This window comes from Aedes albopictus, chromosome 2, assembly GCF_035046485.1.
Source record: "Aedes albopictus strain Foshan chromosome 2, AalbF5, whole genome shotgun sequence".
Taxonomy (NCBI): Eukaryota; Metazoa; Arthropoda; class Insecta; order Diptera; family Culicidae; genus Aedes; species Aedes albopictus.
The window spans coordinates 27,020,798-27,142,693 of NC_085137.1; the positions used below are offsets into that span (position 1 = coordinate 27,020,798).

The 121,896-nt window shown below is 38.4% G+C and overlaps 5 protein-coding genes and 1 long non-coding RNA gene across 8 annotated transcripts; all 6 read left to right on the forward strand.

The window, feature by feature from the left end:
• Window positions 1-59,646: 59,646 nt before the first annotated feature.
• LOC109429665 (zinc finger protein 883-like) lies at window positions 59,647-64,156 on the forward strand. The gene is made up of 2 exons (XM_019705672.3): window positions 59,647-59,904; window positions 62,400-64,156. Exons 1-2 carry the CDS (start codon window positions 59,764-59,766, stop codon window positions 64,038-64,040), a joined length of 1,782 nt encoding a protein of 593 aa, XP_019561217.3. The 5' UTR covers window positions 59,647-59,763; the 3' UTR covers window positions 64,041-64,156.
• Window positions 64,157-65,202: 1,046 nt separating this feature from the next.
• On the forward strand, window positions 65,203-84,698 carry LOC109429724 (oocyte zinc finger protein XlCOF6-like). The gene is made up of 6 exons (XM_062849345.1): window positions 65,203-65,408; window positions 65,586-65,708; window positions 67,768-69,154; window positions 69,221-69,304; window positions 84,178-84,261; window positions 84,354-84,698. Exons 2-6 carry the CDS (start codon window positions 65,595-65,597, stop codon window positions 84,587-84,589), a joined length of 1,905 nt encoding a protein of 634 aa, XP_062705329.1. The 5' UTR covers window positions 65,203-65,408; window positions 65,586-65,594; the 3' UTR covers window positions 84,590-84,698.
• On the forward strand, window positions 74,882-84,049 carry LOC109429682 (oocyte zinc finger protein XlCOF6). Its single transcript, XM_029864132.2, has 4 exons — window positions 74,882-76,707; window positions 76,771-76,832; window positions 83,583-83,666; window positions 83,733-84,049. The coding sequence occupies exons 1-4, from the start codon at window positions 75,089-75,091 to the stop codon at window positions 83,990-83,992; spliced, it is 2,025 nt and encodes a 674-aa protein (XP_029719992.2). The 5' UTR covers window positions 74,882-75,088; the 3' UTR covers window positions 83,993-84,049.
• A 6,377-nt stretch (window positions 84,699-91,075) lies between the features above and the next one.
• On the forward strand, window positions 91,076-105,342 carry LOC115262051 (uncharacterized). Its single transcript, XM_062847559.1, has 12 exons — window positions 91,076-91,164; window positions 91,375-91,498; window positions 91,568-92,948; window positions 93,007-93,090; window positions 93,157-93,240; window positions 94,762-94,990; window positions 98,415-98,465; window positions 102,665-102,788; window positions 102,850-104,239; window positions 104,316-104,399; window positions 104,639-104,722; window positions 104,835-105,342. Exons 1-12 carry the CDS (start codon window positions 91,091-91,093, stop codon window positions 104,972-104,974), a joined length of 3,849 nt encoding a protein of 1,282 aa, XP_062703543.1. The 5' UTR covers window positions 91,076-91,090; the 3' UTR covers window positions 104,975-105,342.
• On the forward strand, window positions 99,495-100,592 carry LOC134287480 (uncharacterized). The gene is made up of 2 exons (XR_009997336.1): window positions 99,495-99,653; window positions 99,697-100,592. It is a non-coding gene; the product is annotated as an uncharacterized LOC134287480 (long non-coding RNA).
• A 9,927-nt stretch (window positions 105,343-115,269) lies between the features above and the next one.
• LOC109406516 (zinc finger protein ZFP2) lies at window positions 115,270-118,622 on the forward strand. 3 transcript variants are annotated; one of them, XM_062849344.1, is made up of 7 exons: window positions 115,270-115,423; window positions 115,588-115,711; window positions 115,778-117,218; window positions 117,283-117,366; window positions 117,692-117,775; window positions 117,866-118,104; window positions 118,269-118,622. In XM_062849344.1, the coding sequence occupies exons 2-6, from the start codon at window positions 115,598-115,600 to the stop codon at window positions 118,081-118,083; spliced, it is 1,941 nt and encodes a 646-aa protein (XP_062705328.1). In that variant the 5' UTR covers window positions 115,270-115,423; window positions 115,588-115,597; the 3' UTR covers window positions 118,084-118,104; window positions 118,269-118,622. The 3 variants fall into 3 exon arrangements, with proteins under 3 accessions (XP_062705328.1, XP_062705327.1, XP_029719996.2); XM_062849343.1 differs by having other exon boundaries at window positions 118,484-118,622; XM_029864136.2 differs by having other exon boundaries at window positions 117,866-118,622.
• The last annotated feature ends 3,274 nt before the right edge of the window (window positions 118,623-121,896 follow it).

Sequence of the window (121,896 nt, forward strand, 5' to 3'; positions counted from 1 at the left end):
GTCGAACCTTCAAAAATGAATAAAATTCAAACTTATCTCAAAAAGTTTCTAGGGGTGCTCCAATAGATTTGAAAATGGCATTTTTCTACATTTTCCATGCGCTTTTATGCCCTACTAATGGGGTCTCTGATCACGGCAAAAGTTTTTTTTTTGTCGAACAGTGTAATATTAATAATAAAAAAAAAATACAATAATAGGGGGATTCGCTTAACCTTCTTCGGGCATTAAAAAAAGTAATGCATTGGGGTCATTAAATATGACTCAGAAATTCAAACTCTTATAGAATGATGATTTTTTCACCAATTCACATGACCAATGTCTTAAATACTTCAAAGATATTTTCGTTAAGAATGTGTTGATATGTTGAAACAGTGGTTCCGGGAACATTGGCCAGCGGGAATCTGCTACACAGGGCACCATGTCGGACACGTGGGATAGCACTACATTTTGCCAGCAGTTGTGGAATATCTCGCGTTCAAGACCACTTAACAGGGATACTGTCTTTCGGCAAAGTTGCTCAGACGACTAAGAGCTTTCGCTTAGAAATCAATTTAGTTCGAAAATCACTCACTGCGTGGCGCTAGTGTTCTTGGGAGCCTCCAGTTCAGGCTAAACGTCGTATATCTCGCGCTCTGGACCACTTAGAAGGATACTGTTTTCGGCACAGTTGATCAGAAGACTATAAGAGCTTTCGCATAGAAATCAATTTAGTTCGAGAATCACTCACTACGTGGCGCTAGTGTTCTTAGGCTTCCAGTTCAGTCTAAACGTCGTATATCTCGTGTTCTGGACCACGCAGAAAGATATTGTCTTCGGCAAAGTTGCTCAAACGACTAAGAGCTTTCGCATAGAAAACAATTTAGTTCGAGAATCACTCACTGCGTGGCGCTAGTGTTCTCATGCCATCCAGTTTAGTCGAAACGTCGTATATCTCGCGCTCTGGACCACTTAGAAGGATACTGTCTTCGGCAAAGTTGATCAGAAGACTAAGAGCTTTCGCATAGAAAACAATTTAGTTCGAGAATCACTCACTGCGTGGTGCTAGCACCGACGAACCGACGTGACAGCTAGAACAAATAAATTCAAATTTGTTGTCCGCGACGCCATGATGAAAAATAGCCGATCACTATCGCCACCTCTATAACGGCTCGCGATGATTTGATAGCTCGACACCGAACCCCCGTGTGTTCATATAGGAAACGGTTCGCGTCTGCGCTGATTTGACAGAAGCGATCGCTCGCTTCGGTGGTCGACCGTTAAATTTGGGGGGGGGGGGGACACTTTTGAATCGCCACTGTCACGTCGGTTCGTCGGTGGTGCTAGTGTTCTTAGGAGCTTCTAGTTCAGTCAGAAGGTCATATATCTCGTGTTCTGGACCACTTAGAAGCATACTGTCTTCTGCAAAGTTGCTCAGAAGACTGAGAGCTTTCACATAGCAAACAATTTAGTTCGAAAAGCATTCCTTGCGTGGCGCTAGTGTTATTAGCTTCCAGTCAGTCAGTAGGTCGTATATCTCACGCTCTGGACCACTTAGAAGGATACTGTCTTCTGCAAACTTGCTCAGAAGAGCTTTCGCATATAAAACAATAAATCACCTTGGTTTTTCGAAATTTCTTAGGTAATTCCTTTGAGATTTTCTCTGGCATTTAGTTTGTTTTTTTTTTTCAATTTGTGAGACAGTATCCCATTGAATTTCCAAAGTTATAACTAACGGAATTCTATAAGGATTTACCAAAGGAGTTTGCAAAGGAATACATACTAAAGAAATCTTAAAAATTTAAACTTTGCGAAGAGCTATCGATGGAATTACAAAAGTAATTGTCAGATAAATTACCAAAGAGATTGCAGGTGAAACTTAAAAAAAAAAAGATAAATGAAATCCCATAGGAGTTGCCTGATAAATTTGACATTGTCTTCAGCTAGACGAAATATAACTTTACACTAGACAACGGATAACATTAAAAAATGTAAGACATTGGTCCAATGAAGAATTTTCCGTTTGACGAAATTTTTCTTCCGACTGGAATGGGAATTTAGTCCACAATCCGTGGCTTACAATGCGCCTAACAGGCTAGCGCCTCTAACAGTACGGTCACGAACCCCACATATATGCTGTAGGTATTTTCAAATATAATACCCTAAATCAATTTCCTATATTATTGAATGAGAAATTTCCAAAAATATATCGAACAAAATTCCAAAGGAATAAATTAATTACATCGGCTGTTTTCCTACTCTCCGCATCGACCAATGTGGCGCTAGCTTCTATGCGCGAAAAATCGCTAAAAGTGAATCGCAAAAATATTGTATGGCGAATAGCATCTAAAGGCAAATTTGTCGAAGTGGAATACATTATTCGAAAAAATATTTGGTAGTGGTTGTACACAATGGTGACAACTATTAAGCCTACCAAATATTTTTTTCAGTAAAAGCTTTCTATTTCAAGTAATTTAAGTTTAGATGCTTTTCACCATACAAAATAAAAGGGATTTACTCCTGCTGATCAACTGTGGGTGTGCGTCAAGCGGGTAGTCCATTGCCGAGATAATTTCCAAAACAATTGCCAAAAAAAAAAACTTATGAAGCACTGGATCAAATCCAATAAAAATTGCTGATAGGATTTCCAAACGATTTGCCGAAGAAATTCCGCCAAAAGGATATTTGAAATGTTTTACAGGGAAGCTTTAAGGAGAAACTTTAGAGAACACAAACATAGCCGTCGCAATGGCCGACTTGCCCTCTACTCACGATTTCAAGAGCACCACCCAAGTAACCAGTAAGCATTTAAACTAGCATTTTAAAACGGGGTAACTTTGACAGTGCGACAGGCGTTGTATAGTTTATCTTACAACTATGATTCCTTCAATCAGTTAAGAAAAAGGCAAATTTTGACCAAAACTATACATACGAAAGTCTATCTAAGATGTATTTTTATTAAAACCAAGTTTGTACTGAACTTTTTGGGCAAAAAATAAATTGTTGAAAATTTGGTCATTTGTAAACCCTTTCAAACAATCTGCTATACGACTTCGTTTCAAATATTTTTTTCAATGAATGGCCTCTTATTCTCTTATTCTTTATTCACCCTCTTAACGGAAGGGTGTTTTTACGAACTGGAATCAATTTTGTAAAATGGGACATAAATCTCCATACACCGATAAACGCTTAAAAGTATGCAATGTCGTAGTAAATAATTTCAAGTAGTTAAGGTGTCATGATGCATCACTGATCTTAAAAACAATTCATTATTTTTTTTGCTTTTCGATATTTGTTTGCCTCGCGTTTTTGAAGTGATAAGAAACTGATAAGCAGTAACGCAGCTGAAAAAGTATCATAGCAATCACTGCGAGTGATAATATGGGATGATACTTTTTCATACGAATATTCGCTTTCGTGGCCGAGAATTATCACTTTGAAATTTCGAGTCACATATCCAACATAACTAAGAGCCCATATAGCCGAGGCGGTAAACGCACGGGTATTCAACATGACCATGCTGAGGGTGACGGGTTCGATTCCCGGTCGGTCCAGGATCTTTTCGTAAAGAAAATTTCCTTGACTTCCTTGGGCATACAGTATCTTCGTGCCTGCCACACGATATACGCATGCAAAATGGTCATTGGCAGAGGAAGCTCTCAGCTAATAACTGTGGAAGTGCTCATAGAACACTAAGCTGAGAAGCAGGCTTTGTCCCAATGAGGACGTTACGCCAAGAAGAGAGAGAGATCCAACATGGCTGCCGATGCTGATGATGCCGTAAAAAGCCTTAAATCAATTGTGTCCTTTTTTCTCATTATTGTAAAATTAGGGTGGCCCCTCTAGATAGGCTGATCCAAACATCTGCTTTTTAATAGTTTACAAAATAATGGCTTTAAATAGTTTAAAGCTTACAAAATATTCGACAAAGTTGTAAAATAATTTATTTGAAGCAAGCATCGGTAGTAGGAAGAAAATGTTACGTATTTTTCAATGACCCCTAACGAGACCAACTCAGAATCATCAAATACACATCTAAGTAGAGTCCAGTGCCTTCACTTTATTAAGTTGTGCCTGTCTAGATGAGAAATAGCCAAATATTGCCTATATATGGCCATATCCCATACCCATCGGTAGTAGGAAAAAATGTTACGTAGTTTTCAATGACCCCTAACGAGACCAACTCAGAATCATCAAACGCACTTCTCAGAAGAGTCCAATGCATCTACTTTATTAGGTTGTGCCTGCCGAGATGAGAAATAGCCAAATATTGCCTATATATGGCCATGTCCCATACCCATCATTAGCAGGAAAAAATGTTACGTATTTCGCAATGACCCCTAACGAGACCAACTCAGAATCATCAAATACACTTCTGAGAAGAGTCCAATGCATTTACTTTATAAAGTTGTGCCTGTCGAGATGAGAAATAGACAAATATTGTCTATATATGGCCATGTCCCATACCCATCATTATCAGGAAAAAAAAGTTTCGTATTTTGCAATGACCCCTAACGAGACCAACTCAGAATCATCAAATACACTTCTGAGAAAAGTCCAATGCATTTACTTTATTAATTTGTGCCTGCCAAGATGAGAAATAGCCAAATATTGCCTATATATGGCCATATCCCATACTCATCAATAGTAGGAAAAAAAGTCACGTATTTTGCAATGACCCCTAACGAGACCAACTCAGAATCATCAAATATACTTCTGAGAAGAGTCCAATGCATTTACTTTATTAAGTTGTGCCTGCCGAGATGAGAAATAGCCAAATATTGCCTATATATGGTCATGTCCCATACCCATCATAAGCAGCAAAAAAAGTTACGTATTTTGCAATGCCCCTAACGAGTCCAACTCAGAATCATCAAATACACTTCTGAGAAGAGTCCAATGCATTTACTTTATTAAGTTGTGCCTGCCGAGATGAGAAATAGCCAAATATTGCCTATATATGGCCATGTCCCATACCCATTATTAGCAGCAAAAAAAGTTACGTATTTTGCAATGACCCCTAACGAGACCAACTCAGAATTATCAAATACACTTCTCAGAAGAGTCCAATGCATTTACTTTATAAAGTTGTGCCTGTCGAGATGAGAAATAGACAAATATTGTCTATATATGGCCATGTCCCATACCCATCATTATCAGGAAAAAAAGTTTCGTATTTTGCAATGACCCCTAACGAGACCAACTCAGAATCATCAAATACACTTCTGAGAAGAGTGCAATGCATTTACTTTATTAAGTTGTGCCTGCCGAGATGAGAAATAGCCAAATATTGTCTATATATGGCCATGTCCAGTGAAGAGAATTGTCAGACAAAAGAGGCACAAAACAAGCAACAAAGAAGGTGCGACGATTACTCTTTATCCCTACTGGTAACAGATAATGACATGATCTCGAAATTTTTTGTTGCAGACAAAACGGAACCTGAATTTGTTGCGTACTTTTCAACTCGTGAATAATCAATTATTGCTAACCCAAAGTCGAAACTGTTTGATGATAGAGCTTCACCAGTGTTGCAGTGTTTACCGACTCGCAGTTACCGTTTGAAAATCGCAATGCAAGGCTTAAAAATCTCTAAACTCGTGGTGTACGATGTTAATCCCATTATTTTCAAGTTGAGACAAACTTATGTCGCATGGGTTTGTTTGTCGCAACAAATACAGGTTGCGACATTGTCATTATTGTTGCGCGATGGTTGAAATTTGATTCACTGGCCATGTCACATACCCATCATTATCAGGAAAAAAAGTTACGTATTTTGCAATGACCCCTAACGAGACCAACTCAGAATCATCAAATACACTTCTGAGAAGAGTCCAATGCATTTACTTTATTAAGTTGTGCCTGCCGAGATGAGAAATAGCCAAATATTGCCTATATATGGCCATGTCCCATACTCATTATTAGCAGCAAAAAAAGTTACGTATTTTGCAATGACCCCTAACGAGACCAACTCAGAATCATCAAATACACTTCTGAGAAGAGTCCAATGCATTTACTTTATTAAGTTGTGCCAGTCGAGATGAGAAATAGCCAAAAATTGTCTATATATGGCCATATCCCATACTCATCAATAGTAGGAAAAAAAAGTTACGTATTTTGCAATGACCCCTAACGAGACCAACTCAGAATCATCAAATACACTTCTGAGAAGAGTCCAATGCATTTACTTTATTAAGTTGTGCCGCCGAGATGAGAAATAGCCAAATATTGTCTATATATGGCCATGTTACATACCCATCATTATCAGGAAAAAAGTAACGTATTTTGCAATGACCCCTAACGAGACCAACTCAGACTCATCAAATACACTTCTGAGAAGAGTCCAATGCATTTACTTTATTAAGTTGTGCCTGCCGAGATGAGAAATAGCCAAATATTGCCTATATATGGCCATATCCCATACTCATCAATAGTAGGAAAAAAAAAGTTACGTATTTTGCAATGACCCCTAACGAGACCAACTCAGAATCATCAAATACACTTCTGAGAAGAGTCCAATGCATTTACTTTATTAAGTTGTGCCGCCGAGATGAGAAATAGCCAAATATTGTCTATATATGGCCATGTTACATACCCATCATTATCAGGAAAAAAGTTACGTATTTTGCAATGACCCCTAACGAGACCAACTCAGACTCATCAAATACACTTCTGAGAAGAGTCCAATGCATTTACTTTATTAAGTTGTGCCTGCCGAGATGAGAAATAGCCAAATATTGCCTATATATGGCCATATCCCATACTCATCAATAGTGAAAAAAAAGTTACGTATTTTGCAATGACCCCTAACGAGACCAACTCAGAATCATCAAATACACTTCTGAGAAGAGTCCAATGCATTTACTTTATTAAGTTGTGCCTGCCGAGATGAGAAATAGCCAAATATTGTCTATATATGGCCATGTTACATACCCATCATTATCAGGAAAAAAGTTACGTATTTTGCAATGACCCCTAACGAGACCAACTCAGACTCATCAAATACACTTCTGAGAAGAGTCCAATGCATTTACTTTATTAAGTTGTGCCTGCCGAGATGAGAAATAGCCAAATATTGCCTATATATGGCCATATCCCATACTCATCAATAGTGAAAAAAAAGTTACGTATTTTGCAATGACCCCTAACGAGACCAACTCAGAATCATCAAATATACTTCTGAGAAGAGTCCAATGCATTTACTTTATTAAGTTGTGCCTGCCGAGATGAGAAATAGCCAAATATTGCCTATATATGGCCATATCCCATACTCATCAATAGAAGGAAAAAAAAGTTACGTATTTTGCAATGACCCCTAACGAGATCAACTCAGAATCATCAAATATACTTCTGAGAAGAGTCCAATGCATTTACTTTATTAAGTTGTGCCTGCCGAGATGAGAAATAGCCAAATATTGTCTATATATGGCCATGTTACATACCCATCATTATCAGGAAAAAAGTTACGTATTTTGCAATGACCCCTAACGAGACCAATTCAGAATCATCAAATATACTTCTGAGAAGAGTCCAATGCATTTACTTTATTAAGTTGTGCCTGCCGAGATGAGAAATAGCCAAATATTGCCTATATATGGCCATATCCCATACTCATCAATAGAAGGAAAAAAAAGTTACGTATTTTGCAATGACCCCTAACGAGACCAACTCAGAATCATCAAATATACTTCTGAGAAGAGTCCAATGCATTTACTTTATTAAGTTGTGCCTGCCGAGATGAGAAATAGCCAAATATTGTCTATATATGGCCATATTACATACCCATCATTATCAGGAAAAAAGTTACGTATTTTGCAATGACCCCTAACGAGACCAACTCAGAATCATCAAATACACTTCTGAGAAGAGTTCAATGCATTTACTTTATTAAGTTGTGCCTGCCGAGATGAGAAATAGCCAAATATTGCCTATATATGGCCATATCCCATACTCATCAATAGAAGGAAAAAAAAGTTACGTATTTTGCAATGACCCCTAACGAGACCAACTCAGAATCATCAAATACACTTCTGAGAGGAGTTCAATGCATTTACTTTATTAAGTTGTGCCTGCCGAGATGAGAAATAGCCAAATATTGCCTATATATGGCCATATCCCATACTCATCAATAGAAGGAAAAAAAAGTTACGTATTTTGCAATGACCCCTAACGAGACCAACTCAGAATCATCAAATATACTTCTGAGAAGAGTCCAATGCATTTACTTTATTAAGTTGTGCCTGCCGAGATGAGAAATAGCCAAATATTGCCTATATATGGCCATATCCCATACTCATCAATAGAAGGAAAAAAAGTTACGTATTTTGCAATGACCCCTAACGAGACCAACTCAGAATCATCAAATACACTTCTGAGAAGAGTCCAATGCATTTACTTTATTAAGTTGTGCCTGCCGAGATGAGAAATAGCCAAATATTGCCTATATATGGCCATGTCCCATACTCATTATTAGCAGCAAAAAAAGTTACGTATTTTGCAATGACCCCTAACGAGACCAACTCAGAATCATCAAATACACTTCTGAGAAGAGTCCAATGCATTTACTTTATTAAGTTGTGCCAGTCGAGATGAGAAATAGCCAAAAATTGTCTATATATGGCCATATCCCATACTCATCAATAGTAGGAAAAAAAAGTTACGTATTTTGCAATGACCCCTAACGAGACCAACTCAGAATCATCAAATACACTTCTGAGAAGAGTCCAATGCATTTACTTTATTAAGTTGTGCCGCCGAGATGAGAAATAGCCAAATATTGTCTATATATGGCCATGTTACATACCCATCATTATCAGGAAAAAAGTAACGTATTTTGCAATGACCCCTAACGAGACCAACTCAGACTCATCAAATACACTTCTGAGAAGAGTCCAATGCATTTACTTTATTAAGTTGTGCCTGCCGAGATGAGAAATAGCCAAATATTGCCTATATATGGCCATATCCCATACTCATCAATAGTAGGAAAAAAAAAGTTACGTATTTTGCAATGACCCCTAACGAGACCAACTCAGAATCATCAAATACACTTCTGAGAAGAGTCCAATGCATTTACTTTATTAAGTTGTGCCGCCGAGATGAGAAATAGCCAAATATTGTCTATATATGGCGATGTTACATACCCATCATTATCAGGAAAAAAGTTACGTATTTTGCAATGACCCCTAACGAGACCAACTCAGACTCATCAAATACACTTCTGAGAAGAGTCCAATGCATTTACTTTATTAAGTTGTGCCTGCCGAGATGAGAAATAGCCAAATATTGCCTATATATGGCCATATCCCATACTCATCAATAGTGAAAAAAAAGTTACGTATTTTGCAATGACCCCTAACGAGACCAACTCAGAATCATCAAATACACTTCTGAGAGGAGTTCAATGCATTTACTCTATTAAGTTGTGCCTGCCGAGATGAGAAATAGCCAAATATTGCCTATATATGGCCATATCCCATACTCATCAATAGTACGAAAAAAAAAGTTACGTATTTTGCAATGACCCCTAACGAGACCAACTCAGAATCATCAAATACACGTCTGAGAAGAGTCCAATGCATTTACTTTATTAAGTTGTGCCTGCCGAGATGAGAAATAGCCAAATATTGCCTATATATGGCCATGTCCCATACCCATCATTATCAGGAAAAAAGTTACGTATTTTGCAATGACCCCTAACGAGACCAACTCAGAATCATCAAATACACGTCTGAGAAGCGTCCAATGCATTTACTTTATTAAGTTGTGCCTGCCGAGATGAGAAATAGCCAAATATTGCCTATATATGGCCATATCCCATACTCATCAATAGTACGAAAAAAAAGTTACGTATTTTGCAATGACCCCTAACGAGACCAACTCAGAATCATCAAATACACTTCTGAGAGGAGTTCAATGCATTTACTTTATTAAGTTGTGCCTGCCGAGATGAGAAATAGCCAAATATTGCCTAAATATGGCCATGTCCCATACCCATCATTAGCAGGAAAAAAAGTTACGTATTTTGCAATGACCCCTAACGAGACCAACTCAGAATCATCAAATACACGTCTGAGAAGAGTCCAATGCATTTACTTTATTAAGTTGTGCCTGCCGAGATGAGAAATAGCCAAATATTGCCTATATATGGCCATGTCCCATACCCATCATTATCAGGAAAAAAGTTACGTATTTTGCAATGACCCCTAACGAGACCAACTCAGAATCATCAAATACACGTCTGAGAAGCGTCCAATGCATTTACTTTATTAAGTTGTGCCTGCCGAGATGAGAAATAGCCAAATATTGCCTATATATGGCCATATCCCATACTCATCAATAGTAGGAAATAAAAAGTTACGTATTTTGCAATGACCCCTAACGAGACCAACTCAGAATCATCAAATACACTTCTGAGAAGAGTCCAATGCATTTACTTTATTAAGTTGTGCCTGCCGAGATGAGAAATAGCCAAATATTGTCTATATATGGCCATGTTACATACCCATCATTATCAGGAAAAAAGTTACGTATTTTGCAATGACCCCTAACGAGACCAACTCAGAATCATCAAATACACGTCTGAGAAGCGTCCAATGCATTTACTTTATTAAGTTGTGCCTGCCGAGATGAGAAATAGCTAAATATTGTCTATATATGGCCATGTTACATACCCATCATTATCAGGAAAAAAGTTACGTATTTTGCAATGACCCCTAACGAGACCAACTCAGAATCATCAAATACACTTCTGAGAAGAGTCCAGTGCCTTTACTTCATTGTGCCTGCCGAGATGAGAAATAGCCGAATATTGCCTATATATGGCCATGTCCCATACCCATCATTACACAATGGTTTATTTTCCCATTTTCACGCTCTTAATTAATAGCTCGAAGGATTTATGAGATAGAGCAATGGTGTCTTCGGCAAAGTTGACGAGAATGACCAGCGCCATCTTTTGACAGTTAGAGTTTTCGGATCAATCCCCCTAAAAGTGAGATACAAAATTAATTTTTTTAAATTGTTGAGATAGAGGGTTGACGTCTTCGGCAAAATTGTAGCATTTTTCATTCTAAACAACTTTCCTGAAGACGTCAATGTTGTAACTTTTACTCCAATGCAGATAGAGGCCTGTGTTTTAAAGTTAACCCCAAAAACACGTTTTTTAAGTAAAACATACATTTGTTGAATTTTTAGACCCGTACAATGTTCTGCAAAGTTGTATGAATCAATAAAATACGCAACTTTGCCGAGGACATCAAAGCTGTAAGAATTAAATGAGACGAGTTATAGATGAATTTATGATTTTTTTCATCCACTTTTAGGGATAAATATCTTTCTTAGGGGCAAAAAGGTGCAGCTGAGGATACCCTTATCAGAAAGTGCATCTATAGAGCTTTCAAATAAGGGTCAGTTTGTTCGTCCACGATCGTCTACTGAGGAGATATGGCCATAATAAAAAATCTCCTTACTACGATTTAATTGCAATCAAATTTACTTTGACAGAAAAATTCATGGCTACTATGATGAAATAAAAATTAAACCGACTTTCGTCTTATCTTAATAAAAGTTCATTGTGTTGACTTTCTTCATATAAAATTTCAAATTGCTTTACAGAAGAACTCTGTTGGCTCTGTGAGAGCGTATGTAACCCCGTAAATCCTAATATTTTATTCAATGAATGGTATTTGTACTAAATAGTGAAAATCTCATAAAAAGGCAGTGGAAAACGTTTTTTAGAACAATTTTGGTATTTAAAACATTCTGGACTGTTGCGGAAATTCGCTTAGAGAAGGCTATATATTATTTGATCATAGTAGCCATGAATTTTTCTGTCAACGTAGATTTGAATGCAGTTAAATCGTAGTAAGGACATTTTTTATTGTGGTCATATCTCCTCAGTAGACGATCGTGGACGAACAAACTAACCCTTATTTGAAAGCTCTATAGATGTACTTTCTGATAAGGGTATTCTCAGCTGCACCTTTTTGCCCCTAAGAAAGATATTTATCCCTAAAAGTGGATGAAAAAAATCATAAATTCATCTATGACTCGTCTCATTTAATTCTTACAGCTTTGATGTCTTCGGCAAAGTTGCGTATTTTATTGATTCATACAACTTTGCAGAACATTATATGGGTCTAAAAATTCATCAAATGTATGTTTTACTTAAAAACGTGTTTTTGGGGTTAACTTTCAAACACAGTCCTCTATCTCCATTGGAGTAAAAGTTACAACATTGACGTCTTCAGGAAAGTTGTTTGGAATCAAAAATGCTACAACTTTGCCGAAAACGTCAACCCTCTATCTCAACAATTTAAAAAAATTAATTTTGTATCTCACTTTTAGGGGGATTGATCCGAAAACTCTAACTGTCAAAAGATGGCGCTGGTCATTCCCGTCAACTTTGCTGAAGACACCATTACTCTATCTCGTCAATCCTTCGAGCTATTAATTAAGAGCGTGAAAATGGGAAAATAAACCATTGTGCATTAGCAGGAAAAAATGTTACGTATTTTGCAATGACCCCTAACAAGACCAACTCAGAATCATCAAATACACTTCTGAGAAGAGTTCAATGCATTTACTTTATTAAGTTGTGCCTGCCGAGATGAGAAATAGCCAAATATTGCCTAAATATGGCCATGTCCCATACCCATCATTAGCAGCAAAAAAAGTTACGTATTTTGCAATGACCCCTAACGAGACCAACTCAGAATCATCAAATACACTTCTGAGAAGAGTCCAATGCATTTACTTTATTAAGTTGTGCCAGTCGAGATGAGAAATAGCCAAAAATTGTCTATATATGGCCATATCCCATACTCATCAATAGTAGGAAAAAAAAGTTACGTATTTTGCAATGACCCCTAACGAGACCAACTCAGAATCATCAAATACACTTCTGAGAAGAGTCCAATGCATTTACTTTATTAAGTTGTGCCGCCGAGATGAGAAATAGCCAAATATTGTCTATATATGGCCATGTTACATACCCATCATTATCAGGAAAAAAGTAACGTATTTTGCAATGACCCCTAACGAGACCAACTCAGACTCATCAAATACACTTCTGAGAAGAGTCCAATGCATTTACTTTATTAAGTTGTGCCTGCCGAGATGAGAAATAGCCAAATATTGCCTATATATGGCCATATCCCATACTCATCAATAGTAGGAAAAAAAAAGTTACGTATTTTGCAATGACCCCTAACGAGACCAACTCAGAATCATCAAATACACTTCTGAGAAGAGTCCAATGCATTTACTTTATTAAGTTGTGCCGCCGAGATGAGAAATAGCCAAATATTGTCTATATATGGCCATGTTACATACCCATCATTATCAGGAAAAAAGTTACGTATTTTGCAATGACCCCTAACGAGACCAACTCAGACTCATCAAATACACTTCTGAGAAGAGTCCAATGCATTTACTTTATTAAGTTGTGCCTGCCGAGATGAGAAATAGCCAAATATTGCCTATATATGGCCATATCCCATACTCATCAATAGTGAAAAAAAAGTTACGTATTTTGCAATGACCCCTAACGAGACCAACTCAGAATCATCAAATACACTTCTGAGAAGAGTCCAATGCATTTACTTTATTAAGTTGTGCCTGCCGAGATGAGAAATAGCCAAATATTGTCTATATATGGCCATGTTACATACCCATCATTATCAGGAAAAAAGTTACGTATTTTGCAATGACCCCTAACGAGACCAACTCAGACTCATCAAATACACTTCTGAGAAGAGTCCAATGCATTTACTTTATTAAGTTGTGCCTGCCGAGATGAGAAATAGCCAAATATTGCCTATATATGGCCATATCCCATACTCATCAATAGTGAAAAAAAAGTTACGTATTTTGCAATGACCCCTAACGAGACCAACTCAGAATCATCAAATATACTTCTGAGAAGAGTCCAATGCATTTACTTTATTAAGTTGTGCCTGCCGAGATGAGAAATAGCCAAATATTGCCTATATATGGCCATATCCCATACTCATCAATAGAAGGAAAAAAAAGTTACGTATTTTGCAATGACCCCTAACGAGATCAACTCAGAATCATCAAATATACTTCTGAGAAGAGTCCAATGCATTTACTTTATTAAGTTGTGCCTGCCGAGATGAGAAATAGCCAAATATTGTCTATATATGGCCATGTTACATACCCATCATTATCAGGAAAAAAGTTACGTATTTTGCAATGACCCCTAACGAGACCAATTCAGAATCATCAAATATACTTCTGAGAAGAGTCCAATGCATTTACTTTATTAAGTTGTGCCTGCCGAGATGAGAAATAGCCAAATATTGCCTATATATGGCCATATCCCATACTCATCAATAGAAGGAAAAAAAAGTTACGTATTTTGCAATGACCCCTAACGAGACCAACTCAGAATCATCAAATATACTTCTGAGAAGAGTCCAATGCATTTACTTTATTAAGTTGTGCCTGCCGAGATGAGAAATAGCCAAATATTGTCTATATATGGCCATATTACATACCCATCATTATCAGGAAAAAAGTTACGTATTTTGCAATGACCCCTAACGAGACCAACTCAGAATCATCAAATACACTTCTGAGAAGAGTTCAATGCATTTACTTTATTAAGTTGTGCCTGCCGAGATGAGAAATAGCCAAATATTGCCTATATATGGCCATATCCCATACTCATCAATAGAAGGAAAAAAAAGTTACGTATTTTGCAATGACCCCTAACGAGACCAACTCAGAATCATCAAATACACTTCTGAGAGGAGTTCAATGCATTTACTTTATTAAGTTGTGCCTGCCGAGATGAGAAATAGCCAAATATTGCCTATATATGGCCATATCCCATACTCATCAATAGAAGGAAAAAAAAGTTACGTATTTTGCAATGACCCCTAACGAGACCAACTCAGAATCATCAAATATACTTCTGAGAAGAGTCCAATGCATTTACTTTATTAAGTTGTGCCTGCCGAGATGAGAAATAGCCAAATATTGCCTATATATGGCCATATCCCATACTCATCAATAGAAGGAAAAAAAGTTACGTATTTTGCAATGACCCCTAACGAGACCAACTCAGAATCATCAAATACACTTCTGAGAAGAGTCCAATGCATTTACTTTATTAAGTTGTGCCTGCCGAGATGAGAAATAGCCAAATATTGCCTATATATGGCCATGTCCCATACTCATTATTAGCAGCAAAAAAAGTTACGTATTTTGCAATGACCCCTAACGAGACCAACTCAGAATCATCAAATACACTTCTGAGAAGAGTCCAATGCATTTACTTTATTAAGTTGTGCCAGTCGAGATGAGAAATAGCCAAAAATTGTCTATATATGGCCATATCCCATACTCATCAATAGTAGGAAAAAAAAGTTACGTATTTTGCAATGACCCCTAACGAGACCAACTCAGAATCATCAAATACACTTCTGAGAAGAGTCCAATGCATTTACTTTATTAAGTTGTGCCGCCGAGATGAGAAATAGCCAAATATTGTCTATATATGGCCATGTTACATACCCATCATTATCAGGAAAAAAGTAACGTATTTTGCAATGACCCCTAACGAGACCAACTCAGACTCATCAAATACACTTCTGAGAAGAGTCCAATGCATTTACTTTATTAAGTTGTGCCTGCCGAGATGAGAAATAGCCAAATATTGCCTATATATGGCCATATCCCATACTCATCAATAGTAGGAAAAAAAAAGTTACGTATTTTGCAATGACCCCTAACGAGACCAACTCAGAATCATCAAATACACTTCTGAGAAGAGTCCAATGCATTTACTTTATTAAGTTGTGCCGCCGAGATGAGAAATAGCCAAATATTGTCTATATATGGCGATGTTACATACCCATCATTATCAGGAAAAAAGTTACGTATTTTGCAATGACCCCTAACGAGACCAACTCAGACTCATCAAATACACTTCTGAGAAGAGTCCAATGCATTTACTTTATTAAGTTGTGCCTGCCGAGATGAGAAATAGCCAAATATTGCCTATATATGGCCATATCCCATACTCATCAATAGTGAAAAAAAAGTTACGTATTTTGCAATGACCCCTAACGAGACCAACTCAGAATCATCAAATACACTTCTGAGAGGAGTTCAATGCATTTACTTTATTAAGTTGTGCCTGCCGAGATGAGAAATAGCCAAATATTGCCTATATATGGCCATATCCCATACTCATCAATAGTACGAAAAAAAAAGTTACGTATTTTGCAATGACCCCTAACGAGACCAACTCAGAATCATCAAATACACGTCTGAGAAGAGTCCAATGCATTTACTTTATTAAGTTGTGCCTGCCGAGATGAGAAATAGCCAAATATTGCCTATATATGGCCATGTCCCATACCCATCATTATCAGGAAAAAAGTTACGTATTTTGCAATGACCCCTAACGAGACCAACTCAGAATCATCAAATACACGTCTGAGAAGCGTCCAATGCATTTACTTTATTAAGTTGTGCCTGCCGAGATGAGAAATAGCCAAATATTGCCTATATATGGCCATATCCCATACTCATCAATAGTACGAAAAAAAAGTTACGTATTTTGCAATGACCCCTAACGAGACCAACTCAGAATCATCAAATACACTTCTGAGAGGAGTTCAATGCATTTACTTTATTAAGTTGTGCCTGCCGAGATGAGAAATAGCCAAATATTGCCTAAATATGGCCATGTCCCATACCCATCATTAGCAGGAAAAAAAGTTACGTATTTTGCAATGACCCCTAACGAGACCAACTCAGAATCATCAAATACACGTCTGAGAAGAGTCCAATGCATTTACTTTATTAAGTTGTGCCTGCCGAGATGAGAAATAGCCAAATATTGCCTATATATGGCCATGTCCCATACCCATCATTATCAGGAAAAAAGTTACGTATTTTGCAATGACCCCTAACGAGACCAACTCAGAATCATCAAATACACGTCTGAGAAGCGTCCAATGCATTTACTTTATTAAGTTGTGCCTGCCGAGATGAGAAATAGCCAAATATTGCCTATATATGGCCATATCCCATACTCATCAATAGTAGGAAATAAAAAGTTACGTATTTTGCAATGACCCCTAACGAGACCAACTCAGAATCATCAAATACACTTCTGAGAAGAGTCCAATGCATTTACTTTATTAAGTTGTGCCTGCCGAGATGAGAAATAGCCAAATATTGTCTATATATGGCCATGTTACATACCCATCATTATCAGGAAAAAAGTTACGTATTTTGCAATGACCCCTAACGAGACCAACTCAGAATCATCAAATACACGTCTGAGAAGCGTCCAATGCATTTACTTTATTAAGTTGTGCCTGCCGAGATGAGAAATAGCTAAATATTGTCTATATATGGCCATGTTACATACCCATCATTATCAGGAAAAAAGTTACGTATTTTGCAATGACCCCTAACGAGACCAACTCAGAATCATCAAATACACTTCTGAGAAGAGTCCAGTGCCTTTACTTCATTGTGCCTGCCGAGATGAGAAATAGCCGAATATTGCCTATATATGGCCATGTCCCATACCCATCATTACACAATGGTTTATTTTCCCATTTTCACGCTCTTAATTAATAGCTCGAAGGATTTATGAGATAGAGCAATGGTGTCTTCGGCAAAGTTGACGAGAATGACCAGCGCCATCTTTTGACAGTTAGAGTTTTCGGATCAATCCCCCTAAAAGTGAGATACAAAATTAATTTTTTTAAATTGTTGAGATAGAGGGTTGACGTCTTCGGCAAAATTGTAGCATTTTTCATTCTAAACAACTTTCCTGAAGACGTCAATGTTGTAACTTTTACTCCAATGCAGATAGAGGCCTGTGTTTTAAAGTTAACCCCAAAAACACGTTTTTTAAGTAAAACATACATTTGTTGAATTTTTAGACCCGTACAATGTTCTGCAAAGTTGTATGAATCAATAAAATACGCAACTTTGCCGAGGACATCAAAGCTGTAAGAATTAAATGAGACGAGTTATAGATGAATTTATGATTTTTTTCATCCACTTTTAGGGATAAATATCTTTCTTAGGGGCAAAAAGGTGCAGCTGAGGATACCCTTATCAGAAAGTGCATCTATAGAGCTTTCAAATAAGGGTCAGTTTGTTCGTCCACGATCGTCTACTGAGGAGATATGGCCATAATAAAAAATCTCCTTACTACGATTTAATTGCAATCAAATTTACTTTGACAGAAAAATTCATGGCTACTATGATGAAATAAAAATTAAACCGACTTTCGTCTTATCTTAATAAAAGTTCATTGTGTTGACTTTCTTCATATAAAATTTCAAATTGCTTTACAGAAGAACTCTGTTGGCTCTGTGAGAGCGTATGTAACCCCGTAAATCCTAATATTTTATTCAATGAATGGTATTTGTACTAAATAGTGAAAATCTCATAAAAAGGCAGTGGAAAACGTTTTTTAGAACAATTTTGGTATTTAAAACATTCTGGACTGTTGCGGAAATTCGCTTAGAGAAGGCTATATATTATTTGATCATAGTAGCCATGAATTTTTCTGTCAACGTAGATTTGAATGCAGTTAAATCGTAGTAAGGACATTTTTTATTGTGGTCATATCTCCTCAGTAGACGATCGTGGACGAACAAACTAACCCTTATTTGAAAGCTCTATAGATGTACTTTCTGATAAGGGTATTCTCAGCTGCACCTTTTTGCCCCTAAGAAAGATATTTATCCCTAAAAGTGGATGAAAAAAATCATAAATTCATCTATGACTCGTCTCATTTAATTCTTACAGCTTTGATGTCTTCGGCAAAGTTGCGTATTTTATTGATTCATACAACTTTGCAGAACATTATATGGGTCTAAAAATTCATCAAATGTATGTTTTACTTAAAAACGTGTTTTTGGGGTTAACTTTCAAACACAGTCCTCTATCTCCATTGGAGTAAAAGTTACAACATTGACGTCTTCAGGAAAGTTGTTTGGAATCAAAAATGCTACAACTTTGCCGAAAACGTCAACCCTCTATCTCAACAATTTAAAAAAATTAATTTTGTATCTCACTTTTAGGGGGATTGATCCGAAAACTCTAACTGTCAAAAGATGGCGCTGGTCATTCCCGTCAACTTTGCTGAAGACACCATTACTCTATCTCGTCAATCCTTCGAGCTATTAATTAAGAGCGTGAAAATGGGAAAATAAACCATTGTGCATTAGCAGGAAAAAATGTTACGTATTTTGCAATGACCCCTAACAAGACCAACTCAGAATCATCAAATACACTTCTGAGAAGAGTTCAATGCATTTACTTTATTAAGTTGTGCCTGCCGAGATGAGAAATAGCCAAATATTGCCTAAATATGGCCATGTCCCATACCCATCATTAGCAGCAAAAAAAGTTACGTATTTTGCAATGACCCCTAACGAGACCAACTCAGAATCATCAAATACACTTCTGAGAAGAGTCCAATGCATTTACTTTATTAAGTTGTGCCTGCCGAGATGAGAAATAGCCAAATATTGTCTATATATGGCCATGTTACATACCCATCATTATCAGGAAAAAAGTTACGTATTTTGCAATGACCCCTAACGAGACCAACTCAGAATCATCAAATACACGTCTGAGAAGCGTCCAATGCATTTACTTTATTAAGTTGTGCCTGCCGAGATGAGAAATAGCTAAATATTGTCTATATATGGCCATGTTACATACCCATCATTATCAGGAAAAAAGTTACGTATTTTGCAATGACCCCTAACGAGACCAACTCAGAATCATCAAATACACTTCTGAGAAGAGTCCAGTGCCTTTACTTCATTGTGCCTGCCGAGATGAGAAATACCCGAATATTGCCTATATATGGCCATGTCCCATACCCATCATTAGCAGGAAAAAATGTTACGTATTTTGCAATGACCCCTAACAAGACCAACTCAGAATCATCAAATACACTTCTGAGAAGAGTTCAATGCATTTACTTTATTAAGTTGTGCCTGCCGAGATGAGAAATAGCCAAATATTGCCTAAATATGGCCATGTCCCATACCCATCATTAGCAGCAAAAAAAGTTACGTATTTTGCAATGACCCCTAACGAGACCAACTCAGAATCATCAAATACACTTCTGAGAAGAGTCCAATGCATTTACTTTATTAAGTTGTGCCTGCCGAGATGAGAAATAGCCAAATATTGTCTATATATGGCCATGTTACATACCCATCATTATCAGGAAAAAAGTTACGTATTTTGCAATGACCCCTAACGAGACCAACTCAGAATCATCAAATACACTTCTGAGAAGAGTCCAATGCATTTACTTGATTAAGTTGTGCCTGCCGAGATGAGAAATAGCCAAATATTGCCTATATATGGCCATATCCCATACTCATCAATAGTACGAAAAAAAAGTTACGTATTTTGCAATGACCCCTAACGAGACCAACTCAGAATCATCAAATACACTTCTGAGAAGAGTCCAGTGCCTTTACTTCATTGTGCCTGCCGAGATGAGAAATAGCCGAATATTGCCTATATATGGCCATTAGTGTGGGTCATCGGAAGAGTTTTCTCAGATCAAAGCTTTTTTGGTTCCGTTTCGGGTCCTGAGTATCTGTGCAAAATTTGAGCACGATCGGTTGCGTTTACACTTTGCGCATTGCAGTTGAAATTTGTATGGGATTTTGTATGAGAAAACATACTTTTTCGCATTTTAGCCATAAGTTGAAAAAGTTTGATCGAAACTTTTTAACCGATACTGTAAATTGATAGCCTAGGATGTTCTGAAGAACTTTGTTGAAGACTGCAAAGGGATCCGATGCTTGTGAAAATAGTTATAACCAACGAACCGCATGCATGTGTTTATGTTTTAACATGTAAAGGAATAACAATAGCAACAACATCATGATGTTTCACCATGCAATGCCAACACTATAACTTTTTTCATAAGCATCAGATCACTTCGCGGTCTTCGACAAAGTTTTTCAGGACACCCTAGGCTATGTTTTCACTTTAACGGTTACACGGTTTTAGGAAAATTCGAGCTTGTTATGAGAGAAATGCAAAAAAGTGTGTTTTCCCATGTAAAACCCCATACAAACTTCAATCGCGATGCGCAAAACGCAGACATAACCGATCGTGTCCAAATTTTGCACACTTATTTGGGTCCTGAAATGGTATCAAAAAAGCTTTGATCTGATGGGATACCATTGAATTTTTCACTTTTCCATATAAACGATGACCCACTCTAATGGCCATGTCCCATACCCACAATTAGCAGGAAAAAATGTTACGTATTTTGCAATGACCCCTAACGAGACCAACTCAGAATCATCAAATACACTTCTGAGAAGAGTCCAATGCATTTACTTTATTAAGTTGTGCCTGCCGAGATGAGAAATAGCCAAATATTGCCTATATATGGCCATATCCCATACTCATCAATAGTGAAAAAAAAGTTACGTATTTTGCAATGACCCCTAACGAGACCAACTCAGAATCATCAAATACACTTCTGAGAAGAGTCCAATGCATTTACTTCATTAGGATGTGCCTGCCTAGTTGAGAAATAGCCAAATATTACCTATATATGGCCATGTCCTATACCCACCGGTAGTAGTGAAAAATGTTACGCATTTTTCAATGACTCCTAACAAGACCAACTCAGAATCATCAAACACACTTCTAAGAAGAGTCCAGTGCCTTTATTTTATTAGGTTGTGCCTGCCTAGTTGAGAAATAGCTAAATATTGCCTATATATGGCCATGTCCCATACCCATCATTAGCAGGAAAAAAAGTTACGTATTTTGCAATGACCCCTAACGAGACCAACTCAGAATCATCAAATACACGTCTGAGAAGAGCCCAATGCATTTACTTTATTAAGTTGTGCCTGCCGAGATGAGAAATAGCCAAATATTGCCTATATATGGCCATATCCCATACTCATCAATAGTAGGAAATAAAAAGTTACGTATTTTGCAATGACCCCTAACGAGACCAACTCAGAATCATCAAATACACTTCTGAGAAGAGTCCAGTGCCTTTACTTTATTAGGATGTGCCTGCCTAGTTGAGAAATAGCCAAATATTACCTATATATGGCCATATCCTATACCCACCGGTAGTAGTGAAAAATGTTACGCATTTTTCAATGACCCCTAACAAGACCAACTCAGAATCATCAAACACACTTCTAAGAAGAGTCCAGTTCCTTTATTTTATTAGGTTGTGCCTGCCTAGTTGAGAAATAGCTAAATATTGCCTATATATGGCCATGTCCCATACCCATCATTAGCAGGAAAAAAAGTTACGTATTTTGCAATGACCCCTAACGAGACCAACTCAGAATCATCAAATACACGTCTGAGAAGAGCCCAATGCATTTACTTTATTAAGTTGTGCCTGCCGAGATGAGAAATAGCCAAATATTGCCTATATATGGCCATATCCCAGCATAATTGAAACTACAACTAACAATAAAGTGAACCTCAAAATTTAATTGAAAAATATTGATGTTTGTGTCCTCGCCAGCGGTTTAATTTTTTTTTGTAAGCCCCGTAGCGTACGGGTTAAATTTAGTTACACGAACAAATTGCGCTTCTGCTTTACAGTATGAAAAATAATTTTCCCGTGATCCTGAACGGCGAATTTTTTTAAAAGCTTCTGATTTTATAGGACAAATGAACAATCACTATCCCACCAAATTGAAGGACGATTTTTATTAGCAGGTTTTGAAATAATTTTGAATTTTTGAGATTTATGTAAACAACGTATTTATTCTCAGAAAAAAAGTTTATAATTCTCAAGTGAAGAAATAGAATGATCAAAAGTATTCAAAGAAAATGCAATATGATCAGATAACTTCTGCCAACCAACATGTTTGCATAAATCGGGAACATAAAGTTTATTGTATGACTGATTATGATCCGTTTTACAAATCCCTATCAAAATTGGTAAATGGTCACTCACTACAATTCATCAATTGTTCTCCAAGATGAAATATAAGATACAGAATTTGAACAAAGAGATAAATCTATACAAGTATATTGAGCTGGAGGAAAAGCAATCCTAGTAAATATCCGTCATTCAAAATAAATACATTTAGTTCATCAATTAAATCCATAATCAAATTATGTACCTCAATCATCAGATTTGTCACTTCCCCAAGCTATATTGTGAGCATTCAAGTCTTTCAATCAACTTAAAGAAAATATTTGCCTTGTGTCGGCTGCATTGACGGAGACATAGAGGGACAAGGGGGGCACTTGAACCCCCTAACTCTAAATTTCTCTAAATTACGCGAAAAAGTATTTCAGAAAAAATACCTGGTATTTGATTGAGAACACTAAGGTTTTAAGGTTGGAGTATCATTTCTTTTGAATGAAACAATGCCAGTAACGGTCACTCAAGGAACAATCATTTCATAAAATGAATCGTTTTACATACAAAAATAACACTTTCATTATTGTTATATTTTATTCTCTTCATTGAAACTCCTTTTTATTGTTTTATATAAAAATTTGCTTGAAAAATTCACTTTAGACGGTGAAAATTACTAAAATTTTGGTGAATAATGAAAACCACAATAATGGGTCAAAATTGGCTGTGTAACAATTATGGGTCAATTTGTTCCCTATTATGGGTCACTCAAGAGGAATCGGCTCAACAACAATGTTTTGTCTATTTTTTTCAATGAATAATCACTTATTCTAGATAGATCAACTATTATAGAATCTAAAACTGGTCTCAAACCTCTTAACGAAGCGTGTTTTCACGATTTAGAATCAATTTTTCAAAATTGGGACAAAACCTTCAACACAACCACCGTTAAACGCCTAAAAGTATGCAATGCACATGTACGCAGAACTGTCAATATTATGCTGCACAAAAAGTGACCCATAATTGTGTGATTTTCGGTGTTCCTTGGCACTATAATGAGTCATTTAAATTTTGCCTGAAATAAGCTTTAATTAGCTGCAGTCACATGAATTTATACATTTAGAACGTAAATTACACCTTTGTTCTGGTAACGATACCATTTCGCACTTGAAAATCACTAAAGCTCGCTTTTACAGAGCTTACGAAAGCAGCGCACGCACTTTCCGATATTCACAATCGAAGCGTTACTTTGACGGATGGTTTTGTGCCGAACAAACAAATATCGTATAGTGACACAAAACAAATCAACTCATGGACGAAAAATGATAACGGCTAACAAAAGCTTGCAGTTAATGAGCATTTATCTATTAAAGTAAAAAGTGACTAATAATTGTGTGTGACCCATAATTGTGCAATGAGTGTACAAGTACAAATTTGTGATTTTTTGATGCACTTAACGAAAAGTTGCAGTTAGTTGACCAGTTTTATGAATGAGAAAATTTTGCCTGTCCAGATAACTTTATTTTTCCCTGGATATTTATGTACCGTAATCCGGGGTTTCATTGATCAGCGGGGTAACATTGATCGGCTTGACCGACCTCAGGAAATGTTCAAACAAGCATTTTACATTGAATCAGTTTCTGCTATCGAATGGTATATCGTAATGTGCTATCATTTAGTTGTTAAATGACATGTAATTCATGAAAATAGAATTTCATAAACATTGAAATAAATCGATTTTTTCATAACTGTGTTTCGTAACGCAATGAGATACATTGTCAAACATTCATGCTTGGCGTGAATACTAGATTCAATATGAGGTTTGAATTAACTGTATTACTTCAATATGATATCCTAGAGTTGGATTTAATAAACGGAACTTTAATAAAAATACTCTTTTCCACTAAACTATACAATTTATTAAAGGCCGGCTATCAATTCCTTAAGCCATTGCCTATTTATAGGCGTTATTCGTGGTTTAGAGAATCTTAATCCTAAAATAACTTAAAAAGTACATAATTTGTAAGAATTTGGACAACATATTCGAAATCAGCGACCCCGAATTTAGTAAGTAAGGGTATTTTCAACACAAACGAACATTGATCACTGTCATGATCAATGTTACCCCAAATCAACAAAATCAAAAATTAGATTAAAAAACCTATTTAAACATGTTTTAAAGTGTTACAATACGTTTTCGAGTAGCTTAACACATGCTCAGAGGGCCAGTACTTGTTTTGAAAATATAAAACATGTATAGTTTGCTTTAACAAGAGAATTATTCAAGAAAGATCGAAAATTCTGATCAATGTTACCCCGGATTACGGTACGTTAGCGGAGTACTTAGTAAAACTCCGTGAATTTAGCTATCAAGAATCATTATCTGAGAAATAATATAATGTATACAGTTCATGAAGATTTGATCATGTTTCGCATGTAAGTTCTCATTGATTGGATTGTTGTTACACATTTTGAACACAACAGTTTAAATTAGATGAAAATCCAAGGGCATTGCATACTTTTAGGCGTTTATCGGTGTATGGGGGTTTCTGTCCCAATTTATTTACAAAATTGTTGATCATGTTCAAATTAGGGAAAGATTGGGCTATTTTACATGAAGCTTTAATGGATTAATGGGCTTTGAAAAACGTTTGACTTAACCTAAAACTGTTTGTAGAATAAACAGTTATAGAAATTTAATTTAATTTAAATTCATAAATTTTAAGTAAATTGGTGTATTTTCCATATACATACCCAAGAAACCACGGAGCTGAAGTCGTATTGCGTGCAGATATACGGTATATGTAAAGCAATCACTACTTTACATGAACACCTAAAGTTTATTTAAAGTGTAAAAAGGCAATAGGAAGCAATCAGTGAAGTACTAGATTGAAAGTAGTGAGCTGGATTTTTTTATGGTGAGATGCTAAATTCTCCGTTTCTGCAATGAAATGGTGCAACCAGCATGGGTATTATCATTTCTTGCCTAATTTGATGCTGTTTGAGTAAAACCTTGGGTTATTGTGTTGTTGAAGAGGCAAGAAATGGAAAATATAACAACACAGTGATCAAAAATTTCGCTCAAGGCAACAAATCATAATACCCACGCAGTTTGCACCATTTTATTGTAGAAACGGAGAATTTATCATCTCGCCATAAAAAAATCCAGCTCACTACTTTCAATGTAGTACTACACTGATTGCTTCCTATTATGCAAATTTATATGGTCTATAATTACCGTCTTGCATTTGGAAACGATGTTGAAGTTTTTGCTAATTTTGTGTTATATTTGAAAAATAATCTAATCGCTATAATTTTATTTCCGTGTTATCAATTTTAAGTTAAAAACCCTTAACCACCCGGGACGATTCTTTCTGACTTCAAATGGCTCGTTCTCCGAAACTGGGACACCAAATTGCATTCGGTTTGAAGTATCATCAAGGGGAAGAGTGTACCTTAACAATGATTTGGCGGGGATCCCCCTATGACCCTCCCCCCTTTTCTGCGGGGCGGATCTATGTGTGGCATGATCTATAATATTACCATATGATCATAATTTCGACTGGAAAACAGCACGTTATTGTCGTTGTTAGTGACAGATTATTCTATACATGTAATTTCGGACCTGATTAGGTCAACCGGTAAAGGCTGGGTATGCTGCGCAATTCAGATCCCATTGTGATCCACTAGCCTCTGCCCAGCAACTCCTATCCCTACCTCCACGCGGTACCGGCCGGAAACTATGAGCAACCTTAGGGAAGATCGGGTAACCAACCCCGGTGCACGGTGTGTTGAAACACGATTATTATCGCACTTTCATGAACCTAAAATATTTTTTCGTTATAAGTTAGCCATAGCTGTATATATTAAGATTCTGGAGGTTAAAAAATCTTTCATCGGGGAAAATTAAAATAAATTCGATTTTAGTAGTTTACCACTTTTCCCATATAATTATGGTATTACGAAAATCTGTTAAACCTAAACTCTGCTAGAACCATTTAGAGAGATACGAATGCAAAAGTCTTTAAAACGAGTTTGAATTTGTTTGGCGTTTGTTCCATGTATCCAGCCCACTACAGTCTGCCGAAAGTCATAAATCATAAAGGCTGCATTCCTTCCATATGTCTGGTACATATATTTATAATGGAGGAAAACAAATACTTCCCATTGGTGCGACTCATTTATTTGAGGAAACACCATACACCTGTGACTCATACCATTTGCAGTACACACTTTTTATGTACTAATTTGCCTGAAGTGACGGGTATTAGTTGCACATAGTTTACATGTCAAACCATGTAACGATAAACCTAAACGACGATCACACGGCCACGAAAGATTATTAGATTGCGAAATTAACTGTAAATAAAGTTGTTTTGAGCTAGTTTAGCAGACATACTGATAGCTCTTCAAATATAGTAATAAGAACTTTTATGTTTATTGATATTGTGCTCTGATAAGTGATGATTTTTTTCCTATGAATACTTTTGTTCACATGTTGGACACTTAGGGCCGATTTCTTTCCCTGACTTAAGCGTTAAACCAGGTTTAACCAGGTTTACCGGTTAATCCGAGGTGAAGAAATCAGTCCTTAGAGAATAGCTTCTAATTAATCTTTCGGCACATGCTCTTGATACACGTACTTTAAGGTAAGCATATGTAATCTTTTTTTTTTGTTGTGAAATCAATCAATGTTTGGTTGAAACAGTTTTAGATATGATGATGATAAACCTGGACATGTTGGCGAAATACATGTACGTAAAAAGAATATCGGATTAAGTACGAGACACTGAAGATGGCCTATTAGTTGAGATCGAAATGCGTATCTGTCAAAGAATGCAAACTCGTAGTGCAATTAAACGGAACAGTCCTTAGCTCCATTTTCTTTTTACTTTGTTTTAGATATGTTCATGTTGTTTATTCTGAGAACAAATTCAACTAAATTTACAGATAAAATAAAAATTGAAAATGTAGAACAAGATTAAGCAGACATCAATGTTCTGGAAATGTCTTAAAATATAAAAAAACAACAAACAGTAATGTGCAAAGTGAGGCTAGTGAGGCAAGATTGCTTTATGTCGGAATCGTTGGATAGATTTTGATTGCTAAATAGTTATAACACATAGAAGACGGTTGGAAGGTATCGAGTGTATGAGTGACTTTTTAATTCAATGATTCTAATGGATAGTTTTCACTTCGTAAGTACAGTGCAGTGGTTTTTCAGTTTAATGACTAGTCGTTTTAATCACTATTTATTTGTGCACATTCTGCGAATGAAATGACGTGAGAAAAGTCGGAGTCGTATATCGAGGTGAGAAATCTCGACTCGAATGAGGTGACTCTCCATTTGATTTACACGGCGAGTCACTTCATTCGAGACGGGATTCCTCATCTCGATATACGACTCCGACTTTTCTCACGTCACTCCATTCGCAGAATGAGCACAATTTTTATTTAGTTTTTATCACGCTCTGCAAAGACAAGTGACATTTCTCCCCATACTAAATCTGTTGTCAAACACACCTTGCAAAAAAGAAGGAGTTTTACTTGAAAAAAAGAAGCTTTATTTTAAGCAGTCATAACATTGACACCATTCAAATGCATAAAGTTTTTATCAAGACCAAATTGTCTTATAAAATAAACTACAGATAACCCAGACGATCATAGAAAACAAAATCACTACACGAGACTACTATTGCAAATTGATATGTTTCTAATATAGTATAGGCTTATACTATATAAGATGTCATTCACATTGACATATATTAAGCATGCGTTTCATTCGGTAAGGTAAATTAAAATTAAATAAATATTATGATGTTTTGAAAAAGATTTCAATACCATTTGTATAATTATCCTTGACCGAATGATTGCTTCATGTAATGACATTCAAACTGCTTATCATGATTATGATAATATCACGTTAACCCGCTGTTTCATCTTACTCCACCAGATTCAACTTGGCCCGGTGTAGCTTATTTTAAACCGAATGTTGAATAGTCATTTTTGTATGCATTAACATAATATGACAACGCCAACCTAATGTATTTTGTGTTAACTTTATCTTATTTGAGACTCAACAGCCCACTTAACCCTAAAGGTATCAATTTATAAGTAACAAGGAGATAAGTCTTTGAAAATTTTAACATTTTGTATATACGGAAGTCCTCAACAGATCAGAGGCTTTTACAAATAAGTCACGTACACTCAGTATAGTCGGCTCATACTTTTTGGCAAATATCCATGTGGATGTGGTTTGACATGCAAACTATGTGTAACTAATACCCGCCATTTCAGGCAAATTAGCTCATGAAGGGTATGTGCTGCAAATGGTATGAGTCACAGGTGTATGATGCTTCCTCAAATGTATGATTCGCACTAATGGGTTATATTTGTTTTCCTCCATTACAAATATCTATGTGCCAGACAAATGGAAGGAATGTAGACTTTCATGATTTATTACTTTCGGCAGACTGTAGTGGGCTGGACACATGAAACGAACGCCAAACAAATTTAAAATCGCTGTAAAGATTTTTGCATTCGTTTCTCCCTATATGGTTTCAAATTTATTATTAGAACGGGGACTCTTCCTAGTGGAGTTTAGGTTTAACAGATTTTCGTAATACCATAATTATATGGGAAAAGTGGTAAAGTACTAAAATTGAATTTATTTTAATTTTCCCCGATGAAAGATTTTTTAACCTTCAGAATCTTAATATATACAGCTATGGCTAACTTATAACGAAAAAATATTTTAGGTTCATGAAAGTGCGATAATAATCCTGTTTCAACACACCGTGCGGTGGGACCTTTGGTCGTAGGCTGACAGGGAAGGGGGGGTTTGCTTCGGCAAACCTGAGCGTCTGTTCTCCAGGAGGAGCGGCTCACAACAGCGTCTGTTCCCCATGTTAGGGGCGGCTGATCTACGTCCGAGTGCCAGGGAAGGACTCTAAGCTCAACTGTGCACTATGGTCCTCCGGAAAGTAGGGGGTTGGTGTCAGGCCCTACGAGCCAGCCGTAAAAAACCATTGTAACGGAAAATCAGCAACAGAATAATACGAACCGAGACCAACGGCAACGACCCCAGCGAACAAAAAGGACTTGCGATTGGAAACTCGGTACGTGGAACTGCCGATCTCTCAACTTCATTGGGAGCACTCGCATACTCGCCGATCTACTGAAGGACCGCGGGTTCGGCATCGTAGCGCTGCAGGAGGTGTGTTGGACAGGATCCATGGTGCGAACGTTTAGAGGTAATCATACCATCTACCAGAGCTGCGGCAACACACGCGAGCTGGGAACAGCTTTCATCGTGATGGGTGATATGCAGAGGCGCGTGATCGGTTGGTGGCCGATCGACGAAAGAATGTGCAGGTTGAGGATCAAGGGCCGATTCTTCAACTTCAGCATAATAAACGTGCACAGCCCACACTCCGGAAGTACTGATGATGACAAGGACGCATTTTACGCGCAGCTCGAACGCGAGTACGATCGCTGCCCAAGCCACGACGTCAAGATCATCATAGGAGATTTGAACGCTCAGGTAGGCCAGGAGGAGGAATTCAGACCGACGATTGGTAAGTTCAGCGCCCACCAGCAGACGAACGAAAACGGCCTACGACTCATTGATTTCGCCGCCTCCAAAAATATGGCCATACGTAGCACCTTTTTCCAACACAGCCTCCCTTATCGTTACACCTGGAGATCACCACAGCAGACGGAATCTCAAATCGACCACGTTCTGATTGACGGACGGCACTTCTCCGACATTATCGACGTCAGGACCTATCGTGGCGCCAACATCGACTCCGACCACTATCTGGTGATGGTCAAACTGCGCCCAAAACTCTCCGTCATCAACAATGTACGGTACCGGCGACCGCCACGGTACAACCTAGAGCGACTGAAGCAACCGGATGTCGCCTCAGCATACGCGCAGAATCTCGAAGCCGCGTTGCCAGACGAGGGCGAGCTCGATGAGGCCCCTCTAGAGGACGGCTGGAGTACAGTGAAAGCAGCCATCAACGACGCAGCCGAGAGCACCATCGGGTACGTGGAACGGAATCGACGTAACGAATGGTTCGACGAAGAGAGCAGAACGGTTTTGGAGGAGAAGAACGCAGCGAGGGCGGTAATGCTGCAGCAAGGGACTCGACAGAACGTGGAACGTTACAAACAGAAGCGGAAACAGCAGACCCGCCTCTTTCGGGAGAAAAAGCGCCGCGTGGAAGAAGCGGAGTGTGAAGAAATGGAACTGCTGTGCCGTTCCCAAGAAACACGGAAGTTCTATCAGAAGCTCAACGCATCCCGCAACGGCTTCGTGCCGCGAGCCGAAATATGCAGGGATAAAGACGGAGGCCTCTTGACGGACGGACGTGAGGTGATCGAAAGGTGGAAGCAGCACTTCGATCAGCACCTGAACGGCGTGGAGAACGTAGGCACGGGAGCCCACGGCAACGGAAGGAACGACGACGCCAGTGCAGCGGAGGACGGAAATGAACCAACTCCCACGCTGAGGGAAGTTAAGGATGCCATTCACCAGCTCAAATCCAACAAAGCAGCTGGTAAGGATGGTATCGCAGCTGAACTCATCAAGATGGGCCCAGAAAAGTTGGCCACCTGTCTGCATCGGCTGATAGTCAGGATCTGGGAAACCGAACAGCTACCGGAGGAGTGGAAGGAAGGGGTAATCTGCCCCATTCACAAGAAAGGCGACCATTTGGAATGTGAGAACTTCAGGGCGATCACTATTTTGAATGCTGCCTACAAAGTGCTATCCCAGATTATCTTCCGTCGTCTGTCACCTAAAACAAATGAGTTCGTGGGAAGTTATCAAGCCGGCTTCATCGACGGCCGGTCGACAACGGACCAGATCTTTACCGTACGGCAAATCCTCCAGAAATGCCGTGAATACCAGGTCCCAACGCACCACCTGTTCATCGACTTCAAAGCGGCATACGATAGTATCGACCGCGCAGAGCTATGGAGAATCATGGACGAAAACGGCTTTCCTGGGAAGCTGACTAGACTGATTAAAGCAACGATGGACGGTGTGCAAAACTGCGTAAGGGTTTCGGGTGAACTATCCAGTTCATTCGTATCTCGCCGGGGACTACGACAAGGTGACGGACTCTCATGTCTACTCTTCAACATCGCGCTGGAAGGTGTGATGCGACGAGCCGGGCTCAACAGCCGGGGAACGATTTTCACAAAATCCGGTCAATTTGTGTGCTTTGCGGACGACATGGACATTATCGCTAGAACATTTGGAACGGTGGCAGAACTGTACACCCGCCTGAAACGCGAAGCAGCAAAGGTCGGACTGGTGGTGAATGCCTCAAAAACAAAGTACATGCTGGTAGGCGGAACCGAAAACGACCGGAGCCGTCTGGGTAGTAATGTTACGATAGACGGGGATACTTTCGAGGTGGTGGAGGAATTCGTCTACCTCGGATCCTTACTGACGGCTGACAACAACGTGAGCCGAGAAATTCGGAGGCGCATCATCAGCGGAAGTCGGGCCTACTACGGGCTCCAGAAGAAACTGCGGTCGAAAAAGATTCACCCACGCACCAAATGCACCATGTACAAAACGCTGATAAGACCGGTGATCCTCTACGGGCACGAGACATGGACGATGCTCGAGGAGGACCTGCAAGCACTCGGAGTTTTCGAGCGACGCGTGCTAAGAACGATCTTCGGCGGTGTGCAGGAGAACGGTGTGTGGCGGAGAAGGATGAACCACGAGCTCGCTGCACTTTACGGCGAACCCAGCATCCAGAAGGTGGCCAAAGCCGGAAGGATACGTTGGGCAGGGCATGTTGCAAGAATGCCGGACAACAACCCTGCAAAGCTGGTGTTTGCAACGGATCCGGTTGGCACAAGAAGGCGTGGAGCGCAGAGAGCACGATGGGCGGACCAGGTGGAGCGTGACTTGGCGAGCATTGGGCGCGACCGAGGATGGAGAGCGGCAGCCACAAACCGAGTATTGTGGCGTACTATTGTTGATTATGTCTTGTCTTAATGATGTTGAACAAATAAATGTATGTATGTAGGTCAACCGGTCATCCGGTGACCTCGGAACAGGTTCTGGTGACCTTGGAATCTTCGGTAGAAATGGCCATTTTTCGAATCTAAAAGAATCCCATCATGCGACACCTCAAATTTCGCAGAATGCCGTGCGTAATCGAGTGAAACAAAGAAAAATAATTTTGATCGACTATGGTCACCCGATGACCTCGGCACAGGTTCTGGGAACTTTGGAATCTCCAGTAGGAATGACAATTTTTCTATTCTAAAAGAATCCAATCTGGATTAATTTCTGGAGGATGAAGCATTTCTGAAGATTTTCATGGATGAATCCATGGAGGAATTCGTGAAGAAATTCCTGAAAAAAATCCTGGAGAAATTCCCGGAGGAATTTCTCGAGAAATTCAAAGAGAATTTTCTGGAAGACTTCCGGGAAACTTTTTTAGGGTTTTCTGGAGTAATCCGTAGACGAAATATTGGCAGAATTTTGGCGAAATTTCCTATAGGATTTTCTGTAGAATTATCTGGAGGAATTCCTTGAACAATTTCTGGAGGAATTACTGGAGAAATTTCTGGAGGCATTCTTTGAGGAATTTCTGGAGGTTTGAGGTTTCCTTGAGGAACTCCTTGAGGAACTTCTTGAAGAATTTCTGAAGGAATTCCTGGAAGAATTTATGTAGGATTTTTTGAGGAATTTCTGGAAAAAATCATGGATGAATCAACGGAAGAATTCCTGAAGAAATTTCTGGAGATACTCCTCGAGCAACACATGAAGGAATCCCTTTAGGAATTCCTCGGGGAATTCCTGGAAGAGTTCCGGGAGAAATTCCTTTAGGATTTTTTGAGGAATCCGTTGAGGAATACCTAGAGAAATCCCTAGAGAATATTTTGGAGGCATTCAGGCAGAAATTCCAAGAGGATTTTCCGGTGGAATCCTTGATGGAATTCCTAGAGCAATCCCTGGAGGAGTTCCTGGAGGTAATTCTGGGGGAATTCCTGAAGGAATTTCTCCTGGAACAATTCCAGGAATTCCTTTAGGAATTCCTCGAGGAATTTCCCCAGTAATACCTCCAGTAATTCCTCTAAAACCTCCTTCAGGAGTATAATCAGTTTCGAACCTTTTAATTCCGTCCTATGTTGCTTATTAAAATTAAAAGGTACGAAACTGATTACACTCATTCGAAGAGGGTATTCTGCTTAGAGGGTTCGAAAAGTCGGTACAAGACTCCTTCATTCCTCAAGGAGTTCCTCCCGTAGTTCCTCCCGTAATTCCTCCAGGAATTCCTACAGGGATTCATCCAGGAATTTCTTCAGGGATTTTTCCAGGTATTTCTCCAAAAAAATCCTCTAGGAATTTATGCCAGATTTCCTCCCAGATTTTCTCTAGGGATTCCTCCAGAAAACCCTTGGAACTTGGAATCTCCGGTAGAAATCGCCATTTTGCGATTCCAAATAAATCCCATCATGCGACACTTCAAATTTCGCAGAATGCCGCGCGTTATCCAGTAAAACTAAGAAAAATGGTTTTGATCGACTGTGATCACCCGGTGACCTCGGCACAGATTCTGGGGACCTTGGAATCCTTCAGAAGTTCCTGCAGAAATACAACCAGCAACTCCTCCAGGGATTTCTCCAGAAAATTTTCTAAAAAAAATCGTCCAGTAATTCCTTCGGGACCCTCCATAAACCCGTCCAAAAGTTTCTTCAGAAACTCCTCCAGAAATTTCTCTGGGAATTCCTCCAGGTATTCCCCCAAAAAAAATCCTCTAAAATTTCTGCCAGAATTCTTCCAGAAAGCCTCTGAAGAAATTATTTGATGATTTTTTTTAGAAAATTTTCTGGAGGAATCCCTGGAACCAAAACATTTTTCTTTAATTTATTACAGGTATTCCCGGTGGTATTTCTGCAGGGATTTCTGAAGGAACTTTTGAAGGAGTTTATGAAGGAATTTCTTGATAAATTCCTAAAGCAGGTTTTAGAGGAATTACTGGAGGTATTCCTGGAGAAATTCCTCGAGGAATTCCTAAAGGAATTCCTAGAATTGTTCCAGGAGAAATTCCTTCAGGAATTTCCCCAGAATTACCTCCAGGAATTCCTTCAGAAATTGCTCCAGGAATTTCCTGAGGGATTCATCCAAAAAATCCTGAAGGTGCGTCTCCAGGAACTCCTCAGAAATTCCTCGAGAAATTTGTCCAGGGATTCTTTCAGGAATTTCTCCAGGAATTCTTCAGGAATTCCTCCAATGAATTTCTTCGAAAATTCCTCCACAAATTCCTCCAGGACTTCCTTCAGAGATTCCTCGAGAAGTTTCTCCAGAAATTCCTCCAAGAATTCCTCCAGGAAGCCTCAAATATTTATCCATAAATTCCTCAATAAATTTCTACATGAATTCCTCCCGTAGTCCCTTCAAGAATTCCTACAAGGATTCCCCCAGAAATTTCTCCAGGGATTATACTAGGTATTTCTCCAGAAAATCCTCTAGGAAATTCTGCCAGAATTCTTCTCAGATTTCCTCTAGGGATTCCTCCAGGAATTCCTCCTACATGGTTTCCTCAATGGATTCCTCCAAGATTTTTTCCAGGAATTTCTCCAGAAAGTTCTTGAGGAATTCCTCCAAGGATTCACCCATGAATGTCTCCAGAAATTACTCAAAACATCCTTCTGATTTTCCTCCAGCAATTTCTTCAAAATTCTTCTTGAAGTTCCTCCAGACATTTTTCCAGAAATTCAGCAAAGAATCTGAATTTCCTCCAGGAACTCCTCCATAAAGTTCTCCAAATATTGCTTCAGGAATTCCTCCAGAAATATCTCAAGGAACTCCTTCAGAGATTGCTCCAGGAATACCATCAAGGATTCCACCGGAAAATCCTCTTGGAATTTCTGCCTGAATGCCTCCAAAATATCCTCTAGGGATTCCTCCAGGAATTCCTTAACGGATTCCTCAAAAAATCCTAAAGGAATTTCTCCCGGAACTCCAACAGGGATTCCTTCATGGATTGCTCTGGGAATATCTCCAGAAATTTCTTCTGGAATTCTTCCGTTGATTCATCCATAAATTTTTCCAGAAATTCCTCAAAAATCCTACATAAATTCTTCCAGGAATTCCTTCAGAAATTCCTCAAGAAGTTCCTCAAGGAGTTCCTCAAGGAAACCTCAAACCTTCAGAAATTCTTCAAAGAATGCCTCCAGAAATTTCTCCAGTAATTCCTCCAGAAATTGTTCAAGGAATTCCTCCAAAATTTCCTCCTAAAAATCCTTCAGGAATTCTTCTAGAAATACTTCCAGGAATTCCTCCAGATAATTCTCCAGAAAATCCTATAGGAAATTTCGCCAAAATTCTTCCAAAATTTCGTCTACGGATTACTCCAGAAAATCTAAAAAAAAAGTTTCCCGGAAGTCTTCCAGGTAAATCTCTTTGAATTTCTCGAGAAATTCCTCTAGGAATTTCTCCAGGATTTTTTTCAGGAGTTTTTTCACGAATTCCTCCATGGGATCATGAAAATCTTCAGAAATGCCCCATCAATTCCTCCAGAAATTCATCCAGATGGAATTCTTTTAGAATCGAAAAATTGTCATTCCTATAGGAGATTCCAAGGTTCCCAGAACCTGGGCCGAGGTCATCGGGTGACCATAGTCGATCAAAATTATTTTTCTTTGTTTTACTGGATTACGCGTGGCATTTTGCGAAATTTGAGGTGTCGCATGATGGAATTCTTTTAGATTCGAAAAATGGCCATTTCTACCGGAGATTCCAGGGTCCCCAGAACCTGTTCCGGGTGACCAGAGACAATCAAAATTATTTTTCTTTGTTTCACATGATTACGCACGGCATTCTGCGAAATTTGAGGTGTCGCATGATGGAATTCTTTTAGATTCGAAAAATGGCCATTTCTACCGGAGATTCCAAGGTCACTAGAACCTGTTCCGAGGTCACCGGATGACCGGTTGACCCAATCTGAAATTACATGTATAGAATAATCTGTCACTAACAACGACAATAACATGCTGTTTTCCAGTCGAAATTATGATCATATGGTAATATTATAGATCATGCCACACACGTTCCAGACGTCTTTCAAAGCTCATTATATAAGTCATAAACGCTAAAAATTTCATTGCATTTGGTTAATTGAATCCGGAGATATAACAGTTTAAAATTTTCTATCCGCTAATTATGCCTTTTACTAGAATCTTTTAAACTTCATGTGAAATAGCCCTATCTTTTTGAGATGTAGACCATTGATAGGCAACTAGTTGATCAACTCACAGTGAATATTCCAGAATGTTTGATGCACTTAACGAAAAGTTACAGTTAGATGACCGTTTTTTCAAAAGTACACCCATAACAAGAAATCTTACCAAGAATTGAGAATGATGTTTCTACCAGTTTCTATATTAAAACAATACAAAAAATGTGTGAAATCATCATAGGCTCGCTGTATTAAGAAGCGCTATACGGTTTTTGTACCACTACACACAAACACTTTTTTTTCAAGCAGAGACAAACCAGGTTGCGTCTAGAAATAACTTTCGCTTTGCTTTATCCCACGTCTCCACTAGACATAGATGTCTTGCCATTTTGCTGCGAGAAAAAGTAAACGCTCCAAATGTTCAACACCGCTGCTCTCCTTGCAAACAGCGAGAGAATATTTCTGTCATGAGATATCTCTCCAAAAAAAAGGCAAGACATTTCTGTCTAGTGAAGACGTCGGATCAGGAACGACCCGCTGATCTTCATGTGTTATTGTCTGCTGGTATTTTTCTTGTAGGGTTACACCTAGAAATTCTATCGGAAATTCCTCTAGAGATTTCTGCAGGAGACCCTTCGCAGATTCTTTCAGCGATTCCTGTAGGAATTCCTCTATGGATGCCTTCAGATTTTTTTTTGAGGAATTCTTTCAGTAATTATTGGTGGAATCTCTCCAGAGATGAATGCCCTCTAGGGTAAAATCTCAAAAAAAAAAAAAAAATCTCTCCAGAGATTCTTTCAGGTATTCGGGTGGGTTTGGGGATTGATACCATCCAGAAATGCTCCAGAGATTCCCTCGGACATTTCTTCCAAAATTCCTTTACGAGTTATTCTTCTATAAGTTCCTCGAGGGATTTCTCCAAAAGTTTCTCCAGGTATTCATGCAAAGACTGCTTCATAAATTCATTTTTGGATTTATTCAGACCTTTCATTTGTTCAAGAAATATTTCTAGACGTACCTACAGAGGATTCTTCAGTTCTTCCAGGATTTTTTAGAGTTCCTTCAAAACATTCTTTTCCTTCAGAAATTTTCATAGTGATTCCTTGAAGAATTCCACCAGGGCTTTTGTTTTCAAAAATTTTCACTCATCTAGTGAAGCATTTCTCCTGAGGTGTCTCCACAAGTTCTTTAATTAGTTCAGAAATTTATCCAGGGATTCCTTCGGAAATAAATCAAAAGTGTCCTTTTTGGAGGGAACTCCTCCAGATATTCCTTAAGAAATATCTTCAGAAATTTCTTCATAAACTCCACCAACTGTGTTTTTTTGAATTTTTTTTTTCAGAATTGTTCCATAAGTTTCTCATGTTTTTTTAGGAATTCCTTCGAAGATATCTCAGAGAATTCCTTTAGGTATTCCCCCAACGATTATTTCAGGGATTTTTGTCCTTTCGTATTTCATATTCTCTCTCTTCTTGGCGTAACGTCCTCATTGGGACAAAGCCTACTTCTCAGCTTTGTGTTCTATGAGCACTTCCACAGTTATTAACTGAGAGCTTCCTCTGCCAATGACCATTTTGCATGCGTATATCGTGTGGCAGGCACGAAGATACTGTATGCCCAAGGAAGTCAAGGAAATTTCCTTTACGAAAAGATCCTGGACCGACCGGGAATCGAACCCGTCAGCATGGTCATGCTGAATACCCGTGCGTTTACCGCCTCGGCTATATGGGCCCTGTATTTCATATTCATATTTCATATTTCTGATGGAATCGCAGGAACAATTTCAAAAAGAATCATTGCATGGATTTCTACAAGAATCCCTGAAGGAACTTCTCAATTGCTGGAGGAACATTTGGGGAAATTTCTGCAGCGTTTTTAAAGGTATTTCTAGGAGAATTTAACGAAGAAAAATCCAATGAACAACTTTTGCTTATAATCCTAAAGAAATCCTTAAAAACTGAAAGAGTCCCTGGAGATATTTTCGAAGAAATTCCTGAAGAAATTTTATAAGGAATACATGGAGGAATTACTAAGAGAATGCATCTCCAGTCTAATTCTTGTAAAAATCTCTGAAGGTATTTTTGAAGGAATTCGAGGAAAACTCCTGAAGAAATCTCAGGAGAAATATCTGAAGAAATTTCTAAAGGAATATCAAGGGAAACTTTCTGGAAAAGCCTTGGTGGAACTCCAAGAAGAATTTATTGTGAAACTCTAGAAGAGTTCTGGAGAAATCCTTCAATAGAGTACCAGGAGGAAATTTTCAATTGAATTTGTGTAGAAATGGCTAGTAAATATTTCTGGAAATTTTCTGAATCCGTGGAAAAAAAACTAGAGGTATCCTTGAAGGAAAAGCTGGAGGAATTTCTGAGGAAATATGCAGAACATATACTGGAACACAAGAATCCCTGTATGAATTTCTGCAGGAATCCCTGGATCAGTTCTCGCTAGAATCACTGGAGTTAATAATGCAAGAATCTTTGCGGGAATTCTTGTTTGATTTTCTGGATGAACCCCTGAAGTAATTTCTGGAGACTTTACTGCGGATGTTTCCAATGGCATCCTTGGGGAAATTCCCGAGGAAATCTCTGGAGGAGTTCGTGAAGAAATCCTGTATGAGTTCCGGTAGGAATCACCAGAATATTTTCTGTAAAAAATCGCTAGCTGAAAGAATTTCTGAAACAATCTTTAAAAGATCTTCAGAATGCGAAGATGAACCAGCCTAGGGCTGGAAATCTCAATAATAAAGAAATTTAAAACTTATGGATTCCCTGCACAAACTTCTGATTCCATCAGAGGGATTTTCCAAAGGACACTCTAGAAGACATACTGAAGTAATCCCAGGCAAAGTTTCGGAAGGAATCCATGGAAAATTTCCTAAACGAATTCTTGGATAAATTTCTGAAGAAATTTTTAAGGGCATATTTGAAGGAAGCCCTGGAAAAATTCTTAAAGATTCCTCTCAGCTGGAAGAATTTCTGGAAGGATCCATTGATTTTTTATGGATGAATCCTTGAGTAATTTCTGAAGATATCCATAGCGCAATTTTGGAAGGAATCCATAGAATGTTTTTGGGCTGCAAAACGGTGAGTCGATAAGGAGAGCGTCCAATATAGCTCTGGTCCTCACAAGTTCCTACCTCATGCTTCCACGGGTCAAGCGATGACAAAGACCGCCAGCTAAGAGTTGTGTGCTTAGCTGGTAGGGCAGCCAGGGCACTGTTGTCCTTCTGACTTCAGCTAGATTGAGGAGGTACGATCCGAGTGTCTGTTCACCAAGGAGGTGCGGCTCAAACAGCGTCTGTTCTGGCATCCAGCGGCTGAGTAAGAAACGCTGCACCACGCCCAGCTAGATCCAAGGTGGTAGCCCCATCAGCGTGGTCGTCCCAGTGTTGGTTGGGACGTTAAACAGAACTGGCACGATGGCCCTCCGGCGAGACAGGAGTGTTGGCGTAGGCCCAATAAGCCACCCGTAAAAATCCCCATTGCGAATAACATAGGAGAAAATACGACTCGATACAATCGGCAAAGACCCACGCGACGAAATAAGGACTACGATTGGAAACTTGGAACATGGAATTGCAAGTCACTAGGTTTCGCAGGATGTGACAGGATAATCTACGACGAACTACATCCCCGCAACTTCGACATCGTGGCGTTGCAGGAACTTTGTTGGACTGGACAGAAAGTGTGGAAAAGCGGGCATCGAGCGGCTACCTTCTACCAAAGCTGTGGCACCACCAATGAACTGGGAACAGGATTTATAGTGTTGGGCAAGATGCGACAACGTGTGATCGGGTGGCAGCCGATCAACGCAAGGATGTGCATGTTGAGAGTTAAGGGCCGTTTCTTCAACTACAGCATCATCAACGTCCACTGCCCACACGAAGGGAGACCCGATGACGAGAAAGAAGCGTTCTACGCGCAGTTAGAGCAAACATATGATGGTTGCTCGCCGCGTGACGTGAAAATCGTTGTCGGCGACATGAACGCGCAGGTAGGAAGGGAGGAAATGTACAGACCGGTAATCGGGCGCAACAGCCTGCACGCCGTATCGAATGATAACGGCCAGCGATGCGTAAACTTTGCAGCCTCCCGTGGTATGGTAGTCCGAAGCACCTTCTTCCCCCGCAAAGATATCCACAAAGCCACCTAGAGATCACCCGACCAACAAACAGAAAACCAAATCGACCACGTTCTAATCGACGGTAAATTCTTCTCAGATATAACCAACGTCCGCACATACCGCAGTGCGAATATGGATTCGGATCATTACTTAGTCGCTGTATGCATGCGCTCAAAACTTTCGACAGTTATCACCACGCGTCGAAGTCGAACGCCGCGGCTCAACATCGAGCAACTTCGTAACGTAGAAGTGGCTCAAGACTACGCGCAGCAGTTAGCAGTGACCCTACCAACGGAAGAGCAGCTTGGCGCAATTACACTTGAAGATGACTGGAGGGACATCCGATCCGCCATAGGTAGTACCTCGGCTACAGCACTAGGCTTCGCGACTCCGAATCACAGAAACGACTGGTACGACGGTGAATGTGAACAGTTGAAAAACGAGAAGAATGCAGCATGGGCGAGAATGCTGCAATTGCTGCAACACCATACGAGAGCGAATGAGGCACGTTACAAACAGGCGCGAAACAGGCAGAACTGAGTCTTCCGGATGAAGAAGCGCCAGCAGGAAGAACGAGATCGCGAAGCGATGGAAGAGCTGTACCGCGCTAAGGACACACGAAAGTTCTACGAGAAGCTGAACCGCTCGCGCAGAGGCTTTGTGCCACAAGCTGACATGTGCCAAGATAATCACGGGAATATTCTCACGAGCGAGCGTGAGTTGGTCGAGAGGTGGCGGCAGCATTACGATGAGCACCTCAATGGCGACGTTGCAAGTACCGAAGGTGGCGTGGTAACAGATCTAGGAGTACGTGCACAGGACGAAAGACTTCCGGCCCCTGACCTTCAAGAGATTGAGGAGGAGGTTGGCCGGTTGAAAAACAACAAGGCCGCTGGAGCAGATCAACTACCAAGCGAGCTTCTAAAATACGGTGGAGAAGCACTGGTGAGAGCACTACACTGGGTCATTACCAAGATTTGGGAGGAGGAAGTATTACCGGAGGAATGGATGGAAGGTATCGTGTGTCCCATCTACAAAAAGGGCGACAAGTTGGATTGCGGGAACTACCGCGCGATCACACTACTGAGCGCTGCCTACAAGATACTCTCTCAAATTTTATGCCGCCGTCTATCACCGATTGCAAGAGAGTTCGTGGGGCAATATCAGGCTGGATTTATGGGTGAACGCGCTACAACGGACCAGATGTTCGCCATCCGCCAGGTGTTGCAGAAATGCCGCGAATACAACGTGCCCACACATCACTTGTTCATCGATTTCAAATCGGCGTATGATACAATCGATCGAGAACAGCTATGGCAGATTATGCACGAATACGGATTCCCGGATAAACTGATACGGTTGATCAAGGCGACGATGGATCGAGTGATGTGCGTAGTTCGAGTATCAGGGACACTCTCGAGTCCCTTCGAATCTCGCAGAGGGTTACGGCAAGGTGATGGTCTTTCGTGCTTGCTGTTCAACATTGCTTTGGAGGGTGTAATAAGAAGAGCGGGGATAAACACGAGTGGAACGATTTTCACGAAGTCCGTTCAGCTGCTTGGTTTCGCCGATGATATTGATATTATTGCTCGTAAATTTGAGACGATGGCGGAAACGTACATCCGACTAAAGAGTGAAGCCAGGCGAATCGGATTAGTCATTAATGTGTCGAAGACAAAGTACATGATGGCAAAGGGCTCCAGGGAGGAATCACCGCGCCCGCCACCCCGAATTCATATCGACGGTGATGAAATCGAGGCGGTTGAAGAATTCGTGTACTTGGGCTCACTGGTGACCGCCAACAACGACACCAGCAGAGAAATTCAGAGGCGCATTGTGGCAGGAAATCGTGCTTACTTTGGACTCCGCAGAACTCTACGATCGAACAAAGTTCGCCGTAACACGAAGTTAACCATCTACAAAACGCTGATTAGACCGGTCGTCCTCTATGGGCACGAAACATGGACCCTACGTGCAGAGGACCAACGCGCCCTTGGAGTTTTCGAACGGAAGGTGTTGCGTACCATCTACGGCGGAGTGCAGATGGAAGACGGGACTTGGAGAAGGCGAATGAACCACGAGCTGCATCAGCTGCTAAGAGAACCAACCATCGTCCATACCGCGAAAATCGGGAGGCTACGGTGGGCGGGTGACGTCATCAGGATGTCGGATAGCAACCCGACTAAAATGGTTCTCGAGAGTCATCCGACCGGTACAAGAAGACGTGGAGCGCAGCGAGCTAGGTGGGTCGACCAAGTGGAGGACGATCTGCGGACCCTACGCAGAGTGCGGAACTGGAGACAAACAGCCATGGACCGAGTGGAATGGAGGCGGCTACTATGTACAGCAGAGGCCACCCCGGCCTTAGCCTGACCGGTAAGGTAAGTACCATACATTTTTTTCTAAAAGAATCTCTGGAGAGATTTCTGAAGGAATCCCTGTAAGAATTTCTAAAGGAAGCTTTGGCGGAACTTCATTATGAATCTCGGAAAAAAAAATAAAGGGAGCTCAGAAGGATGGTCTAAAGAAATTCTTCGTGAAATTTCTGGAGGAATTCTGAACTTTATAATTTCTGGAAGAAATTGCTTGAAATATGTTTGAAGTAATCCGTGCACGATTGTCCGAAAGAATCTCAGGAGAGATTTTTGAAAGAATCCATGGAGCAATGTTTTCAGAAGCCCTTGGAGCTCTGGAGGAATTTCTGTAGCAGTCCACGGATGAATTTTCAAAAGAATCCCTGGAGAACATTCTAAAGGAACCCGTGCAAGATTTTTTTAAAAGAAATCATTGGATGATTTTTTAACCCTCTAATACCCAATCCCGCCTTTAGACGGGGTATAGTTTGAGCATTTTTGTAATTTTTGTTTCGTGGAAAATCATTTTTTTTTATATTTTTGGCTGATATTTAAGACTGTTCTTTATATCTCAAAATGGTTTGGTGTATTTTAAAGCGTATTGAAATTTTTTTTAAATCATTGAAAAATTGATGTTTTAGTCACCTTTTAGAAGTCATTGTTTATTTTGTATAGAATCGCTACAATTAACGTATTTTAATTTTTTTTCGAATCATTCTATCCTTGTTTAACGTTGAACAATTCGTCATTGAAATCATCGTCATCATCAAACTTTTGAAAGCAGTTTTTTCGTTCAAAACAAAAGTCTTTGCTATGAAAATATATTCACTGTACTCCACACGAGGAATAGAATGCAGTGAATATATTTTCACGATCGATTTTTTGATTTACAGCGAGAAAACTGCTTTTTCTTTTCCGAAAAATGATGACGGATGCTTGAGCCTTAATAGTTTAAGGGGATCGAATACACTCTAAAATTATTTTCCTTAAAATTACACGGAAAAAAAAATTCTGTGAAAAAAATTTAAAATAATAATATTTCAACAATAATCATAAAATCTCAAAATGTTTTCATCTCAAAAAATCCGTTCCCCCAATTGGCTTCCAGGAAAAATATAAAAGTGTGGGGATGTTCAAAAATAAAAATTAGAAAAATCAAAAACTGAAATTCACGAAATCGAGAATTAAAAAGAATCATCTTCCAAAACATGTTTAAATCGATTTTAGATGACGAAAAATGATATTTAGATCAAAATCAAAAATTTGGGTATTAGAGGGTTAAAGCAATCCATTGAATAATTTTGTATGGAATCCATAGAAGGATTTATAGAAGAGTTCTTTTTTTAGTTTTTAATTTCTGGATAAATCTTTAGGGAATTTCAGAGACATTTTTGAATGAATATATGGAATTACTTGAAGAATCCCTGAAAGAATTCCTAAAGGAATTCTCAGAGAAATGATTTCATGGAAGACTTTCTAAAGGAATCACTGGAGGAATTTTTGAAGAAATCGGTGAATGGTTTTCTAAATGAATCCTTCGAGAAATTTCTGGAGAAAGCTCTTGATGAATTTCTGAAGGAATTCTGATGAAGCTCAAGGAGGAATTTTTGAAACAATCCTGCAAGGTTTTCTAAAATAAACCGTTTTTTTTGCAGTTTCTAATTGAATTTCCATATGATTGCTTAATAGATTTCTTGGAAGAATTATTAAAGTAATCCCTTGAGGAATCCCTAAAGACATTTTCGAAGGAATCCCTGAAGGATTTTTTATAGAAATATCTAGAAGAATTTCTGAAGACATCGGAGGACGAATTTTTGAAATAAACCCAGAGAGTAGTTTTATTATCACAGAGGTTTTTTTTTGCAAATATGAGGGCGCAAAAATAATCAATAATCAAATAGCCGGTTTTCTTATGTTCAGGAGAAGCAATTTCCAATATCATAAAGGATATTTTTTAACGTTTGGAGGCACAAAATTTGTTATATTCACAGACGCAGAATAGTTCGAAAGATCATTTTATTAAATTCAAGAAGGCGGAATACAATTTTCTTCACACTGGAAAAAAGATTTTACTCACAATATGGGAAGCAAAATATTTTGAAAAATGACACAGATTACTTTTTCTAAATTTATGAGGGCGCTCAAGCGCTTCGAGAAAATTTCATGAAAATTCTTACATACAGAGCTCTTCCAAAATCACAATGGATTTTTTATTCTTTCTTGGGGGCAAAAAAAAATATCAAAAAGGAAATTTTTCCATGTGGACGCAGAAATATAAATCAAATAGGCGACTTTCTTGCAGCAACAAGAAGGAAAGAAAATTCTTTAAAAAATTTTGGCGGTTTTTAACATTAAATAAGAAGTACCTAGATAAGAGGTTTATAAAAGAACAAAAATTTTAAACCTTGATTAAAATTATGTTTGGACGAAAACAGGATTGGTTATCTTTTAACAAGAAGCGTTTTCTCATTCTTAGCTATTTTTAATTTTTCTGAAGAGCAGTTAGAAGCAGCAGTACAAAAAAACGCTCGTTGACGACGCGACTCCGAATAGTTGTGACACTTATTAATATAACTTACATGAATGGAAAAAATGGGTTTGTGTTCCGCACATGGTTTCAGCTGAGACCTATGTGAGCAGTCGGAAATGATCGTACTTAAGGGTATTTTTCCCTAATTGCAAAAAATGTTGTATAAATAACTGCATAAATAACTTTTATGTTCGGCTATCTCAGTCATACACTTAATTAGACGTTATATGTTTATTTTACCCGACGTTTCGGCCATTGGGTGTGGCCTTTTTCAAGGGAAAAATAGTTTCTCGTCTTCGTCTTAAAGATTTTGCTGTTCTGCTTATCGTGTGGTCATGGTTTTGCTTAATTGGGTTTTTAAATTAAGAAAAATGTATTGATTTTTTGATTTTATACGAAAGAGCACCTTTTTCTGAACCACCATGATTTTTTTCAGATTTTTAGAACTTCATTTTGGTACCTAAAATCGATTTCAAAGAGATTTTTCGAAATCACCTTTTGACAGCTGGCCAACTGCTTGACAGCTCCGCCCAGTACAAAATGCGACGAGGGGTGATTCGACAAATCGCTCCCATACAAACTTCAAACTGATTTTTAAATAGGTTCCCAGGCATCAAAATTCATGAAAATTTGGATTTCGGCTCAGTTTTGCATGCAGATTTTGAATATGGAATTATCTCAACACCGCTAAAGAAGCCAATTGTACATTTTTTTTCGTAAACGATATCAAAGTGAAATACGGCATTGGTTTTAATGAAGTATAAACTTAAGGACAAACGTCTTGAAATCCCGCTTTAATAGTGCACCAGAAATTCGGACGCACAAATTTCAAGATGCAAACTTCAGACAACAGTGCATTTCATTATTCTGTTCTTGCTCACTTGCAATAAGCTTAAAATAAGAAGATCATATGCGCTGGTTTTGTTGACGACGAGATTTGTACGCTCAAAATCGTGAGTAGGTGCCAAAGTCGGCCATTGTGGCGGTCATTTTGGGATTCTTACAAGTCTGTCTTTAAGTAACTTAAGTTACTAAACCCCCGTGTGTTCATATAGAAAAGTGTTGGTGTCTGCGCTGATTTGACCGAAGCGATGACTTCTGCAGGAATCCCTGGTTCTGATTTGGTCTCGTTAGGGGTCATTGAAAAATACGTAACATTTTTTCCTACTACCGATGGGTATGGGACATGGTCATATGTTGGCAATATGTGGCTATTTCTAAACTAGGCAGGCACAACCTAATAAAGTACCGTAAACCGGGGTCAAATTGATCAGCGGGGTGAAATTGATCATTCGGGTACTACATTGTAATTCCATACTAGGAACTCTTAATCGTCGTAATGATCTTAAACTATTTACATCATCTGGTTCGTAGATATCTAGAGATGAGTGTAGACTTTTAAATTTTTGAAAAAAAGTTAGTTTTGCCTTATTTTTCAAGGAATTTGCAATGTATTTCTCATTTAGCTGAAATCATCGCTACTAAACAATCGATTGCTAATAGGACTTCCCGTAAATTCTCTGTTTTAACATTTTTGTGGAACCTTGGTTGGGAAGTTATGTAGCCAATCAGAACATGAAATAGTTTAGAAAAAGTTCATTTTATGATGAAATAGTCATTTATTGTGATAGAAATCACTTATTTTAAATGAAATTGCCTACCTTTAGGCGTTTAAGGGGGAATTTAAAAATGTAATTTTGCATTTATAGTATTAAATTCACTAGTTGTAAGATTTTAAACGCGTTATTCGGTTTTAGAATAGCAAAATTAAGCGGAGAAGGAAATTTTCCTTTCCAACCGATGCTTAATTGTGTACTGATCAATTTCGCCCCAAAGTGGCATTTCCAATTTTTTGATATTTGGAATTATTTAACTTAAAGTTTAAATTTGTTGAACAAAATTCTGTCACATGGTTCCATGGAAATCCACAGGGTACTGGTTTTATAGAAATTCTTTTGGCAATATTTGAATTGGCACTGATGTTATCCGCAAAAGTTGTTTTAAAGTGATCAATTTGACCCCGGATTACGGTACAGGTACTGGACTCTTCTTAGCAGTGTATTTGATGATTCTGAGTTGGTCTTGTTAGGGGTCATTGAAAAATACGTATTATTTTTTCCTGCTACCGATGGGTATAGGACATGGCCATATATAGGCAATATTTGGCTATTTCTCATCTTGGCAGGCACAACTTAATAAAGTAAATGCATTGAACTCTTCTAAGAAGTGTATTTGATGATTCTGAGTTGGTCTCGTTAGGGGTCATTGCAAAATACGTAACTTTTTTTTCCTACTATTGATGAGTATGGGATATGGCCATATATAGGCAATATTTGGCTATTTCTCATCTCGGCAGGCACAACTTGATGAAGTAAATGCATTGGACTCTTCTCAGAAGTGTATTTGATGATTCTGAGTTGGTCTCGTTAGGGGTCATTGCAAAATACGTAACTTTTAATCCTGCTAATGATGGGTATGGGACATGGCCATATATAGGCAATATTTGGCTATTTCTCATCTCGGCATGCACAACTTAATAAAGTAAATGCATTGGACTCTTCTCAGAAGTGTATTTGATGATTCTGAGTTGGTCTCGTTAGGGGTCATTGCAAAATACGTAACTTTTTTTTCCTACTATTGATGAGTATGGGATATGGCCATATATAGGCAATATTTGGCTATTTCTCATCTCGGCAGGCACAACTTAATAAAGTAAATGCATTGGACTCTTCTCAGAAGTGTATTTGATTATTCTGAGTTGGTCTCGTTAGGGGTCATTGCAAAATATGTCACATTTTTTCCTGCTAATGATGGGTATGGGACATGGCCATATATAGGCAATATTTAGCTATTTCTCATCTCGGCAGGCACAACTTAATAAAGTAAATGCATTGGACTCTTCTCAGAAGTGTATTTGATTATTCTGAGTTGGTCTCGTTAGGGGTCATTGCAAAATACGTAACATTTTTTCCTGCTATTGATGGGTATGGCACATGGCCATATATAGGCAATATTTGGCTATTTCTCATCTCGGCAGGCACAACTTAATGAAGTAAATGCATTGGACTCTTCTCAGACGTGTATTTGATTATTCACGTTAGGGGTCATTGCAAAATACGTAACTTTTATTCCTGCTAATGATGGGTATGGGGCATGGCCATATATAGGCAATATTTTATTTTTTCTCATCTCGGCAGGCACAACTTAATAAAGTAAATGCAGTGGACTCTTCTCAGACGTGTATTTGATGATTCTGAGTTGGTCTCGTTAGGGGTCATTGCAAAATACGTAACTTTTTTCCTGCTATTGATGGGTTTGGCACATGGCCATATATAGGCAATATTTGGTTATTTCTCATCTCGGCAGGCACAACTTAATAAAGTAAATGCATTGGACTCTTCTCAGACGTGTATTTGATTATTCTGAGTTGGTCTCGTTAGGGGTCATTGCAAAATACGTAACTTTTTTTTTCCTACTATTGATGAGTATGGGATATGGCCATATATAGGCAATATTTGGCTATTTCTCATCTCGGCAGGCACAACTTAATAAAGTAAATGCATTGGACTCTTCTCAGAAGTGTATTTGATGATTCTGAGTTGGTCTCGTTAGGGGTCATTGCAAAATACGTAACTTTTTTTCCTACTATTGATGAGTATGGGATATGGCCATATATAGGCAATATTTGGTTATTTCTCATCTCGGCAGGCACAACTTAATAAAGTAAATGCATTGGACTCTTCTCAGAAGTGTATTTGATGATTCTGAGTTGGTCTCGTTAGGGGTCATTGCAAAATACGTAACTTTTATTCCTGCTAATGATGGGTATGGGACATGGCCATATATAGGCAATATTTGGCTATTTCTCATCTCGGCAGGCACAACTTAATAAAGTAAATGCATTGGACTCTTCTCAGAAGCGTATTTGATGATTCTGAGTTGGTCTCGTTAGGGGTCATTGCAAAATACGTAACTTTTTTTTTCTACTATTGGTGAGTATGGGATATGGCCATATATAGGCAATATTTGGTTATTTCTCATCTCGGCAGGCACAACTTAATAAAGTAAATGCATTGGACTCTTCTCAGACGTGTATTTGATTATTCTGAGTTGGTCTCGTTAGGGGTCATTGCAAAATACGTAACTTTTTTTTTCTACTATTGGTGAGTATGGGATATGGCCATATATAGGCAATATTTGGTTATTTCTCATCTCGGCAGGCACAACTTAATAAAGTAAATGCATTGGACTCTTCTCAGAAGCGTATTTGATGATTCTGAGTTGGTCTCGTTAGGGGTCATTGCAAAATACGTAACTTTTTTTTTCTACTATTGGTGAGTATGGGATATGGCCATATATAGGCAATATTTGGTTATTTCTCATCTCGGCAGGCACAACTTAATAAAGTAAATGCATTGGACTCTTCTCAGAAGCGTATTTGATGATTCTGAGTTGGTCTCGTTAGGGGTCATTGCAAAATACGTAACTTTTTTTTTCTACTATTGGTGAGTATGGGATATGGCCATATATAGGCAATATTTGGTTATTTCTCATCTCGGCAGGCACAACTTAATAAAGTAAATGCATTGGACTCTTCTCAGAAGTGTATTTGATGATTCTGAGTTGGTCTCGTTAGGGGTCATTGCAAAATACGTAACTTTTATTCCTGCTAATGATGGGTATGGGACATGGCCATATATAGGCAATATTTGGCTATTTCTCATCTCGGCAGGCACAACTTAATAAAGTAAATGCATTGGACTCTTCTCAGAAGCGTATTTGATGATTCTGAGTTGGTCTCGTTAGGGGTCATTGCAAAATACGTAACTTTTTTTTTCTACTATTGGTGAGTATGGGATATGGCCATATATAGGCAATATTTGGTTATTTCTCATCTCGGCAGGCACAACTTAATAAAGTAAATGCATTGGACTCTTCTCAGACGTGTATTTGATTATTCTGAGTTGGTCTCGTTAGGGGTCATTGCAAAATACGTAACATTTTTTCCTGCTAATGATGGGTGTGGGACATGGCCATATATAGGCAATATTTGGTTATTTCTCATCTCGGCAGGCACAACTTAATAAAGTAAATGCATTGGACTCTTCTCAGAAGTGTATTTGATGATTCTGAGTTGGTCTCGTTAGGGGTCATTGCAAAATACGTAACTTTTATTCCTGCTAATGATGGGTATGGGACATGGCCATATATAGGCAATATTTGGTTATTTCTCATCTCGGCAGGCACAACTTAATAAAGTAAATGCATTGGACTCTTCTGAGAAGTGTATTTGATGATTCTGAGTTGGTCTCGTTAGGGGTCATTGCAAAATACGTAACTTTTATTCCTGCTAATGATGGGTATACGATATGGCCATATATAGGCAATATTTGGCTATTTCTCATCTCGGCAGGCACAACTTAATAAAGTAAATGCATTGGACTCTTCTCACGTCATTGCAAAATACGTAACTTTTATTCCTGCTAATGATGGGACTCTTCTCAGAAGTGTATTTGATGATTCACATTAGGGGTCATTGCAAAATACGTAACTTTTTTTCCTGCTATTGATGGGTATGGCACATGGCCATATATAGGCAATATTTGGCTATTTCTCATCTCGGCAGGCACAACTTAATAAAGTAAATGCATTGGACTCTTCTCAGACGTGTATTTGATGAGTCTGAGTTGGTCTCGTTAGGGGTCATTGAAAAATACGTAACATTTTTTTCCTACTATTGATGAGTATGGGATATGGCCATATATAGGCAATATTTGGTTATTTCTCATCTCGGCAGGCACAACTTAATAAAGTATATGCATTGGACTCTTCTCAGACGTGTATTTGATGATTCTGAGCTGGTCTCCTTAGGGGTCATTGCAAAATATGTAACATTTTTCCCTGCTAATGATGGGTATGGGACATGGCCATATATAGGCAATATTTGGTTATTTCTCATCTTGGCAGGCACAAGTTAATAAAGTAAATGCATTGGACTCTTCTCAGAAGTGTATTTGATGATTCTGAGTTGGTCTCGTTAGGGGTCATTGCAAAATACGTAACATTTTTTTCCTACTATGTATTGATGAGTATGGGATATGGCCATATATAGGCAATATTTGGCTATTTCTCATCTCGGCAGGCACAACTTAATAAAGTAAATGCATAGGACTCTTCTCAGAAGTGTATTTGATGAGTCTGAGTTGGTCTCGTTAGGGGTCATTGCAAAATACGTAACTTTTTTTTCCTTCTATTGATGAGTATGGGATATGGCCATATATAGGCAATATTTGGCTATTTCTCATCTCGGCAGGCACAACTTAATAAAGTAAATGCATTGGACTCTTCTCAGAAGTGTATTTGATGAGTCTGAGTTGGTCTCGTTAGGAGTCATTGAAAAATACGTAACTTTTTTTCCTACTATTGATGAGTATGGGATATGGCCATATATAGGCAATATTTGGCTATTTCTCATCTCGGCAGGCACAACTTAATAAAGTAAATGCATTGCACTCTTCTCAGACGTGTATCTGATGAGTCTGAGTTGGTCTTGTTAGGGGTCATTGAAAAATACGTAACTTTTTTTCCTACTATTGATGAGTATGGGATATGGCCATATATAGGCAATATTTGGCTATTTCTCATCTCGGCAGGCACAACTTAATAAAGTAAATGCATAGGACTCTTCTCAGAAGTGTATTTGATGAGTCTGAGTTGGTCTCGTTAGGGGTCATTGCAAAATACGTAACTTTTTTTTCCTACTATTGATGAGTATGGGATATGGCCATATATAGGCAATATTTGGCTATTTCTCATCTCGGCAGGCACAACTTAATAAAGTATATGCATTGGACTCTTCTCAGACGTGTATCTGATGAGTCTGAGTTGGTCTTGTTAGGAGTCATTGAAAAATACGTAACTTTTTTTCCTACTATTGATGAGTATGGGATATGGCCATATATAGGCAATATTTGGCTATTTCTCATCTCGGCAGGCACAACTTAATAAAGTAAATGCATTGGACTCTTCTCAGAAGTGTATTTGATGATTCTGAGTTGGTCTCGTTAGGGGTCATTGCAAAATACGTAACTTTTTTTCCTGCTATTGATGGGTATGGCACATGGCCATATATAGGCAATATTTGGCTATTTCTCATCTCGGCAGGCACAACTTAATAAAGTAAATGCATTGGACTCTTCTCAGAAGTGTATTTGATGATTCTGAGTTGGTCTCGTTAGGGGTCATTGCAAAATACGTAACTTTTATTCCTGCTAATGATGGGTATGGGACATCCCCATATATAGGCAATATTTGGTTATTTCTCATCTCGGCAGGCACAACTTAATAAAGTAAATGCATTGGACTCTTCTCAGAAGTGTATTTGATGATTCGCGTTAGGGGTCATTGCAAAATACGGAACTTTTTTTCCTGCTAATGATGGGTATGGGGCATGGCCATATATAGGCAATATTTGGTTATTTCTCATCTCGGCAGGCACAACTTAATAAAGTAAATGCAGTGGACTCTTCTCAGACGTGTATTTGATGATTCTGAGTTGGTCTCGTTAGGGGTCATTGCAAAATACGTAACTTTTTTTCCTGCTATTGATGGGTATGGCACATGGCCATATATAGGCAATATTTGGCTATTTCTCATCTCGGCAGGCACAACTTAATAAAGTAAATGCATTGGACTCTTCTCAGACGTGTATTTGATGAGTCTGAGTTGGTCTCGTTAGGGGTCATTGAAAAATACGTAACATTTTTTCCTGCTAATGATGGGTATGGCACATGGCCATATATAGGCAATATTTGGCTATTTCTCATCTCGGCAGGCACAACTTAATAAAGTAAATGCATTGCACTCTTCTCAGACGTGTATCTGATGAGTCTGAGTTGGTCTTGTTAGGGGTCATTGAAAAATACGTAACTTTTTTTCCTACTATTGATGAGTATGGGATATGGCCATATATAGGCAATATTTGGCTATTTCTCATCTCGGCAGGCACAACTTAATAAAGTAAATGCATAGGACTCTTCTCAGAAGTGTATTTGATGAGTCTGAGTTGGTCTCGTTAGGGGTCATTGCAAAATACGTAACTTTTTTTTCCTACTATTGATGAGTATGGGATATGGCCATATATAGGCAATATTTGGCTATTTCTCATCTCGGCAGGCACAACTTAATAAAGTAAATGCATTGGACTCTTCTCAGACGTGTATCTGATGAGTCTGAGTTGGTCTTGTTAGGAGTCATTGAAAAATACGTAACTTTTTTTCCTACTATTGATGAGTATGGGATATGGCCATATATAGGCAATATTTGGCTATTTCTCATCTCGGCAGGCACAACTTAATAAAGTAAATGCATTGCACTCTTCTCAGAAGTGTATTTGATGATTCTGAGTTGGTCTCGTTAGGGGTCATTGCAAAATACGGAACTTTTTTTTCCTACTATTGATGAGTATGGGATATGGCCATATATAGGCAATATTTGGCTATTTCTCATCTCGGCAGGCACAACTTAATAAAGTATATGCATTGGACTCTTCTCAGACGTGTATCTGATGAGTCTGAGTTGGTCTTGTTAGGGGTCATTGAAAAATACGTAACTTTTTTTCCTACTATTGATGAGTATGGGATATGGCCATATATAGGCAATATTTGGCTATTTCTCATCTCGGCAGGCACAACTTAATAAAGTAAATGCATTGGACTCTTCTCAGAAGTGTATTTGATGATTCTGAGTTGGTCTCGTTAGGGGTCATTGCAAAATACGTAACTTTTATTCCTGCTAATGATGGGTATGGGACATGGCCATATATAGGCAATATTTGGTTATTTCTCATCTCGGCAGGCACAACTTAATAAAGTAAATGCATTGGACTCTTCTCAGAAGTGTATTTGATGATTCACGTTAGGGGTCATTGCAAAATACGGAACTTTTTTTCCTGCTAATGATGGGTATGGGGCATGGCCATATATAGGCAATATTTGGTTATTTCTCATCTCGGCAGGCACAACTTAATAAAGTAAATGCAGTGGACTCTTCTCAGACGTGTATTTGATGATTCTGAGTTGGTCTCGTTAGGGGTCATTGCAAAATACGTAACTTTTTTTTCCTACTATTGATGAGTATGGGATATGGCCATATATAGGCAATATTTGGCTATTTCTCATCTCGGCAGGCACAACTTAATAAAGTAAATGCATTGGACTCTTCTCAGACGTGTATCTGATGAGTCTGAGTTGGTCTTGTTAGGGGTCATTGAAAAATACGTAACTTTTTTTCCTACTATTGATGAGTATGGGATATGGCCATATATAGGCAATATTTGGCTATTTCTCATCTCGGCAGGCACAACTTAATAAAGTAAATGCATAGGACTCTTCTCAGAAGTGTATTTGATGAGTCTGAGTTGGTCTCGTTAGGGGTCATTGCAAAATACGTAACTTTTTTTTCCTACTATTGATGAGTATGGGATATGGCCATATATAGGCAATATTTGGCTATTTCTCATCTCGGCAGGCACAACTTAATAAAGTAAATGCATTGCACTCTTCTCAGAAGTATATTTGATGATTCTGAGTTGGTCTCGTTAGGGGTCATTGCAAAATACGGAACTTTTTTTTCCTACTATTGATGAGTATGGGATATGGCCATATATAGGCAATATTTGGCTATTTCTCATCTCGGCAGGCACAACTTAATAAAGTATATGCATTGGACTCTTCTCAGACGTGTATCTGATGAGTCTGAGTTGGTCTTGTTAGGGGTCATTGAAAAATACGTAACTTTTTTTCCTACTATTGATGAGTATGGGATATGGCCATATATAGGCAATATTTGGCTATTTCTCATCTCGGCAGGCACAACTTAATAAAGTAAATGCATTGGACTCTTCTCAGAAGTGTATTTGATGATTCTGAGTTGGTCTCGTTAGGGGTCATTGCAAAATACGTAACTTTTATTCCTGCTATTGATGGGTATGGGACATCCCCATATATAGGCAATATTTGGTTATTTCTCATCTCGGCAGGCACAACTTAATAAAGTAAATGCAGTGGACTCATCTCAGACGTGTATTTGATGATTCTGAGTTGGTCTCGTTAGGGGTCATTGCAAAATACGTAACTTTTTTTCCTGCTATTGATGGGTATGGCACATGGCCATATATAGGCAATATTTGGCTATTTCTCATCTCGGCAGGCACAACTTAATAAAGTAAATGCATTGGACTCTTCTCAGACGTGTATTTGATGAGTCTGAGTTGGTCTCGTTAGGGGTCATTGAAAAATACGTAACTTTTTTTCCTACTATTGATGAGTATGGGATATGGCCATATATAGGCAATATTTAGCTATTTCTCATCTCGGCAGGCACAACTTAATAAAGTAAATGCATTGGACTCTTCTCAGAAGTGTATTTGATGATTCTGAGTTGGTCTCGTTAGGGGTCATTGCAAAATACGTAACTTTTATTCCTGCTAATGATGGGTATGGGACATCCCCATATATAGGCAATATTTGGTTATTTCTCATCTCGGCAGGCACAACTTAATAAAGTAAATGCATTGGACTCTTCTCAGAAGTGTATTTGATGATTCACGTTAGGGGTCATTGCAAAATACGGAACTTTTTTTCCTGCTAATGATGGGTATGGGGCATGGCCATATATAGGCAATATTTGGTTATTTCTCATCTCGGCAGGCACAACTTAATAAAGTAAATGCAGTGGACTCTCCTCAGACGTGTATTTGATGATTCTGAGTTGGTCTCGTTAGGGGTCATTGCAAAATACGTAACTTTTTTTCCTGCTATTGATGGGTATGGCACATGGCCATATATAGGCAATATTTGGCTATTTCTCATCTCGGCAGGCACAACTTAATAAAGTAAATGCATTGGACTCTTCTCAGACGTGTATTTGATGAGTCTGAGTTGGTCTCGTTAGGGGTCATTGAAAAATACGTAACATTTTTTTCCTACTATTGATGAGTATGGGATATGGCCATATATAGGCAATATTTGGTTATTTCTCATCTTGGCAGGCACAAGTTAATAAAGTAAATGCATTGGACTCTTCTCAGAAGTGTATTTGATGATTCTGAGTTGGTCTCGTTAGGGGTCATTGCAAAATACGTAACATTTTTTTCCTACTATGTATTGATGAGTATGGGATATGGCCATATATAGGCAATATTTGGCTATTTCTCATCTCGGCAGGCACAACTTAATAAAGTAAATGCATAGGACTCTTCTCAGAAGTGTATTTGATGAGTCTGAGTTGGTCTCGTTAGGGGTCATTGCAAAATACGTAACTTTTTTTTCCTTCTATTGATGAGTATGGGATATGGCCATATATAGGCAATATTTGGCTATTTCTCATCTCGGCAGGCACAACTTAATAAAGTAAATGCATTGGACTCTTCTGAGAAGTGTATTTGATGATTCTGAGTTGGTCTCGTTAGGGGTCATTGCAAAATACGTAACTTTTTTTTCCTTCTATTGATGAGTATGGGATATGGCCATATATAGGCAATATTTGGCTATTTCTCATCTCGGCAGGCACAACTCAATAAAGTAAATACATTGGACTCTTCTCAGAAGTGTATTTGATGAGTCTGAATTGGTCTCGTTAGGGGTCATTGAAAAATACGTAACATTTTCTTCCTACTATTGATGAGTATGGGATATGGCCATATATAGGCAATATTTGGCTATTTCTCATCTCGGCAGGCACAACTTAATAAAGTAAATGCATTGGACTCTTCTGAGAAGTGTATTTGATGAGTCTGAGTTGGTCTCGTTAGGGGTCATTGCAAAATACGTAACATTTTTTCCTGCTAATGATGGGTATGGGACATGACCATATATAGGCAATATTTGGCTATTTCTCATCTCGGCAAGCACAACTTAATAAAGTAAATGCATTGGACTCTTCTGAGAAGTGTATTTGATGAGTCTGAGTTGGTCTCGTTAGGGGTCATTGCAAAATACGTAACATTTTTTCCTGCTAATGATGGGTATGGGACATGACCATATATAAGCAATATTTGGCTATTTCTCATCTCGGCAGGCACAACTTAATAAAGTAAATGCATTGGACTCTTCTCAGAAGTGTATTTGATGAGTCTGAGTTGGTCTCGTTAGGGGTCATTGAAAAATACGTAACATTTTTTTCCTACTATTGATGAGTATGGGATATGGCCATATATAGGCGATATTTGGCTATTTCTCATCTCGGCAGGCACAACTTTATAAAGTAAATGCATTTGACTCTTCTCAGACGTGTATTTGATTATTCTGAGTTGGTCTCGTTAGGGGTCATTGCAAAATACGTAACTTTTTTTTCCTACTATTGATGAGTATGGGATATGGCCATATATAGGCAATATTTGGCTATTTCTCATCTCGGCAGGCACAACTTTATAAAGTAAATGCATTGGACTCTTCTCAGAAGTGTATTTGATGATTCTGAGTTGGTCTCGTTAGGGGTCATTGAAAAATACGTAACATTTTTTTCCTACTGCTTAAGGTTATGGGGCATGATCAAATGTAGGCTTTATTCTTGTTTATTGCTAAAATATGCAGGTTTGCTCTATTCATCAAATACGAACTTCGTGAATAAGTGTTAATTGAGAATTGCGTTTAAAAAAAATGAAAAAGCTAAAATGATCAACAAACTACATACAGAAAATAAGAATAACCGAGTCATAATTCAGAAAACGTGTTTTTTCCTTTGAATTTTGAGAAAAGTTTGGATAATTTGCAATTCTCAATTGAGAAAAAAAAATTCAAATTCCGATTTTCAACTGCTCGCATAAGTCCTGTTCAATGAAGTAGGTTGAACATGGTCGAAGTTGCTGCTGCATCCTGCGCTTACCCATTTGTCTACGAATTGGCTTCATTGAACAGGACTATAAATATTTTCTGGCGTTCGATTTGCATAGGGCGAATCTGTATAAAAATCACAGCAAACATACGACCTATTCACATCGAACTCCATCGAACTGCAGTTTCGATTGGAATGGCAAGAATGCCCCGTGCACGGACATCGTTTTAAAAACGAGTTTTGCGCTAGCAACTTGCATGCAAGCATCAGTTCAATAACGCCCCTATCTACTGCTACGCCCTGTTTGCTAGCGCGATCCGATGTCTCGCGCATTTAACTTAGCTTTCATCCTGCACTTCTTGCTGCTGCTGCTCCGATTTCAACCCGCCCCTATCCAGCTGGAGCGTAGTGTCAAAAATGCAAACAAAAGTTGGCCATTCCTCGCTGCGGGTGCATATCCGGCAGAGATTCTCCACCGGCTGCATATTGTCCTGCAAATTAGCTATCCGTTAATAGTGTTCTTTAGAGAATTTATGCTAAAATTCATGCAAAACTGCGGAAAAACTCACGAATGCGAAAAGTTGTGATGCACTTTTTTGTTTTGATAATCAATTTTGACAGCGACGCGATCATCATCGAGTTCAGTTCAGTTCACACTCAATTAAATCTCAAAATTCCCCCTGGCAACACTGTACGTAGTAGTTGTGTTTTGTTTTGTTGCCGCTTGAGTTATGATGATCCGGTAACATCAAGAGAAATTTTGTGCCGATTAATAAAGTGAAAATACGTGTGAAAACTTCGTTTTCGTAAAAAACTAGAGCCAGCAAAATGGAGGTTTGTCGAACGTGCATGAACGAACGTGGAAGTGAGGTCGTGGGGAAGGATTTCCGTTCGATATTTTCCAACATCGAAGTTGAGGCGACCAATGTTTACATCGCTGATTGCCTGACACAGTGGGTCGGCCGTAAGGTGAGTTTGGAAAAAAATCGCCGAGTGTTGGTAAGTCCGGAGTAATTCGCGAATAGGGCGTAACTGACATAGCAATAACAATGCGAAAACAACTACCGAATTTTGCTGATACAATTTAGGTATCTATTGTTAGAGATCATTTGACAGCTGAAAACTCAGCCCAGCTGTAGCATGGAAATTAAAAACCCAAAATCTGTGAAAGCTGCTTCTCAACTAATGTCGAATTCGTTTATTTGCACCGCCTGCACCGCTTTGCTACCGGGTGTAGCAAACTTGCACCGAAACCGTTCGTTTATTCGCAGGTACTGTTCTGTTTTGACACCCGATTGGCACCGGTGCAAGAAAATGCTACACCCAGTTTGAGCGCGGTGTAGCAGGTACAAAGCTAGTTTTACCAATACATACATATCGCTGAACTTGTATCGTGGTTTTGTTTGGGTAGGAATGATGATTTTCTCTTCGGCATTAGGTAAACAGTTTTCTTGGATATTCCTTTATTTTGAGATGTTTTAAATTTGATCGATGATTATCACGTCTTTCAACTTCTGAGGAATCTTCAAGATTTATCGGTAACATGAAATTTCAAAGAGTTGATTCAACATCACTTTTTTTTTATTATGGCAAATATGCGGATTACTTTTAATGATTTCAATAATCAGAATTTTCTGTCACATGGTGGTCTATTAATTATGAAAAAAATGACGTAATAAAGTTTTGATAAGCCCAGAATAGAATAAAAATCATTTAATTAAAATTGGACTGAAATATTACTGAAGTAACATTTTGTAGGTACAACCTGAGTGTTGCGAATAGAAACGGTTTTATTTTTCAAGCTAGCTTACACACACCTACACACTCTCGACACACAGCTTGTAAACACGCACGAGCGTTCAATTTTCTTGCAACCACCTCTCTCAGCTCGGTTGTCAAACACGCCGTCGCGACGCTATTCGGAAATGGTAAACATGATCAATCCACCTTTATTCCAATTTTGTTCTTGGGTTCAAAGTTTATCATTTTCCATTCGCGACATTCGCGATGGAAATTTTGATGGGTAGTTGTTACAAAATTAGCTAAAATAGGCTTAACACAATGTTTATCCTTCTCCTCGCTTTCCAGCGGCAAATGAAGATATTGTGACAACAATTTTGATTATATCCTCAGCACCTAGATAACACCTAGATAGCCGAGGCGGTAAACGCACGGGTATTCAGCATGACCATGCTGAGGGTGACGGGTTCGATTCCCGGTCGGTCCAGGATCTTTTCGTAAAGGAAATTTCCTTGACTTCCTTGGGCATAGAGTATCTTCGTGCCTGCCACACGATATACACATGCAAAATGGTCATTGGCAGAGGAAGCTCTCAGTTAATAACTGTGGAAGTGCTCATAGAACACTAAGCTGAGAAGCAGGCTTTGTCCCAGTGAGGACGTTACGCCAAGAAGAGGAGAGGACCTAGATAACAATACTCTTCAATCAATCACACAGGCTTAACAAGGTTCAACATAACCTCAATCTTCAATGTTTGGCTCCCAATGTTTGGCTCCCGCTAAGAGAGCATATTGAGTCAGTCCGCGAGACTCAGGGTACAACCAGTTTCAAAAACCATAAATTCTATTTTTTTTCTTACAACAAATATTGAAGTCAAACAAATCTGGAGCTCGATTTGAATAGGTCGTATGTGCTTTTGTCGATTAAAAATTCGATCAGTTGGATTCGCTTATTGTATCGAAAACCGTTAAAATTGAACAAAGTTGGTACATACAGCAGAATCCTCACAAAATAAGCTTTCCGTTCCATCGTTAAAAGTCTCAAAAATATCTTTCATATTGCTACAATAACTTAAATAAACTGATCGAATTTTATATCGACAAAAGCACATACGACCTATTCAAATCGAGCTCCAGAAATGTCACTAAAGGATGGTTGAAGCGTTTTTAATATGAGTTGCGTTTCAATAACGTTATGTTTTAAAAAGCATTTATTTATTTTCCTTTTTACGTTGTAGCTAAACGTTTTCTATTGAACTGCCTTTAACATTTTTTGTGTTAAATTTGTGCCCGTAGATCGTTTATAATTGTATGTTAGCATCAAGTTAGCATCCTTTTTTATTAGGCAACGGAAATGGTTAAATTCTAAAAAGTTGCTTCTAATTTAAAAATTATGATATTACGAGAATTTGAAGAAGTTAAATAATGTGGGATTGTTAAAACATTGGATAACAATTTTCAAGTAACATTTTTTTGATATCATTTATTGTTTTCATTGACGCTCTTACGCGCTCTTACTAATACCATCATAAGCTGTCAACAAATTGCACCGAAACCGTTCGTTTTTCCGGTGTCAATTGCTACATTGGTGCAGTGCACCGTCGGGAATAAACGAATTCGACATAATATAGCTTTAGGCTAAACGTTTTCAAATTAATAACAATCGTGCATCCTAGCGTGCATCTAATAAGCGTATTCATCTCAATGTTCTTATTTCAATTCTAGGTAGGCCCAAACGACGGTATGCCATCGGAAATATGTCCCCCATGTCTGGAAGCGATAAAATCCATCACCTTGTTCATACAGAATGCCAAGGATTGTGACAAAAAACTACGACGGATCCTGCAACCGGGTGCCAATGAATCACCAAATGATATCGAATCGTGCATTGGATTGGAGATGAAAATCGAAGTAGAAGACGATTCCTTTGGAAAATTGACAGACGATGAACAAACTACGGACTCGAATCAGCAAATAGTATTGAGCAAACGTACGAAAGTGCAGCAAGAATCAGAGGAATTGGATGCGTTTGGTGGAATTGATGTGGAACAGCATAGTAACTTTAGTTCCTCGGAAGCTGAAGAAGGTAAGGTTACGCATTCCAAAAAAGGTCGCGGAAAAGGTGGAAGATTTTCTGTGAAAGCGGAAAAAGAACCCAAGGATAATTATAACAGCGACGAATCAGATACGTTTAATGTTATTGAAAGTCAGAATCAAATCCCTTGCTGTGGTTGCTTAAAGTTTTTTGATACTGAAAAGGAGCTAGAACATCACGGTGGGGTCGTTCACGAGGAGACTAAAAGAAGAAATAATCCTGTGAATGTTGCCAAGACAAATGTTTGCAAAGTTTGCTACAAAAGATTTGCTACTCATTCTCCTCTAATAGCACACCGCAATCGATACCAACGTATCGATAGGGTATACGAATGCAAAAAATGTAGCAAAAGATTTTTGGCCGCTGAATCTGTTAGAAAACATGCTTTGCTTCACGCAAACGATACTATTGAACACCCCAAACTATATCCAATATCAATAGCTCGCCTGGAAAAATATGGTTATCTGTGTTGCGTTAAAAAATGTTCTTCGTCACATACTTCAGAGAACGCTCTTCTTGAACACATTTCGAAGGACCACAACTTGATTACAGACGCAGCTGCCGCCTCTTCCGAACTTCAATGTCCCTTTTGTCAAAGGTCATATGCATCCCAAGTAAAACTTCAAGCACATTACAACAACTTATACACTACGTATTCCTTGAATGCATCTCGACACCAGTGTCATCAATGTGGCGAAATTTTCAAGACTCAAACTTCACTGAACAGTCACGTTAACAAACATGCACAGACTAAACCCTATGAATGCGATTTTTGTTCAAAAAGTTTCTACAGTGATTCAGCGTTGAAACAGCATAAATTAATCCACACTCAAGACAAAACATCGACATGTTCCATATGCGGCAGAGCATTCCGTACCAAGCACTTTTTGGAAAATCATTACAGGGTGCACAGCGACGAAAAACCATTCGCTTGCGATATTTGTCATAAAACCTTCCGATACTCTTCATCCCTGTTCATGCACAAGGGAACTCATGCGACAGTCAAGCGTCACCAATGTTCCGTATGCGGGAAAGGATTTACCGATACGGCAAACATGAGCCGCCACATGGTAATGCATACGGGAATCAAGCCATACCAATGCCAGCACTGCGAGAAGCGCTTCATGCGGTTGGCAGAGAAATCGGAACATGAGAGCATCGTGCACATGGGCATTATGCCTTATGCCTGCGAAATCTGCGGAAAAGCCTTCTCGTCGAAACGTCCCTTCCTGAAGCATGAAGCATCGTGCACTGGTGGTCGGCTACAATGAGGGTCGTCATTGTGGTAGAACATTGAAGGGGATAATGTCCACTGGGCATTTTGGTAACAATGTCATGTCATGTTTTCTGATCATTCTTTCAAATATAATTTCATAAAAGCCTATAATGTTTGTATATAATTTAGATGACAAGATTCGGTTTTGGTGGATGATACATTGTAATAATGTCAGAAATTGTATTCAAATCAAATCAACCCAAACTTAGTTTCTTTTGACGCAATCCCGGTCTTTCCCGGTAGTTTCGGTTTGATCACAATTTAACCAAAAATTTCACTCAACGGAGGTCCTATTAAAAGCAAATTTGAGTTAATGAAGCAAATTATTATGGCGCCAGCACCAAACCGAATAGCGACGTTTTGACTAGCGTCACTTTTTCGACTAGCGACACTTTTTTTCAGTAGCGGGGGTAGCGCACTGTATGCGTTCAATGATGCACCACCGACGAACCGACGTAACAGCTAGAACAAATAAATTCAAATTTGATGTCCCCGACGCAATGATGAAAAATAGCCGAACATTACCGCCTCCTCTATAACGGTTCGCGTTGTTTTGCTAGCTTGACTCCGAACCTCCGTGTATTCATATAGGAAAAGGTTCGCGTCTGCGCTGATTTGACAGAAGCGTTCGCTTGCTTCGCTGGCCGACCGTTGAATTTGGGGGGGGGGGGGGGGGCAGTTTTGAAACACCACTGTCACGTCGGTTCGTCGGTGGATGCACTATCGTATACGTCACTTCCGACGTGTGTTGTAAACAACCCAAATTTATCAAAAATATTTTTCTTAAAAGTTTTTTGATTTCCAACTGAAATCATAAATAATATACTCTTCACGGAAGCAACTCTAGATTGAGTTTAAATAAGGACGAAAGTAATATGAGAGAGTTCTCTTCATCGACTCTCTCTTCTTCAAATTTTGTCACTTCAAATGCAAGTATGGTTGCACTTTTAGGTCATAAATCGCTAGGTTGCGATGCAATCTAGCGTCTAAGTGTAAAAAAGTTCGAATGAATTTGCATCTTGTCACTTTAATTTGCAGAAAAGAGAGTCGATGAAGAGAATTCTCTATGTTACTTTCGTCCTTATTTAAACTTAATCTAGAACTGTTTTTGAAAACATTCATGCATGGTTACCTTAAACTCAGAAATGATTGGGCATCCCTACATCATCATCGTCAGCGCATGATTGGTAGTGTCAACGGCGCTGAACCTTCTCACGTCAAAATCGTGATATCAACAAACGAAACCAAAACATCCATCTGGGGACGTTTCAATATTTTCGAAAATTCGTGTGAAATTCTCGGTGAAATTGTCTATTAAATCCTGCTAAAATATGTTCAAGACCACAACAGTGTGAAGGATTAGGTGAGTTTGAAACAATTTCTCGAAATAACTTAAAAATTTTGGTTTCCAGCTGATGCCCATCGGACTAAATATCAGTGTACGACTTCGTCGAAATTGGTAACAACATGGGCATTAGGGTGGATCAAAATAGTGGAAATTGTAATAATATTCGGTATTTATTTTTTTTCAATATTTCAGAGTTTTACAATGGAAATCTGCCGCTTGTGTATGCATTGTGATGACAAATCATTAGTGTCCATATTTTCGGTAATCGACAATGTGAATATTGCAAAAACAATAACATTCAGCTGCTCTATTAAGGTTAGTTCATATATACGAAAATATTTTTGACGAATTTCATAATAATGATAACCATTGGGTTAACATTGATTATATCTTTTAATTTTGGGCGAAATGTTATAGGGTAAATCGCCAATTGTTGCACGGCTAAAAATTCGCCAATAGGCTCCTAAAGTCCTATCGGGATTCTTGTTTCAAACCACAATATATGGTTCAAGAGCACATATCTAGATTGAGTTTAAATAAGGGCGAAAGTAACATGAGAGAATTCTCTTCATCGACTCTCTCTTCTGCAAATTAAAGTGACAAGATGCAAATTCAATCGAACTTTTTTACACTTAGACGCTAGATTACATCGCAACCTAGCGATTTATGACCAAAAAGTGCAACCTTACTTGCATCTTGTCACTTTAATTTGAAGAAGAGAGAGTCGATGAAGAGAATTCTCTCATGTTACTTTCGCCCTTATTTAAACTCAATCTAGATATTTACTAATTTTTTGACTTTTTTATTAATCATAGTTTAAAATATATAATTTTTATTTTTTTTAGCCTTTTGTCTCGTCCCTAGCTTATAACACATACTTTGAGTGATTTTTTTTCACCGTGTATGTCAGATAGAAACATTTTTGAAATCCCAGTGCGAAAAATGTCGAGATCAGTCACACAAGGTTGACCTCAAATGTCAAAGTAGAACTATTTACCATTTTTCTTATTTCGAATTTTCTCATTATTCCTTTGTTTTTCAAGTTCGAGTAAAGTACAATTCCTATTAGAATACCATGCTTGATCGTATTATTCAATTAGGCGAGATTTCGTCTTTAATTTTAGGACCCTATTGTTGCACACCCCATAAGAAAAACATGGAGTGTGCAACAATAGGCGAGTTTTTAGCCGTGCAACAATTGGAAAATTACCCTAATATTCGTGTTTCTGGTAAATCAGGCCAAACATTTCAATAGGTCCTATCTGCATTTGAGAGGCTCTCTTTGTTCACTCTCTTTCAATTATTGCAATGTAATGGTACACTTTTCAACAACTTTTGCAGTACAAATCAAAAGACGATTGGTTTGACTATCGTTCAATGCAAAGAGACAATCATAATACATATTAACAGCTGAGATATTAACGAAAGAGAGGGAAACCAAAGAGAGCCTCTCTTCTGCAGATTGGACCTTTAGACATGTTTGGCCTGAAATGTTTCGGAGCCTATTTTTTCTAAATAGGAATTACCACTGTCCTTAGTTTTTTCCTTTTTGTTGTAAAATTTCCTTGACCCTAAGAATGGCTATGCTAACCGGTTCACGTTATAACGTATACGTTAACAATAAAATTACAAAAAAATTTGAACAACGGGTAAGGAAATTTAAATTTAACGTGTTATTTTGGATCATATGCTAAAATGAACTTTTATAAAATTCAGTGCTAGTCTTGTAGTAATGAGCTGAATTTTGCTATGGTGATAATACTCAAATGGCAATCAAATGGCTACTTAAATTAAGAGAAAGCGCCACCGTAACCCTGTGTGTTTAACTTAACGACACTGGCGCCCTTACTTCTATTAGCGCCGAGTGCCAAAAATGTATTACACTGGTTCATTCATATTTTAAGTGACCTATTTAAGTTTTATTGTCGTCGCGGTTGAAACCCGAAGTTTCCCCACGCCCGACAATCGAATTTTCTCAAAATTCATACGTGAAACCTAACGTCGGACGTAGTGCGCTGGACAGCGGACCTGGCCCTCTATCCAGCGCACTGTGCCCGACGTACGTCCGACACACGGTTTAGGAGAAACATTGATTTTCGCGTGTCAAAAATTCCGATTTTCAACTTCACGAACAATATAATGGCCTACTGTTTCGCACTTATTCATAATTAAACTAAAATGGGTTGCATAATGTTCATACAATTCAGTTTTTCTACCATTCTTCGTTTTCATTAGTGTATGAGAAGTGCTTCAAAAATCATCTCGTAGTAACTCAATGTAAGCGCTTTCAAAAATTTTAAGCTTGAACATTGTTGATTTTACTAATTCGACAACGCTTTGCTGCTTTAATTACGTGCGTAATCTTCGATTACAGTTATCCGAAGACGACGGACTTCCTGACAAAATTTGCAAACCCTGTGTTCGGGACGTCCAAAGTGTCAACACTTTCGTTGAAAAAGTGCGCAGCACCGACACATACCTTCGGAGTGATCTAGCCCCACGGGATGATGAAAAACCACCAATCGAGGTCATCGTTGTTAAAACAGAAATCTCTGACGATGACAGTAATGGAGTAGGTGTAACTGTCGATGGCGATGATGCTGAGCATAGTAATGTCGAATTGAAATCCGAGTCGGATTCCGATGAAGATGCGCTAAGTATTGTCAAAGCTCGGATCAAGAAGAGTCTGAAAAAATCTGACACTAAAAGTAAAAAGCAACGTAAAAGAAAACGAAAATCCAAGCCTGAAAGTGATGACGAACCCGAGGTCTTGGATGATAACGAATCTCTTGATGAGAAAGAGCAGGAAGTGTTCGATACTATTAATCTACCAGAGGTCAATTATGTGTGCTGCGGCTGCTATCAATACTTCAAAACTCCATACGAACTCGAAGTTCACACTGAAGTTCATAAAAAAGTCTTAGTTAAAAAAACTGATAGGGTGTTTTGTCAAATATGCAAACAAAGATTTAATAAGACGGGGGCTCTGGATGAACATCAAAGAAAGTTGAATGCGGTGAAAAGGATCTATGAATGCCGCATATGCAACACTCGATTCATTGGCGTCAAACGAAGACGAAGACATGCTTACAGACATCCAAAAACAATCGAAGACAAAATGAAACAGGAGTTTGGTGAAATCCTGTGCTGTGTAACTAATTGCAACAAAGCATATCCTACGGAAGAGCTTCTAGTGAGACACAGTCAAGAAGCGCATAAAATTCATAAGCGTGCCTATGAATCGGAGGAAGTGGCACAAAAACCATCGGAATGTCCCGTTTGTTACAAAAGGTTTGCCTCAGTACTGTTGCTCCGCAGGCACCGGAAACGCAACTCGAGACCCATGAGTCACCAATGTGCCACGTGTGGGCTGAAGTTCCGCACCAAGGATGTTTTGTTAAACCACGAAATGAATCATGACAATCAAAAACCGTTTGCGTGTGATATCTGCAAGAAGCACTTCACAAGTAGCAGTGCCCTGAAAGCACATCAGAAATACCACTTGGACGAACGACCCTTCATCTGTGCGACCTGTGGGGCTGGATTCTACCAGAAAGCACAGCTCATCACGCACGAGTATGATCACGGCAGCGCACCGCTTCCATTCCAATGCGAGGTGTGCAACAAGTCCTTCAAGATGAAAGGTGGTTTGGTCAATCACATGCGGCTGCACACCGGAGAGCGTCCGTTCCCGTGTCGCCACTGTTCGATGTCCTTCTCGAATAATACCACGCGGCAACGGCATGAAATGAATCACACTGGTGAGTGTTTGTTTGCATTATGCTTTAGGTTGGAAATTATGAAATGATTTTTTTTAATTTTTACAGGTGATAAACCATTTAAATGTACCTATTGCGATAAAAAATTCACAATTAAACGACTTCAAGTAGAACACGAATGCAAGCATACAGGTAAGTCGATATTATATAATCCTATGAATGAATGTTCTATCATGTGAGGTATATGGTCTTATTTTGGAAAACGCTCGGTCCAAAAAACTTCCGCCTGATTAAATATTGGAATATGAAATATTGGATATTGGCACATTATTTATCAACTTTCTTGTCAATAATTGATTATTAATGAACCTATATCGTTTCCCATATATTCTGGATTTTCTTGTATTTGTAATCCCCGTACTCCTATTCTGGAATTCCCAAAAAAATCCCTTTCTTTCAGTAATCATAAAATTCCTCTAATTGACAGTGTTCATGAAATCCTTGATTTTACACGCACAGATAAATTCAAATTGTTGCGATAATGGCAATTTAGCACTTTTTTCCCGAAAATGTTAGCAAAAGACATTCTGAATAGATGGATCTAGAGAATTATGAGAATGTACCATTTGTGTGCATAACATTTGCTAACAAATCTATTTAACCCTTTGGAGCCGAAGGTGTCATATTGTAACCGTTCGCCGAATTTGCTCGAGAAGTTCCAAAACTCGGTGGCTTTTGCGCCACTCTTGCGAACAAGAGACCACCGGTTCATTTTCAAGTTTGCCCAACGACTCTTATCTCACAGGCTTCCTCGAACGGCCGCTGGCTCGACTAAAAACTCTAAATGATTCAATTTACAGAAAAAAAACCTTCGAACTGGAACAATAATCGAAATATACACAAAAGGAACGAAAAACTGAATAAACAACAACAAGTGAATAATTAAAGGTGTTGGAAATGAATTTGTTTAGATTAATTAGTTACTAATCAAAAGAACGAAAACAAAACCAATGAAACGAGAATGGTCAACTCTCCGTTTGACTGCCAGCAATTTGGCGGGCGAGGATGAGCGTCGTGGAGCACAACTAAATGGCTTGAAACCCGAAATAAAAAGCGCCTCTTGGACGCTGAGGTCCAAGGACGAAACACAGAATTAAAACAATATACACTAAAAACTAATTCGAATTTACAAATACCTTTTTTACGACAATTAAATACACAGGGAACAGAGTGTCAAAATCCAATATTTAATGGGACACGTTGGATGTAGTACTAGATTTGTAGTAATGAGCTGAATTTTAGTATGGTGAGAAGGTCAATTCTCCGTTTCTGCAATGAAATGGCGCAAAAAGCGTGGGTATTATGATTCCTTGCCTAATTTGATGCTGTTTGAGCAAAACTTTGAATAACTATGTTTTTATGTTCCAAGAAATGGAGAAAACAACAACACTGTTGCCCAAAGTTTTGCTCAAACAGCATCAAATTAGGCAAGGAATCATAATACCCACGCTTTTTGCACCATTTCACTGCAGAAACGGAGAATTGACCTTCTCACCATACTAAAATTCAGCTCATTACTACAACTCTAGTACTTCACCGATCTATCCTATTAACTAAGAAACGAAAAGCATATACAATAGCGTGGTTCAAAAAATAGTTTTTGCTCCACACCGCTTATTCGATTCATTACCAGATTCTAAGTCTTCTCCCAAAAATTGAATTGGTTGAAAATTGAGAGTGCACAAGTCCTTCAATGTTTGTATGGGAATTACTATGGGGAAAAGGCGTTTTTCGTTCAATTAACCGTAGCATTTTCCCAAGTGCCGTAGAGTGTAAGTTGACCCTTGGTATTATGGCGCCAGCACCAAACCGAATAGCGACGTTTTGACTAGCGACACTTTTCGACTAGCGACACTTTTTTTCAGTACCGGGTGGGGTGCGCTGTGTGCGTTCAATGATGCACTATCATATACGTCACTTCCGATGTATGTTGTAAACAACTCAAAATTAGCAAAAATATTTCTCTATAAAAAAGTTTTTTGATTTCTAATCGAATTCATAATACTCCTAAGCTACTCTATCAGCTACAACTTTGCCGAAGACCCCATTCAAATCGGACGCCCCATTAATTAGTTATCGATTTTTATCCAACTGCAGAAACTTTAACAATGATCGTTCAACTTCCCAGCAGGCAACATTGCTGCACATGGCGCCAAAGATAGCACACAGAAATCATGGCTACTATGTTTCAAGGCAAATTGCAGTGATGCCCATCGTAACCAACACCGCTAGCCATCATGGTTTCCCATTGCGGAAATCATCATGGTTACAGGTCGCAAGCCCTGGCAAAGTGTGGAACGTTTTGATGGCTGTGATCCCTGACCATCATGTAATCAAAATCCCAGGGATACTCAAGTGACCATACTGCTGGGTTGTGGGGGTTGCGTATGTGGGGTGCACATATTGACAAGCATTGCTATGGATCGTTAGGGCTGAGTAGGAGCGGGGAATGGATCTACGATTGCTGAATTGCGATTATACCTACTGGCATAGTCGTGGTTTAACCAAAGATACATACTTGGTTCGTTGGTTTAACAGTGGTGGCGCCGCTTTTCGCTTGTGTTCGGCCTAGGTGATTTGTTTAGGCGGTGCGGGTAGGTCTGTATGTACTTCGTACGTGCAGTGCGTACGGCTTCAGCATTGTGGTTACTTGGGTAGTGTAGGATAATTGGGTTTGGGACCGAGGAGGTCGTCATTGTTGGCGGTTGTGTTGGTGACGATTTCTTCAGCTTTATAATCTCATTTATACCACGCACAAACTTTGGGAAAGGGACTGCTTTGTAATGCAAGAGAGGGATTTAAACTCTGCGCTACGGGTTGGGTGAGGTCATGCAGATAGAAGCAACCCAGGTGACCGTGCGGCTCGGGTCGTGATGGACGAGGTGATGGATGCATGAGTGCAGTGTGTGTGTGGGGTGCGCTCCCTGTGGGTGCAGTTGAGTCGGCGTGGTCGTGGAAAGAGACCCTTATCTACCCTAGATCGGTTTCGGTTGTACGGGCGGGGTAGTGTTTGTCTCATTTGTGACGTGTTGTGCGTGATTTGCGGCCCGAGCTGCGCGGTTACTTGGGAAGTATTGTGCTCTGCAATCTAGATTTTGGTTTTTAAGGTGAAGCTATGGCTGGGCTGTGCCTCGGATTTGTTGGGCGCAGGTCGAGAGAGCTGGTGGCGGTTTGTGCTGGAGGGTTTGCTCGATTGGTTATTCACTGGTGGTGGCCAGTCGATCGACTGTTCACGCAGCCTGTCATTTGGTTCTTGGGGTTTGTGCTCTCGAGGTTCGGGGCGTTGCTTCATTGTATCTTCGCTTTAATACTAATATTCCTTGTTTGATTAACTGACTATTATTCCAGGCGCTTAACTCATTCTATTTCATAGATTGCCAGATTTGAGGGTAATGGTTCAATAGGGTGTTAGCAATCAGAGTGAATTAGAACGAGTTGGCGCCTACAATACACCAACACTAACACACATACACCAATACTTACACGCACACATGCACCTACAACTAGCTGTAAAAGACCAGTGGGCGGGACAATGGTGCCTACCCAACAGTTGTAGGTGGGATGTTTGGCTTAGCTACATGACTTGGTCCGGCAAGCCCATAAACATCAATTGGTAGACGTATTGCCTAGTGAAAAGACAACGCAGATGGGCGAAAGCCAGGGGATGCGTTGATAATAGCAGAATAGCAGAAATTGCAGTGATGCCCATCGTAACCATCATGATCAAAGGTTTCTTTCTGGATACAAATCAATAATTAATTAATGAGGCGTCCGATTTGAATATGGTCTTCGGCAAAGTTGTAGCTGATAAAGTAGCTTAGGAGTACCAAGCGTCAACTAACACTCTATGGCACTTGGGAAAATGCTACGGTCAATTGAATGAAAAACGCCCTTTTCCCATAGTAATTCCCATACAAACTTAGAAGGGCTTGTGCACTCTCAATTTTCAACCAAATCAGCTCATTTTTTGGGAGAAGGCTTAGAATCTGGTTACGAATCGAATAAGCGGTGTGGAGCAAAAACGATTTTTTGAACCACGCTAATATACAATCAACATTAAATTCACTTCAAACAACAATAATTTACTGCACTTCAAGAACACTACACAACTTTACTAACTAAAAACCTGGCAGAAGGTCGCCGAAGCTCACTTTTGTACTCCAGCCGACTCAACTTCAAAGTGATCGAGTCAAATCCAATCCTCTAGTCAAGTAAATTTCCTGCTATTGAAACAGTATCGTCTACTCAATGTAGGAAAAATTATTTACAAGTGCGCCAAATTCAAATTGCACATGGCTGCAAAAACTATTCTGCGCCATCGCAAAAAAAACCTATAAGATACGTTACATGAATCGTCATTAGCTAAGCCTAGACACAAACCTTATATGAAACGGATAATCTCTACTAATCGAAACGGTTCAAACTCAAAATCAAATTCAACGAATCTAATTCAAATGAGATTTTACTTAGAAAGATAAAAACGTCATGAAAACTAATAAAAAACGAACTTTACAATCAAAATCGAAAAATTCAAATATAATAACGAGTATAATAGTAATTTAATATAACTGAATTCAAAACTATACTTTACATAAACAGAATAAAATCGTCAAAACGTTACAATATATGGCCCGGTGATGAAACGAGTTGTAGAACAAACGTGCTCGAGACCAACGAGGTGGCGGCAGCAGCGACAAAAACATCCGGCTCCAAAAGGTTGAGAAAAATATTTTTCCAACTATTTTTGCTGCTTTGGACTTTTGGACTTTGCGGTAGTGTTTCTATTTTTCAAAATCGCACTTGAATTCAATGGAATGCGAAACAACAGGAATCAAAGATAAATTTTCCTCCAAAATAGGAACAGTGTGCCTATTGTTGTGGCTAGCTTGAAAACAGAGAGAAACGATAGATTTCATATTTGTTTTTGAAGCAAATTTAGATGAAAAACTATCGTCTCACGTTTTGAAATCCCTCATTAGGTGGTACGATCAACTTTAACTATGTATTTCCTCCAGGGGGAATGACACTTCCCTTGCTTACCGAAAAATCCGCATTTATCCGTTGCTAACTGTCGTTTACCGCGTCTAACTGCTGCTCAGTAGCGGTTGGCGACGGTTAGCCTTCCGTAACTCGCGCGGTTGACCACCATCGTTAGCACGTCTCAGGTTAGCACCACGCTAATGCTGAGTACAAAAAAGCGATATTTTTGTCAACATGTTTGTTAGGAACGGATGTTCAACAGGGTTAGGAACGGATAAATGCGGATTTTCCGGTTTGAGGTGGGGTCCAGTGGTGAACTATTAATAGGGCACGTTCGGTGCAGTACTAGATTTGTAGTAATGAGCTGAATTTTAGTATGGTGAGAAGGTCAGTTCTCTGTTTCTGCAATGAAATGGTACAAAACGCGTGGGTATTATGATTCCTTGCCTAATTTGATGCTGTTTGAGCAAAACTTTGGATAACTTTGTTGTTTATGTTGCAAGAAATGAAGAAAACGACAACACTGTTGCCCAAAGTTTTGCTCAAACATCATCAAATTAAGCAAGGAATCATAATACCCACGCTTTTTGCACCATTTCATTGCAGAAACGGAGAATTGACCTTCTCACCATACTAAAATTCAGCTCATTACTACAAATCTAGTACTTCACCAATCTGTCCTATTAAATGCGCAATATTTAAATTACCCAAAAAATTACCCATTTTTCTTGCACGAATTTTTAGCCGCGTAACAAATTCAGGCAACACATCTTTTTAGTAGATCAACCATGATCTCGCACAGTGACATTTCAACAAAAACAACAAACACTTCGTTTTGGTTCCGCGTACCGTCCATCACCCAGAAAAAAGTTTTCTCATAATTTTCGCGAAAATCGTCGAGTTTCGAGTGAAATCCTATTTAAATTGTGCAAAATCATGAACATCTGCCGGGTGTGCATGGAGAGCGGCGAAGATTCCGGTGGCGGCGGCGGCGGCAGCAGCGACGGTGGTCCCGACGGTCTGATTCCCATTTTCTCCAAGCTGGAGGATGCTTTCATCGCAAACATCATTGTGGAGTGCACCTCGGTGCAGATCCTGGAGGACGACGGGCTACCGACGTCGATCTGCCGGGGATGTGTCGATTGTTTGAAGGGGTTCATTCGGTTCATCCGGAAGGCGCGGGAATCGGATCGGAAGCTGCGGAAGATGTTCAAATCGGAAGGTGGGAAGAGAATGGCGGAGGACGATGAGGGAGTGGATAAGGATTGGACCTCGGCGATGGAACTGTCGGTTTTCACCGAAAGCATAATGGAAGTCAAGGAGGAGATGGACTCTGATGACGGGAAGGTTGCTGGCGATGATGGGAATCAAAGTGAAACTGCATACGAAGTTGAATACCTGGATGATGCGAATGATAGCGATTGGAAGGCATCCGAGGATGAAGATGAGAAACCTGTAAAGAGAGGCCGGCGTAGGAAGAAGGTTAAGGATTCAAATGATAGTGATTCGGATTTCTTGGTTGAGACGCGAAAGCCGAGACGAGGAAGGAAGCCCGGAAGAAAGCCGAAAAAATTGGATGAGGATGATGAAGACTACGGTAGCGAAGATGCTTTGGACGAGAAAGAACTGGCCACTTTCGAGGTGATCGATATCAAGAAAGGTCAAATGGTGTGCTGTTCGTGTCTCTTGATTTTTGATACCTCTGATGAACTTGAAGTTCATCGAGAGAAGCATATCAAGAAGCGAAGGGTAAACATGACTAAAACGAACATCTGCCAGATTTGCCACCGGAGATATTCAACTCAATATGCCCTGAAGCAGCACTACAAACGAATGTCAGAAGCTACTAAGATTTACAGCTGTATGAAATGTCCATCTAGATTTATTAACCAAAAACGTCGTCGGACCCATGCTCACAATCATCCTCGGGAAAAGGAGGTTGTCCCATCCAAGGTATTAGTGGTACCGCTTCCGGAAGTTGTCCACAACGAGTACGGCAGAATCTGTTGCGCTCAAGCTTGCTACCAGTCGTTTGAAACGGAAGAACTTCTACTGGCTCACGCGCACACTGCCCACAAGGTCAACAAAGTGGAACAATCCCTAGATGAAAACAAGGACAAACCCATCGAATGTCTCGTTTGCTTCAAGCGGTTCTACGACGAGCTATCGCTCCAGCGTCACCAGCAGCGTAACTACAAACCGCTCAGCCACCAGTGCGCCGTTTGCGGTCTAAAGGTCCGTGGAGGCGAGGCACTGGCCACTCACGAGCGTTCCCATCGCAACGAAAAACCTTTCGAGTGCGAGCTCTGCCACAAGAACTTCACCAGCAAGGGAAGCCTGAAGGCGCACATGATGGTTCACAGTGGGGAGAAACCGTTCGTTTGCACCACCTGTGGGTGGAGCTTCCGGCGGAAACGGAACCTGCAGGTGCACATTCTGTCCCATTCGAACAACCAGCCGTTCCAGTGTGAGATCTGTCAGAAAACGTTTAAGTCCAAGGTGCACCTGCAGTATCACATGCGGACGCACACCGGGGAGAAGCCGTATCCCTGTCGGTAAGTACATTTGATGAGAAGATGTCAGATTTTGAAGATTGATGTTAACGCTTGTTTTTGCAGGTATTGTGATAAAGCGTTTGCAGATCATACCAATAGGCAGCGACATGAAATGTCTCATACCGGTAAGTATCCGGGTCATTCCATGAACCAAATCGACACAAATTTATTTGACTTGTAATCGAAAGCATCGAACTTTGCCTCAGCTTCTGTTGCAAATTTGGTCACTAAACTTATACTGGTTGACGGTACTCGTAGACGCCATGGGCATCAGTATCACCACGTGGTTCTATGTGGGACCACTATTAGTTTTTTTGAAAATCAAAAAACAAATCCTCTGACTGATTATTCGTAAAGGAGGGCTCCTAGACGTAGCAGATATTTCGATAAGACACTGCAAATTCCACTTCTTTAGAAATACTTCCTGGAATGTTGCTCAGTATTTCTCACAAAATTTCTACCGAATTGTTGACGCCATTTTACTTGGTATTCCTTTTTCAATACTTCCGGATTCCTTCCAGTATTCTTGTTCCCAGGATTCACGAATTCCGATCAATTTCTACCGGAGTTTTTCACGGAGATGCTACAGATTTTCTTTCTGGTATTGCTCTCAGAGCCACTCGTGAGGTTTTTTCCGGAGTTTCTCCTGTGGTTTGCTCAAAATCTGCTTCATTGATCTAATCAAAAGTTTGTAACTATAGGCTAACGTTAAACTGAATAAATACAAATACAAAATTATTTAATAATTTTCGTAGGATTTCTACCAGAATTTATCCCAAACTCTCTAAAGGTTTTTTTTATTTTTTTCTAGTTCGTTTATTTAATGGCTCACTCGCCGGGACCAGCATTACAGAGCCGTAAAGGAATTTCTATTTTGTAGAAGTTGTCACAAAACTCCTAGAATGTCTCTTCCGGAGTTCCTATTAGAACTTCCCCAGAATTTCTCTCAGTTTTGCTACATGAGTTATTCCTAGTATTTCTACTAGAGTTCCTCCAATGATTCCTAAGGAGCTTTTCATGAATTTTCTGCAGGAGTTCCTCCCGATTTTTTTTCCAAAGTTTTTCCTGAAATATCTCTAAGAAATTTCTGTGAACTTTCTTCCAGACTCCTTCCTGGTCCTTCCTGGTTTTTTTACAGAAGTTTCAGCTGAGATATTTCTTTTCTCACGGGGTTTATTTTAAAGTTTTACCGAAGATTTCTGTCGCAGTTCCTCCTGGAACATAAGAAAGAGAAAGATGAAAGAGGTGGTATTTTTCCCTCTCCTCCCTTCCCTCGCTCTTTCTTGTGTTTATCGAAGAGAATGAGCGAGAAGAAAGAAAAAGCTGCTCACGCTAGTGCTCCCGGCGTTGGCGATGTCACAGAGTTTTTTTTTTCTGAATTTACCCTGGCCTTTCTCTTAAGATTTTTTCCGGATTGCCTTCTGGATTTCTACAGGACCTATTGCTCATATTTCTCGTTGAATTCTTTCCATGATTTCTTTCAGAGCCAGGCTGTTCATCGTAATTATACCGTATTTCTTGAAGTGATCGACCGGAGAATATTTTTTACAGATTTTCTCTGCATTATTCCCAAAATTCTTCCCAGGAACTTTACCGGAAATTGTCCCGAGATTCGGTATACTCTTTTAGGGATTTCTTCAATAGGTACTCCCAGAGTTCTCGCAAAGATTTTTGTACGGGGTTTCCTCAGAATGTCTCCTGGGATAAACTTACAAAATTCCTTATAAGACATTCCCGGAAAAATACTCGAAGTAATCCAAGTGAAACTTGCTAGAAACTTCATAAAGTCTTTTTGAAGAAATATCAACAGGAACTTCAGGAAAAAAAACCTGAGAAAAAATGGAACAACTCGAAAAAAAGTTCTAAGGTTTAATCCCGAGGGGGAATATTAAGAACATCCAAGGAGGACCTCTGAAATGTCGTGGAATCCCAGAAGCGAAATTCCGTGAGGAAGTCCAAGAGAAACTATCGGTAAAAATCCCGAGATAAACTGTTGGAAAGCTATCCCGGAAAACCACCAAGTGACGACATTCGTGAAGGAACTTTGAATAATTTTGGATGGAACCGAGCGAGAAACTCGAAGTATATCGGAAAACTTCTGGAAGAAATATCGAGGGGGTACTCCAACAGATATCTCGTGCAAAACTTCTGCGGAAATCCAGGAACAACTCTAAGACATCTTGAAAGATGTTTACTTAATTTTAGGGGATATTTTTGTACAGTTTTTGAAATGGGTGTAATTTTTAGACAGTTTCGGTTATTTTTTTTTAAATTATATAAGCTTTTAAAATTTCATTTGGAAAAACCTGGAAAACTTAGGACACTTGATTTCGAGTTATGAGTAGAAACATCAGCGTACTGTCATTACGTTGTTAAAAAACTTCAACTTTTCACTTGACAAAAGAGCGATAAAACGGATAAAACCGTTATCTTCACTTAAGCAAAAGTGCCAAAAAGTAGTACTGTAATCTGGGGGGTAGTTTATCAGCGGGGTGAAGTTGATCACTATGGGATCCATGTTTTTCAACGTCTGAGGGCGCTACAATTCTGTTTCAATTGAAGGACTACTGACGTAAATCAATTGGATGAATCAGGGTGTCTACTACCTGGAAAAACGTGGAAAACCTGGAATTATCAGGGAATTTTACTCGACCTGGAAAAATCCTGGAATTCTCAGGGAATTTTGGTGACAATCAGGGAATTTCTGTGTTTGTCATTTCAATACAAATTTTCAGTTAGAAATGCTTTAAAGCGAATAAAAATTTCGGCTGCGCCGCTATTAACTACCCGCTCGTAAAATATTATTTATCAGATATTCATTAACCTTAAGGTGTCATGATGCATCACTTAGTTTTCAAACGAATCATTGACTTTTTGCTTTTCAATGATTGTTTGCCTCACGTTTTTGAAGTGATAAAAAACTGTCAATTCTGTACCAACGCAGCAGAAAAAGTATCATCACAATCACAGCGAGTGAGCAAATAGGATGATACTTTATCATATGAATATACGCTTTGGCAGCAGAGAATTATCACTTTGAAATTCGAGCCACATATCCAACATGGCTGCCGATGCTGATGATGCCGTAAAAAGCATTAAGGGTCAATTGACGTTGAAACTAACTTGTACTTTTTCCACAGCAATCTCCTATTGTTTTGCCTATTTCGAAAAACTGAGTTGACATGCTTTTATTGTTAGGATTTTCAATTCTCAAATCTTAAATTCTCCAATTTATTAAGGTTTACCTAACAAATTCGCAATCGCCTTAAGATGTTGGGAAATACCTGAAGGAACTTAAAGATATATTAAAATCGTAGTTCTTGAAACTCCCGCAGAATATGATTGATCAATTGAATTGAATTAACTACAGTGTATCAAACAATTGTCCGTACAGCAATTTTTGGGTCAAAATAATTTTTCATTCAAATGATCATAACTTTTTTATGCATAAATCAAATACGCTGAAATTTTGACCAATCATGAATCATATATCAAAGCTCCATTGGTAAAATTTTGAGCGAGATCGAATAAGTTTTCTAAAAGTTATAGAACTTTTAGTAAAACTTATAAGATTTTTGAACACATTTTTAAAACATTATATCTCAGAATGTACTCGATAAAATTTTTTCAATTTTTTTTGTGATGCAGCTTATACCTAAGGCTTTTATATGCAGCTTCGTTTGAGGTTTTATATTTACTATAAAAATATGAAAAATCTGTATATGCTAACAGTGTCATTTGGAAATTTATCATATTTTGATCAATAAAAGTGCCAAGTGTTTTTAACGTTTTTAAACTCTCTTAATGTAATATTTTTATACAGGACCTACTAAACTACATATGAATAGTAGGTCCTATGTATTTTTCATTCAGTTAAAGCACTTTTATTGGTGTAAAACGTTTGGCAGATTATATGTGCAAAATATGGTCCATTTTTAAATATCGGCAACTGCATAAGCACATTTTTCATATTTTTTGTAGTGAATATAAAACCTCTGGAGTAGCTGCATATGAAAGCCTTAGGTATCAGCTGTAACACAAAAAAAAAATGAAAAAGTTTCATCGAGTACATACTGAGACATAATGTCTTAAAAATGTGTTCAAAAATCTTATAAGTTTTTCAAAAAGTTCTATAACTTTCAGAAAACTTATTCGATCTCGCTCAAAATTTTACCAATGGAGCTTTAATATATGATTCATGCTTGGTCAAAATTTCAGCATTTTTGATAGACGTATAAAAAAGTTAAGAACATTTGAATGAAAAATTATTTTGACCAAAAAATTGCTGTACGGACAATTGTTTGATACACTGTAGATGACTTCTGGAAGAAGTTTTAAATATTTTTCTGATCATTTCTGAAACGTTTTTAGAACAACTCATAAATTATTCTAAACAATGTTTGAAAGAATTTCCAACTCTCTTTTCCATAGTTGCTTCTGAGCTCCACACATTTTAACGAACTCGAGAGAAACTATTTTCGATGGATATTATGCAATAGTTTTAGAACACAATTGTCAACTTATTAGTATGTTCTAATTGCCAATTACTTGTTTCAAGAGCGAAATTATTACAACCAAAACTATTGATTTACAACATTTTTCTGTATTTATTTTGAAATTAGTCCATCTGTAACAATATTTGTTCATATACTTTTGGTAAAAACGCTGTTTTGGCATAAAATCATCGTTCAAATTTGCTGTGGAGAAAAGAATTAAAATATTTGTTTTAATAGACACTACACCGTCTTCAACCAGAGGTTGTACAGACTGAAGAAGCGCTAACATTAGACAACAGACAATCCACATAACACCCAGTGATCCAATGGAGAATTTCCCGTTTGACGAAAAGCTTTCCCCGACTGGAGCGGGAATCGAACCAACACACTACGAGGCTTACGAAACGCCTAGATGACTGACGCTTCTAGCAGCACGGCCACGAAACCCAACTATACTGAAAGAATTCAGAATTCCTCTAGTTGAATTAATGTCATTTTTTAAATTTTCAATTGTAACTGGCAGTATTATTTGCAGTCAATTCTTTTGAAACTCTGAAAGGATTTTCTGACTGAAGTTCTATAAACATATCTAACATTTTTACTAGCAATTTCTATAAAAGGAGAAATCGCTGGAGAGAAGAATCTAGCGGAATTATAATTCCTGAAAATACATACTTGAGCGATTCTTTTGCGAAATCAACGAAGGTCTTCGTGCGCAATAACTGAAGCTATGCGTGAAGGGTTTCTTGGAAGATTTGTTCAAAACCGTTAGCTGCATTTTTTTTTTAATTTCTGTCGATATTTAAGAAAGTTTGCTCAGGAACTACTCGGAAGATTATCTGCTGGAACGGCCAAGCTTAACTTTTATAAAACAAATTGTAATTTCTTGTTGTTTTCCTTGCTAAACAAAATTTTCATCAAATTATGCAGAAAATTCTCCTAAAGTATCGCAGGACTGTTTTAATAATTCCATCAAGAAATCATCTCGTGCTTCCGTCCTAAATGCTGGTGGGATGTTGGCCTTAAATGTCATTATAGTTGGAACTAGAAATTTCCCAAAAAGTTGCGCTTCCACTTATTTCTAGAAATCTGAAATCATGTTTAGTTAAGTCGATTTGTTCATGTTTCTTGAACCTGGAATTATTTTCAAAAACCTGGAAAAATCCTGGAAATATCAGGGAATTTCATTTTCATAATTGAGTAGACACCCTGATGAATATATATAAAAGACTTTTGGAATGTTTTTATGTCAATTGTCTTTCCAAAAAAACCTATCACTAACGCGTTGTATATCAGATGACTTATGAAATACTTTTATTCATTCTCGGTAGGCTTATTGAACATAGATTTGAGTTAAAATTTATGATAACAAATAAGTTTTATTAAAAAATAGCATATTTTTGGAAAAGTACGACGATTATTCAAGAAATAGCCTATCCTTAGGCGTTTAATGTGGCTCACCCTGTAACTAACTAAACTTTATTTTACTTTTAACATACTAAATACCGTGCGGTACCCATATTCTGAACGGTTAAGGGAATCTCACAACAAACATTAAAATAAATGGAAGTTCTTGTTGCTAGAGATAATGCTTCACATTACCATCAAATGTGTTTGTTGTCTAGCTAAATGTATAAAATAAATTAAATCTCATAATAATTTCCAGTCTCTGATCTAGACATATTTTAGTGTGTGGACGACGTGTTCCTAATTATGGACACCATAAGAAGCCGTGGTCCTAATTCTGAACGCATAGTGTTACTTACTATGTGCAAACACATTCTCTACGTTCGCAGTTCAGTCAAAAACGATATGTTTTGTAACGATTGGATAGTAGAGGGGCTTAATAAAGTTAACACCTCATCTCTCGATTCAATATAGGTATGCTTCATAAAAGGAAAATCTATTTTGCGTTAGCCGACTGTTCAGAATATGGATCTGTCTATAATATGGTGCTCGCACCACTAGTTATTAGAATTTTAAAATCTTATTCACATTCAGCATCATCAAATTTAGTTTGTACAATAATTTTTCAATCTTGGAATGTTATGTCATTGGTTGATCAAGTTCACCCTGGATTGAAAGTTTTCAAATTTGACCATTTGAACGTTTTTTACAAAATGTAGCAGTTTCTTGTAAGAATTTCGTTTACGGAACCTGATACAGGTCCACTCAGTACATGTTTTTAAAAAATTTGTTTGGGATTATTATATGCATTGTTCCTGATTTTATTAAAAACAATAGAGGAAAAGTGATCACCTTCAACCCAGATTACGGTACTTTATGTTTAAACGCTGTTGTCGGTTTGGCATGGAATTACCAATGTGTATAAAACATTCCCTGTAAAACATGTTTTTTTAATCTTTTATTTCATTGTAGGTATCAAGCCGTACAAATGCAGCTATTGTGATAAAACGTTCATTCGGAAACGATTCCAAGTCGACCATGAAAGTAGTCATACGGGTTAGTATACCTACTTATAAATTAGACACGTTATTATGATACACTAAAAATCACCAATATTCGTAGGCATCAAACCGTACCGCTGCGACATGTGCAATCGCACCTTCAGTCACAAAACCGGTTTGCGTCGTCACTTGGAGTCCCATCCGCTGGCACCGGAAAATGCAATAGCCCTGGCTGCTCCTTCACCGATGCCAGCTCAGCCCTCGTCGTCATCTTCCCACATGGAAGTGGCGAGTGTCGTAGATTCGTCAATGTCGCCGCCACCTCCACCGCCAGCAATGACCCATATGCACGGTGGAAGCGGTTACTTCCAGCATCCGTAGTGTTTAAGTGTAATGATGTAATCATAGGGTCTAGGTTCAATATATCTGAAACAGTGAGTGGCATAATACTGACGGGTTTGGTAGAACTGCAAAGAAATCATCAATATGTTTCAAATAGACCATTGAGTAGATTTAGAAGATCATCGATATCTACTTATGTTAACAAAAAAATCCTACCATTTCAGGTATTAAGCCGTATAAGTGCAGCTTCTGTGATAAGACATTTATTCGCAAACGATTCCAGATAGACCATGAAAGTAGTCATGCAGGTAAGAAAATCGAATGTAAAAACTTCGAAAACTAAAATTCATCAAGACAACATTTCAACGATTCCCTTCCATTTGCGCGAACATTATCCCAGGAGTCAAACCGTACAACTGCGACCTGTGCAAACGGGGCTTTACCCACAAAACCGGCTTGCGACGGCACCGAATGGAATTTCACCGCCAGGAAGTGGAAAATGAGTCACCTCCGGGAAGGAGGGGTCATTCGACCGTAACAGAAGTTCCGGTGGTTAGCAACGATTCATCAGTAGCAGTCGTAGTTCCAAACAACGACAGTCAGGGTGGTGAGCCTAATGGCGTCAGCGAGTGGTAATCGGTAAGTACGTTTATCAAGTGATGGTGAGAAATATGTAGAATGCAGCGCATGACACCATTTTAAACTCGCCACCTGATTTCCAATATAAGTTATGATTTAAGTGTTATTGCCTGCACGTTTCATTATTTAGAACAAAAAAGAATTTCATTTCAAGCATTTTAAATAGGCTCCTAAAGTCCTATCGGGATTCTTGTTTTAAACCATAATATATGGTTCAAGAGTACATATTTACTCATTTTTTGACGTTTTTATTAACCATAGTTGAAAATATATAATTTTTATTTTTTAGCCTTTTGTCTCGTCCCTAGCTTATAACACATACTTTGAGTGATTTTTTTTCACCGTGTATGTCAGATAGGAACATTTTTGAAATCCCAGTGCGAAAAATGTTGAGCTCAGTCACACAAGGTTGACCTCAAATGTGAAAGTAGAACTATTTATCATTTTACTTATTTCGAATTTTCTCATTATTTCTTTGTTTTTCAAGTTCGAGTAAAGTACAATTCCGATTAGAATACCATGCTTGATCGTATTATTCAATATAAGCGAGATTTCGTCTTTAATTTTAGGACCCTATTCTACTTACAACTGTATATGGCCACTCCATTGAAGCTCTTCATTCTAGGATGGGCCTCTTCTCACTCTCTGAAACGAGGAAAAATATAGTGACCCCGTTCTCCGGCTGTACAAAATAATCCAAAAGAAATAAAAAGTAAACAGTATGCAAACTCCCTAAATTTAGATATCGAAAAATAGTAAAATTGGGGACATTAAAAATACTACCCAAAACAGTATACAGTCAGGTTTTTTTTACGCGGGGGATGGTACCGCGTAAAAAAACTCAGTTCAAAATTCGAAAAACCGCGTAAAAAAGTCTCACCATTTCTCGACGAATCATGCAAAAATAAGACGATTAATTTTTTTTTGTATAGAGTTTTTATTTACGCGGCCGCGTCAATGGAAACCGCGTAAAAAAGACCTGACTGTATAAGCGAAATGTAGTAAACCACAACGAACTCACCTTGGACCCGTACGTTAAATATTGACTCAACTTTGTACACTGCCGGTGAAAGCATAATTGTCACATGTGCATTTTTTGCAATATTGATATTTTGCAGCCCATGATCATGTAGCATGGTGTACTTATCATATAAGGAAATAAAAATAGGTAGTTTGTTCCGAAAATTGTTGAAAAATGCATCGCCGATTTGTCACATTCTAAAAAATGGACGCATAAGCGTCACGTTTCATTGGAAATCCTATGAAATTTTAAAATCGCTCTAAAACAAAAATTAGTGCTCAAATTCAAAATTGGTTTATGTTAGAACACAATTCGGCATTTATGCTTCATAGTTGAGACAATTTAGTTTTTCGAACTTTGGACGCGATTTTCTCGATTGTCTGTTTTTGCACATGTGACATTTATGCGTCCACCGGCAGTACAGTACGTCACAAGTTTCGGTGTGAAATTCTAGAATACAGTTAAAAAATAAAAAAAAAAATCTCCTGATAAGAGTGATCAGAGCTGCTACGCGTACTCATCGATTAGGAGCACATCATCACTGGACACAGGGATGGATATTTATCGGTGAGTTCATTTCATTTTATAATAACTAATGGACTAGTCTAGGGCTAAAAATCTCGTTAATACAGATAAAAACAGTTTTATTTCGGCAGACGTCTGGGTCAGAAGGGGTAAACATTGCATAACCTTCCTTTTTACAAGGCCTCAACAATTGAAATTGAAATGATTTTATCTGACAAGTGGTTAGTGGTTATGATATATTACGCAAAGAGTTACTGCTGTGTCTAGACTTGCCGTGTCGTTCGTGGTTCCAACTATCAGCCGTTCGGCCTTTGCTGCTTCACGTTTCAGGCGGGTGTAGAGTTCTGCCATCGCTCCAAATATTCTAGCAATAATATTCATGCCATCCGCAAAACAGACAAACTGGCCGGATTTCATGGTAATCCAATATTCTAAATCATACAATCCGCCATATTGGAATTTGGAATGACAACTGGCAAGTTTGTTTTGATTTGGAAGTTTATCAATGACCCAAAAGGTCACTTCATGGTGATTTCAACCAACGAACTTGTGTCCTAATTTATTGCATCCAAATAATGCAATAATCCCAATGGTATGCTCTAGACTAGAGAAATATTACCCGTCCCATGCGAAACTTCCCTGAAACCCTGCGGAATAATCTTGGCAACAGTTTGTAACACATAAGGCCTCCGGGTAAAATTCCCAACTGCTGCCGAATGGCCACCATCACGCCTTTCCTCAAGATTCTGATCTGTTGGGTTTTCTTTAAACTTTAGGCAGTACAAATTCGGCATGCGTATGGCTAAAGTTGAGCGTATGGCGTTGAATTTATCACAATAATTAACTTGCAATTCTACAACAAGCTCGACAACAAGCACCTGCTCTGCCACTGCGGAAATTTTTTCACTTGTTTGGAAGTAAATAACAACCCCTAGCAACCCTAGCAACCTCACAGATACCGCGAGGTAGAGCGTAAACAAACTCACCAGCAATCAACTCTAACACCCCCGCCATTAACCTCTCCCCGCGTCAACTTATGTCGAATTCGTTTTTGATTCAGTTCCAACCTGGGTTGGAACTGGATGAGATCACAGTTTCAACCCCAACCCGACTTCGGTTTCGCTTGTACTAAAGTTTGTTTGAGTTTGTTTGACGTTTGTTTGTTTACACATTTTCCGCCAATCCAGTTCCAACCCAGGTTCAAAAACGAATTCGACATTACTGCTTATATGCTAGTACCTTTCATTTTACCTTGATAGCATCCTTAATTTCCATCATCGTGGTAGTCAGGCATGGATGCCATGTATACATTTTTTTTTCTGTATTATATAGACTTTTGAGCATTCGTACAGATTTCGTATTATATGAAATACAGATTTTTTTAGCATAGAGGTGCTATTCTGCGGTGCCATTTTACTTTTGTATGGGATACAGATTTTTCATCCAAACTTTGTATGTGATACAGATAAAGTTCAAAAAAAAAACAATCATCTTGCCATCTCTGGTGGGAGTTGACTTGTTGTTGTCCACTGTTGTACTGGCATTTTCCCGCTGTCTTGGTCCTCCATGTCTGCGCTCTCCGAATCATTCAGATGTTCGTCGTAGTTCTGCTTCCACCTTTCGATCACCTCACGTCCTTGCGTCAAGATGCTCCAGTCCTTAACCCTGCACATTTCGGCGAGCTGCGTTGAGCTTCTGGTAGAACTTCCGTGTTTCTTGTGAACGGCACGCAGTAGTTTCATTTGTTCGCACGCCATTTCTTCCAGGCGGTGATTTTTCTCCCTGAAAAAGAGGGTCTGCTGTTTCCGCGTTCCACGGTTTGCCGAGTCCCGTGCTGCAGCATTACCGCCCTACATATACCACCTGATACGCTCTGTTTGGTTAGGCCTACTACCCACTCAGTCTGGTTACACCTCTGGTGCAAATTGGAACTTTCACAATATTTCTGCTCTCCCATTGAGAGTTATCAATGACGTCATTTATAAGCATCGTAGAACTTTAGGCCCTAAATTATCTTCAGTAGGCTCTAGCTCTTAGAAGGACGGTTGGAGAAGAGTCAAAACGGATTATATTTAGGATTTAATTTGTTCACTGTTTGTTGTGTAGAATAAAGGTAACTGTAAATATATGGGGATTGTAGTGTAATAAATGTTGTATTACGTATATCGACAATAAATGGTTCAAGTGTCGGACTATATGTGGAATCATGTCCTTGAATGCCATAAATTCCACTTATGATTTAGAAGGAAAAATTCAATATCCAGTCACATACGAATATCATAAGTTTTCAGTTGTGAATATCATCGGATAAAAATTATGATTATCGTATGTTTTCTCTTATTGAATTCAAATACTAATACTTATGGAGACCGTTATTGTTAATTATGAATTTCATGGCGCAAGTAAAATAATATTCGTATTCTAACTTTATTAATTTTAGATGAATTATTTCTATTCCAAATCATGGCATGACATTGTATTTTGGAAATACTCCGTGTAGTATCCGCGAGATTCCCGGCCAGATTTACACAAAAACTTGCGCATCAAAAGAAAACATCCGTCCGCTTTAAAATTCGTTAATAATCTGAACTGCTCATTCACGGCAACCCGATCGATGAATCCCGAGCCAACCTACCAACATTTCCTATCTCGCTCTCTCATCCTTCATTATCACCATTCCATTCACGCATTGGCTGTACGATCAACGAGCCGACGGCTGACTCGAGCCAGGTTTCGCTTCAATCAAAGCCCACCACAAAAGCTTTCATCAGGCTATGCGATGTTTTTTTCGCATGCAGTACACTGAACAAAAATCGCTCACAAAACTTATCGTAATAAATTAACGTAAAGTTTTATTGTTTACTCACGATTTTTTTTTAATTACTTGAATGAAAATGCATGCAAACATATTTATTCCTAGTATTCACCCAAATAAACTAATCATCATTTTGCTCAATATAAATTTTGTTAATATAAAATCTCTACTCACTACATCCGCCCCCTTCTCCATCCTGAAAATTTGATTTTTTTTTTATATAACAAACAATTTAAAACATTTGTTTCAATCAGTAATAATAAAATACACTAGTTATTTTTGGTTATTTACTTATGGTTTCATACCAGCTTCACAATTTAGATTTTCAAGTACATAAGTCTATGAGAATATTTCTTAAATGGTAAAAAATGAAGTAAGAATTGAACTTAAATATTATGAATTTTATATTGCATCTTGCTTTGCTTTGTAGATTACCGTGCAAATGTTCAATCATCTAAAATATTTGTTCACACGTCAAACACCAAAGAAAGTAGCAAGTAAACAAACCGAATATTTCATGCACCACCCAAAAAGTGTAACCGACGCTTAAAATTTCTTGCAGCGAAACGAATCAATGTATGCTGAAACATGTGGAAACATATTATGGTGTGACAAAAAAAACTGCAGGGGGTCGAATACGGTGCAAAAAAACAATAAGAGTTTTAATATTATTTTTTTCTTATACAACCTCAACGAACTCATGCTCATGCTAGCTTTTTATTTCCAACTATTAAAAATCTCTGATCACAAATACGTTCTCTTGGATTGTAATGTACTCTCCAGCACAGTGTCTTGCCCCAAGTTGTCGCCCCATCTTACCTTATCACTTCTCCTGAGCAGGCACATACGTGTCCTGGATACCAGTTCTGAACTGGTCGACCACTTTCTTCACTCCACTCATGATCAAATATTAATTTCACTCACATCACAATCACTACAATTACACCAATAGAATGGAACACACGCGAAACCCACCGACTACGCCATGTAGTATCCGCGAGATTCCCGGCCAGATTTACACAAAAACTTGCGCATCAAAAGAAAACATCCGTCCGCTTTAAAATTCGTTAATAATCTGAACTGCTCATTCACGGCAACCCGATCGATGAATCCCGAGCCAACCTACCAACATTTCCTATCTCGCTCTCTCATCCTTCATTATCACCATTCCATTCACGCATTGGCTGTACGATCAACGAGCCGACGGCTGACTCGAGCCAGGTTTCGCTTCAATCAAAGCCCACCACAAAAGCTTTCATCAGGCTATGCGATGTTTTTTTCGCATGCAGTACACTGAACAAAAATCGCTCACAAAACTTATCGTAATAAATTAACGTAAAGTTTTATTGTTTACTCACGATTTTTTTTTAATTACTTGAATGAAAATGCATGCAAACATATTTATTCCTAGTATTCACCCAAATAAACTAATCATCATTTTGCTCAATATAAATTTTGTTAATATAAAATCTCTACTCACTACACTCCGTAAGTTAAATGATCGACTTTTCTTGATCGATAAATAAAAGGACGAAGAGCGCGTTTGACTGTTCTTTCAATAAAGTTTACATAAGTAGGTAACATTCTGTGGCAAAAAAATGACCGTCAAATTTGCTTTTTGTCACTTTTATTTATTCGTTAAGTTCGATTAAGAACAGCCGATCGTATTACTTACGAAATCCCAGATTTGTTGTTGATTTGGGCGGAGAATTCTTGGACACTTTAGAAATTACTAAATGAAGACAATTTGACTTTTTATGTCCTTCAATTCCGAACGAGTTCCGAATACAGATCTGTGAGCAATGTGTGTTTGTCCAAGCTTCAGCAAATTGGAATCCATACCCTTATTGAGAAGATTTTCATAGTTTTTAAGTATGATTTTTTCACAACCATGCCGCTTATGACAATCATAAGTGGTAGATATTAAACGCAAGCACAACAACTATAAAATAAATAAGCGAGAAATGAAACAGAAAAATCATCCATTCATAAGTTACAACTTATGTAAATCCTAAGTGTTTTTGCCTCAGTGTAGGTATATAATATTTTAAAACTCATCTGACATTATTAAATTCAAATTCAGGTAAATTCTGATGTTTCTTTGAAGATTATGATTTAGTGTGCATCTTCTGAATGAATGGACTTAATGAACGAATCGAGCGAACAGCATAACAATAACAAATCAGTACAAAATAGTCAAAGAGAAAATTCGTACGCGATAAATATTCTTTGAGTTTCCCAGCATTATTTTCGATATATTGTCCGGCATTCTTCTATTACTTAATGTAACAGAGTTGTAATTGAACAAATATAATGAAGATTCTATTTCTTTTAGCTTCAGTTTTCCGCTATGGACATATTTTATACGATTTATTTTTCACAATTCAATAATTTCGGAACATAACATCTAAATTATTACAGAATCTACATGATGGATGTTTGTCGAATATGTATGCAGAGTGAAGATGAGGATTCATTTTCTATATTTTCGAAATATAACGAAATCAATATTGCAACTACAATTGCTGCAATAAGCTCTATTCAGGTGAGTATCATTGCTTAAATGATATGCTTTCATTGAAACTATTATTGACTTAGTTCATGCAATTTGTAGCTTTCAGAGGATGATGCTCTTCCAAGTAAGATTTGTAGATCCTGTTTCGAGGATGTCAAACTAGTTATTGCGTTAATAGAAAAGATTAAAAGCTCAGATGAAAAGTTGCGAAACGATTGCATACTTGTGAAGGATAAAAAGTCATCTTTCGAACAGGTAATCATTGTTAAAGCAGAGTTGATTGACGAAGAAACGCACAACGATGATAACGAAGGAGAAGTGGATTCAATTTCCTACGAAGTCAAGTTTGAGTCGGATTCAGACAATGATAAGCTTAGTGTTTTGAAAGAGAAGCTCAAAAATACAGGAAAGCCGGACGACAGAGGACCAGAAAAAGACAAAATATTTCGGAAGAGAAAACGGAAGTTCAAATTTGAAAGTGAATCGGATGTTGACGATAATGACAGTCTGGATGAGAAAGAATTGAAAATGTTTGCGATTGTGAAGCTTCCCAAGATCAATTTCGTTTGTTGCCGATGCTATCAATATTTTGAAACGACGAAAGAATACGAAATGCACATTGAAGAGCATACAAAGTTTTCGGCCAAAAGAACGGATACGTTGTTTTGTGAAATATGCAAGCGAAAATTCAACAAGACCAAAGCGTTTGAAAAACACAGAGATAAGTTTAAAGTTTTAACAAAACTGTATGAATGCCATCAGTGTAAATCTCGTTTTATCAGTGCTGTTAGTAGAAGGAAGCATGCTCATAATCATCCTAAAACTATCGAAGACAAAATGAAGGAAGAATATGGAGAAATACTCTGCTGTGTTCAGGGTTGTTCCAAGGCATTTGCGTCGGAGGAACTTCTCATAAAACACAGTCAGGAAAGTCATAAGCTCCATAGACGAATGTATAAAGAGGAAGAACTGGCGCAAAAGACGGCAGAGTGTCCAGTATGTTTCAATAGATATGCCACTGAGATTTTGCTTCGAAGGCATAGAAAACGAAATTCGAAACCCATGGGTCATCAGTGCGTAACGTGTGGATTGAAGTTTCGCACTAAAGATGTTCTGATATTCCACGAAATGAATCATGCAGAGCAGAAGCCGTTCCAATGCGACATCTGTAAGAAGTATTTCTCCGGAAGCAATGCTTTGAAAGTACATCAGAGGTGTCACTCCAAGGAGAAAGCCTTCGTGTGCTCAACTTGTGGCGTTGGATTCAACCAAAGGAGCCAACTGATTACGCACGAGTACGATCACGGTGATGCGCCACTTCCGTTCGAATGCGAGGTTTGTAAGAAGGCTTTCAAGCGAAAAACTAACCTTATTAACCATATGAGGTTACACACCGGGGAACGACCTTTTGCTTGCCGACATTGTTCGATGTCGTTCTCGAGCTACACTACTCGGCAGTTCCATGAAATGGTTCACACCGGTAAGCTTTTTCTTTAATTAAAAATTGTGATGTATTTTCAGGTAAAATATATTTTCAGGTATAAGACCATTCAAATGTAGCTACTGTGATAGAACTTTTACGCTGAAGAGACTGAAATTGGAACATGAGTGTAAACATACAGGTGAGTAATCAAAAAATTTGAAAATAAATAAACATTTTAGTTAGAAACTCAACTTCATGGTTTCAGGTATCAAACCGTACAAGTGTAGTCATTGCGATAAAGCGTTTACTCGGAAGCAATTTCAGGTGGACCATGAAAGCACCCATACAGGTTAGTATAAACAACATTGCTGTACTAGATATTAGCTGGGTATAGGTTTCCATGGTAAATTGAATGCATAGTGTCATATTCAAAAAAAAAGATAAGATAACTAATACTATTAAAAGTCGATAGTCAAAGCCTAGGCCCATTAAGCAAAATATATGTTTCAAGATTTGAAGTTATTTAGCATAAATTTAAGTGAAATAAAGACGGTATAAAAATAAGAGTGTATGGGAAAAAAATGACAAACACTGAGACTGCACGAAAATCAAAACGACCCGCTGACCCGGAAGATGATTGCCGAAGTAAGATACGAACGTATTACTTCCTTTTTGGCGTACGAGGGAGAGAATGAGAGAACACCGAGTGGGATGATTGAGCCGAACCCGAAAGAGAAATAGAGCGCGGGAACGAGAGCTTGAAGAGTAGGTGTTAGTATTCGGAGGGCAGAATCGAGAGAGGAATGTTACGAAGGGGGGGTATATGACTTCGTTGCAAGCCGAGCCTAATCATTCTGTTGGTTATTCTTGATGCTACCGGACGTGTTCGCGATGGCATCAAAAAGAAAATCGGACAGGCTAATGTCCACGGAGCGGTACGACAATTGCATCTCGGTTAAAATGGTTCCATGCTATTTTCGCAACGCTGTCTGTTTTCGTTGAATCTCACAACAAAGGTTCAAATAAATAGAAGTTATTGTTTCTAGAGATATTGCTCTATATACAACTAGATATACAATACCAAAAAGTGGGTTGGTTATCTAGCTAAATATATAAAATATATTGGATCTCATAATAACTTGCATTCTAGGAGCAAGACACTGTGCAAACGAGAGAAACTCTGAGAAATTCTTGGTTACTCTTTTTATCAATGATTGACGAAATTTGTTGAAAGACATCCCAAAACTGCAGTTTTCATTCAGCACACGCAACACTTTGCAGTCTGACATTAGTTCTTGATCACACTTTGGTATAAATGAGAGAAAATCTAAGAAACTGTGAGGAATTCTGAACAACATTTCGAGCACAGATTTTCTCTCGTTGGATCTGTCTTGCCCCTATCTTGCATTCCACGATCTCGACATATTTTTATTGTTGGACGACGTGTTCCTAATTATGGATACCATAAGTAGCCGTGGTCCTAATTCTAAACACACAGTGTTACTTACTATTTACAAACACATTCTCTACGTTCACAATTGAGTCAAAAATTATATAATTTGTAACAATTGGATCATAGGGCCTCAATGAAATCAATGTTCAATTCTCGATTCAATATATTGCTTCATAAGAAAAAAAATCTATTTTGTATTCGCCGACAGTTCAGAATATGGAACTGTTTATGGGCATCCATTAAGTACGTCACGCTAAAATTGAGAATTTTCGACCCCCCTCCCCCTCCCTCCTTCGTACGGGTTTTTCCTATACCTAATACATTGCTTGTCACACTTTCGCAAAACCTCCCTCCCCCCTAGGACCGTGACGTGTTTAATGGATGCCCCCTCATTTAAAACTTTCCATTCTTTTCCAGGCGTAAAACCCTATCGCTGCCACCTGTGCAACTGCAGTTACAGTCATAAAACCAATTTGCGTCGACATCTGGATTCTCATGGGTTGCCACAGGAAAAGTCCATGAGTTCCAACGAAATGCCGTCGCCAGCTTCAACGGAAGCCATGGCCTCGGCAAATTCCTCCGCAACCGACATGGGTCCGGTAAGTACAGTGGATGGTCATCCTGATTCCAGTGATTTCAGAAAGTGGTAGCGAGTGGGGTTCAGTGCTAGGTTCAGTGTGTCGATAATATTAACGAGCGATCGGAAATTGAAAATGCCTATAAGTTTTACAGATTTAGAACAAAAAGAACTCCTATTCACTAATTAACAAAAATATGTATTTTCTACGTAGCTTCTGTTTTTGTACCAAATATTATTCTAGCTTTTCTTCGTCGTTTTTTTTAGATTGAGCACATGTTCATACAAATCATACTAATCGTTCCAGATCATATTTTAAGTTCAAAAATTATTTGTGAGTTGAATTTTTAAATTTCGAAAAATGTATTGTTTTTTTTTAACTTTATATATTGTGAGGTAATTCACCGCTCGTTACATACGATTTGAATATAAATTGTAAGAAACGAACGGTGACAATGGAGCATGAGCGGTGAATGGCGACCTCATGGTATAGCGTGGCGCAATCCAAAAGCAGAACGCATCAGGTAACCAATAAGCACTGTTCCAAGCATTATAACGGCCATTGAACATACTTTGAGTGCTAAAAGGCTCTATATAAACATTCCAAATGCTTATAGGCACAGAGTGAGAACTAAAATGAATAAACTGAGTGAATACTCTTTAATCTGATTTCTCACTTCACATAGATTTAGTAAGAATAATTGCTCAGCTTTATTCATATGGCCTACATACATTATTGGCATACAATTTGTATAGATTTTATGTACTTCCTAATAATATCAAAATCAAGTTCTAATCACATTTATGGCTTCCAGCCTACACGGTCAGAAAATTCACTCATTTTCGAGCTAAAGTGGGACAACTCAAAATTGAGTAAATTTTTTTTCCAGCGATAGCGCTGGCACAAGTGCGAAAATCTTATCAGTTTAAGTCGTATAATATTCTTGCTGATGTGATACGGTTGGATTTTTGCACTTGGGCCAGCGCTATCGCTGGAAATGCAATTTACTCATTTTTTGAGCTGTTCCAGTTTAGCTCAGTTTTGTGTGAATCTTACTCATTTTAGAGTAACATTTTCTTAGCGTGTAGCTTTAAGCAGTATCAAATAACTTTCATATTCTGAATCTGCATACAAAACTGGTCCGAAATCCATTTTTTTATAACTGTTGATGCCCGGAAACTAAATTGAAAATCAATTTTAAATTTGTACGAGGGCGACTTGTTGTATCATCCCTCGGAGGATTTTGTACTGGGCGAAACTGTCAAGCAGTTGTGTACCTGTTGAAAGGTGAAACCGAAAAATCTTTGAAATAAAGTTCCAAAAATCTTAAAAGAAAACTCATGGTGGCAAATAGAAAAGTGTTCTTTTGTATAAAACCTAAAGTTTTTTTCAATTTTAGAAAATCCAATTCTTAGCCATTTAAAATTAAATTAAATTTAATGACATTTTCATCAGCTTCACATACTTTTCAAATGTTGGAAAACTTACATTCCTTTCGGTATTTTTTTTTATTTGTTCGTGCATCAACAGAGAGACAAAAAATCGGTCTTGACCAAGGTCTTGACTGACTTGTTTATTCAATAGGGATGTCCTTTTTGACTAGGCCTATGATGATGTAATGAGCTGAATTTTTATATGGTGAGAAGGTGAATTTTCCGTTCCTGCAATGCAAGGGTGCAAAAAGACTGGGTGTTATGATTTCTTGTCTGATTTCATGTTGTTTGAGCAGAACTTTTCGTAACTGTGTTTTCTTCATTTCTTGCAACATAAACAACACAGTTGCCCGAAGTTTTGCTCAAACAGAATCAATTTAGGCAAGGATTATTATACCCGTGCTTTTTGAACCATTTCATTGCAGGAAAGGATAATTATTGAATTGTTTAGTGAAAAAATATTGTTATTTTCTAAAGCCTAATCGAAAGAGCGCATTTTTCTGTGCATAACGTGATTTTATTGCGGTCCAATGCCTTTGTTTTTTAATGATTAAACTAATAACACAGTTTTAAATCCCGTGGACACAATGACAGTTCAATCAATAAAATTACATTACGACCCGAACAAAAAAAAATCCCTATAGAAACTTTAAATGCATTTTAAAAATAGTTCCCGGACACATTACTTCAATTCTAGTACTTCGCCGATTGTGTCCATTCAGCTCATCGCTGCAAATCTAGTACTCCACCGAGCGTATCCCACACAGCAAATAATAAATGCAACCCGCCCGATGTAATAGGGCAGATCGGTGAAGTACTAGATTTGTAGTAATGAGCTGAATAGGAGGCAATCAGTGAAGTACTAGATTGAAAGTAGTGAGCTGGATTTTTGTATGGTGAGATGATCAATTCTCCATTTCTGCAATGAAATGGTGCAAACAGCGTAGGTTATATGATTTATTGGCTAATTGGCTAATTTGATGCTATTTGAGCAAAAGTTTGAATAACTGTGTTGTTGTATTATTTTTTCCTGCAACTTCAGCAACACAGTTATCCAAACTTTTGCTCAAACAGCATCAAATTACAGTAGACGTTCGCTCGGTGCAAACGCTTTAACTGCAATGCTTTTCAGCTGAAAGTCCGCTAAGTGCAACAAATTTGCAGTTATCGCACCGCTATCCGTCAAAATGAAATGTCAAAAGCCATGCGATGTTTTTCGCATGCACTTTTGTTGCACTGCGATGTTTTTCGTATGCACATTCGTTGCATTCTGCATCAACTGACAGTTATATGACGTCTGTCAGTTGTTGCAGTTATCGAATTTCATTCGGTAAGTGAAACGTAAACATGTTGCACTTATCGAACGTCTACTGTAGTCAATAAATCATATAACCCACGCTGTTTGCACCATTTCATTGCAGAAATGGAGAATTGATCATCTCGCCATACAAAAATCCAGCTCACTACTTTCAATCTAGTACTTCACTGATTGCCTCCTATTTTAGTATGGTGAGAAGGTGAATTCGTAGTTTTTGCAATAAAATCGTGCAAGTAGCGTGGGTATTATGATTCCTTGCCTAATTTGGTGCCGTTTGAGCAAAACTTTGGGCAACAGTGTTGTTATTTTCTCCATTTCTTGCAACATAAACAACATAGTTATCCAAAGTTTTGCTCAAACAGCATCAAATTAGGCAAGGAATCATAATATCCACGCTTTTTACACCATTTCATTGCAGAAACGCATTCATTCCGATGTACTAAATAATCAATGTAATCACGATTCCTATGTACGATTACATCGTTTTGATGTAAAATCTTTTGTTCTTATGTGTACATCATCCGACGTAATATTCATGCAACATACGTATTGATCGGGTTGCAGCAGTTCAGATGGAATATTACACAACAGTTTTTTCTGTGCACTAGTTTACCACAAGGAGCTGCTAGTAGTAGCTGCACAATTGGTACGTTTACCCTAGTGGTTACGGTATATTAAATCATTTTTGTCCATCCCTACTTCCAGATTTTACCTGGAACGAGTGTAAACAAAATTCATCAGCTTGTTGATAAAGTGCTATTTAAAAGTTTTTCGGAAACTACAACGCATAAGGTAATCATAAAAACGAATAATAGTGATTGTTTTGTCGAACTAACTAGTTAGGAATATAAGATCTAAATAGCATGCAGATAATAATGGTTAAATGCATATCGTGTGAAGTTGCAGGAGTCGCGAAAGAAGATGAACCCTGACATCTTACGAAGCGGTTCATGCCGATCCAATCGGTTCAGTCGTACACTACAAAGTGAAAGTACTCTTTAATGTGTGAAAGGTATAAACACTGACACAAATTTTCTCTTCATATTCATGGAAAGAATCGACAACTGTTGATTTTTTTTATGCGATACATTTTCATTGTAAAATTTAGTTTCAAACTAGAGCCAGTAAGATTTTTTTCAGATTTATAGAACTTTATTTTACTAAAATTATTTTCAAAGAGATTTTTTGAAATCACCTTTTGACAGCTAGGAAACTGCTTGACAGCTCCGCCCAGTACAAAATGTGACAAGGGGTGATTCAACTGATCGCTCCCATGCAAACTTCAAACTGATTTTTGAATAGGTTCCCGGGCATCAGAATTCATAACAAAATGGATTTCGGCTCAGTTTGGCATGCAGATTTAGAATATGTAATTATCTTGAAACCGCTAAAGAAGCCAATTAGATCATGAATATGATGAATATCTTTTTAATTATTAACAGGTCTTTCATTCTTTCATTTCATTAAAATAATTAAATCGAGGGGGAGCGTGAGAGCGAGCTGAGTGTTAATAGCGATGTGATATCATCATGTGATATATATCATGTTAATCAAGTTTAATCCTTAGAACAGCAAACCTCTCTTTCTCTCTTTCACACACAAACACATACACACACGGTCGTAATTTTAAAACGATTTTTATATATTCACTTTTTATTTGTGGAACTTCATGACTGACTTCCTAAAATTTACAAATTTTGAATTTTGAAAAAATAGCATCACAGACAAACAGCCGTCTCACTCTACTCACTTCCCATCGTTTCCCTTTTTAACGGATTATTAAAATATTCCGTAGTTCGCAAATCGCTCGCATCGTTTTTGCTCCTGAGCGATTCCAAGCAACAGCATCAAAATTAAGGAAATTTTTTAATTCATGATTTTCTATTGAACTGAAACTTTGCACAGTTTTTCAGTTCCATCTAAATCGCCATTTTCCGATATCAAATTTTTATTTTGAATCACGACTAACTTTTCAAAAGGGTGTATGTGAAAATGGTTCAAAAATATTCAAAAATCTGCACAGCCAAAATGGTTCGTTCGATTGCTATGAATTTTTCAGCAAAGTTAGATAGCTAAATGGTGATTCCTAAGAAAATATACACTGTAAAAAAAAATCTTTTTCAACATTAAAAAATATCATTTTTGTCACAAAAACTCAAATATCTCAAAACCCTATCTTTTTACCAACGTATTTTTTTTAGGGAAGACGGTTCATTGTATTAGCAATCTACCATAAAAATTTGGTGATGGTAAACTAATAAACAAAAAAGTTATAACATTTCAAACATTTCACAATTTTCACATTTGGTTAATATTTTTTTTCTGTGTAAATAATTTCGGTCAGAAATCGCAGTTTGATGCTGATTTTATTGTTCAGCAAAGTTAGGTAACTAAATGGTGATTCCTAAGAAAATATACACTGTGAAAAAAATCGTTTTTTTAACATTAAAAAATATCATTTTTGTCACAAAAACTCAAATATCTCAAAACCCTATCTTTTTACCAACGTAATTTTTTAGGGAAAACGGTCCATTGTATTAGCAATCTACCATAAAAATTTGGTGATGATGAACTAATTAACAAAAAAGTTATGACAATTCAAACATTTCACAATTTTCTCATTTAGTAATATTTTTTTTAGTGTAAATTATTTCGGCCGGAAATCGCAGTTTGATGCTGATTTTATTGTTAATGGCCTTGCGTGAGTTAAACAAGCTGTTTTTATTATGTATTATGTATATTATATGTACAGTAATGTTCCGATTATATCACGCCCTCCGCGCATTAGTCGTTTAGTCATTAATTTGCTGTTACATTTGAGGACAAGTGTTTTCCATCTTCTTCAAGATGAATGTTGAAAGCGTGCTTTGCAACGTTAAACATATTGAAATGGGTATAGATGTTGAAGTATATTTCGAAGCATTTTTGAAAAGGGGCGTGATTAAATTGTTTAAACAGATGTCGCTAATGGTACGGTGGCATGACTCTCTGCACTTCTGGCAATTTCTCAGTTGTTGTCGTTTCGAACTTCCTGCGCCCTGCTTTACCGATGATATACAGATGGCTCGTTTGTCAAAGTCTAGACGACAGGACGTGCAAATGCGTAAATTTGTATTCAATTTGGGCATAACCAGTCTCTTTCAGTTTATCTATGGTGCTTTCGGTGAGATTTCGTAACTCTTTTGAACATTTTTTTTTCATCAAACGGTCTACAAGAGAGCGTTGAGTTGAAGACCTTTGAGAAAGCGACTGTTCATGTTGTTCGTTAGATTATAATAAACAAAATCACTTATTAGTTTTAACTGACTAGTTTGGTAATGTTTGCTTGGCTGAAGAAAAAATTTGCTATAAAATTTTTAATATCCATAGCGGTAGTATTTTTTTGCTTTTACGTGAGCAGTGTCATGGTATGTATACAGACAAACAAACATAACACTGACGAAATTTTCATTGACCACGCCTTTAACGATCATTTTGAATCTTGGTTGTGGCTTTCATAACCAGAAGAGTGCCCATCGTTTTCTTTGCGGTTGACGTTTCACACTAGCGCCTTCTGATGACGATATTGCACAACGCAGTGTTTCGTGAAACATTTCCACCAGGTAGTGGTAGTGTGAACTGGGCGATGGATTTTCACGAAAATTGTTCTAGGCGTTTCATCTGTTTGTCTGTGGTATGTATCTCTCATGCATTTGTTGTTGTTGAAGTTACTCGCATTCTTCCGATCATAAAGTCTGTTCTCTAAGAGGTATTTTTTTTGCAGATCAACTAGACGTATACGCGTATATATAAAACTTTTATTATGCAGCTTTCGTCTTAAAAATAAGTTTAATTTTATTTTTCTTATGATCAACAGCTTTTCAACACTATGAAGGGATTTTTTCACCAGTCACGTACAATAAAAAGTATGACACTCTCAATATTTTTGATCACAACACTGGATCGCGTCTAAGTTTCAAATAGATACTATAGTAATTATGAATTATCAAACAAAAATATCATGAAAACAACTTGTTTAATTCAGGCGGTAGCCTTTGCAATAAAATCAGCATCAAAATATAATTGTCGAAATAAGTAACACAGAAAAAATTTTTTTTTTGTTACTAAATGTAAAAATTGTGAAATGTTTGAAATGTCATAACTTTTTTATTTATCAGTTTACCATCACCAAAATTTTATGGAAGATAGCTGATATAATGGACCATTTTTCCTAAAAAATTGACGTTGGTAAAAAGATAGGGTTTTGAGATATTTGAGTTTTTGTGACAAAGATCATATTTTTTTAAAGTAAAAAAAGAATTTTTTTACAGTGTATATTTTCTAAGGAATCATCATTTAGTTATCTAACTTTGCTGAAAAAATCATAACAATCGAACAATCCGTTTTTGCTGTACAGCTTTTAGAATATTTTTGAACTATTTTCGCATACACCCTTTTGAAAAGTTAGTCGTGAGTGAATATGAAGATTTGATATCAAAAAATGGCGATTTAGATGATATTGAAAAACTGTGCAAAGTTTCAGATATTTTTGAAATGGTCGCTCAGGATCGACTGACATGACTCCGTGGAATTCCTCTCCTGTTTGACGTTTGCTATCTACCGCCATCTACTCAGTGGGTTTGCGAACCACAGCGTAATCAGAATTGGGCGATTATGTTATAGTGACGATTATTTTTATCGCATTTTGTTCCAAGTAATTCGTCTGTTTGTCTGTGATAACATTATTTAACAGTTTGAACATTGGAAATGGCGGAAAATAGCCGATACTTGTCTTGAAACCACAATCTAGACCACAATCAACTTTGTTATCTTATTAAAACTGGTAAAATGTAATCGATATAGTCTATTTTACGAAACGACAACAGTGTTGATATTGATATTAACACTCACGGGCTTGGGCGCAACCTCCTGTCAAATTTTCATTCATGAAATGAGCGATCAGCTGATCCGAAACGTCTCGTAAAATGGCTCATTACAGATTATCATTGCAGCAACACCAATATGAACATTTGTCGCTTATGTATGCAACATGCAGATGAGAACTTCATCGATTTGTTCTCAACCGTCAACGGAATAGACATTGCAGCTACTGTGGCCGCTAGTTGCTCCATAATGGTAAGTTATCGAGTCGATCCTTAAAAGCACATAAATAGTACAAAAAAACACCAACTTTCAGCTAGCAAAAAACGATGACCTACCGAATACCATATGCAATGTATGCCTGGAAGATGTCCAAATGGTGAATACTTTCGTCGAAAAAGTCAGAAAGACTGACGCGGAACTACGGCGTAAACAAGAAATCAAAGATGAAGATTTAGAGAACTCCCAAATAGAGTTGATCGTTATTAAACCAGAACCACTAGACGAAGAGCAACTTGCGAACAGCGATGTAGAGTTACAAGAGAACATCAGAAGTGATGCCGATAATGATGAATCGCTTTCTGAAAACTCAAGTAGCATCCGAACAAGAAAGAGGAGCAGGAGAAAAAGTGAGGAATCGAAAGAAAGAAGTGATAAAATACATAAAAGATTACGAAAGCCAAAGAAAGATAAAGGCGTGGAATCTGATGGTACAGACGATGATAGTACTACTCTAAGCGAGAAAGAACTGGAAATGTTCGAAGTTTTGAATTTACCACCAGTTAATTTTGTATGCTGTGGTTGTCGCCAATACTTTGGAACTTCAGAAGAGCTTGACATGCACACAGATACGCATAAAAAGTTTGCAGTTAAGAATGCAAACAATATTCATTGTGGAGTATGCAAAAAAAAGTTCAACAAGCCCAATGCTTTGGAGAGGCATAGGAGGAAATGGAATTCAATTAAAAAACTCTTTGAATGCCGTAAATGCAAATCTAGGTTCTTTATAGGTGATAGCATGCGACAACATTTGAAAAAGCATCCCAAAACTATTGGAGAAAGGGTTAGCCAAGAATACGGTGAAATAGTTTGCTGTGTTTATGGATGTACCAAATCTTTTCCTTCGGAAGAACTGTTGATTAATCACAGCCGTGACACTCATCAAATTCAAAAGCAAACATACGACAATGAAGATAATGAAAAGAAACCGTCAAAGTGTCCAGTTTGTTACAAAGGATTCACCTCAGAAAGATTGCTTCGTAAACATAGAAACCGCAGCTCGAAACCTCTAGGTCATCAATGTTCAACGTGTGGCCTTAAATTCCGCACCAAGGATGTTTTGTTGGTTCATGAAGCGAACCATGGCGATCAAAAACCATTCCAATGCCACATCTGCAGCAAATATTTTTCAAGTAAAAGTGCTGTCAATGCTCATCAGAAGTACCATGCCGAGGAAAAAACGTTTGTCTGTGCAACATGTGGCGCCGCTTTCTATCAAAAGTATCTACTGAAACTGCACGAGCAGAATCACGTGGAAGGACCACTTCCGTTCAAATGTGAGATGTGCGAGAAATCGTACAAGTCGAAAAACGGGCTCGTCAACCACATACGCGTGCACACTGGCGAGAAGCCTTTCTCCTGTCGACACTGCTCTATGACGTTTGCAACCAGCGACGCTCGGCGATCGCACGAGATGAATCATTCTGGTAAGTTACAATGGGTTGCGTTGCATTGATTGAAAAGCTATTAAATTTACAGAATATGTTTTTTTGTATGTTTCAGCAACCAAACCTTTCAAATGCTCCTATTGCGATAAATCATACAGAAATCGAAGGCAACGTGAGGAGCATGAAAACATGCATACCGGTGAGTACAATATAAGTTCGTAATATGTAATATGTATGAGTAACGAAATAATAACACATATGAGGGTAACGAAAAGTAATGGGTTTTACCATTACGTGTTATACAAAAATATTGGGGTTCTCATACAAAAAATCTTTCAAGGATAGTGTCGGAAAATCGTGAAAAATACCTCACGTGATAAATGGATGGCCCCTTACTTACATCTTACATTTTTTATTTCTGCTTATTTTTATTTTTAGGCATCAAACCATTCAAGTGCAGCAGCTGTGATAAGGCATTTACTCGCAAACAGTCTCAAATTGATCACGAAAAAGCTCACTCTGGTTAGTAAAACTGTTTGCTTATTATGCGTCAGTGAACACTTGAATTGCAAATAAAACCAATAGGTACTTGATTTGATTTAATGTAACAAGCATTATCTTCAACCGTTTACAGGAATCAAACCATACCAATGCAATCTGTGCAATTGCAGCTACACCCATAAAGTTAACCTGCGTCGCCATCTGGAATCTTTACATCCGCCAGCGGAAGATTCTTTGGATGTACCTGGCGTTTCTTCAGTATCGGTACCGTAAGCTTAAAATTTGTACAATAATGGATTATCAATCAATCTGTTAGTCTGTTCATTCTGTCATGATCATAGGATTCAGTCGAGTAAGTATCTTCACTTAAACATACTACTCAGGAACGAATTACATGCTATCATATTGTCGCAAAACTTTGAAAATGATCACTAATGCAAATTTATTTATTGGAATCTTTTTGGCTTTTCTTCAAGGGTAATTTTCCCTCAATTAAGTGTACAAAATGTTGAATACATCATAACTTATAATTAACAACTGATGTTTATTTTTTTCATTCGAAATCCTTGCGTGAACTTACCAATTGAGCAATATTATGGAAATGGTTATAAAAATATTAAACTACCGTGAGGCGCAAGTGAGTCCCATCTACATTTTGGGTAAATTTGAAAAAAAATGAAGTTTTTTCTTCGGATACCGTGAAGGGCCCATATCCTGCGCACGTAAGACTTTTCAATTTCAATCAGCTGTAATAAATTCCAAATCGAACCGATTTGGCTAAATTTTTGACCGCGCATAGTTATTAGCATTGTGAACTAGGGGCAAGACACTGTGCAAACGAGAGCAACTTTGAGAAATACTGAATTACTCTTTTTATCAATGATCGACGAAATTTATGTTGAAAAACATCTTCAAAACGGCAATTTTCTTTCAGCACACGCAACACTTTGCAGTTTGACATTAGTTCCAGATCACATTTTGGTATAAATGAGAGAAAATCTGAGAAACTGTGAGGAATTCTGAACAACATTTCGAGCACAGATTTTCTCTCGTTGGATCTGTCTTGCCCCTAGATTGTGAATGAGGGAAAAATATAATTCTTATACAAAACACTTTTTTTATGTAAAATCATGGAAATTTTAAAGTGTTTCTTTGTTCCGAATTCTGTGCACCGTTTTTTTGGAATGTTCCTTATTCTGCGCACCAATGTTCCTAATTCTGCGCACATGAAAAAAAACTCCTCAAAGATAACACACAGACAAACAGACGTAACACCTTGAACGATTTTCATGGAAATCCATCGCCCAGTTCACACTACCTTCATCTGGTGGAAAAGTTGCACGAATCACTGTGTTGTGCAATATTGTCAACAGAAGGCGCTAGTGTGAAACGTCAAACGCATAAAAAACGATGCGCGCGCTTCTGGTTGTGAAAGTTACAACTATGAAAATTTAAAATGATCGTTAAAAGCGTGGTCGATGGAAATTTCGCAAGTGTTACGTCTGTTTGTCTGTGGATAACATATTGTAATGAAAACATGATACATAGATCAAATTCAATTAGATTCTTCATTTTCAAATTCCATACGACATTACGATCGTATTGGAACTTTGCATGTTCCCAACATTGATAAAGTGAATTTTAATCATGATACACAAAAGAATTTGGTAGCATTATCGAATACTACTATGTAAAGTTTTTTAGTTATCCGCATAATATGTACACTCATTAAATTTCAGTAAAACTTACTTTCCTTTCTAAAGGCAATACAAACTTTTTCGCCATGACAATGTGGCACAATCTTTGTTTGCAAACTGAGACTTCTTTCTTGTCAAACTCCAGGTTTTTCTCTGTTTAAGAAAATTCCATGTGAACTCACATCATATGTCGCATTTGACGAATGCTTGCATGAAAAAATAATATTTCCCCCGACGTTGATAGAAAATGTTTTAAACAAGTGGTTAGTCCGGTCTAGCTATCAGATCAAAAATGCAAGAGGCACTTTAAAGTTTCTAAACTAACTAAAGCAAAAGAACTCAATAATTCCGTGGTCGGAAGTGGCGCGCTGTATAGAATACCAGGGCCCTGTTGCATAATAAAATTTTTATTAATATTATTTTAGTCTTGTAGCTATACACGGAGACAAATTTCGTTCGTTTGAAACAAAAATATTCATGTTTATTCGGTAAACTGATAAAATATTTAAAACTAAAATATTAGTTTTTAAAACTAACTCAATTACCTATTGATTTCTGCACAAGTTTCTGCAATACCCATTGAAGAGCCCCCCGTTCCGCCGTCGAGAACATAAACAAAACTCTCAAGTTCTAGCTGCAGCACCAAACAAGATTTCCTCCTGCAAAAAAAGTCAAGTTTCACCAAAAGTTTCCACGAAATCCCATTGATTTCGGGAGCGTATGCTATCTACATGATGTTGGCATTGAAAGTGCCACGCGGCTGGTGGGTTTTCCTAGAGAAGGAAATGACTTTGTAAAATTAATTGGAAAACAAATATTTCCGTAGGGCCGGCCTGCCACAAAAAACAAAAATTTTTACATTTGTTTCTAACATAACCTGTCAGAAGATGCATGTTTGTTTCAAAAATGAATTCAATCCATACTTCAAATGTGACGTTCGATTTGCTCCAAACAGTTTTATTTTTGTTGCCAGAACAAATTGACAATTTATTTGAGTTTACCTGAAATATTTTTGATTTTACCATGCTTTTTTCTGCGTGAGCCTATAGGGACAGCTCGGGGACAGGACAGATCTAACGAGAGAAAATCTGTGCTTGAAATGTTGTTCAGAATTCCTTACAGTTCCTCAGATTTTCACCAATTTCTACCAAAGTGTGATCTGGCACCAATGTCAAACTGCAAAGCTGTTGCGTGTGCTGGATGAAAATTACAGTTTTGGGGATGTCTTTCAACAAATTTTGTCGATCATTGATATTGACCTCGCAGCACCAAATCGAAGTTCGCCAGTTGCACTAGCGAAGCGAAGTTTTCAGCGAACTTTCTGTCATTCCTCATCCGACCCGACATGCATCCCTGATGTTTTCGTTTTCAGTCCGACGCCGTGTCGACAATCACGATTTTATCCTACCTGGGCGTCTGTCAGTGCGAGCGCGCCAAATTTTTCGTGAGTGAGCATGTGGTGCTGGTGGTTAAGGTGAAACGGTACGCTAACCGCTATTAATTAGAAAAATTGTTACGGTAATGTCGATCGGCTTTTTTTGCGAAAACGCAAACTGAAAAGTATTAATTTATTAAAAATAGTAAGCGCACGGGTACAATAGGTTAGCAAGTTCGGAATTTTGTGTGAAATTAGTTTTTGTTTTCACCATGGAAAAATGCTTCTGACTACCATGGTGAGTTCGTCTCATTTCCCCTTAAGTTCGCTAGTAATGTAGTGAAGTTTGAGCGATGCTCATTCTTCGGTTTTGTTCCAAATCCACAATAAAAAGAGTAACTCAGAATTTCTCGAGGGGGGCGACACATCCAGATTATCACATTTTTACCAAAAATCTTACGCATCTTTTGCACTGTGCATTATCCGTTTCCATCTTGACATCTGCTTTCCATCCAAAATCTATCTCAAATCCTTTTTTCAAACTATTCACATCTCTTCAATCTAATGCGATCGACGTAAACAAAGCAAGCGATTTTGTTGCCAAACGTCAAAACAGATCGCAACCCTTGCAGTGAATCGCGCAATTAAAGTTGGTCGTCGGGAGGAAACAGGATCTATCCCGAAGGAAAGGAACTGGAGCAACCCGGCCGTGTGAAAAGCGAGTGGTGACCTTGGTGGTGACGTTCCTCTTAAATCAGAAATCAGTTGACACAGGCATTTCATGTCCTTTGCAAGAAATGAGTTGCTTTCAAAAAATAGTAGTTATTGTTATTGAAGAGGGAAACAGAACCTATAATGGGATGGGAAGGGCGGTCATCAATATGTATACACAATCAGTACCAAATATCTTTTTGAATAAAATGTATTGTCGCGCTTATCTTTTATTAGAGTCCTGCGGCGGTCGTACGCTCGCAAGGCATACCGCCGCATGACAGTCGCAAGGCAAAACAAAAGAAAAAGTGTTCCCGCCAAAAACAAAAGCACGTGGGTTTCGCAAAGTGACAGATGTTTTTGAATGTATTTGTGACGAACGGCAAGAGTAGCTTAGTGGAATGAGTGTTCTTGCTGTCAAACCCCATATAGTGAAATTATATACTTTCAAATCTGGTGACGCTGTTATGATTAGTGACTGTCGCGCTAATATCAAAAGCCAGAGGCAGATAATCGCCATATTCTGATTTTTCTTGAGATGCATAATACCACTTCGTAAAATTTGACAATAGGACCAATTTATAAACTACTCTTAGAAGAGGTCTTTTAGTTTCGGCAGTCCTGTGGGCACCGGATTTATTACGGCTTTCCTCGGTCAACGGAGTTTTGGTGAACTGGCTTTAAAACGATATCACGCACTGATAGGTATAGAAGGTCCAGACACTGGCATCGCTCATGATCAAGTGATATTGACCTCGCAGCACCAAATCGGAGTTCGCCAGTTGGACTAGCGAAGCGAAGTTTTCAGCGAACTTTCTGTCATTTCTCATCCGACCCGACATGCATCCCTGATGTTTTCGTTTTCAGTCCGACGCAGTGTCGACAGTCACGACTTTATCTTACCTGGGGGTCTGTCAGTGCGAGCGCGCCAAATTTTGCGTGAGTGAGCATGTGGTGTTGGTGGTTAAGGTGAAACTGTACGCTAGCCGCTGTTAATAGGACAAATTATTTCGGTATTTATTTTTTGCTTTTTTGCGAAATCTCAAACTGGAAAGTGTTTTTTTACTGAAAACAATAAACGCACGGGTACAATAAGTTAGCAAGTCCGGAATTTTGTGCGAAATTGGTTTTTGTTTTCACAACGGAAAAATGTTTCTGAGTACCATGGTGAGTCCGTCTCATCTCACCTTAAGTTCGCTAGTAATGCAGTGAAATTTGAGCGATGCTCATTCTTCGGTTTTCTTCCAAATCCACAATACTGTAGAGTTTTTGGCAGCTTGCAGTGGTCACAAGGGATCTGCTTCACCCAGAGAGCGTTGACGGACTTTCGCTCAGGGTAAGACAATTCAGCAAACACCTGATCATGTTTCCGACCACCTTTTGGATCATATCAAAGTTGTGCTTTTCACTTTACAGTTTCCCGACACGATGTTCCTGTTAGTGATTACACTCGTGATTATATATACATATAGAGATTCACCATGCACATTTTGAAACAAGTAAGCCCTGTCGAATCCAAACCGGACGCAAAACTTGCCCTTGCTGGATACCGAAACGGCGTTGCTACACATGGCACAATAGGGTCCTAAAATTAAAGACGAAATCTCGCTTATATTGAATAATACGATCAAGCATGGTATTCTAATCGGAATTGCACTTTACTAGAACTTGAAAAACTAAGGAATAATGAGAAAATTCGAAATAAGAAAAATGGTAAACAGTTCTACTTTGACATTTGAGGTCAACCTTGTGTGACTGAGCTCGACATTTTTCGCACTGGGATTTCAAAAATGTTCCTATCTGACATACACGGTGAAAAAAAAATCACTCAAAGTATGTGTTATAAACTAGAGACGAGACAAAATGCTGAAAAAATAAAAATTATATATTTTCAACTACGGCTAATAAAAACGTCAAAAAATGAGTAAATATGTACTCTTGAACCATATATTGTGGTTTAAAACAAGAATCCCGATAGGACTTTAGGAGCCTAATAGGCACGCACCGAGTTCTGATAAACCCCAAGACATTTCTTGTTGTCGTTACAAAAGTCCATCATCTCCCACTGAAGTGTCCTCTCCGTCAGCTGGAAGCACAGGGCACATCGTCGCATGTTGCTCGCCTCGCGATCCAACTGAGCGTGTTCGGCTTCCTCTTCGCTGTGGGCTACGGCCTTGGCCAGCTCCTGTGGTTGCTCCGGTTCGGTAGGACAGACTCCTAACCCTTACCGACAGTCGCTTCAGCTGGAACAAATCCTGGAGTTCCGTCATCAAAAGATTCAGACAATCGTCCTGATAAACGAACAACTCATTGTCGTCCTGAATTATTTACACTGCCTGATGGAAAGATTTGCTGGAGGACTCGTTGGAGGGTGCCACAGAAGAAATCGCTGGACATTTTTCGAGAAAAACCAGCTGGAGGATTTTCCACTCTCCCAGAGGAACTTCAGGTTTTGTTTTTTTTCTAACGAAAACAAAGTGACTACTTCTTTGGCATACTATGTGAAAAAGGCCAACTATTTTTTTTTTTTTTGCACCAGCTCACACGCCAATCACATGTCCAATAAACATTTCTCGGTCTAATTTAATATTATTATGCCAATTAACTCAAATACAAGGTAAATAAATGCTTAGATAACTATTTAATCCATATTTTACTGGACTCAGTTGCGTGAACATAGTTGAAGCAGTTGCTAACGTATTTGTTTGTAAAAATCAATTACACCCTTTTCACATTTTTTACTGGCCTGGCCTCTGCACATCTGTTCCATCCATTCACATCTCCTTCCATCTCAAAGCAGCGCTCGCAGGATTTGGAAGTGGATGAAGTGCAAAAAAATCTGATAATTGCACACTGATCTAAAAAAGTGGATGCATCTACGTCGGCATCTATTGGACGATTTAGATGTGTCGCCCCCCTCGGAATTTCTCAGAGTTGCTCTCGTTTGTACAGTGTCGATATAAAATTCGATCAGTTTATTTTAGTTATTGTAGCAATAGATAAGAATAGGAATAGGAAGATATTTTGGAGATTTTTAATGATGAAACGTAAAGCCTGTTTTGTGATGATTCTGCTGTATGTATCAACTTTGTTCAATTTCAACGGTTTTTTGCTATATAAGCTATATATTCGCGAATCCAACTGATCGTATTTTGAATCGACAAAAGCACATACGACCTTTTCAAATCGAGCTCCAGAATTATTTCCCTGGAGTGTGTTAAAGCGAACACTGAAAAAACTATCATGGTAAAATGAACTATTCAACCATTATTAATTTTACCATGCCTAAAAATAGTAACAATGACCATGTTTTCAATGGTGACTACTATGTTTTCCTTGAAATTACCATGGTTTGACAGCAAAGCTTATAGTAACCAAAACCATCAAACGTGGTTATCTTGATTACGTTGTACGTGCTTGTCAGTACCATATTCATGTTTGCTATTACTATTCTCATGTTTATTAGTACTGTTTCCGTAGGCTTTTCTCGTTATCAACATTTTTTGTCATCTAGTTGGTTTTTCAACAAAAAATGCGAAGTTGCTTCCTTTTTGCAAAATTACTGGTAAGTTTTTCCGTCGATATGTATCGTATATGTATCATATTCTCACAAGTTCTTCTGCCTAAGAGACCACATACAGGAATTCCGGAAGAAAATCTTAAACCTTCCTTGCCACTACTGCTTTTCCGATGCGGCCATAGAAAAGGTGTTCCGGAAGCAGGCTAATCAGAAGCTGGAGAGAGCAGAGGAAGGATGCAAAAAGTTGGTAACGATTTTATTTTGGAAATTTTCCACATTCTTTAGCACATTTTTATCATTCACAGGTTACATGAAAACACTTGGACCTCCACATTCCCGTTTGTCTGAATGTTAAAATACCGTTATCAGAAGAACCGGAGAATCAAGACGGTTCACCCGAGGTTGCGCTACCAATAGGACAGATCGGTGAAGTACTAGATTTGTAGTAATGAGCTGAATTTTAGTATGGTGAGAAGGTCAATTCTCCGTTTCTGCAATGAAATGGTGCAAAAAGCGTGGGTATTATGATTCCTTGCCTAATTTGATACTGTTCGAGCAAAACTTTGGGCAACAGTGTTGCTGTTTCTCCATTTCTTGCAACATAAACAATATAGTTATCCAAAGTTTTGCTCAAACAGCATACAATTAGGCAAGGAATCATAATACCCACGCTTTTTGCGCCATTTCTTTGCATAAACGGAGAATTGACCTTCTCACCATACAAAAATTCAGCTCATTACTACAAATCTAGTACTACATCGAACGTGCCCCATTGATATTGAATCATCACTTTGGCCAATAAGGCAATGGACTTATCCACCGATGAACCAAATTCATCGCGGTCCGAGAATTTTGACACTAGAGCGGGGCCGTTCCAATCAGAATTGGACGATTCTGATTGGAACAGACCCCGCTCTAGTGTCAAAATTCTCGGACCGCGATGAATTTGGTTCATCGGTGGATAAGTCCATCCGCGGATGGACGTCGATGTTATTTTCCCTGCTCCTTAAATCCCTACACTGAACGAAAATGCCCGCCATGAATTGAATGATTTTTGCCTCATCCGAGCCCCATGCCTATTTTCAGACAAGGATCGGATGATTTTTACTCGGATTTTTATTCGATGCAGTCTTCTTCAAAATCAAAACAATTTGAATAACGGTTATTCCAAAAGAGGATGATTTTCATTACTTTTCGAGAAGAAAATTAATGAATGATATTCATTTTGTTTCCGATATCATTTGGTGTGGGTTTGTTTTTAGTAAAAATTTGAATTGATTGAAAATTAAACCTCATTAAAAATACTCAAATATTGAACCAATTCCTCAATTTATTCATATTATATTCAAATTTATTCACATGCTATATCAATACTTATGTGGATCCGGTGTGGTTCTCTCTCTCTCTCTCTCTCTCTCTCTCTCTCTCTCTCTCTCTCTCTCTCTCTCTCTTCTTGGCGTAACGTCCTCACTGGGACAAAGCCTGCTTCTCAGCTTAGTGTTCTATGAGCACTTCCACAGTTATTAACTGAGAGCTTCCTCTGCCAATGACCATTTTGCATGTGTATATCGTGTGGCAGGCACGAAGATACTCTATGCCCAAGGAAGTCAAGGAAATTTCCTTTTTACGAAAAGATCCTGGACCGACCGGGAATCGAACCCGTCACCCTCAGCATGGTCATGCTGAATACCCGTGCGTTTACCGCCTCGGCTATATGGGCCCTAATCCGGTGTGGTTACGGGACGAGATATCGAAGCAAAATATCCTGAAAATGAATAATAATTTATCAATTGATCATGTTTTAAATTCCTGTGTTCATTAAAAACAAAAAATGCTATTCTTACCTTTTATGTTGTAATTAGAATATTTTTCCCTCCTATCCAAACCTCCGAAACACAACTGGCTAGAAAAACTCCTACTTCGCCATACTGATTCAAACGAGTGACAGATGTCGAACTAAAATTGGATGATTTTCGATATAGGACACAGCAGGAAACACTTTCAGTTGGTTTTCGGATGATAATCAATCTCAATACACCCTAAGTAGAAAACCATTCATTGATTGTATCAATTTCTATACAATAACAGGATGATTTTTATTCAGTAGGACGCTGTAAAATCATTCTGCTTTGTGATCATTCAAAATTCAGATTCTGTGATTTTTAATCGTATTGAATGAAAAATCATTCTTTAAACGGCGGGGGTTTTCGTTCAGTGTAGCAACAACTTCCTCCGTCACCGCATCTTTCCAGCTTCGCTCAGGATCTATCCGGACGACGTTGTTTAATCGCAGCTGGACGTTCCCAGTCATGCATCACCAGACTTGTCACCAGAAACAAAACCCGAACATCTTTTAAGGCGAAAATGAAGCTTTTCATGGCGCTCCCGGAGGATATTAATTTAATCATAAAACAATTATGTATATTTTTTATTTATAATAATAGAAAACAATAAAGATAATCGATTATATTATTTTTACAACACTTTCTTAAAAGTAAACAATAAACACGACACTACCATTCAACCACAAGCATGGTAACTAAAACCGGAATGCCATAGTCAAATGTACTATGGACTTATCCACCGATGAACCAAATTCATCGCGGTCCGAGAATTTTGACACTAGAGCGGGGCCGTTCCAATCAGAATTTAACGATTCTGATTGGGGATGGCCCCGCTCTAGTGTCAAAATTCTCGGTCCGCGATGAATTCGGTTCATCGTTGGATAAGTCCATGCTGTTAATCATGCACATAGTAAAATGGACTATGAAGTGAGGTTCGAAGTTACCATGAAATGTAAATAAAAAGCAGCATGGTAAATTGAACCCTTCACATGGTATTTTCAAAAATAAATCATGGTCTACCAAAATCAAGTAGTAAAAGTGTTTTAATTTCACCCTCGGTTTGGTCACCGTTACCATGTCCCTTTTTTCAGTGAAGACGGCTAATAACAAGACAGACATCTACCCTCTTGCTCCATATACTCGGCGAGCTACAAGCACACTAGCGCTGCGAACGACTTCAGGGAACAACATCATGAATGAGTGTGCGTGAGATGCTGCAATTTCCGTGTAGGTATTTGCATGTTCATGCACACAATCATGCTTTGTTGTTCCTGTGAACCGTTGGTGGCGTTTGAACCATGTCGCCTGCCGACAGGGTGGGAGCTGTCTGTCTTGTTATTAGCCGTCTTCGGTTAAAGGCAAAAAAAAAACATTCTCGCATGGCAGGTGTTTTCGTTCGGTGTAATGAAATGTCATGCAGTGTGCATTGAACTTAATGTTTTCATTCAAAATCAACACAAGACGACGAAAACAATCTGAAAACTTTTGTTATTTTCCGGTCTTTATTGGAAACTTAAGTAAATAAATTATATTTTAAATTGTTCTCAATAGTTGCAGTATCTTGTCGAAACGGCGGTAAGTGAAAATTTTTCATTTTTCAGGCAAAACCCGACCACAGGATTAGTAGCTTTGACTTCGGAGCCTTTTGCCGGGGCCCGCAGCGTAAACATTTCGCGTTAGGGTGGACCTTCTAGACATTAGTGGCACAACTTTTAAATTACGATTTTCAAATATTTTAGGATTTTCAAAATGAATGTATGTCGCTTGTGTTTGCAATGTGAAAATGGAACTTTGATTTCCATATTTTCGAATGTAAACGATGTGGATATAGCATCCACGGTCACCTTGTATTGCTCGATAATTGTAAGTATTCGTACATTTTATAATTATTAATTCTGCCAGTAACTATGTTATGATTATTCAACGCAGCTTTCAGAGAACGATGGATTACCGAGTAAAATATGTGAATTTTGTATCCGTGATGTCCAGACGGTGAAGGCCTTCATTGAAAAGGTTAGAGAATCTGACTTCAAACTGCGAAGTGATAAAATCCTAAAAGATGATAAGCTTTCATTTGAGATGATTGTTGTAAAACCGGAACCAGATGGCCCGCAACCTGTAAATGTAAGCGACGATAACGATCACCAATTTGACGAAAACTCGTTTGACCCCAAAAGTGAGTCGGATTCAGATGATGATAAACTGAGCATTATTAAAGAACGCGTTACATTAGCGCAGAAAACTAAAGTTAACAATAGTACAGAAAATAGGAAAAGCAGTAAGAAGACCACGAAGAACGATACGAGTACTATTGGTAAGAAAAAGTGCAAACGGAAACGGAAAGTCAAAGTTGAAAGCGGTGATGAGTCTGAAATAGCGGACACTAATGACACTTTAGACGAAATAGAGATTGAGATGTTTGAAATTATTGTCCTGCCGGAAGCAAATTTTGTATGTTGCTGTTGTCGTCAAAATTTCAGGTCATCCGAAGAGCTTGAACAGCATATCGAAGTTCACAAGAAGTTCTTGGTGAAAAGAACAGATACTATACATTGCGAAATATGTAAGCGAAGGTTTATCAAGCCAAAAGCATTAGACAACCATAGAAAGCTGTGGAAGCATGTGACGAAGCTCTTTGAATGCCGCAAGTGCAAATCACGGTTTATAAGCGCTGTTAGTAGGCGAAAACATGCTTACAAGCATCCTAAGACTATAGAAGACAAGATGAAGCAAGAATACGGTGAAATAGTGTGCTGTGTTCAGCGTTGCTCGAAATCATTTCCTTCTGAAGAACTACTGATAAAGCATAGTCTCGCAACCCATAAATTGGACCAGCAACAATCTTATAAGCAAGAAGATGATGATCAAAAGCAAGCCGAATGTCCAGTGTGTTTCAAGCGGTTCGCCTCGGAACGATTACTTCGAATACACAGGAAGCGTAACTCGAAACCGCTCAGTCACCAGTGTGCCACCTGTGGGCTCAAGTTTCGCTCCAAGGATGTTCTGCATTTCCACGAAACAAATCACGCCGACCAGAAACCGTTCCAGTGCGACATTTGCAATAAATATTTCTCCAGTCGAAGCGCCCTCAAGGTGCATCAGCGACATCATTCGAACGAAAAGCCCTTCGTGTGTGGAACTTGCGGAGCCGGGTTCTATCAGAAGGTTCAACTGACGTCGCACGAATACGACCACGGAGTGGTACCTCTACCGTTCAAGTGCGAAGTCTGCGGAAAGTCGTTCAAGTTCCGGAAGGGTCTGGTCACCCATATGCGGTCGCACACCGGAGAACGGCCGTATCCATGTCGGCACTGTTCAATGTCGTTCGCAAGCGTTCCGATTCGGCGCATGCACGAGTTAACGCACAGCGGTATGGATAGCTTGCGGATGTTTAGTGCAGATACTGTCCTTACAGCATTTGCCTTATTTTTCAGACATTAAACCCTTCAAGTGCAGCTACTGTGATAGAACGTTTACTCTCAAGCGGTTACAATTGGAACACGAATGCAAACATACAGGTGAGGATCAGGCAAGCCATTCATATCGAAACAGTTCGCTAAATATGTAGGACCTTCTCATACTACTTAGCGATTTAATTAAGTTTAGTAGGAAAAGTGTTGAAAACAATTTTGAGTTCAGGATACACACTATGATGAAGATAACAAAACTTCCAAAATACCAGAAATTCCTCTGATCATTATCGCATTCCCATTTTTAAAGCCAAGGTACAAAGGCAAATTGGGCAGCCTAAACTAATTCTTCTCATATAGTGATCTTGCATAAAAATTGACAATGTTGAAGGACAAAACACAGCATTCTAAATCAAATTTTGTTCCATTGCAGGTGTGAAACCTTTCAAATGCAACTTCTGTGACAAATCATTTATTCGCAAACAGTTTCAAGTTGACCACGAGAGCACCCATACCGGTAAGTACTACATAGTTGAATGAAGTCCAGGCTTCCATAGGTATTATACATTTTAAAACCTTAAAATTCCCTCCCCATTAACATCAACAGGCGTCAAACCGTACCGTTGCGATAAGTGCAATTGTAGCTATAGTCACAAGAGCAACTTGAATCGCCACATGGAAACTCACCAGCAAGCGGAACAGACGGAACAAGCCTCGCCAGCGATTCTACCAACTGTGACTACTGGTCACGTTGTGGACGCCAATTCGTTGCTGCCGTCGATTCCAATGGTTTCGAATGACTCCACGGCCGAGTTTGGATCGTGAAACGATACCAATACGGTTTAGGTGAGTACCTTATTTCACGAAATTTATATCGAACTGAGGTGGTGGCCATCCGTCTGACATGAGAATTTTGGCATCAACACTGTCGGGTATAGAGTTCGTCATTAGCAAAGCAAGCTTTCAGTTAACTGTGGATGTGCCCATAGAACACTCAGGCTTTATTCCAGTTGGTACGTGACGCCAAGAAGAAGAAGGTACACAATATTCAGCCTTCACCAAGCCGTTCAACTAGCAATAACCGCACCTCGGTTTTACCTTATTTGCTTCGATATCGCGATTTTTCAAGGCTTAAGGATCGCATTTGAACATCTATCAAAATCGACATTTAAAAATCTCATGCATCACAAAATGTCATATTGATAAGGGCTGTTTAACTTTCCAGTCGGTACCCCAAAAGCAGCAGTCATCTGCACTACATTTGCCACTGCGGTGTAGAATCAGCGTTCTCTTCTGTGCAGAGGGACTTCCCAACATTCAAGCACATTAGGGCTATTTGAAATAATAAACACTGCATCTGCCTATCTAGATCAAGTCATTGAATCCGAACTCCATGTGAAAATTCTGGTATATAATGTTAAGGGGCGATTTCTTCACCCTGGCTTAAGCGTTAAGCCAGGTTTAACTGTATGGGTAAGCCTGGCTTACCCATACAGTTAAACCTGGCTTAACGCTTAAGCCAGAGTGAAGAAATCGCCCCTAAGTGGTAAATGTTTGTACTAGAGAAGCGCGTAGCGTTCTTATATCACATAAAACATTGAAAAATTCATACCGATTTCTGCTTTTTTCACAGGGATCCTACATTTTTTCCCAGGCTTACTTCCAGAGTTTATTTTTTTGGTATTGCTCCCCCTCGTGAAGTTACCGAAGTTCCTTGTGCGTTTTGCCAAAACATTTTTGTCGCGGGATTTCTTCCATTATTAATTTCGAAATCTCCACAAGAGTTTCTCGCAAGCTACATCGCAGATGTTCTCAATGAATTTCTCCTAAAGTTTCTCTCGAGATTCCGCTTGAAGATTTTCCGCGATTCTTTCCAGTTTTTCTCATGAGACTTCTCCAGTAGAGCTTCCCGGGATTTCTCCCAGAGTGGCTGCAGGAGTTATTTATGAGATTTCTACTAGAGCTCTTTTTAAGGAGTTTTTCACGAATTTTCTGCAGAAGCTCTTTCCAGGATTTCCTCCAAAGTTTGTCTTGCAAAAAGTGTGGATATTATGATTTCTTGTCTAATTTGATGCTGTTCGAACAAAACTTTGGGTAACTGTATTGTTTTTTTAAGTTGCAAGAAATAGAGAAAACAACAATACTGTTCCTCAAAGTTTTGCTCAAACAGCATCATATCAGACAAGATAACATAATACACACGCTTTTTGCACCATTTCAGTGCAGAAACGGAGAATATACCTTCTGACCATACAAAAATTCAGCTCATTATTACAAATATAGTACTTCACTGATTGTGTCCTATTTCTTCAAGAATTTCCATGAACTTTCTTCGTAGTTACTCCCTGGTTTTCTACAGGATTTTCAGCTAGAATATTTCCTAAAGGTTATTGTGGGATTTATTTTTTTTAGTTGCGCCCGAGATTTCTCTTGAAGTTTCTCCCTGAACAGATTCCTTCTGGCGTTGGGCCTGGGATATCCCTCGGATTTTTTCTGAATTTATCCTGGACTTTCTCTTAAGGAGAAACTGGAAGAATTTTCTCATTTTTTCAGTTTTTAATTTTTTTTTTTAAATGACGAAGCAATATTTTCAAAATCGGTTTTCGTACACATGTAGAGTTTGGATCAATGTATCTTCTGATTTTTTTTTCGTGTTGATAAAGTTTTGCATTTTTTCAAAAACCATTTTTTTGTGAAATTTCATTCAAAAATGGTTTCTGAAAAAACGAAAAAGTTTTTCCACTACGAATAAAATTCAGAAGATACCTTGATCCATCCTCTACATGTGTACGAAAACCGATTTTGAAAATATTGCTTCGTTATTTAATAAAAAATCAAAAACCAAAAAGTGAGGAAATGCTTCCAGTTTCACCTTAAGTTTTTTTTTTTTTGAGTGCCTTTTGGGATTTCTGCAAGAGCCATTGCTGATATTTCTCATGAAATTTTTTCCGTGATTTCTTTCAGAGCCTTTTCCATGCTTTTCCTCGTAGCTGTTTACAACATTTCTTGCAGTGATTCACGTGAGATTTTTTTTACAGATTTTATCGGAATTATTTCGAGAGATTTTCTCGAAATACCTACCGCAAATCGTTCCAAAATTCTGGATCCTCATTTTTGGGATTTCTTTAAGTTACTCCAGGAGCTCTTGCATGAAATTTTTCCAAGAGTGTTTCTACACTCAGAATAAATAGCATATTAAATTTAAAAGTTCTGCACTTAGATCGTGACCAGTTGCTTTCACACTTGGAAAATAAGTGCAGCGCTATAGAGATAAGTGACATTTCATCACACGAACACTAGCTTGAATTTTTCCATACACAAAAATGCACGCCAATTCAAAGGCTATTCAGATTGCATATGAAAATATTACCCAACTGATTTGGGTAAAACGGCTAAATAATGATAAAACTAACAACCGGGGTAAGAGTGCACATATTTTCCCCCAAGTTTCACTACTACATCTACAAAAGAGACACGCATACATATGAACGTGATTACCACTATTGAATCTTTTCCGATTCAATCATGGTAGAATTTATGTGCGTCGCTATTGATTTCCAATCGTTAAGTGCATAGTTTTCATTATGACGAATAATAACATGATTTACGCGTGGGAAGAGCTTCAAAATGTAAATAAATCAAAAAGTTCGCATAGTCTACGATCAGGCTGATTTTATTTAAACTTAATACTTGAATTTAGGTATTGTACTTGGTATTATAGCTGTCCATAGCACGTCCTCATTTCAGGCTCTCAGTCGCAGCTGCATCCGGCAGCTCCCAAACCGATCGCAAGTTCGTCATTGGTGACGGTGCAGAAGCAGTCGACATTGTAGTGCAGTCCTATAGAAAATACAAAAGGAATGCACGTAGTTTGAAAAAGTTTGTGAAGTCTGAATAATAACGTAACTTCTTACCTTAAAAAACAGCAAGACTCAATCCACGGAGCACCACGTTTGAATTTGTATGTCTTCTGCACGCGCCATGATCGTTTCATGCTTGTTATGCTTGTGCTTGGATTTGATGTAGAAAGTGTTGCTTTTTATGTTGCTACACTCCAAAAATATTATCGGAAGAATGAAATATAATAATGTAACTTTTAATTTTCATTAGTTGCACATAGAATGATTTTTCTCTCTCTCCTTCGTAATCTATGTGCTTTCTGCACTTAGATTCTATCAGTGAATTAATTTTAGTGTATGAATGTCTCCTGGGATAATTTACAAAATTATTTGTAAGAATTTACGGACTATTACGACCATTACATACATACATAATTTATTTGTTCAACATCATTAAGACAAGACATAATCAACAATAGTACGCCACAATACTCGGTTTGTCTCGCGGTCACGCGTCGCTCGAAAACTCCGAGTGCTTGTAGGTCCTCCTCGAGCATGGCCCATGTCTCGTGCCCGTAGAGGACCACCGGTCTTATTAGCGTTTTGTACATGGTGCGTGGGTGAATTTTTTTCGACCGCAGTTTCTTCTGGAGCCCGTAGTAGGCCCGACTTCCGCTGATGATGTGCCTCCGAATTTCATGGCTCACGTTGTTGTCAGCCGTCAGTAAGGATCCGAGGTAGACGAATTCCTCCACCACCTCGAAAGTATCCCCGTCTATCGTAACATTACAACCCAGAC

Excerpts from the sequence above, each read along its gene's own strand:
- LOC115262051 (XM_062847559.1), top strand. The coding sequence starts at position 91,091 with ATGGACTTAATGAACGAATCGAGCGAACAGCATAACAATAACAAATCA. Across the intron at positions 91,165-91,374 it reads AATAGTCAAAGAGAAAATTC|AATCTACATGATGGATGTTT; the intron begins GTACGCGATAAA and ends AAATTATTACAG. Across the intron at positions 93,091-93,156 it reads ACATGAGTGTAAACATACAG|GTATCAAACCGTACAAGTGT; the intron begins GTGAGTAATCAA and ends TCATGGTTTCAG.
- LOC109406516 (XM_029864136.2), top strand. The coding sequence starts at position 115,598 with ATGAATGTATGTCGCTTGTGTTTGCAATGTGAAAATGGAACTTTGATT. Across the intron at positions 117,367-117,691 it reads ACACGAATGCAAACATACAG|GTGTGAAACCTTTCAAATGC; the intron begins GTGAGGATCAGG and ends GTTCCATTGCAG. Across the intron at positions 117,776-117,865 it reads CCACGAGAGCACCCATACCG|GCGTCAAACCGTACCGTTGC; the intron begins GTAAGTACTACA and ends TAACATCAACAG.
- LOC109429724 (XM_062849345.1), top strand. The coding sequence starts at position 65,595 with ATGGAAATCTGCCGCTTGTGTATGCATTGTGATGACAAATCATTAGTG. Across the intron at positions 65,709-67,767 it reads CATTCAGCTGCTCTATTAAG|TTATCCGAAGACGACGGACT; the intron begins GTTAGTTCATAT and ends CTTCGATTACAG. Across the intron at positions 84,262-84,353 it reads CCATGAAAGTAGTCATGCAG|GAGTCAAACCGTACAACTGC; the intron begins GTAAGAAAATCG and ends ACATTATCCCAG.
- LOC109429682 (XM_029864132.2), top strand. The coding sequence starts at position 75,089 with ATGAACATCTGCCGGGTGTGCATGGAGAGCGGCGAAGATTCCGGTGGC. Across the intron at positions 76,708-76,770 it reads GAGAAGCCGTATCCCTGTCG|GTATTGTGATAAAGCGTTTG; the intron begins GTAAGTACATTT and ends TTGTTTTTGCAG. Across the intron at positions 83,667-83,732 it reads CCATGAAAGTAGTCATACGG|GCATCAAACCGTACCGCTGC; the intron begins GTTAGTATACCT and ends CAATATTCGTAG.
- LOC109429665 (XM_019705672.3), top strand. The coding sequence starts at position 59,764 with ATGGAGGTTTGTCGAACGTGCATGAACGAACGTGGAAGTGAGGTCGTG. Across the intron at positions 59,905-62,399 it reads CACAGTGGGTCGGCCGTAAG|GTAGGCCCAAACGACGGTAT; the intron begins GTGAGTTTGGAA and ends TTTCAATTCTAG.